The sequence below is a fragment of the Mytilus trossulus genome, chromosome 4 (genome assembly GCF_036588685.1).
Source record: "Mytilus trossulus isolate FHL-02 chromosome 4, PNRI_Mtr1.1.1.hap1, whole genome shotgun sequence".
In the NCBI taxonomy this organism is placed as follows: Eukaryota; Metazoa; Mollusca; class Bivalvia; order Mytilida; family Mytilidae; genus Mytilus; species Mytilus trossulus.
The window spans coordinates 36187108-36331286 of NC_086376.1; the positions used below are offsets into that span (position 1 = coordinate 36187108).

The following is a 144179-nucleotide window of genomic DNA, read 5'->3' on the forward strand; positions in this document are numbered from 1 at the left end:
TGTTTGACCAAATTCGGGAGCATGTAATTCAGTTGTCAGTTATTGTCGTTTGTTTCTGTATATCATAGTTATTTTTCGTTTTTTTTTTCTTACATTTTTCAATTCGGGCCTGTTATATCTTGCTTTGCGGTATAGGATTAGCTCATTGTTGAAGACCTAACGGTGACATGTAGATGGTAACGTCAACGTCATTTGGTCTGTGGTTGGCAAGCATACCGCATCTTACCCATCATATATCTCTATATCATAGAGGTAACAATGCACTTTACAAAACGAAAAAATCCGACAAAATGCTCACCACAGAAGTAAAAACATATCAAATTAGGTGAAACTGTTTTTCATGGACCAAAACTAATGTATCGCCTCTTTGACTAAAACTACTAATATATCACCTTGCGGACTTAACTATAATGTATTGCCTCGTGGACTAAAATTCATGTATCGCCGTGTGGACTTAAACTAACATGGCTTGTGAATTAAAAATAATGTACAGCATCTTGAAGTAAAACCAATATAATGCCTTGTTGAAAAACACTAATGTACCGTCTTGTGGACTAAAACTTATATACCGCATCGTTGACTAAAACTAATGTATCGCCTTGTGGACTAAAACTAATAAAGTGATGCACCGCCATACGGTATACCTTAAATCAAAAGCCAGAATCAAAAGGTAAAATATTTTTTCCAGGACATGGTTGCATTAGAAGAATCAGAGGAAGAAATACTACTATAAAATAAGGTTGCCCCTCCGTAAGAGGGGAGCCATAATTTAATCCAGTATTCAAGTTGAAACTGATATGTCTTATCTTTTTAACTAGTTTCCCCCATAATATACATATCCAAAATAGCAATTTGCAGTTTGTTTACGCCAAATTCGTTTTTAGAATAAAAGGAAAAGAGTAAATAAATAAATGTTTATCCTAATAAAACAATAGTTAATAAACCCATATATATCTGACTTATATTACCAAAAAGATTAATTTATTATCCAATAATGTTTTTGTGTTCCTCCTTTATCTTTTTATCAATTCCTTGCATCTTTTTCATGACTGTGCCAAGTTGTTTATTGAACACGTTCACATCGTTTGAAGTTGCACTTTTCAATTCTTTTTTCAATTCTTTTGACTGAAACGTGTCGCCCATTTTCACTTGTGAATGCTCCATGTAATCTAAAAGTTTTAGGAGATCAACTTCCAGATGCATCAGATTTGAGTACATAGGAGAGTTAGCACCATATAAACCGTCCATCGAGACACTGTTCTCCTTATTTTTTTCTGTTACTATTTCGTCTACCTGATTCTTTATTGTATCAGCCATTTTTTCTATTTTTAACGCTAATTTTGGTGAAGCACCTTTTTTCATCGTATTTGCGCGATATAGCATCTTTTCAATTTTCGATTTGATTAAATTGGCTTCTTTCTTGACTTGAAATCCCTTTTCCAGTATTGTTCCGGTCGCTTTTTTAATAATTGCGTTTGCCGTTGTGTTTGCAGTATTATTGGCTGTTATTTCGGCTGGTTTCTTTGCAATAAGTTTTTTAAGAACACTTAGTGTGTCGTTTTTCCCCCCGCTTTTTACTTTTGGTTTTGTCCCATTTTTCTTCAATGCTTTTTGCTTAACCATTTTTTTCACATCCTTCATAATTACTTTATGTAAAGGTCTCTTCTTTTTAGAGTCAAACATTTTAGTAAGTTTATTTTTTTTCAGTGCTTTTCCTTTCACCATTTTTTTCACATCCTTCACAATTGCTTTATGTATAGGCGTCTTCTTTTTCAAGCCAAGTATTCCTGCAATTTTATTTTGTTTCAGTGCTCCACCCTTCACAAATTTTTTCACATCCTTCAAAATTGCTATCTTTAAGGGTGTTTTCTTTTTCGAGCCAAGTATTCCTGCAAGTTTATTTTGTTTCAGTGCTTTTCCCTTCACAAATTTTTTCACATCATTCAAAATTGCTTTATTTAAAGGTGTTTTCTTTTTTGAGCCAAGTATTCCTGCAACTTTATTTTGTTTCAGGGCTGATCCCTTAACAAATTTTTTCACATCCTTCAAAATTGCTTTATTTAAAGTTGTCTTCTTTTTCAAACCAGGTTTTTCTGCAAGTTTATTTTGTTTCAGTGCGTCTCCTTTAACAATCTTTTTCACATCCTTCATAATTTCTTTCTGTAAAGGTGTCTTATTTTTGATAGATTTAAGTATTTCTGTAGTTGTTTTTTTCTTCAGTGCTTTCCCTTTAACAATCTTTTTTACATCCTTAATTATAGCTTTCATAAGTTGTTTTTTCTCACTAGGCTTTGTCTTTTTTCCAAACACCTTCTCCTTCTTGACTTCTGCTATTACCAGTTTCTTCAACAATTTTTCCGCTGCTTTCTGTTTAGGTTTTTTCTTGTCAGAATTTGATTTTACCCCAAACATATTTTGAAGTGTCTGTTTTTTCGAGACAGGTTTTGCTTGTTTTTTCGAAACAGGTTTTCCTGCAAGTATATTTTGTTTTTGTGCGTTTCCTTTAACAATCTTTTTTACATCCTTCATGATTTTTTTATGTAAAGGTGTGCTCTTTTTTATCGACTTCAGTATTTCTGTAGTTGTTTTTTTCTTCAGTGCTTTCCCTTTAACAATCTTTGTCACGTCCTTAAGTATTGCTTTCATAAGTTGTTTTTTCTCGCTAGGCTTTGTATTTTGAAACACCTTCTCCTTCTTGACTTCTGCTATGACGAGTTTCTTCACCAATTTTTCAGCTGCTTTCTGTTTAGGTTTTTTCTTGTCAGAATTTGATTCCTCCCCAAACAAATTTTTAAGTGTCGTCTTTTTCGAGATAGGTTTTCCTGCTAGTATATTTTGTTTCTGTGCGTTTCCTGTAACAATCTTTTTTACATCCTTCATAATTTTTTTATGTAAAGGTGTGTTCTTTTTTATAGACTTTAGTATTTCTGTAGTTGTTTTTTTCTTTAGGTCTTTCCCTTTTACAATCTTTGTCACGTCCTTTAGTATTGCTTTCATAAGTTGTTTTTTCTCACTAGGCTTTGTCTTTTGAAACACCTTCTCCTTCTTGATTTCTGCTTTTACAAGTTTCTTCACCAATTTTTCCGCTGCTTTTTGTTTAGGTTTTTTCTTGTCTGAACTTGATTTCCCTCCAAACAAATTTTTAAGTGTCTTCTTTATCGAGATAGGTTTTCCTGCAAGTATATTTTGTTTCAGTGCGTTTCCTTTAACAATCTTTTTTACATCCTTCATAATTTTTTTATGTAAAGGTGTGTTCTTTTTTATAGACTTTAGTATTTCTGTAGTTGTTTTTTTCTTTAGGTCTTTCCCTTTTACAATCTTTGTCACGTCCTTTAGTATTGCTTTCATAAGTTGTTTTTTCTCACTTGGCTTTGTCTTTTGAAACACCTTCTCCTTCTTGATTTCTGCTTTTACAAGTTTCTTCACCAATTTTTCCGCTGCTTTCTGTTTAGGCTTTTTCTTGTCAGAACTTGATTTTCCCCCAAACAAATTTTGAATCGCCGTCTTTTTCGAGACAGGTTTTCCTGTAAGTACATTTTGTTTCAGTGCGTTTCCTTTTACAATTTTTTTTACATCCTTCATAATTTTTTTATGTAAAGGTGTGTTCTTTTTTATCGACTTAAGTATTTCTGTAGTTGTTTTTTTCTTCAGTTCTTTCCCTTTAACAATCTTTGTCACGTCCTTAAGTATTGCTTTCATAAGTTGTTTTTTCTCACTAGGCGTTGTCTTTTGAAACACCTTCTCCTTCTTGACTTCTGCTATGACGAGTTTCTTCACCAATTTTTCCGCTGCCTTCTGTTTAGGTTTTTTCTTGTCAGAATTTGATTCCTTCCCAAACAAATTCTTAAGTGTCTTCTTTTTCGAGACAGGTTTTCCTGCAGATTTATTTTGTTTCAGTGCGTTTCCTTTAACAATCTTTTTTACATCCTTCATAATTTCTTTCTGTAAAGGTGTCTTATTTTTTATTGAATTAAGTATTTCTGTAGTTGTTTTTTTCTTCAGTTCTTTCCCTTTAACAATCTTTTTCACGTCCTTAATTATTGCTTTCATAAGTTGTTTTTTAGCACTAGCCTTGGTTTTTTTTCCAAACACCTTCTCCTTCTTGACTTCTGCTATAACGAGTTTCTTCAACAATTTTTCTGCTGCTTTCTGTTTAGGTTTTTTCTTGTCAGAATTTGATTTGCCCCCAAACATATTTAGAAGTGTCTCCTTTTTCGAGGCAGCTTTTCCTGCAATTTTGATTTGTTTCAGTTCGTTCCCTTTAACAATCTTTTTTACATTCTTCATAATTTCCTTTTGTAAAGGTGTCTTATTTTGTATAGACTTAAGTATTTCTGTTGTCGTTTTTTTCTCCAGTGCTTTCCCTTTAACAATCTTTTTCACGTCCTTAATTATTGCTTTCAAAAGTTGTTTTTTCGCACTAGGCTTTATTTTTTTTCCAAGCACATTCTCCTTCTTAACTTCTGCTATCACGAGTTTCTTCAACAATTTTTCCGCTGCTTTCTGTTTAGGTTTTTTCTTGTCAGAACTTGCTTTTCCTCCAAACATATTTTTAAGTATTGCCTTATTAACACTTTTGGTTGTCTTTGAATTTGATGTTGGTTCCAATATTTGTCCTATTATAGCATCTTTTTTCAATGCTTTACCTTTCACAATTTTCGTTACAATTTTAACCACTCCTTTCTTCGTAGGTTTCTTTTTTTCTTTGTTGATTGTCTTCGTAATATTACCTTGTTTTTCTTTAATTTCAGATATTACTTTTGTGCCATTTAGTGGTTGTGCGTCAATTTTCTTTTGCTCACTTTTCAATGTTTTAATCATTTTCATCATCTTATTTAATGCACTCTTTTCTTGAATGTTGGTCTTATTGTTTATTTGCTCAGTAGCTTGCTTTCTCTTAAGTTCTGCTTTGAGTGTCTTTTCGTTAGCTTTTTTTATTTTCTCCGCCGCAGCTTTGAGTTTCTTTTCGGTAGCCTTCTCTAATTTCTTTACTGCAACTTTTAGTTTCTTCATTTTATCCTTTTCCAACTTCTTAAGCTTTGTTTTGAGTTTCTTTGTTTTTTGCTTTTCCATCTTCTCAATCTTAGCTTTGAGTTTCATTGTTTTTGCCTGTCCCAATTCCTTAATCTTATTTTTGAGTAACTTTGTTTCAGCCTGTTTCATCTTTTTAAGTTCAGTTTTGAGTTTTTTTGTTTTAACCTGTTTCAACTTCTCAAGTTTGGTCTCGATTTTTTTGCTTTTAACTTCTTGTATTCGATCTAGCTTATTTTTTAGTTCCTTTGTTTTAACTTCTTGTTTCAATTTATTTAACTCTTCTTTGAGAATTTCTGATTTTGGATGTTTAATTTTCCCAATTTCTGTTGACAGATTCATTGCTTTATCGAGTTTTGATGTCGTTGGTGAAATGATGTCCGATGTCTTTCCTTTAAGTATTGCCTGGATGTCTGATTTTAGATCCTTTGCTTTCGAATTAAGTTGCACTGATTTAATTGGCTGAGTTGTCAAGGACTTTATCTTTTCTCCTGTAATAGCTTTACTTATAACGATAGGGGATTTTTTCATTTCCTTCACCATTTTCTTGATTTTCTTTGTTTCAACCTTTTTTAGTTTATCTAGATTAGCTTTGATTTTCTTTGTTTCAACTTTCTTGATCTCCTTAATCTTTTCTTTCACTTTCTTTGTTTCAACTTTCTTTAATTCCTTCAGTTTAGCCTTAAGTTCGATTTTTTTGACTGCTTGCACTTTCTTAGGTTTTGTACTGATTTTTTTAATTGCAACCTGTTTTACCTTCTCAAGTTTTTCCTTGACTTTTTCCATTTTATCCTGTTTTATGTTTTTAAGCTTAGCAGTTAGGTCCTTTGTTTCAACCTTCTTTTCTTTCTTGAGCTCAGTTTTGAGATTCTCTTTAGCTTGTTTTATTTTCTTAACGAGTTTGACTTTCTGAACTGCCGTAACAGTTGGGGTGGTAATAACAATTGGTTTACTTTCCATTTTCTTCAATTTCTTCTCGATTTTCTTTGTTCCAACTTCTTTTATCTTCTCTAGCTTAGCTTTGATTTTCTTTGTTTCAGCTTTCTTGATCTTTACAATCTTATCCTTGACTTTCTTTGTTTCTGCTTTTTTCAATTTCTTAACTTTAGCCTTCAGTTCTTTTCTTTTAACTGCCTGTACTTTCTTGGGTTCTGATTTTATTTTTATTTTCGCAACCTGTACTACTTTCTTAAGTTTTTCCTTGACGTCATTCATTTTTTCCTGTTTTATGTGTTTAATCTTAGCAGTTAGTTTCTTTGTTTCAACCTGTTTTGTTTTCTCAAGCTTGGTGTCGAGTTTCTTTGCAGCCTTCTTTATTTCCTTAAGCTCTACCTTGATTTCACTTTTTTTGGCCTGTTTTATTTCATTAAGCTTAGCAACAATTTTCTTTTTTTCCACCTGTTTTATTTCTTTAAGCTTAGTATTGAGTTTGTTTATTTTAGTCTGTTGTTTGTCTTTTGGTTCCGTCTTGATATTACTTGTCTCCTTCTGTTTTATGTTATTAATCTTTGCATTGAGGGACTTTGTTTTGACTTGTTCAATTTGCTTCAGTTTGTTATCGAGTTTCTTTGTTTCTTCCTGTTTCATTTCCTGTAGCTTAGCTTTGATAATCTTTGCTTGTGTCTCCTCTATCTTCTTAGGTATAGCTTCGATTTTCTCTATTTTAGCCTGTTTAATTTTCTCTACCTTTGCAACGATTTCATTTTTCTTCGCCTGCTTGATTTGTTTAAGTTCTGCATTTATTTTATTTTTCCCAACCTCTTTCATTTTCTCCAACTTAGTGTTGAGTTTATTTATTTTAGCCTGTTGCTTTTTCTTAGGTTTAGTTTTGATAACTGATATTTTAGCCTCTTTTACCTTCTCAAGTTTTGCCTTAAGATTCTCTGTTTTAGCCTGTTTTATGCTTTCAAGTTTGGTATCGAGTTTCTTTATTTCAGCGTTTTTCACTTTCTTTAGCTCTGTTTTAATATTCTTTGCTTCAATCTTTTGTACCTTCTGACTATCAGCTTTGAGTTCCTTTGTTTTAAGTTGTTTTATTTTTTCGAGCTTAACATTTAGTTTCTTTGTTTCATCATGTTTTATTGTCTTAAGCTTGTCGGCTAGTTTCACTTTTTCAACTTTTTTCATTTTATCAAGCAGATTGTTAAGTTTCTTAGTTTCAACCTTTTGTATCTTCTTCGGCTCATCTTTTATTTTCTTAGATTGAGTTTCCTTTATTTTTCCAATCTTCAAATCGAGTTTACTGGTTTCAGCTACTTTCACTTTCTCAAGCTTTTTAAGAAGTTTTTTGGTTTCTATCTTTTTAACTTTTTTTAACTTAGCAATAACATTCTTTATTGCTGGTTGTTTTAATTTTATCTTGATTGGTTTAACAATGAGTTTCTTAGCTGCAGTTTTAAGGTTTATCTTTACATTCACTTTCTTTTTCTTTGGATCATTCTTAATTCCTTTTTTTGTATCATTCTTTTTCTTTGTTCCATTACTAAGTACGTTTGTTATAGTCTTAGTTTTAATCTTCTCTTTCCCAGACTTATATTTAGTGTCTTCCTTTATCTTCTCTGTCTTTGTTACTTTACCATTCTTTTTTGACTTAGCTTTAGTCACATTCTTTTTGCTTGACTTCTTTTTACTTCCTTTCTTGGTCTTCTTTGAATTAGCTTTAGTCACTTTCTTTGTGCCTGACTTAGATGTTGCTTTGGTGGGTTTGTTTATAATTTTTTTCGATTTCTTCACTTCTTTCTTTTTTATCTTGGTTGAAGTTGCTTTTGACTTTGGATTCTTTGATTTTACTACATTAGTTACCGTTGCCTTTTGAGAAACAGTGGTTGATTTGGGTTTCGGGGTTATTTTCTTTTGTAGTTTTTTAATCTCCGTTTGTAGGGATGTCAGTGTTTTATTTTTCTTGCTTGTCTGACCATTCTTAGTTATTACTACCTTACTCTTCTTCCCAGTAGAACGTGGTATTGTTGGGATTCCTTTCGTGATTGCCCCCTTTTTAAACTCTATAGGTTCGATCGCTTTTATCTCAGATTTTCCATCCGCCTTAGAGTTGAGCAGCTGTAAAACTTGCGATTTGATTTTTTCAGATGGACCAGTCGTTGGCTGCTTTGGACCTGCCGAAGATGTACCAGTCGTTGGCTTCTTTGGACCTGCCGAAGATATACCATTGGCTGTGCGTGTATGTCGTAGAAGATTTTGCTGTAGTCCGTATCCTGGCCATCTGAAAGAGAGAACATATAATTGCTAAACTGGTATGGTGAAATCCCTAGATAAAAAACAGATGTTTCTAGGTTACCATGTCCCAAAAGATGCTATTCTATGCAAAATGAAGGAATACACAGAAGGATTGCTATTAGTGGGTAGAATTTTTGTATGGACTGAACTTGTGATTCAGATGAATTTAAACTTGATTCTAAAATAGCAACCATATTTTTACAAAGCCATGTTCTAATTAGCACAACATATGTTTGACACATGCGCACACGGTTGCTGTTTTTATTGTCGTCATTGTTATTCTAATAAAATATATACATTTTAGCAACTAACATATAATATATTTTTTATCATTTAATTGTTTGTCAAACAACATATATATTTAGCCTGCTTTTGGTTTTTAGATATGAAAATGTTATGTACAGACTCCACTGACAGCCGAACATTTTTTATGTATTTTCGTACGCTTCATCCTTTTAAAATACTGTTTCTAATATGACGTCCTTATAACGCTTTGTAAACAAAGCCGTGTTCTAATGAGCACAAAATAAGTTTGACACATGCGCACGAACTTACTGTTTATATTAACTTTATTTCCATCGTTAAGCAGCCAGCATAAACTTTTATTATATATTTTTATGAAACAATATATACAGTCATGAGACAAAAGTGAGTTCCCTATCATTTCAACTAAAATCGATATTTTTCAAAAAATTATTACGAAGTATTAAATGTATAAGCGATTTTTATAAAATAGATACCAAAAGATGTAAAAATGTCTGAAGTTTTATTGTTTATTTAGTCATAATTTTCTTGAGTTTCATTTTCACCATCTGATGAGTTAAACACAAATGCAAATTTTTACAATTTTAATTTGGTTAGAATAATAGCAAACTTTTCAAGAAATATTTTTTATTTTGTTCATCTCATCAGAAAATTAAAATAAGCGTGAATACTATAATAACCGAATAAACAATAAAACTTCAGACATTTCTACATCTTTCGGTATCTATTTGATGAAAATCCCTCATACAGTTACTTCGTAATAATTTTTGGAAAAATATCGATTTTAGTTGAAATGATTGGACTTTTTTTGACTGGGACCTCACTTTTGTCTAATGACTGTATTTAGGGACGACACCAAAAGATTGATGTAGGATAAACAACTTAAATCAAATAGTTTGGGGGTGGGGGTCAACATTGCTGCAAGTTTTGTTTATCCAAAATCGATTTTACATATATCCATTATGGTCAATCAATTTTTCCCAAATTAAGTTAAGAAGGGGGGTGTTGGGGTCCGTGAAAAAACTATGTGAATTAAGTTTTTTTTTATCCTTCATTGTACTTTTGATGTCGTCCCTTACCCTGCTTGTAGTTTTTAAACTTATCAAATATGAACTACAATGCACAGACTCCTTGAGGTGGAAACGGGAACAGCCGAACGTTTTTACGGTAATTTCATACGCTTCGACCTATAAGAATACTGTATTTGTCTAATTAGAATCAAAATAATTCCTTCATGTCATGCTCTATGCTCATTTTAACATGGGTAGGCATTATATTTGACCACATTTTACACCTCGCCAAACGCTCAGTGTAAAATATCGACAAATATAATGCATACCCATGTTAAAATGAGCATAGAGCATGACATGAAGGAATTATTTCTTAAACATGCCCTAATAGAATCAAAATAATTCCCTCGTGTCATGCTCTAAATGAACACAGAGCATGACATGAAGGAATTGTTTTTTCATCAATTTGCCGTTTCAGAATCTAAAGGACTATGGGCACATCATTGTGTGTATCCCAATATGAACAGAAACTTTACATCTGATTGGTCTTACATTTTTGTAATTTTTAGATCTGATACGTAGTTTTTATGCCCCACCTACGATAGTAGAGGGGCATTATGTTTTTTGGTCTGTGCGTCCATTCGTTCGTCCGTCCGTTCCGTTCGTCCATCTGTCCCGCTTCAGTTTAAAGTTTTTGGTCCAGGTAGTTTTTGTTGAAATTGCAGTCCAATCAACTTGAAACTTAGTACACATGTGCCCTATGATATGATCTTTCTAATTTTTATGCCAAATTACAGTTTTTATCCCAATTTCACGGTACACTGAACATTGAAAATGATAGTGCATATTTCAGGTTTAACATTTAAGTTTTGGTCAAGGTAGTTTTTGATGAAGTTGAAGTCCATTCAACTTGAAACTTAGTATACATGTTCCCTATGATGTGATCTCTCTAATCTAATCTATATTTTACTCCAATTTCGCGGTCCACTAAACATAGAAAAATATAGAGCGAGTGGGGCATCCATGTACTATGGACACATTCTTGTTCGTTATGTTATTTCTGATACGTTTAAAAATATTTCTCCCCATCCGTCCCCACCTGTCAGAAACTGAATTGGCTCAATTATTTACTTCTAATGCATCGAATGCGAATCGAATTCCCAAATCGCATTCACACATTCTAATTTTTTAATTCCAAAATGATTCGAATTGGCTAATTCGAATTATCTAATTCGCATTAGAACTACGATTGTGAATACGAATTAAAAATAAACGTCGTTTGGACAATAAAGCGAATTTGACGCGCATTGTATTAATTCAAATTAGAATTGACGTTAGGACGTAAAACGTTTCGAATGCGAATTAAACTAATTCGAATTAGTTAATGCGAATCGAATTTGAATTATGTGATAACTCTAGACAAACAAATTGTGCGAATGGATTTTGTCAAGTTACAATACATAGCAAACTACATAGCATGGGGCCTCCATGACGAATAACGGTAAAAATTCTTGCAAAATGAAGTTAACGGTTGTGCATGAAGATAAAATGTACACTTTTTTAGACGATAAAAAAATAGACTGATTTTGACCCATCACGACGCGATTTTTTTTTCCAAATATATTTTGCTAACGAAAGGTATTTGCGACCGACCTCTGACGAATCACCGTGACGATAAGAATATTTTGATGAATCCCGGTAAAATTTTAACCAATTTGACGCTAACGGTAGCAGAAATTGACAGTTTGACTCCTGACGGCAAAGAGCATTACTATACTCTGCTGTATGCTGATGATACAGTCTTCTTTTGAAAGATATATTATGTTTAATTGAAGGTTTTTTGAGAATAAATCCAGTCAAGGGACAGTGAAATTTCCCGAGCCGCAAGGCGAGGAAAATTCGGTCCAGAGACTGGTATTTTTCCCAAATACCCCTCCCTGATATAACATAACATAACATAATATATCTGTTAGATCAAACCGAATAGATTTGGATTGAAACTTGCTCTCTGTACAGGTACTTGTAAGCTGTAATTCATAAACATTTAATGTATAATTTTGATACTAAGTGGATATTATCATAGAACCGCGGGAATAACACATGTACTAATACGCGTAAGCCGGCTTTTGTTAGTTTATATCCGAAATTTTTTGGCGGGAAGATGCTCGCGAGGGTAAAAAAGAAATATCCAAAATGGCAAATACCATGGTATTTTAGACATATTCACCGGCAGTGGTGAAAAACAGGCAAAATTAGCACCCAAGATATGTTCAATTACAGCCTTCGCGCTTAATCTTTGATTCCACAAGCCAGAAGACCAAATTTTAGTTGGATGCAAGAAGTTGGCTTGTAGAGAAGATTTTTTTATGTGTTTTGTTATTTTATTTTGCCATGTGATTATGGACTTTCCGATTAGATTTTCCTCTAATTTCAGTACTTTTGTGATTTTACTTTTTAGAAGCACGAGAGCAATTTTACTAGCTAATGTCGTAGGACTTGCGGTTAAGCGTGAAGAGTGCAATCAATTGAAATATGTTAAAAATATCCCTCCATCTCCTTTCAGAGATAAATGGGTAGAACTTTTTTACTAAAATATCAATTTTGGGATTTATTTATTGGGTGAATCAATGCAAATTGTGTCATTTAATTCATTTATTGTATGTAAACATGCAACGTAAAACACTTTATTTAGTTGCAAGGAAAGACACAAAGCATGTTGTGGATCAGGATTGGGTCACTTATTTTTTGTATTCTGGTTTAAGGGCATTTTTCTCTATGTTTAAAAAAACGATCATTTTTCAAAATTCTCATTTTCTCTTTAATATTTTAACAGAGATATTCGTTGAAACTCTACTTGGGTAACCGACGCTTTAATAGCATAAATACTAAAAGATTTATTTAAGGTTGTACACCTCTGAGGAGCCAAAAATTTCTAGAATTTGAATGAATGAATGAACTTTATTCTCACAAAACTACATGTCATAGTTACAGAGAAAATATATATTTACAATTACATATATGTATATATAAGCATGCACATGTGTGAATAAATAACGTAACTTAACTTGGAGGACTGACTTTCACCTGTATTATTTTTATAAACTTACATAATTTTTCTAAAACAATAGTATTGTCTGAATTAAATAAACTATTAAATTTGTATGTACTTGGATTTTTACAGCAATATTCAGGTAAAAAGTTCTTTCTCTCTAAATCTGAAGATTTACAAGTCATTATATAATGATTTAGAACTTGACATACAGGTACATGTACTGTACACTCGTGTATTAACTTATGTATTAATTAAGAAATAATTCATGGGGGCTGGAATATATCGTGATTTTACCACGGGTTGGCCCTTTATGACAAATATTTTACCCTGAGCGATAGCGAGGGGTAAAATATCGGCATAAAGGGTCAACCCGTGGTAAAATCTAGATATATTCAAGCCCCCATGAATTATTTCGATTCTAATAGGACAAAAACGGCATTTTTGGGGGGTCGAAGAGCTCTATGTGGAGGCAAATATTTGCCGTTCCCATAAATTAACGCACTTTTAGATTGGCGTTAACAACGGAGCAAACAGAATAAGTGACATGCTCAAACTATTTACAATAACGTATTTAGATGAATTTTACTGATAATTTACTTATATGTGTTTTATGCATAAAAAAATGGACTTATATCACATTTGAGCATCGTTTGTTAACGTTTCCTTGTTGTGATGATTTTCGGTATCAGAAGCGTGTATTTTCCCGTAAAATGCTTAAATTATGACGTCGGGTACTTCATTCATACAAAAACTTTCTCGTTTCTCGTTTTGTTTATATAGATTAGACCGTTGGTTTTCCCGTTTGAATGGTTTTACACTAGTAATTTTGGGGCCCTTTATAGCTTGTTGTTCGGTGTGAGCCAAGGCTCCGTGTTGAAGGCCGTACTTTAACCTATAATGGTTTACTTTTTAAATTGTTACTTGGATGGAGAGTTGTCTCATTGGCACTCACACCACATCTTCCTATATCTATATATGACGTTGGAGTACGATTGGAACAGCCAATGCAATATATTCATATTTTACCACGGGTGTGTACTCAAAGCGTTTGAAGCACGTCATGTTAGAATTTATACCATACTTGACCTCTAGATGTTTTTTGTTTTTGTTTGGTGGGCTGCTGTTTCATTACAATACTCCTTTAAATTTCTCTATTCGCGTTGTAATCACTTTTTTTAGAATTTCACATTGACATTAATTATGATAGAATTAAACTTTTATTCGGGTCAATGATAATTGAATAAAATTGGGAGGCTCCCAGTTTTAAAATTCACAGTTTTTATAGCTGACTATGCGGTATGGGCTTTTCTCATTGTTGAAGACCGTACGGTGACCTATAGTAGTAATTTAAATGTCTGTGTCATGTTTGTCTCTTGTGGAGAGTTGTCTCATTGGCGATTATATCACATCTTCTTTTTTGTTGTCAGAAAACAAAACAAATCTTATAAAGGAGAATCTTCAATATGCTTTAAAAGGTGGTACGTGAACACTACAGGGAGATAACTCTGTAAAGTCAGCTAAACGTTTTAATTACGTCGTGTTGTAAAGGAAATATTAAGCTTCTCAGTGATCAAAATTGGTGTTTGTTAAACTGCTTTATAACCAGTGTAATTTTCCTGACAAAACGGTTGGTTCAAAATTTATGTAATTTTTATATTTTTGGTTAAAGTTAACCCTTTCCTTAAGGTGGTACCTAACACTACAGGGAGATAACTCTGTAAAATCAGCTAAACGTTTTAATGACGTTGTGTTGTTAAGGGAATATTAAGCTTCTCACTGATCAAAATTGGTGTTTGTCAAACTGCTATATAACCAGTGTAATTTTTCTGACAAAACGGTTGGTTCAAATTTTTTTAAATATTTATATTTTTGTTAAAGGGTCAAAGTAAATGCATTGTCAAAATATTATGAAAATTAAACGAGCCAAATTAATTTTAGTGAAAGTGTTGGGTACCACCTTAATAAATACTTTGTCAAATTTTAATGAAAATTAAACGAGCCAAATTAATTTTAGTGAAAGTGTTGGGTACCACCTTAATGCGGGGTTCACACATTGCCGATTATTGCTCCCGTTTGAGTTCAGACAGCAATACGACACGAAAAGTGAAAAAGTCGGATTAGTATCCTCAATTATCTGGAATGTCCTATCATTGTCTGAACACAGTCGTTTTAGTTCGTAACAGATTCTTACGGGTCGGGAAGGGTCCGAATAGTTCGGCAAAGCACCCCGACAGTTAGGTGCGTCCCGTAACATTCGGGACAACTCAGCCGATTTTGTCTAGTCGGATTCCAATCGTGGCTATGTCGTGACAGATTCTGCTGTATCGGATCGAATTCCGAACAATGTCTTGTGTATTCTGGACGGTGTCTTGTGGAACGTGAATGATCTGGAGTAATTTTTCATAGTTGTTTTTCTGCCGATTGAGTCCAGATTGCATCCAGATCTTGTCGATTGCGAACCGTTTTTTGCCGAAACCATTCCGAAACAGTCCCGTTATTAATACGAAATTAATCAATGATACCCACGTCAGAGTCCCGATAATTACAGAATACAATACGACTGAGACCAGACAAAGCCGTTTGCAATGCGATAGAGCGGACCGTGATAGGATTACGTTCCGTCAGTAACTGATCATCCCGAATATGCCGACAGTTTTCTAACGGATATCTTCCGTCAGCGTCGGTTCACTGTCTGGTCACTGTCTGATCTCTGTCGGATTACGTTCTGTAGAGTCGGGACGAAGTCGTGACATACTCGGTCGAATTTTACCTGGCGAAAAATAGAAATCGGGTTAGAAGCGGCTTCAGAACGGGATTGTCGGTACTAATTCGCTTAGAAACGGTTGAATATCGTCGCTTCCTGGACACTATCTGATTGTTGTCGTGATCAAATTATTTTTTTTTTAAAATTTTTATTTAAGTTTGAATTTCCATCCACGATTCACAGGATCTTGATCAGACTTTTGATAAATTTTAATCGGGAATGGTCCTGTCGAGGACGGTAGTAAAAATCGTGAATGTGTGACCCCAGCTTTAGCTAAATTAAGGATGCCTTTGTCCAGACAGAGAAACTATACCATAATTATTTCAATTTTTGATTTGGCAAAAACGATTGAATTAATAGCGAGATGACTGGACATATTACCTATGCATAATTTCATAGGAAAATTATAACTATACATTTTTTTCACCACAAAACAACACGGGGTGATACAGGAAAGTCATGGTATATCCCGACTCATTCCTTATTCTTGCTCAAAAGGAAGTTTTTTGTTAGTCTTGTATTATTTTAATTTTAGTTTCTTGTGTACAATTTGGAAATTAGTATGGCGTTCATTGTCACTGAACTAGTATATATTTGTTTAGGGGCCAGCTGAAGGACGCCTCCGGGTGCGGGAATTTCTCGCTACATTGAAGGCCTGTTGGTGACCTTCTGCTGTTGTTTTTTTTTTTTTTTTTGTTGGGTTTTTTTATTTGGTCGGGTTGTTGTCTCTTTGACACATTCCTAATTTCCATTCTCAATTTTATTGTATATCACATTACACATGTTTTAATGATACCAAATTGTAGGTCAATAAAAATTCACAGATCGTTTGACCATCATGAAAAAAATAACAACCATGACATTAGGATAATATGCTGTACCATCTTTACGACGGACGAACCGGACATTTCTATACCATAATACGTGCCGTGAACATTTTTGCATGAAATATTTGCCACTGGACGTAAGCAACCGACAAGCAATCAATTTATAGGACATAGTCTTGGTATTAAGCTGGCATTTATGGTAGTGCCTTCCTCTTATCAAAAATGATAATTGACATGCATTAATTATAAAAAAGGGATAGTCAATCATCTTGAGATTGCTACACGTGTAACTATACGATATTTTGTTGGAGATCTCACAGAAACAGTAATGTGCTTTATTTCTTATGCCATATATATGGTTTTATTAGACTTTTATCCTGTTAGAATCAAATGCACTAATATTAATGGTGTAGATGTTAGATGCGGGAGAAACAGAAATTGGAGCATCGAAAATCCACATTACGTTTCTAACTACGGAAAATTACACGCATTACGTCCCAAAAAAAAGTGACGTTTAGGGAGAATTCAAACGCTTAACGTCGCGCCAAGAGTTAACTCCCTTGAAACTGTATCAAATGCCCTTAAACTAGATTAACTACGAAACATTCAGATAAAGTTTGAGTGCATTTGCGTGCAGTCTTCACACTGAACCACACCCCTGTAAAAATCATATCTACAGGCCAACATAATCTAACTTAAATTTCCTTTTGATTAAGCTCTTGGCTTGTAGATTTAAAAGTTCATGGCAAAGACTAAATTTGGTCCAGTAGATTGATTGATTGATTGTTGGTTGCTTAACGTCCTGTGGTAAATATTTCATGCATGTTCAGGACGAAAAGGTCCGATATATATATGTTAGAGGACCAGTTCAACTTTTAAGGAGTATTTGTAATTGTCGATTGAACAACTATCCTCCGGAGTCCAAATTACGCAAAGCCACAGGCCCAGAAGCCCTGGCTCGTAAATTTGCTCTCGGGCCTGTAAAAATCGTCTGCAGGCCAACAGAATCTAACAAAAAAAAATCCAAAAATTGAGATCAGAGCCTGTAGATTTTAAAGTTCATAATAAAGACTAAATTAACTTGTATGTATTAATAACTATGGGCTTTTATCAATCAATGAATTGAAACCACGCCGTACAGTGAGATATTAAGACCCCGAAATAAAAAAATGTGAACAATTCAAACGAGAAAATCAAGGGCCTTATCTATGACAGAACAAAAAACAAAAGAATACTATTATTACAGACAGCAACCAACGATAACGACTGAATTACTGGCTTCTTATGATCTTACTTGGGACAGGTATTTAAAGAAAATGGTGGGATTAAACATGTTTGTGATCGTTCAAGTTGACAACCTTCACCTAATTTAGAACAATGGTGTAACAGTAAAATGTTAGAACAAATTCTAAAATTTAGAAATTGCTTGACTCATTTGATTACAGTAAACGTCCTTTAACAGCAACCCCTAAAGTAAGGCTCCTTATACTTAAGGGGGATCCTGGGTATAAATGATTTTTTTTTCCTAATATAGGATTTCGATATATTTTTTCATAAATGAACTTTATCATATACTTAAAAGAAAAATGAAATAAAAAAATGGATTCACCGTTCATTTAAGCTAAAATCTGCCTCTGGAAGAAGTATACATTTTTGTTAATGTCCTTTTTTTCTGTTGAACTAATAGGAGAAAAAGAGGAAATATCGAAATAAAAAAATAACCTAATATAAGAAATTGCTTAAATTTTACAATTATTTAGTTTATGTACAGCTTATTTGAAAACAATAATAAAAAATATAGGTCACCGATGAGTTAAAAAAATATTTCAAATTTAAGGCCAAAAAATGGCATTTTTGCACCAAAGGGAGATAATTTGGAGCTTTTTCAATTTTTAAAGTCATCTGGGGCCAAACCAAATCATTTTTTGGGGTTGTTTTTTGTACCATATCATAAAGTAACAACTAATAGTGTAATAAATAAAATTTGTAATGAAAATATAAAGGTTTAATTTTTTGCTAAAATTTTTGTACCCACGAGCCACCTTAAGAGTTAGGATCCATAGTCTTATCATCTATTTTATGATAGTATGATAATAAACCCCTACCGGGAGGGATTGTGTATGATATTCATACGATGAAGACATAATGATCTTTCAATCAGTTTAGTTGAGGTCTGGAGCTGGTATGTCAGTTAACTGCTAGTAGTCTGTTGTTATATATGTATTATTGTCATTTTATTTATTTTCTTTTGTTACATCTTATGACATCGGACTCGAACTTCTCTTGAACTGAATTTTTATGTGCGTATTGTTATGCGTTTACTTTTCTAGATTGGCTAGAGGTGTAGGGGGAGGGTTGATATCTCATAAACATGTGAGGTCCAACCCCGACGACATTTTTGCGCCTGTCCCAAGTCAGTTGCCTCTGACCTTAGTTAGTCTTGTATGATTCCTAATTTTAGTTTCTTGTGTATAATTCGGAGTTCAGTATGACGTCAATTATCACTGTACTAGTAAACATATTTTTAAAGGGCCAGCTGAAGGATGCTTACGGGTGCGGGAATTGTCTTGCTACATTGTTATTGAAGACCCATTGGTGGCCTACGGCTGTTGTCTGCTCTATGGTCGGGTTGTTGTCGCTTTGACACATTACCCATTTCCTTTCTCAATTTTATTTTATTGTTATGGTTAGGTAATAGAATGTTCTAGGTTAGGGTTATGTTTCAGGGTTATAACTATTGTTAGGTTTTGCTGTTGTTTATGTTAAGTTTTTGGGGTTAAGGACAGTATAGTGTAGCTCTATGGGTTGGAACTCCTAAACATGACGTTCTATGTTTTTAAATGCCAATTTCTTTGAATATAGAAAGAGTCTGAAAATAATTTAAAAACATGGTGTTTCAAGATGTCACTTTTATAAAGCCTGTTGTAAAACTTTCCTCTATTTTGTTTGCAAGTCAATCTGCAAACAGTAGAAAACAGTGCTGACCGCTAATGTGAAGGCTCTAACATGCTAAGGCTATTATTCATTTTTCCGAGCTAAAATAAGTGTTAATATATTATATTATTTTTAATCATACTCTTTTTATAAACTTATATAGGCCTACCAGTTTTTGTTCAAATATCTTTTGTTCAAATGTACTGAAAGGTGCAATATTTCCCTTTTTATATAAAGATCAATCTGACATCGTTTTTTTATAAAAGGCTTAAAAAAATAAAAAGGGTTGAACTTTGGTTTCATTGGCATTGTCTACCCGACCCATTGTTTTTTCCGGTCACAACAGTAAATGGTCATATAATTACTAAAAAAAAATTATCGCCAGTATGGCTTCTGTTTTTTTCGACATCAGTTTACTCAGGACAAGGTAAAGGAACCAGAGGCTTCTGGTTTTTGTTCCCGAATTCACTTTGTGCAATAATGAATATAACGTTCACTGGTTATAACGTTTACCAAATAAAGTAATTTGTGTAACCAAAAGTTACCGGACTAAAAAATAGAATGCCGGCGGAATCCTTTAAGTTTGTTAATTCAAAATCATGTATGGAGAATACTTTTGTGTACTCATAGTCTAACGCAGCAGAAGGTTTTTTTTCAAATGTAACACACTATTTCATTATCTCAAATATCTACATATACAATATTATCTACATTTTATCTTACTCATTATATAAGTCTTCTCTTGAATTGCGCCTTGCAAAGATGTTAGGCAGTCCATAAACCAGGAAAATAACAAAGAAAATCAGTTTTGCCATACTGTTTCTTTTTCCGGTGTCATGACGTCATGACGTCACAATATGCTTCAAGTGCTCAACCGTTGCAGGAATGAAAATATTCCGGAACACAGGTCCGGAAATAACGCATTAATGCACGAGGGTCTTGATGGAGTTTACAGAAAACTTTAGAGAAAATAAGAGACAAATAATAATGTAAAGATTACCCGGGAACGATTGGGACACTACTAGAGCGCTCAAATACGAAAAAAAACCAAGTTACATACCTAAAAAAGCGTGTACACTATTATATAGGACGAAATCGCTGCAGTCGTAGATCTCGTAGCCTTCCTTCTTTTGTTTAGCTTATATTTGTTTCCTTCAGGGACAGAAATCAAACCAATAAAAACATTTCAATATATCCTGGTTCCTTTTGTCGATTAAATCATTTTTTTTTTGTGTTCGTGAAATATTCTTTATTAGCATCATCACTTATTTTCTATTTAATGTTTATAATTCAGTCTGATTGCCGGTTTGTTTTCCTTTGGTGTAACAATAAAAAAAAACAATATGTCATAAAATCGAATTAATATAATTTACAAAATACGTATAAACATACGCTTCGTTCTAGTCTATTTCAAAGACAATCTTTCAATTTTTGTTAAGCCGGGGTCACACATTCACGATTTTTACTACCGTCCTTGACAGGACCATTACCGATTAACAAAAATTAAAAGTCTGATCAAGATCCTGTGAATCGTGGATGGAAATTCAAACTTAAAATAAAATTTGTAAAAAAATTAATTTGATCACGACAACAATCAGATAGTGTTCAGGAAGCGTCGATATTCAACCGTTTCTAAGGGAATTAGTCCCGATAATCCCGTTCTGAATCAGCATCTAATCCGATTTGTATTTTTCGCCAGGTAAAATTCGACCGAGTCTGTCATGACTGCGTCCCGACTCTACCGAATGTAATCCGACAAAGATCAGACAGTGACCAGACAGTTAACCGACGCTGACGGAAGTTATCCGTTCGAAAACTGTCGGCATATTCGGGATAATCAGGTACTGTCGGAACGTAATCCTATCATGATCCGCTATATCGTATTGCAAACGGCTTTGTCTGGTCTCAGTCGTATTGTATTCTGTAATTGTCGGGACTCGCACGTGGGTATCATTGACGAATTTCGTCTTAATAACGGGACTGTTACGGAACGGTTTCGGCAAAAAACGGTTCGCAATCGACAAGATCTGAATGCAATCTGGACTCAATCGGCAGAAAAACAGCTATGAAAAATTTCTCCAGATCATTCCCGTTCCACAGGACATCGTCCAGAATACACAAGACATTGTTCGGAAATCGATCCGATGCAGCAGAATCTGTCACGACATAGCCACGATAGTAATCCGACTAGACAATATCGGCTGAGTTGCCCCGAATGTTACGGGACGCACCTAATGCGGGGTTCACACATTGCCGATTATTGCTCCCGTTTGAGATCAGACAGCAATACGATATGAAAAGTGAAAAAGTCGGATTGGTATCCTCAATTATCTGGAATGTCCTATCATTGTCTGAACGCATTCGTTTTAGTTCGTAACAGATTCCTACGGATCGGGAAGGGTCCGAATAGTTCGGCAAAGCATCCCGACAGATAGGTGCGTCCCGTAACATTCGGGGCAACTCAGCCGATTTTGTCTAATCGGATTACAATCGTGGCTATGTCGTGACAGATTCTGCTGTATCGGATCGAATTCCGAACAATGTCTTGTGTATTCTGGACGGTGTCCTGTGAAACGGGAATGATCCGGAGTAATTTTTCATAGTTGTTTTTCTGCCGATTGAGTCCAGATTGCATCCAGATCTTGTCGATTGCGAACCGTTTTTTGCCGAAACCGTTCCGAAACAGTCCCGTTATTAATACGAAATTCGTCAACGATACCCACGTCAGAGTCCCGACAACTACAGAATACAATACGACTGAGACCAGACAAAGCCGTTTGCAATGCGATAGAGCGGACCGTGATAGGATTACGTTCCGACAGTACCTGATCATCCCGAATATGCCGACAGTTTTCGAACAAATAACTTCCGTCAGCGTCGGTTCACAGTCTGGCCACTGTCTGATCTCAGTCGGATTACATTCGGTAGAGTCGGGACGCAGTCGTGACAGACTCGGTCGAATTTTACCTGGCGAAAAATACAAATCGGATTAGAAGCGGATTCAAAACGGGATTATCGGGACTTATTCGCTTAGAAACGGTTGAATATCGGTGCTTCCTGAACACTATCTGATTGTTGTCGTGATCAAATTATTTTTTTTACAAATTTTAATTTAAGTTTGAATTTCCATCCACGATTCACAGGATCTTGATCAGACTTTTAATAAAATTTAATCGGGAATGGTCCTATCAAGAACGGTAGTAAAAATCGTGAATGTGTGACCCCAGCTTAACTGTCGGGGTGCTTTGCCGAACTATTCGGAACCTTCCCGACCCGTAGGAATCTGTTACGAACTAAAACGACTGCGTTCAGACAATGATAGGACATTCCAGATAATTGAGGATACTAATCCGACTTTTTCACTATTCGTGTCGTAATGAGGTCTGATCTCAAACGGGAGCAATAATCGGCAATGTGTGAACCCCGCATTAACATGGATCAAAATGAATTACATATTTTTCAAAGTCAATTTCTGAACGGATTTATAAGTACACCCACCCTCAACATAAAATTAAATAGATCTTCTTTTTAAAATAAGAAAAAAATTGCATAATATAATAATCTTTTATTCGTAAGCAATACAACTTATAGAATTATTCTATTTTATATTCAATATAAATATTATAAATTTCAAATTGGACCTTCCTCCGCCAGTGTAAAACGCAGTTCGATTCCAAAACATAACGGTATCGTCTTTTAATTTTAAAGGTGATAAAACATTCACACCTTGCGATAACTTATTCATACGAAACGCTCGTTCAAAAGCGTTTTGAATGTGAATTTATTGTTACTGATGACAAAATAGAAGTCAAGTTCAATACTGGCGATTTTCACGTTCTCTTTTTTTTGACAGCTCTTGTTAACATTTCAACTGAAATTCCGGACGAATAGTCTTTTTCTACAGTATATACTGAAGCAATTTTTCTCATTTTTATAACCCATGTTTACTTCAACGGAAATCATATTCATTGTTTGTATTAAATTCCTGCCTCACTCGGGAAAATTAAATCATTGTTTTGTCTCACAATTTAAACTTACAGCTTTAGACTTTATATAATGTATATGTTCTAGACCATATGAGTATTTGGACCGTACGCGTACGGTCCGGACCGTATACGTATACCCGTACGGTCCGACCATACGTGTACGGTCGGACCGTATGAGTATACGCGTACGGTCCAGCTGATCATACATGTTTTGGGATCATATGGGTTAAATTTAAACAATCACTTATCAAAATCTTTATTATTAGTTATACAAATTGTTATTATTACAAAATAGATGGATAAAGTGAATAAGCGAACATTTGAAATTAAATATTTGTTTAATTGTATATCTGTGAATTCTATTTTGTTACTCTGGCCAAAGGCGACACTTGCTTCTAATAAGAACGTCGTATTTTTTACATTTACATGTTTTGTTAATGCATGTTCCTTTGCGTATGCATTTCTTTTGTACAGTTACTAAATATTCTAAAACAATTGTCCTCCCACATTATGTTTACTTCAGATAACTTCAATTTCAATGAGCTGAAATTAATGAATTACCGGCCTCAAAAATACAGGGCCCAGTTTCACGAAGCTGTCTTAGGACTAAGACATGTCTTAGGATGGTCTTAAGACACATCTTAGTCCTAAGTTGGTTTCACAAAGTGGTCCTAAATTAGGACATCTCTTAAAGTTGGTCATAAAGTTAGAACAACGCGAGAGGTGTCTTATGATGGTCTTAGGATAGTTACACGTTTATTTATATAAAGTATACTCATTTTTTATATTAAATTTTGAAAAAAGATATCTTATTATATGAATTTTCCCGCGTTTCGACTAGTAATAGCGGGAAAATCTCTGTATTAACGGTTTGTAAATAAGGTATTGTCCAATCAGGATTTGTTTGTAATCAAAATTGATTACAGGTAAAAGGTATACATGTAAATGTATCTCACTTTCTAGCCGTCCTTTGAAGTGTACACATCAAAATGGACGCCGAACTTCAAGAGCAGATCAGAATTCAAGTCTCGAATATTCTGACGGTAAACCAAAATGACATGATGAACCAAATGCGTTCGATTATATCCAGTGAAATGGGAAAGATGCATGTGCAACAACAACAGCTTGCAGAAACACAGGTTTCCAAGATAAAAGCTACCTTGACGGATGGACCCAAATTCAAGAAACGAGGGAATGAAGAGCAATTTAAGCAAAACGTGAAGGTGCTCAGCAAAATGAAAGAAGCAGACAGTATATTGGACGGTAACAATCCAACGCCAGATACCGTATGCAAAGCCAAGGAGAAGTTAGCGGAAGGTATTTCTTTAATGAACTATAATAGACAAAAGTTAATACGTATTGCTGATTCATCCGAGCTGGGCTGGCGAGTTGTACATGAATATGAAACCAACCCGCTTGCAGATGATTCTGAGGATGAAAGGAAATTGTACAAGGCTGAAGAGCGGAAAGAAAGGTGAAAGCTGATAAGACAAAGAAAGCTAGACGAGTGCATCCCTACGTACAACCAGCAGAACAAGCAGTTACTAGTATGACAAGAAAACCAGGCAGATGTTTTAATTGTGGTGTAAAAGGTCATTGGAAACAGGAATGTCCTGAGAAACAGCAAAGAAAAAATGATAAGATAAGTAATATTTATTCTTTATATAGGAATAATATAGAAGTACACGTAGATAATTTACGTACAAAGGTTGATACAATTAAATCACCAGTTAATAGTTTGAGAAAACACATAAACAAATGGAAAATCATTCAAGCAAGTGATTACATTTTAAATGTTATTGAAAAAGGGTATATGTTACCGTTAAAAACTTTACCTGAGAATGTTTTATTAGATAATAATAGATCAGCTAAAGAAAACAAATCATTTGTAACAGATGAAATCGAGAAATTATTATCTAAAGGGTGTATATCAGAAGTATTTGTAAAGCCTAAGGTTGTTAATCCATTAACGGTTGCAGGTAACAAGGCAAAACTTAGATTAGTGCTTGACTGTCGTCACATCAATCCACATTTATATCAGTTTAGATATAAATATGAAGATGCAACTGTTGCAAGAAAATTGTTTTCTAAGGGTGATTATCTGTTTTCTTTTGATTTGAAGTCAGCTTATCATCATATAATGGTACAGCAGGAAGACAGAACATATTTGGGTTTTCAGTGGGAGTCTAAATTTTACATATTTAATGTTTTGTGTTTCAGTTTGGCTACAGCAGGTTTTATATTTTCAAAAGTCTTAAGAGAGCTTATAAAGTATTGGAGATCTAACAGTATTAGGATCCTAATGTATCTTGATGATGGTTTAGGGGGTGCTGACAATTATGATGAATGCACCAAAGTTAGCAATAGAATAAGGGCAGACTTAATTGATTTTGGTTTCATTATTGCTGAGGAAAAGTGTAACTGGAACCCGGTTCAGGTGATAACTTTTTTGGGAATGTTATGGGATACTTCTGAAGGTAGAATTAGAATAACGGATGAGAGAATTAACAGGATATTAAAATGTATATCCTGCATTTGTAACAGGTTACCAGACAAACGTGTGATATCAGTAAAACTGTTAGCTTCAGTTGTTGGTCAGTTAATATCTACACAAGGTGTGTTGGGTACAACTGTAAGGTTAAGGACTCGGTATGCATATGATTGTGTTCAGGATAGAACATCATGGGAGGCACCGGTCTGGGTTACTCCAGAAGCAGAGGTAGAACTAGAGTTTTGGTTATCAAACATAGTAAGGTTAAATGCGGATGGTGCATTATTTAGTCAGTTGACAAACGGAGCATGTGATGTAAGCATGTTTTCGGATGCCTCAGGTGAAGGCTATGGAGGATATATAGCCGAGGCAGGGAACAGCAAAATGGTAGAAATGTTTGGTGCATGGGATGCACATGAAACAAACATGAGTTCTACTTGGAGAGAACTTGAGGCTGTTCATAGGGTTTTGAAAACTAATTTGCCTACATTGAATGGGCAAAGTGTAAAAATACATACTGATAATAAGAATGTTGAAACTATTTTGAAGGTCGGTAGTAAAAAGACTCACTTGCAAGATATAAATATGGAAATTCAAAATGCATGTGAACAAAGCAATGTTTCTTTTTTTTGCGAAATGGATACCAAGAGAAAATAATACACATGCAGACACTTTAAGTAGGTTGAACGATTGCGATGACTGGGGTGTACAAACATGGCTGTTTCGTATGCTAGATAGAGAGTGGGGTTCTCATACAGTAGATCGCTTTGCGGCTTCATATTTAACAAAAAATGTGATAAATTTAATTCAAAGTTTTGGTGTCAGGGAACGAGTGGTGTTGATGCTTTCAAACAGCACTGGGGTAAAGAAAATAACTGGTTAGTCCCACCTCCTTCGTTAGTTACAGAAACAGTTAAAAAGATGTTGAAAGACGGAGCAGTTGGTACGTTAGTTATACCCGAATGGAAGTCGGCTCCTTATTGGCCGGTCTTGTCAGAGGGTAACAGATTCAAATATTTTGTTAAAAATCATAAGATCTTTCCGGGTTCAGGGATAACTCATAGAGGAAGAGGGCGAAATGGGATATTTGGTATGATTAAACAAAATTTCAATTTCGTTGCTATGCATATTGAAGTTTAGGTTGTAAGATTATCATAGATTGATTTTCTGTTTTCCAGGAATAGGTTTGAGAGACAAAATTAAGGATGATGTTAAAGAAGCCGGAGTAGACGAGGAATCTGAACTTTTCAAGTATGCAGAACATATGTCCAGTTATATTGTGAACAGTAGAAGTGATAATACAGCAAAATCGTACTTTTATGCATTTAAACGTTGGGAAACATTTATTAAAAAACATGGTTTTCAAGCTTTACCAGCACAGCCGGTTCATATAGCTTTATATATAACTTACTTGCTTGACACTGGTGCTACATGTAACACTATTAATTCTGCTATATATAGTATAAAATGGGTGCATGAAATGAGTAATTTTGCAGATCCAACTAAAAATTCATATTTACATTCATTACAAGAATCTGCCAAGAGGGTGGCTACTGTTAAGAAACACAAGAAGGATCCCGTTTCATTAGATATGTTATTGAAATTGTGTAGCATGTTTTCAGATAGCCAAGATTTACTTGTGGTTCGCGATTTAACAATGATTTTACTGTCTTTTGGTGGGTTTTTGCGTCACGATGAGATTAGATCTCTTTTGTGTAAAAATGTTGAAGTTAAATCAGATTATTTAATTTTGTATATAGAGAAGAGTAAGACTGACCAGTATCGTAATGGTAATGAGGTTTTAATTTCCAAGGGGGATACCATTGCTTGTCCATATGAGATATTTTTGAAATATGTAAATCTTTAAGGTGTCAATTTGGAATCAAATTTTTTCCTGTTTAGACCTATTTTTCGTTCTAAAAGTATTTGTAAACTTATATATAAAAACAAAAAGCTTAGTTATTCTACAGCCAGAGAAAGCATTATTTCTAGACTGAAACTAGTTTCAAAATACCTGAAGCTTGGATTGCATTCAATGCGGTCAGGTGGTGCTACTGCTGCAGCAAATTCGGATGTTAATGATAGGGTATGGAAACGACACGGTCGTTGGAAAAGTGACAGTAGCAAGGATGGTTACGTTGTGGATTCAGTTGATAAAAGGCCGCAAGTGACCAAGCATTTGGGGTTGTAAACATTTTTGTTTTTCATTACTTCCGGTTCCCCCTATATTTGTAAGTTTTCTAGCGTACTTGACGGGCTAGTCGGCAAAATTAATATTGTTCTTAATTTGTATATTAATTATGGTAAACGTACATAGTGTTTATGTACAATATGGTGTAGGCCGGTTAGTAGGTAATAGAGTAAATACATGAATTTTCCCGCATTTCGACTAGTAATAGCGGGAAAAATGTCTGTATTAACGGTTTGTAAATAAGGTATTGTCCAATCAGGATTTGTTTGTAATCAAAATTGATTACAGGTAAAAGGTATAAATGTAAATGTATCTCACTTTCTAGCCGTCCTTTGAAGTGTACACATCAAAATTACATTTTTGATAATAGTTTTCAATATCTGAAAGCTGTGGGAGTATTGTATATTTTTAATTTTTTGAATTTTCAATTTCGAAATGTTATACAGATTATAACTGGCCAGCTAAAGGACGTCTCCGGGTGCGGGATTTCTCGCTGCATTGAAGACCTGTTGGTGACCTTCTGCTGTTGTCTATTCTATAGTCGGGTTGTTGTCTCTTTGACACATTCCCCATTTCCATTCTCAATTCTATTTCCATTTTATAACTATTAGTTTGATTATCTTTTACTAGATTATCTCATCGAAAATTCTCCTACATTTTTTAATCGATTTTTTTTTACAAGATTTTTGAAACATGCATGTTTTAATATGTTTTATATATTAAATGTGTATGTCATTTTCAGAATAAAAACATTTCGAAATAAGATGGTCACTGGACAATACATTCTTCCTATACGGAGTCATAACAATATACAATAATTAAACTCATCATAGATACCAGAATTAAATTTGTATTTACGCAAGACGCGCGTTTCGTCTTCAAAAGAACCATCAGTGACGCTTGAATCCATAAAAGTTAAAAAGGCCAAATAAAATATGAAGTTGAAAAGCATTATGGACCAAAATTCCTAAAAGTTTTGCCAAATACAGCTAAGGTAATCTATTCCCGAGGTAGAAAAGCCTTTAAAAAATCAAAAGTTTAGTAAACAGTTGATTTATAAATTTGACCAAATCAAATAAATGATAATTCATGATGTCAGTCCAGAAATGATGACTACTGGGAAACTGACATCAAAGCATTACATTTCAACTGTAAGTGTTTTTAAAACAAACAAACAAATAATGTTTGTGACAAATCATTTTTTTTATTCCGACTACTGAAGATTGCAAGAAAAGTATTTCCTTGAGTTGATATATATATATATATATGCCTGCAGGATTGCTTTAAACGAAAACTGCGCTTAACTAAAATAATTCTATATGATAACAAGTATATTCTACAGGACTAAATGTCACTTTTTTTAATATTTTGTGTATAATGCTAAACTAAATATTCGTCAATTAATGATATGGAATTATAGTCTATCTATCCACCGGGTTATGGAAGCAGCATCGTCGTGTCTCTTAGCTGTCATCTTTAAAGTCATTCAATACTTTCTTGGAAACATCCTTTATCTGAAACAATGAAGAACATGTAAAATGTTTATCAAAAAGATGAAAAACTATATTGTCGATAGAAACTTATTTTGCGTCTTATTTCAGGTTTGTTTCTAAATAGGAGGAGTCTCAAAACTTTACACCATGAACTTTTTGGAACGCACACGTAAATTCAGAAAAAAATCAGATTTTTTTTTTTTTTTAAATGCATTAAGAACTTGACAAATTGTTGAATTCCTTTGAATATTAAAAAACAAAATCTTATATTCATATACTCTTAAAGATAGTTGATAATTTTTTTCAAGGTCTATAAATATATAAGACACTGGATAAAAAAAATCGGCAAAAGATATCTTTGTTTGCACTTTATTTGCGCCATTTCGAAATCCGTCAACAGACGTATGACAGATCAAATCAATAAATTGGTGTTTAATCATGTACACATTTTTTAATTTTAAGAATAATAAAAATATTCACAAATAAACTGTGTTTTTTATAATCTTTATTGTTTATCTGTGACATTGAAGTTTATCAAACTTTCTGAGAATATCTCCTTTCCATATATAATAGATTGCCCTGAACATGCATGAAATATTTGCCAATGGACGCTACGTAACCAACAACCTATCAATCACCTACCCATAGATGTAATTTAGCTGCTGCCATAGTACTGCATTGTTTTTCTTCATATGTATATTTCTCCATGATTTCTTGGGCTCTCCTGGCATCAGCTTCTTTGAAACTTGAATCTTTTTGTGTACTTAGCCTTCCCGCTAACGCTTTGCAGTGTAACTGTATATCTTCAAAGTCCTGTAATATAATGTATATTAAAATGACTTATTTTTCATATTTTCTTTTATTCAGAATGTAACAAGATGGCAATAAGTACCCAAATTGCGGGTACATCAATTGGAATATCAATGTCCCTTTTATTAAAGTTTTCAAATTGTCAATTGATAAACTACATTTACTCGTTGTTATTCAATATAATTCAATTTCGGATTTAACATGTCTTCTGATTGGCTGAAAGTTTTTTGTCTATCAGCTCATAGACGTGAATTTGTCATATTATGATCGTGATGTCATCAACGTTTGTTAATGTATTCAAGGAGTTACTGTATCCTATGTTTGAAGTTATGTCTCCATAGACAGAACAAAATTTTCCTTAAACAAATGTTGAAAGAAGCGAGCTAATTAGTTTAACTATTTTCGCCAAGTACAATTCTTTATTACATTTTGATAGTCTCAGATCGATTTTTTCTACTGAAGTATATTTTAATGTGTTGTTTGAAATTTTGGCAATATTGCAGAGCGTTGTTTTGTTATTATATTTGTTGTTTCTGAGCATGTGCTTGCATGGGACGCAGGAATTTGTATTTGTATCAGGAAGAGACTCTCTATATAATATATAGCAGTAATCGCCATAGAGAAGATTAATAGAAAATTAAATATATTTTGATATTTATAATCTAGATACGTATGTTCAGAGTATACAGAAACGCGAAAATATGGAATATATTCTAAAATAGTTAACCAAGCTTCCGGTTTTAAACTTGCACATACATTTCACAAGAGTACTCGGGGACAGGACAATAATTATCGCGTTGATAGAGACTCTCTATATACTATAGCAGTGGTCGCCGAGGAGAAGAAACTTGAAATTGATAATTAAAAGCAAATACACTTTATTTACAATATACAAATGTTCATAGTATACAAACAAGAACGCGAAAATAATGGTATTTAACAGAAAAAAATAACAGAATTTGGAAACCAGGGAGAAGGGCTTAAACTGTTTCAAAGTACCTATGCATTTTGATAACTTTTAGCGAAATTCTACAGACATGAAATCTTTTACTGCAATTCTCCAGACACAAAATCTTTTACCAAAATTATTCCTACAACAGTTTACATACTTTAACCAATCTTTAAACGCCCGCGATTTCGCGGGTGTGTTCTATAGTAGCGTTATAAGCTTGCTGTTTCTGTTTAGATTCGAGGTTAGCTATATTGTACTCGAGACTTGAAGATACGATGGCCAATACAGCTAATCGAGAATCTCCAACAAGGCCAATGCAGAAACAGCCAGTTCATAATAATTTTATAAAACGATTTTAATTCTTTGATGAAGAAGATACATACATTCATATCTGAACTTGTTTTTTCAGTCACAATGAATTTGTTGTCAACTTTGATTTAATTCATGATTTCTCATCCAAGTATAATCAAGTATGATACACGGTGATAATGGAGAGTAACATACAAACCTCATTTTCATCAACATCACATCCAAACAATACCAGAAGTGCTGCCAAAGTGTTCTTAACAACATCATTCGGAACATTTCGGTTCCGTAATTCTAGTAAGGCGTCTAACAACCTGGGAAGATCACACGTAAAACCTTTCAATTGACGAAGAGACTCTGCAAACTTCTCTAATACTTGTATATCGTGTAGGAAAATATTCATAAATTTCGAACTTTTTATCATTTTGAGTGTCGATTCTACATTCCCTAAATTTTTCCTCAATCTTGCATCATGAATTGCTGAAATTAAACATTGATGAAATTGAAATAACCTGGATGTTTTTGTCACATGTATAAACGTGAAATCTCATCTTAAAACTATTGTCGTACTATCCCTGATGATATCTTTCGGAATTATAAACATTTAGTACTAAAATGCAGTAAAAAAATGCATCTTCGCTAGCCACGAGTTACGTCCGTTCTAGTTCCATTCTCTCATTGGTACAACAAGTTTCATTTAAATATATCGTGAGTTACACCGAGCATGCACGATCCGTAAACCAAAGTGTGTGAATTATTGTTGATGCATGTGTGCGTAATGAAGGTTAGTTAAATTTAAAACCGGTTGACAACGTGAAATGTTGTGGCATCTGTCTTTTTTTGTGTGCATTACTTCTACATATTAAGCATAATGACGAGGATGTAGACAACAGCAAGTTGTAAGATCTTGTAAAACACGCATGTAATACTATACTCGGTAAGTATATGATAACCTGTAATTGTTTGTATTATGTTAGGGAACTGAAAGTGACATAAACTAACCGTACATGTCGGTCATAAACACCAATTCCGTTTTTGGTTGAATTCTGATTTGGTAGCGTCCAGTTTCAACAACGTCTTATGTAATATAGTTTTGGTTTAAAACACAATTATGTCTTTGCATGAAATGATAAAAAAAACATCGCCATTTATCAACTTAGCTTGTCTTGGAGTTCGTGTTTTTCAAATCCCAAAAATTCAACTAAGTGTTTTGCGTACACAACTTATTCTTGATCAAGTGTACCTTTCCTGAGAGTTAGAACCTCAATTTTCTGACGGGCATATTCCATGTCAGCATCGTCCTCGCCGATCTGTGTCCTCTCACATTGTAACAAACATTTGTTGATTTGCTCCATGTCATCTCCTTCCATAGCAGTCAGTAGATTACGTCGGGCAAATCGCTTACTTCCAGTCTGATAATTATACAATATTTGATAAGTTGTTGAGACACTTAATATTGCGTTAAAACTTACAACTTTCTACCCCATGAATGGATTAGTAACTACATTAGCTAAATTTGGTGAAAATCTCTTGGAACTTATGTGTCCTCAAAGAACCTCAACTTCGTACTTTTCTTCTGGCTTTATAAATATATATTTTTTTAATTCGAGGTCATTGAAAAGTCTTTTTTTAGATAAAAGAAAATTTAAATAAAAAAAAAACAGTCGTAAATATCTCTTTCAGTTTGAAAAGGTGAAAAGGATAGAAAACTTTAATTTGGGTTTCAGTATGAAACCTACAAATTTCAAACTGAAATATCTCGAAAAGTAAGTCATCCATTGCATATGTCAATAGCGTATATCAAAATTATCTTTGAGTAAAAATTTTAAAGAAAAATGAACAAGAGACCTTTTCTGTATCGTATTCACTTTTTCATTTAGAACTCACTCCGTTTTTGTGGAAACCAATTTTGACGTAAGTGTGAAAAAAGGGGGAGTGTACGTAAATCGGCAAAACAGTCAATTAGGGCACATGTGAAACCTATACACTACTGGTATTAAAGTAAAAACAAACGTAACTGCCTATTTGTTGGTATCTTTGATTGTATTTACCTCATATGTTGGTAACTTTGAAGAGGTCAGGAAATAGTTACACACAACAGACATTTCCGGTTCGATTGAATCATCTTGATGTTTTGAACGATGTCCAGTATAAATTCGGAGGTAGCAATTTTCTTTTGTATGTGGATTTGCGACTATTTTAAGTTCTCTTGCAGATGTTTGCATATTATTTTCTTTTCCACTTGATTCAATCTTACATGTAACTTTTTCATTCAATTCTTTCTGTAAATTTTCGTCATTTATTGAAGAATAGGTTAATAATTCTGTTTTTACTACCAAAGTCCTTGCTACAATGCTGTCTATGAAAAATCTGATACGGGTGGATTTTGTTTTATCTACGTGAATCTGGCCATTTCTATGAGAAGGTAAAATAAATCCAGCTTCTTCCGTAACAGGTCCAAAGCCTATGCCAGGACGTCCAGGGTCAAAAGGTAAAGGTTTACAGTCTTGTATTTTCTCATTACAAACTAATTGAAATTCTCCCAATCTGGTGAGACCTTGGTTGTGCCAACCACCACTAAATACTATTTTGTATATTCCCTTTGCAGGAAATTGAATAGTGCAATTCCATTCTGGAGTGTTCCGTATCATTCTCACAAGTTTGGGAATATTTTCTGGATTGAGAAGATCTGTTTCAGCACCTGAGGTGTTTTCTTTCAAGAGCAACTCATACCATACATCAAGTTCATTTCCAATTTTTAAAGGCGCTTTAAATGAAATTTTAGCTTCGCCATTCTTGGACGTTAGTGAGCATCTGTTTTCACTGATCATCTCCATACCAAATCTCCAGAATGGAGGGAAAAGATAGGCTCTGTCAAAGAATTCATTTCTGCTTATTTGGGGTTTGACTAGCTGCCATTTACTATCATTAGGATGGCAGTCATAAAGAAATTCTTTTGGTTTAGGCAGAATGTAATTTTCATCAAATGAATTCTGAATCGTGCCTGCAGATTCCTCTGTCCGTTTAGCGATAGTTTGCCCTCCTGCTTCCAGCTGTATCCAACCCCCAGATACCTTTCCAAATACTGAGCGACATGCCCAGAACGGATGTACAATGTGCCAGTTGTCATGGAGATAAACAGCGTTCCACAGACTGCCTCTTTCATCTCTATCTCCTGGTTGATAATCGCCAGCTTTACAGATTCCACGTATTTGTGCACATAGTATCCCACCTTTTCTGATAAAATAATAAAATAGTATGGTTATAAAAGCATAAATTTCTTTCTTTGGAATAACATATTTCAAGTGCTGTAACATGTGTGTTGTGTTTTATAAAATTATTTTCTATTTTTACATTCCAAAACAAATTTGGAAAGACCTCTACTGCTAAGAAGTTTGAATTTTATTTCAAAGTTTGTCCGTTATAAATTTCTTTACTCTCCATTACACTTTTCAATGCTGACAAACTGTATTCCAAGAAACAATCCGGTCCTCATAACAACATAAATACGTTACCTGCACAGAGCTGTAAAAAATGTAGAATAACTAGTTTTCTTTTGACCCAACAATGTTAAGTATCCAGTTGGTGATGTAGAATTGCCTGGTGACTTAGACATTTGTTCAATATTCTGGTTGCTTAACCAAACTAGAATTGCTCTAACCAGGAATGCATCTCTTTCTGGGTGATTCTTGAAAGGTTTCTCCAAATATTCTATTAGATCCTCGAAAGTGGAGATCACATCAGCTGGAGCCTTTTTGTGGTGAAATTGAAAAGTAGAAATTATAAGCAGTATTTAAATATACATTTTAGACACCGAAAGGTATGAAGTCAGCAGCAATTATATATGTATAAATTGCGAATAACATTTTACTAGTGAAACTATTTCAGTGTTAAACACTTTCACAATTAAAACGATTTTTTTAAATTTAATTATGGAAATGGTGGTTGGATGGGTAAATATCATTTGAAAACCCGACAGATTATCAAGAGATACGTCAAACTTGTTGCTTTTCTATATACATACATTATTATGTATAAGTGTGATAAGAAAATGTTTAGTCGCCCATTTTTCAGCTTTTTGAAAGAGAAAACCGTGCTTAGTGGTGAAACAAACATTTATATTAAAGCGGAAATAGTTTTCCAAAGTAATATTTTTTTAAGAATAAATGGAAAAGACATAAAAAAAAACCTCCTTCCTCGGTTATAATTTGGTAATTTTAATTTATCCAATTACACCAAAAAAAAAAAAAAAATAGCGTGCCTCTCTGAAGATCATATGATAAAAATTCTTACATTTCTTGCATGATTGTCTATCTGTTCCTGGTTAGTTATTTCATTGCCGTTTTCGTCTGTTTCCTGATTTGAACCTTTCCTTGCAAACAGCATTTGAAATATTTCATGGCTATCATCATTGGCTTTTGGTTCAGGATAACCGTCCTCTATTGGTTCAAGTTGTATCTGACGAAAGCAAAAATCATCTGTTTTTTATTCTTTTTTTTTAAATTGTGAGAGGTTTTCTAAAGTATTTATTACAAGATTCTTCAATTACTTCGGTCCATTAAAAAAAGACTTACTTTCAAATTCATTAATGGATTTCATTTCGAACTTGAACTGTTATATTCAAATGATTAGACATGAATAACTGATAGTTATCTTAAATTTCTCAATTTTAGTATAATATTGCTCCATTTCGACCCTTTTCAAGTGACTTTCACATTAACAGTTTGTTCTTATTTTGCGTTGTTACACTATTGTCCCTGGTTAGTGGAGTACATGTAATCTTCACAAAAAAATGTTACCTTGGCTATTTTGTACCGGTCCCAAACCAGGAGCCTGTAGTTAAGTGCTTATTGTTTGCCGTGTCTATCAAGTTTGTGTGTTTGTTTTGGGGTGTTTTTTTAACATTTTGTCATACCAGGATTTTTTAAGGCAAAACTACCACTTCTCTTTAATTTTATTTAAAAAAGCATATGCTTGATTTTAAAACTCTGCAGGGAAAATAGGAAGATAGCAAGACACAACAGAAAATCTATAGGTATTGACTCGATTACGATGACTGATTTTTTGGTTTCTGTATACATGTTATCGGTTTTTGACTAACCTCATCTGAATCGTTTTCATACTCATATAAAAAGTCACTACCGTCTTCCTCTTCTGGAGGTGCTTTTGGTTTTGGTTGGATATTATCAAACTCATTCTGCTTATCCTGATCAGTACTACCACCACAACCCATCTCAACTTTCCTTTAATGCGAAAGATAAAAGGACTACATGTTAGAAGGAAGCTTCATTGCTATTACATTACTATTCGCTGTATTATAATGTACCATAGTACCATGTCAGTGATTTTTAATAAGGATTGTCATCTGGTGTCCTCCATAATGGATTATTGTCGTTACTTTTATGATGAAACAATAGTATAATTATACGTTATTTATGAAATAATTAAATTTAAATAGTTTAAATTGAATACTTGGACGAATCAGATTGTCGTTCAGAGTACATGACAGAATACCAGCCTTTTTGTTATAGTTATAAATATTTTATCCAATTTTTTGAAAATAAGTAGCCGCTTATTATTACCAGTAAATGCATATAGAATAATTGAATGATAGCAATTCGTTTCAAAGGCACTTTGGGATGGACCATTTTAATCCATTTCTTTAAAACCGATATTTTCAATAGAATTTCTTCCTTGTTTCACATAGTTTCCTTTAATTTAAAATGACAATATATTTCAAGGGGTACCAATCTGCGATTGACAATGTATTTTAAAGGGTACCAATCTGTGATTGACAATATATTTCAAGGGGTACCATTCTGCGATTGACAATATATTTGAAGGGGTACCAATCTGCGATTGACAATGTATTTCAAAGGGTACCAATCTGCGATTGACAATATATTTCAAGGGGTACCAATCTGCGAATGAAAATGTTTTTTCAAAGGGTAACAATCTGCGATTGACAATGTATTTCAAGGGGTACCAATCTGCGATTGACAATATATTTGAAGGGGTACCAATCTGCCATTGAAAATGTTTTTCAAAGGGTACCAATCTGCGATTGTCAATGTATTTCAAGGGGTACCAATCTGCGATTGACAAAATATTTCAAGGGATACCAATCTGCGATTGACAATATATTTGAAGGGGTACCAATGTGCGATTGAAAATGTTTTCCAAAGGGTACCAATCTGCGATTGGCAATGTATTTCAAGGGGTACCAATCTGCAATTGACAATATATTTGAAGGGGTACCAATCTGCAATTGACAATATATTTGAAGGGGTACCAATCTGCGATTGAAAGTGTTTTTCAAAGGGTACCAATCTGCCATTGACAATTTTTCAAGGGGTACCAATCTGTGATTGACAAATATTTCAAGGGGTACCAATCTGCGATTGACAATATATTTGAAGGGGTTACAATCTGCGATTGAAAATGTTTTTCAAAGGGTACCAATCTGCGATCGACAATGTATTTCAAGGGGTACCAATCTGGGATTAAAAATATATTTGAAGGGGTACCAATCTGCGATTGACAATGTATTTTAAGGGGTACCAATCTGCGATTGACAATATATTTGAAGGTGTACCAATCTGCGATTGACAATGTATTTCAAAGGGTACCAATCTGCGAATGAAAATGTTTTTTTCAAAGGTTAACAATCTGCGATTGACAATGTATTTCAAGGGGTACCAATCTGCGATTGACAATATATTTGAAGGGGTACCAATCTGCGATCGAAAATGTTTTTCTTTCATTATCATAGATATGAGAAGAAGAAGTATGAGTGCCCATGAGACATGAGTCACAATTTATAAAAGTAAACCATTATAGGTCAAAGTACGGTCTTCAACATGTCTATTTAAAATATCATTCTATTTTTATCAGAAAACTTATTTTCGAACAATTCTCAAGTTGTTTTTCTCTTTTTAAACATTTTTAATTGATTTATAAAAAACATAAACTTGTCAAACACCTTGGCCTATAAAATGATACTGTAACCTGTTCAAGAATTTAAAACAACATTTATGTTATAATTAATACAAAAGAAATGTCAGCAAAACAGTTTTAGATCAGCGTCATTTGTAACCAGCGACATTATCTAATTTACATGTTATGGTTTGATCTGATATCAAAGCACAGACCATTGCAAAAAACGAATCATGTATAGGCACATCTGAAAATATATAGGCAATGAAGAAATTATCGAAAACTTGGATATAAAATTATTTAAAAAAATTATATCTCATATACATGTTTAACCCCGCCGCAGTTTTGCGCCTGTCCCAAGTCGGGAGCCTCTGGTCTTTGTTAGTATTGTATGATTTTTAATTTTAGTTTCTTGTGTATAATTCGGAGTTTAGTATGACATTCATTATCACTGTACTAGTATACATATTTTTTAGAGGCCAGCTAAAGGACACCTACGGGTACGGGAATTCTCGCTACATTGAAGATCCATTGGTGGCCTTCTGTTGTTGTCTGCTCTATGGTCGGGTTGTTGTCGCTTTGACACATTCCCAAGTTCCTTTCTCAATTTTATGCCAGTTTCGACAATGAACATTTAAAAAATATATGGTATTTTCTGTCTATATACCTTAATTTATGATGGCTCAGATAAGATAACTTCATATGTTCTTAATCTTAGTAGTCTTAATATTCTTATGTATCAAGACAAAATAAGGAATTTTCTCACAGAATGATAATTCTGTAATTCCACAAAACGAGTTGTTATGGTATGTCCCCAAACAACAACATATTTATATCAGTAAGATTGTCCTGAAGCTAGTATATGTAGCAGATTGTGTTTTCTTCTTTTCATGATTTAGCTCTGATGATCTTGGGAAAATTTGTAAAAGAAAATTCCTTAAATGGACGTCCATCTAATGCTAATATATGAATCCTTAATTTGTTTTGCTTGTACACGTATAATAATTGCGGTTTTTATCCAACGCCTTCATAGGTTTGCACGTTGTTTTAAATTTGAACTTGTTAAAATCTTGGTTTAAATGAGTGTGTGTATATACATTATGACATGATTTCCAATGGTAGTTGTGGAACCGTAACTCTTATGGTCCTCATTATATATTTGTTTATTTATTTTTTAAATATTTCTGCAAACAATAGACCACAAAATGTCCAAAAAAACAAACCCACAAGGACCTGCGAGCTACAGTCCCGCAACTTACGCAATGGTGTTTAATAAATCATCTGAGAAACGGAATCAAATGCGTGACGGGTGCCACATGTGGAGCAGGATCTGCTTATCCTTCCGGCGCACCTTGCTGTATCACCTCCGATTTTTGGTTAGGTTCGTGTTGCTTAGTCTTTCGTTGTCTATGTCCTTTCATCTAAACTATTATAACTATGTCTGTTTGTCTGTTTCATTTTTAGCCATGGCGTTGTCAGTTTATTTTCGATTTACGAGTTTGACTGTTCCTCTGGTATCTTTCGCCACTCTTCTATTGCGTTTACCTTTATTTCCAATATTGAGCCAACCGGAATCACACCATGCAGATAGAAGTCATAAATACATGTTCTTTGTTGTTATAAAAATAATTAAAAGGAAACTTGAACACAGCTACAATTATTGGATGTAGACACAGTTATTGAAATTTAAATGTAAAATAAGACTTATTATAAATGCTCAAGGTTTTTCTAAACTTATATACCCTTTGAACCTAAAAAGGCAAACGTTAGATATTTATCTTTATTACCCGATATGTTTATTGTAGTGACAGTGGGTACCTTCCTATGCTAGTACATTTAATTATTTTTTTTAGTTTCGTCGTTTGAAACTTTAAAAACAGTAAAAATACGTATGTAATTATATACATATTTAAAATTTCCATACATACAAAGTATCGACATTTTAATATCCTTGTAACAATATCTGTTTTTAGCTGACTTTATTAGATAAATGTATTGTTTGAATAAGTTCAATTTAGGTTATCACCTTGACAATATTTTGATAAACATACATAAAAATGTCGTTGTTGTAAACGCATCATAATATTTACAGAGCTGTCTGAAGTATTTACATTTGAGGTAGCACATCATAATATTTCAAGTAATTATATCGACTATGATTGAATGACAATGATATTCTTATCTGATTTGACATAATATTTTTCGTATTTAAACGATAAAAAAATATGAAAAGAATGAAGTATACGCCAATGCCGGAGACAGCAAAACAGCAACACAAAAATCTCAGAAACGAGTCAGGAAGATATAGTCTCCGGAATTTTTTATGGATGATACTGTAAAGAAGAACATCTTTTAATTTGAGGTTTTTGAGAGATTACTAATAATAAATGCGTTCGGTTTGGTTTTAGAGTTGTATTTCCATAAAAGTGTTACAAGTACGTTGCAATCATGATTTGTTTTTTTCAAAGCCCTTTTCACTAGTTATTCTTTGGTTAGGTCATCGATTAATATTAATTTCATCACATCAAACGTCAATCTGTTTGGTCTGTTTATCCCGTGAGCAAATAAACAAATTTGCACCTGTCCTAAGTCAGGAATCTGATGTACAGTAGTTGTCGTTTGTTTATGTAATATATACGTGTTTCTCGTTTCTCGTTTTGTTTATATAGATTAGACCGTTGGTTTTCCGGTTTGAATGGTTTTACACTAGTTATTTTGGGGCCCTTTATAGCTTGTTGTTCGGTGTGAGCCAAGGCTCCGTGTTGAAGGCCGTACTTTAACCTATAATGGTTTAATTTTTGAATTGTTGTTTGGATGGAGAGTTGTCTCATTGGCACTCACACCACATCTTCCTATATCTAAATAAAATATTTGTTATTGATCTTTATGCATTTAATGCATGCCGTAATTAAAAAGACCGTAATATTTATATCCTGTTTGACATAATTGTTAAATATCAATAATTAAGAATCTTGCCATAACCATGATACACAAACGTTTGATATTTTAATTTTGGCAGCGCATCGGAAGACTATGTCTGGCTGTAATGTAATATTGTACTAATATGTACTTGTTGTTTAATATATACAGGTTGTACTAAAATAAACCATGTATCTATCCATTCCAATAGTAAAATTTAACTGAATCCCAGTCCCAGAGATTATTTTTAGTCGTTTAAAGTCAGTATCCTTGAATTGGTATGATTTCAGAAATTACTTACAATTTACAAATATAATTGTGAGTTTGAACACAGCGGACAGTACAACTTAAAAAATTTGAATGAAATAAAAACTTCTATTTAATGTGTTAGTGACAGTGGATTTAATACCAATGTTTATAAATGTGTAGTTTCTGAAAACAGGAAATACAGGCATGTCGCGTCTGGCGTACAATCCTGGTACCTTTGATAACTATGTACATGTATTTATCATTATGTGTGTTTGTCGTGTTGAAAACCTCTGTCGTGTGATTTGATTATTTCTGAAAACAAAACATAGATCAAATATTTTTAAATTTGGATTGTGAAATTTGGATTTTCACCACTGTTTTATAAACTAAGTGAACGATTTCGTGAATATTGGTTTTGTTTGGTAAACAAACGATGCTCCCGTCGGTAAATCATCGTAATTTAGTATGGTACTGGGAAACTATACTGTAATCTTATAGGAGGAGGAGAGAGAATCGTGCTGATGGACCCACCATGCTAGCAAATATTGACCCTTTTCTGCCAGTGAACATGGACTCTTCCGTCAAAAATCTGAAGTAGATATCGGACTCGTGTTAAATTCGCCCACTATTTAAAAGGAAAATAAGTAATTTAAAATTGAACATTTTTAAAAAATATCTTTTCTGTAATGGAATGTAACAATTATATATTTAAAATGAATTTTAGTGAAAAGTTGAGTTCGTATTACATTCTAACATTGAGATAACATTATTGTCGGAATTTCAACACGACAAACACACTTAAGGTTACACGAAGTCGATTTAAATTACATTTAAATAAATACTTACTGCACAGAGTTTGGCACTAACAAAACTTAAAGAAAATGTTTCTTTACACTAATTGTTGCGTTCTCAAGTTTTATGCATGTAAAAACTATGTGTTTGGAAGAAGTATACGTACATTTGTACTTGATTTTTTCTGTTGAAGCTAAGAATACGTCTAGAATTTGAACGAATATTATCGAATACCTTTGCACTATAACTAAACCGTTGTACAAGTGTAGAGAAAATGCGTAGTTATATAAATGATTTAATTTTTGTATTAAAGAAAGACTTTTTCGATTGAATAGCTTCACCTTCACTGATTCAGTCGACTTTCTACGGAAGCCAGTTAGTGCCAAACAAGTTACCTAAGCTGTTATAACGAGATAGATATGCTAAGTCGTTATGCAAGTGAGCAAAAACGTTATAACGACTTAAAAATAAAACTCCAACCTGACACTAACTGGCTTTCCCATATATGTTTAAAAATTATATTCGTAAAGGTAAACACACGTATTTCTCGTTTATAATGACATGCACGCAAATATTGTTCATATAGTACTATGAGTCACCGTAGTTTGAAAACGTTGTCCAGTTTTGTTATTTTTGTTACAAATCCGAAATGTTATGATCAGCTCCCCCCCCCCCCCCCCCCCCCCCCAAAAAAAAAAGAGAAGATTTTTCCTATCTGTATTCTTTTTTTTGTTATTGGAAAATTAGCACATTGAAAGAAAGTTAAAGACATATTAACCTTTTTTCAAAGACTCTCTTCTATTGGAAAATATCAGTTTCTGTTGTTAAATTCCAATATTAATTACATATCTCGTTGTACAATACGCATCGCAGGTAAACTTAGTATAAAATGCAAAACAAAATGTACAATATTTTCATAAAAAGCCACTGACATGAAGAAACATTAAACCTACCTTGCTGTTTTAATCCTTAAAACCAAAGAAGTTCATTTCAATCCTGAAAACGAAAGTAGATTCTGTGAATTCCAGAAGGCAGTCAGAGATGAATCGATTAGCTAACCGTACAATTTATCCTGATTTAAATACTTCATGTTACCTGTTAAGCAGCGCTGTAGCAATTGAGTTTAAACAAAATTTTTAAATTACACTCTAGTTATTCTTATCAAAAAGTAAATTTTGACATTTAATGAGGTATTTCTGACAGGAGAGATCAAATACTATGATAAAAAACTGAGATTGTAATAACGTTCGGCTGAAATTAGAACGGTACATGTATAGTAATTGAGTTTAACGAAAATAGTTGATTCTAACTGTTATAAACCATGTAAACATTCTAAATACTTATTTTCATAATTATTGCATCAAAACAATTTCTCATTTTCATCGTGTTACCGACTGCATGTTATAACATTTGTATGTCCCATCTCCGTTAGTAGAGGGTCATTATGTTTTCTGGTTTGCGGGTCCGTTCGTCAGGCTGTTCGTTTCTTCCGTCTGCCCGTCTGCCCGTCTGTACTGCTTCAGGTTAAAGTTTTTGGTCAAGGTAGTTTTTGAAGAAGTTGAAGTCCAATGAACTTAACACTTAGTACACATGTCCCCTATGATATGATCTTTCTAATATTAATGACAAATTACAGTTTTATCCCATTTCACGGTCCACTGAACAGAGAAAATGATAGTGCGAGTGGGGCATTCGTGTACTATGCACATATTCTTGATCTTATTAATATGAGCACAGTCTTCAGGAACATCCAGACCCCTGTGTTCTCCCCAGAAATTGTAGCGCGTAACCCTTTTTCGGAATGAACTATTGTGACGCAAAACAATCCTTCAGTAATACAATATGATATTTCTATTTATTTGCATTTTAGGAAGTTTGTTCATAGTATTCATGGACGAGAAGAAGAGATTCCAGAGGTTTAAATTTGGTGTGTCTGAGTTCTTTTCCGCTAAATTAGCATCTTCTACAAACAGAGTTTCTTACCATCATGCAATTGGTGAAATATCTTGAATATACTTAGATCTTCAATTATTAACGATAGTGAAAACAAACTATATTTTCCCGGTTTTTCCAATCAATGTAAAACATTAAGATACTTATCACGTATATTTACAAACTATTAAATATGTAGTAATGAAAAGCGAAATGTATTTTAAATCAATTTTAAATATCGTATGATTTACAATTTACTATGCGCATTAAGATGCATTGAAGTATGTACATATAGATAATAAAAATAAATCAAATGGTAATGTATGTTTAAAAGGCACAACAGAAATCCTCACCTGACTAGAGATCAAAGCAATGTTTTAATTACTTTAAATTGGTAAGTTAACGGGGGTATGCAATCGAAACATTTTAAAACCTAGTATTGAAAATCTTGATTTTCAGAAAAAGGAAATAAAATCCGAGCCTTTGTTGTTTATTTCGAATTCTTTGTAAAGGTTTACAAATACCAGTGTTGCTAATTTAAAATTACTAACAGGGTTTAAAATTTAGAAATATTTAATGTCGCACATTGAATAGTTTTGAAAGGTAAATTAGATATACATTGCGTAGGATTTTACATCGTTTATAACTTACTTTTTCTTTGAACATACACTTTTGATAAATTCGTGTAAAATTTATAAGATGTTTAATTTTTTTAAAACTTATTTTTGCTTCATTGCTTATAGAGTGTTTATTAGTATGCAAACACCATTTGACTTTAATTTTCGGAAGAAGCGTTTGAGAGAACAAACAATACATGTTTTTACGTTTTTGTTACTGCGACCGGGCCAATAATTTAACTCACGACTTTCACATTGAGGAGAACACGCACACACGATACTGGTATTCAACTGTGGTGGTTTCAGCATTTTCGAACTCCATTGTAAACACACAAAACTTAAGTAAAATGTACTATATTTTGGTTTAAATTGTTAACTGGATATAGAATAAATTACGGTAAACTATGTATGACATTAACATAGAGAATTGAAACAGAGACAGCAACCTGACCATATATAGAGCAGAAAAAGCACAAGGCCACTACATGATATGCACTCAAAAGCCAGTGCCAAAGATTTTTCTCGGAAACAAATCCTATAGTACTGTGACCAGACACAGTATTTTTTAGATTTAATCGTCAAACATACTTTGTGTCTATATTGTATATCATTGGATTCGGAAAAATGAGTACTTTTGAAATGTCGATGTCGTCAAAAAGGAATGTGGTAACATTTTTGTATAAAATAAGGTCAAAGATCAAACAAGTTCTGTAGTTATTTTTTTTCTTTCATATTTCCAAAATTTGTAGATATTTACAACAATTTAAGGTTAAATCTCATATCAGACATTTTTTTCAAGTTATTTAGCAATGGATTATCTCGAAAATGTAAAAAAAATGACATCGTTTTATTCTAAAAATTGACGTTTTTCAAACATATGCTCTATTATACAAGATCAAGACATATTCTGTTAAATTGACAGTAGTTACCTTGCCGGCTGACATTCAACCTCAGCAATAAATGATATATTTATTTTTACCTATAGCCTACTATCACGAAAGCGTATTTTGCATAAGCTCATTCATGTTATTCATTAAAACTACAAAATACCACGAAAACAGTTACTATCTTAAAAATCCAATCAAAGAGATCCACACAACAGAATTTAGCCAGCAGTATCTTCTGGTTCATCTGTCAAGGAACATGATAGGACATTTCTACATAATTCTTACCCTTTACAGGAGCAAAGCTCCGAACATGTAAGGTTTTGTTGTGAACAAGCACATGACTTTTTACATGGAAATTTTCCCTTACATGAAAACACAAGATACTGCAAGAATTCTGCTAACATATGCCCTTTACAAAACACAGGGTTTAATGAATCATTTAACTCTCGACAACCGTATTGTAAAGTTTACAGAATAGGCAAGTTAACAATGTGTAATGCGGTCCAAATTTTAGTTTGTAACGAAGTACGCACATTGTTCGTAAAACGTGCTGTTTTAGTACCGCTTCATATGGAGGTAACCTGACTAAACTTGCATCTTTACTGATGGCAAGCTTGATGGGCATTGAATGAATATCATGATGTAAGGATTTAAAGAGATTTTTATGATCATAAAACTTTAAATTAACTTTCATACCCAAACAAGGGCTTCGTCTTTGTTAATATTACCGCAGCACTGCAAACCACCGAAATAGTCGTGCGTGTCTTTCGAAGTCTTGTAGGCAGATTGTTTACCTACTCCAAACGGAGACGAAGTTGTGTCGCATCCGGTAATTGCGTGTAGAGCAGGCAATATTTTAATTGTTGGGGAAAGACAGACACACAGTTAGTGAATGGGTAACAATCTTCACCCATCCTTTATACTGCTAATGTTCTCCATCTTCACCCACAACTCGCTTGTATGTGTCATATGTTTATAGAAGTGAACACACAGAACAATCAAATTAGTATTAGAGGTTCGTATAATTGTTCTTCCGCTTTCCTATTTCTTTTAAACTTCGTGTCAAAGTTTAAGGCATTGAGTATTATACGAGTATCGGTCTCCTCTTGAGTGCTTACATGTAACAAGTTACGACAGTCATTAATAGTTTTGGTATAAATAGCTTTGACAATTTCGGGATTTACAAATGTCCCGGCTAAGTTCAGCTCACTTCAGGTGAAATCATAGGGGATTTGTCAATGTATTGAAGAAGAAAACTACCAAAGAAATAAGGAGAGCCTGTTTGATTTCTATAAAAGAAAAGAAAATCTTCCAGTCAGTTATACTTCTCCCATCAATAATCTGATATACATTTTGGTGGAAGTTAAAGTCTTTGTGCGGTGTTCTCATCAGTCAAAAACATCTGATACTGTGTGCGCTATAAAAAAATCATTGGGACATATTATAGTCAGCTGCAAGGTCACCGAATATTTTACTTTTCTTAACATCAATACATTGAACCAATGCCATACATCTCTGATGTTAGTTGTGAGTGATGGTACACAGAAAGGTAAGGAAAATGCACAAGAGACTTCAGATTCTAATTGCTTCACCTGCAAATCAGACTTGCACGATTTTCTAATGGTGCCGTCATCATGAAAAAAAGAGATTGGAATGAGACCTACAGGGCTCGACAGCACATGTTTTTCCTGTAACAGCATCTATACATTTTGCCAAAATCAGTGCGCGTCTGTCTAAATACAAATTATGGATTTATTTAACCTGAAATTATTTCTCCCGATTTTCATTTAATTTTTTTTTGTCATGTTTTCAAACGTTTTTAGTTTTGACTTTGATGTTTAACTATAGAAACTACTTGACTGACCTGAAGAAAGAGTTCTAGTGATAGAAATGTTTAAGCCTACCTCGACAGTTGTAAGCAAAGAATTTTGAACATTTTGTAGTATGCATTCCAGAAGAGATGGATGATGGGATTCCACAGCAAAGAGATCAGTCATGTCGCATTTAGATGGTTCACCATGGCAATATAAACATGTTCTGCCTCTCTTTTCATTGCAGTTGGGTTTTATTCCTCGTGTGAATTTGCATTATTTGAAGCAAATTCCAGACCTTTCCAGAAAACCAGACTAAGGGTTCTAAGAAATGTCTAATAAGGGTCCATCTAACAAGCGCTTACTTTTGATTTGTTATGCCTACAGTAACCCCTGATTCTCTTGAGGCTTTTATTAACGGTCATTTTTGTTGCCATGTCGGTCCATATGCCGTTTAAATGTCCAGGAGTATGTCTAATTGCAAAGTCGACATCTGCAAAAAGTGATCGAATATCCTCAGAAAGTTGAAACATAACGAGTATGTAAACTGGAATCCACCTTCAGTAATATGACGATCTCAACTTGAAAAGTGACAATTACCCTGTCTTTCTGCTCTTTTAAACATTTATCATAAAAAATTCTAATGCTTCAAAAAATATCCCATTATTTAAAAGTGACACAGCACATCCCCATTGCTTGTATGTATCTATAAGAGGCTGTTTATGAGCTTCGAATAGCTCGGTCTTAGGAGCGTTAGGACTTGTTGAATTTACTTTTGAGTACAATAATTTTGTTATTACATTTGTCTTTAGAAACAATTTTGTATCAAGATGGAGGTAAACTTATATACCTCACATGCAGACGCTGCTGGAATATTGCTATATATGCTGTAAATTTATATATAATACTAGAACACACCCGTGATATCGTGGGTCCGTGACTGAATTAAAGTATATTACTATGCACAAGCCTTATTTTAGTATATTTTTTTTATCTGATAAAGTCGTGCCGATTATAAGAAACACAGTTTTCTCTGCTTTCAAATCTTTCTGTTTGAACCCGTCGAACTGGAACTTAACAATTATTGGTTACATTAATTATTTGGAAAACAAAAGGTCCTGGAATGGAGTATTTTTTTAATGAACAGCATTGTCCTATATTAGTTATAAATAAAGTTGAAGTCTTTGATTCACTGTTTTATGTCATGCCCGCTAACAAATTGAAAACTGTTCCTATACGCCTTATTTTTAGTCCTGATTATTAGTATTCGTATTGTTATCTTAGAAAGTCTTACTGATTAGAATACTACAATAGGTAAACATTTGACAATGATTGAATTTAGTAGTGTCAATCCTGTGATTATGATCCGTGTATATAGCATAATCCTAAATACACCGTTTGGTGGTGCGCCTGTTAGATGCGGAACGTTCAGATAAGGTAATAGGTAACAGGTAAATATACTATTGGTATCGGTATCGGACTCGACCCGGAACTTCTTAATTATTGACAATATTAATTACGTGGAAAACCGTGAAAGGGCCTGGAGTGGTGTAATTTTTAATCTACACCTTTGTACTATATTAGTTATATATAAAGTTGAATTCTTTGATTCGTCGCTTTTACGTGATGACGGCTGACAAATTGGACCTCGTAATTTTAGTATTATAGATGAACCGTTTATTTTCTTTTTAAAACCCTTTCGGCTATGTATCATAGTGTTATTATGCATATCAATCTTTCAAAATATTTGGCCTTGTACTGTCATTGATATCGTACAGTCAGTAACTAAGTACACAGTATAAAATGGAAATAAACGTAGAAGTTGAACTTTTTACACTCGGTATATTTTGTTCCAACCCTTTTCTGTACGACACGGTTATCAGATAATAAGTTCTAAAACAGCATTATATAAAAGATTAATTATAAAAGGCCAGCTCTTAAAAAAAACACCTTTTTATTTTAAAAAAAGACCTTTTCAACAAATTATCGGCCTTCCTATGGGACAAAACTGTGCGCCTCTCCTTGCTGACAATTTCTATTTCAATATGAGTCGGAGTTCCTTCAAACACTAGTCAAAACAAGAAGATCAAAGAGGTCAGGTATAAAATTTCACATTTAGACATAATGATGATATTCTTTCCATTATAAACAATCCAAACTTTTTCGATTTTGATTTTGAAATTATAAATTTCCCCCATCTAAGAAGCAATATACAAACTTCACCTGTATATGCGATATATATATTTTCCAGCTTATTGATGACCCAGGGGTATGTCAAAGAACGCCTCGTACTTTTTTTTCATAAAAAAAGTTCATCGAAGAACTTGTTGGTAAATATTCCGTATTTAAACAATTATTTACTTTGGCTGTTTTGTCTGTTTATTTTATATCTATTTGACATTGCTCTACACTTTTACCTCACCTCATTGTGTTATTGTGCAACGGTACATTTTGTATTCTTTCCCTTCATTTTTACTAATGTGCTTGTCCATATGCCTTCGTGATCCTTTGTTACAATTTTGTTTGTGTTTAGAGTGATTGAGATTATAACACAATGCATGTTGACTGCTGTATCCCAGTATTACTTCTTTCGATTTGTAGCTCAGTGTTTATATGCTCTTGCAAAACATTTGGCTCTGAATCATCAATGCCATTAATGATACTGTACTTATTACGTTACATTGTATGCTTGTAATTAGTGTTTACGTATATAGTTCGTCACTCAAGGCAATCCAGATTCCTTAAAAAAAGTCGTAAAATAATGAAAGAGGCAGTTAAAATTTCTTACACGATGAAGACATAGTCATGTTACCCTTCCAAACCGTTTGCTATACGATACGGATATCAGATAATAAGCATATCAATTTTAAACAATATATCTATTAGGAAGAAATGCTCGTCTGTGATTTTTCTTGATATCTCTATATATTATATAATCTTGGTATTATGTGTATCTCGATACTATCAATTATATTATTAATATAACCAAGTTATAGTTATCACTCAGTATGGATTTGTACACTCCAATACAAACATGACGATTGTCAATGTTTAGTGATTACCTCTCAGGGTCCAGAGCATGTATTTGACTCCATCCCTTGTTTTTTAAGATATATCCTATTTTCTACACGCACAAGATACATATTTTGATAATTAATTCTTGAAGCCAAAATATTTGAAGATCCACAGCTCCTTAAAAGATGCAGAGCTATAATTAAGCAAAAAGTATATAACCAACGGCGGACAAGCTTTACATTTCTTAATTTTAAATAATTTCTAAAATCTTGTAACATCAAATTTAGATACCACACAATACGTATTTCCATGCCTTATAAACTATTCTTTGTCTGTTTGTCTTTTTTTTTGTCTTTTTGTCGTGTTGATTTTAAGCTCCTAATTTGATAGTTATCTTTATTACGCATTGGTTTCCTGTCAGTATTTTAAGTCTATTTTACCAATTTGCATACAATAATATTTCAGAGAATAAAAGATTTAACAAAAAGGATATTTTCACCATTATTGAATTTTAAAATGCAATAATACTTTGAAAAATATCTTTTCACAATTTATTTGCGACCACACCCACTTTTAAAACTTGACATGAAGTAATTAACAAGTCATAATGATGACTGAATAAATTTTCTTTGTAAAAATGTAAAATAGCCCTTCATAGAATATTAGGAGTGAAACATAATTACATGAACGTATACTAGATAAGTGCACTTTTACTTTGTCACAAAATGGATTTTATTTTAAACATAATTCCGATTAAAAACACGATAAAGATTAAGAAAAAAAGGCAAGATTGAAGCTGTCATTTATAAAACCCACAGACAATACAATTGATAGAAATACAGATCTATTTTCTCATTTACTAAATTTCATAGTTGCAGAGATGACAATATTCATACATCATAATATAACATATTTTGCATGTGTGAACATTAATTTACATAAATAGCTGTTGAACCGGACAGACTTCTACACTGATATAAGATGTTTCTCTAATTCTTCGTCAATTTATTCCTTTCTGCACGCATTGTATAAAACAATTTAATCAACGTGTGGATGATGATGATGATCATCATCTGCCGATCGTTTGATCTCAGTACTTCATTGGTTAAAATCCGATTATGACGTCGATTTTTTTTTTGCTCTCCTCTGAAATTCCTATTGTAACGGCATGAAAATAGGCGACCATGCCTGATGACGTCACATAGAAAGAACACATCTTTTTGTAGATCATTTGAAAAGAAGGAATAAGTTTGCCTGCATAATGTTAGAAAATCATTAGAGAAACAGATTCCACCACCAAATCTCGTGTAATACGATAATTATTCACTCTCGATAGTTAAATTTTAAATATTTAAAACGATCGGACAAGCCTTGCGTTTTAAATGTGAAAATTTAACTGTCTCGAGTGGATAAATATCGTCTTACATTCGATGCAGTGGTAGAATCTATATATATAATTTATAAATTTACACAAATTTTCTTTTCAAACAATAATATCATTATATTTAACAATATCAGCAATTGTACAACAAATGTGTGGTAGATATTTATATCGTTTTATTTGAAAAATTAACTGTTCGTATAATTGAGGCCATGTTGATTAGTATTGACTGAACATATCGATACTTCTGTCTGGAGAGCAAAACACAATTATGATGACCTCAAATCATTAGCACGATTGTCTAACTCCTGGATAGCTTTCCGAAATATCCTCTCGTACAGTGATGATTTTAGACTAATGATGGTCTTTTCTATGGTGCCTAAATGGTTTCTCAAAACGGCATCATGAAATGCTGTAATCCGATACAAAAAATAATTATTTAATCGAATTATGTTGACGCTTAAAATACTGAGTAGTAATTCCATCATTCTACTTCATAATTATATCAATATTAATTATCATTGGAAAGTATATTTTCATTTCCTTTCATATGCATGAACTTTATACAAGAAAGAGGTATAGCTAGCTTTAAAACAAGGTTTAATGTACCATTTTTACAAAAGAAAATTCTGTACCAAAGCAGGAATATGACAGTTGTTTTCCTTTCGTTTCATGTGTTTCAGCTTTTGATTTTGCCATTTGCTAAGGGACTTTCCGAAATGAATTTTTCCTGGAGTTCTGTCCTTTTTTTTATTTACCTTTTAATTGTCAGCATGATAAGTTTCAAACTGACATTGAGATTATATATAATGTCAAATGACAAAGTAACATATGATTTATTATAAAGGGACGTATTCGTTAGAATAATGTTTTTAACAGACATTTTCTAAATTTATACATTTTGGCTTATTACAAAGCCTATCATATGAAATGAAGAAAAAAAAAAAATTTTATAAAATGACTAAAATTGTGAAACAAAATTCAATAAATTCGCTGTAATTGAAGCAAAATGGTCTCATACAAAACTTTATATTTTGCAGAGGTAAAACTTAACGGTTCAATTAAATAGTTATCAAAGGTACCAGGATTATAATTTAGTACGCTAGACGCGCGTTTCGTCTACATAAGACTCATCAGTGACGCTCATATCAAAATATTTATAAAGCCAAATAAGTACAAAGTTGAAGAGTAATCAGGTTTTTTTTTTAAAATACTAACAGGGAACCTTTTTTTAACTTGACTGTCTTTTCAAATACAATTTACTAGCTTTGAATATTGGTGAATTATTGTTACCTGAATAAACCATGAATTTTAGTTACATCCTGTTTTCAATCAAGTTCAAAGAACACATTTTAAATATTCATCAGTTGCTTATTTCAGTATTAAAGAGGGATCAAATTTTAAATACAATCGATCGGAATCAACTTCATGTCATCAATGATATCAAGTCAATACCGAAAGAAAATGTATACGTCATTAATATACATTTTTATATACTATAGGTGCATGACAAGTTGCATTATCCTTTAAACTAGTCAATAATGATAACTTGTAGATTGTATTTGCTTTTTGTTTCAATTCACAGACTCTACGGCGATAATTACGACGCTGAAACTCAAGAAATTTCATAATAATTGTACTATACGCACCCGTTCATTTTAATGTCTGCATATATGGACCCCCCCTAATTAGTATATAATACAGTTACTGAGGAGTTGTTATGACTGAATAAGTGACTCGTCGAAATTTATGTCGGAACTTGGGTTTGACAATATGAAGAGCATTGTATATTCCTCACACCAGATATGGGTAAACCGCACATAAAAAAATCTTCATATATTGCAAGTTCTATTTATGACCAGGAGAAATGACAAATATGAAAATGGGTATGGTTGCTGTAAGGCAGTAAGAAAGAAACTAAATTGATATTAAAAGAAAAAGAACCTTTTCTAAACTGTAATACATCAAGTTTACGTTGTGCGTTTTCAATATCCAAATCGCTCTCCGATATTTTCTCCTTTATACATCTATTGATACTTTCCGTTATTTCTATGTTGTCACCATTTTCAATTGAAGAAAGCAATTTTCGTCTAGCTACTCGCTGATTTGCTTTCTACAACAGATAAAAAAAATCGAAGTTTATGTTAGTTGATGCTTCAGTTGGAAAATACATTTGAAATATTAGATCTACATGTAAGTGTCATCTGAGTGAATATAAAAACTTGCATATTATAGCTATTGCGTGTTTTGAGCCATATATATAGTACAGACATTTGTGTAGATAATACCAGAAAGTTTTTCTGTTGAATTGTATTTGTAGTTGGGTTGTATTTTTATCATGATAACTATTTGAGCTCTCATCACACACTATACAGCTTTATATTTAAGCTGTAACTTATGCAATATGTTGTACAGTTGTCTTAACAAAATACCGATTTCTAGGTTGAGTCTAGATAATTTGTTAAATCAATCATAAGAGACAGTCAAAGTTCTTCCATCAAACACCAGCTTAAACAAATGCTTACCTCTCTTGATAGTTTATTGGAAGTTGTAATGAGATAATTGCAAACCACAGTCAATCTTTCGAGATCATCACCAGTACTAGTAGATATTCTCAGACCGTAATCTCCATTCTGAACAATGTTTGTTATTATTTTAAGTTCTTTCGTATCTCTTTCAATAACGCTCTTAACAGAAGATTTTTGATCTTTTAAGTCAAAATCGACTAGTTCAGTTTTAACTTTTAGAGATTTATAGGTATCGCTGGCAAGAAGAAATCTGAGATTTGTAGGGCTGTTTCGGTCTATTGTTATTATCCCATTTCTATGAGAGGGGAGAAGTAAACCTGCCCTATCAGACTCGGGTCCTGGACCAAATCCTAATTTTCCCGGATTGAATGGTATTAATCGACAACCCTCTGTCCTCTTGGTGCATATAATCTTAAACTCACATAGTCTCAATAATGGGTGTGTATCTGGTCCACCATATATTACGATTTTATATATCCCCTCAATCGGAAATTGAATATCAAAATTCCACTCAGATGCATTTCGGATTTTAGCGACTAACCTTGGCATATTTTCTGGTTTTAACATTTCATTTTCATCTTCCTTCTGTGCACTTCCTTCTTTCAACAAAAATTCATAATCCAAATTTATTGCATTAGCTGTTGCTTTTGAAGTTTCAAACGTAAGTGTAAGAGTTTTACCGGATGCAAATAAACAACATGCATTTTTGCTCACCAATTTCATTTCCATAGCCCAAAATGGCGGCAGAAGATAAGCTTGTTTGAGAAATGATTCTCTCGAAATCGGAGTAGACAAGAGTTGCCATTCTTTGCTGTCGGGATGACAGCGATATATAAACTGACTAGGGTCGGGCATTATATAATATTCCTTAAATGCATTTTTAACCACCCCATCTGCGGCTATTGTTCTTTGTCCGATTGCCTTTCCATCCTCCTCTAGTTTTATCCACCCACTAGATCTCTTCCCAAATACTGACCGACAAACCCAGTACGGATGAATGATGCGCCATGAATTCTGAATGTAAACAGCATTCCACAGACATGTTAGATTATCTACATTGGTATCACCTGGTTGGTAATCTCCTGCTTTACAAACTCCATGGATCTGAGCACATTTAACATTGGCTGCCCTAAATATTTGAATAACAATTAAGATTTGAATGCTTCTTTTTGTAACTTCGTTATGGTGTTAAAGCGTTGACCGAAGTACATTTTGTCCGCGCTTCATTCATAAAATGTGCACACGGCCAACGCTTTTACAACCCTATGAAATTACAAAAAGTAGCATTCAATACTTAAAATTGCATTTTTTAAGCTAGGATCATGAAAATACGATTTTTATCAAGTTTTTATTTAATTCACCTGTGTACTTTATTGTGGGACCTTGTGTCATCATGAATGACACGTTTTGTTGTGTAATGAAGTTGCTTAAAGAATAACGCGATATTGTAGTGTAGCCAATCAAAATAACGTATTATAATGAAGTATACATTTAATATGATTATAATGTTGTGAAATACAAGACACATTATTTAAGTATATTAACGGAATTTGGAATTTTTATTGTTTTTCTTATTACACAATAAATACAATTTATAAAGTACAAAATAAAAAGTTAAAACACTACGACACATAAATTATAGCCTCAACAAGATTTGGCAAAACTGTCAGAAAATTATGTTCAATTTTCTAATACGTTGATTCGAGTTATTTTGCCTGCCGTTTCGATTCGAGCGCGGTTACCTCCGATTTTGAAGCGAGTTGTCCAACCTGGTGTTTTAATTCGAGTTATTGTCCAAGTGTTTTGATTACAGTGATTTTACCTGAAGTTTTGATTCAAGTCTTTTACCTGATGTTTTGATTCGCGCATTTTTACCTGCTGCTTTGAATTAAGAATTTTACCTGCAGTTATACAAACATTTTACCCGCTGTTTGAATCTAACGCCACTTGTCAATCTTATGTGAACAAAATGCGCGTTTGGTATACTAAATCATGATTTTGTTATATCTGATGAATTCAAACTCACAGTTTAAAATGTTTTTGTATCCAAAAGAAAGTATCTTAACAAGCAACACGTTCGACCTATGACAAATTATTTATCTTTTCCGGAATAAGAACAATTTTACCTGCATAGAACAGTAAAAAATGTAGAATATGTTGATCTTCTCTGTCCAAGTAAACTCAGGAACCCCAAAGGTGTTTTGTCGGTACATTCCTCGGATACAAAATGTTCCACTACTTGATTACTCAGCCAGACTAGTATAATCCTGACCATCATTTCATCTCGTGTTGGCCTTCCTTTAATTGGTGTGTCTAGATATTTAATAAGCTTGTCAAAACTATTCAGGTCTGATCTTTGCACCTGTTATAAAGAATTGAAAATTACACTTTATAAATCGTTTACGTCTGAACAACTCTTATAGATTCCCTTTAATACTGACACATGCAAAACGCCATGACATTACCAAACTTTACCCCAAATCTAATAAAATATAACGATAACGTATTATATTAAACGTGTAATATCCTATACCCTTGGTATTATTGTCCTGTTTTGAAAAACTAGCACGCCTGGTATGATATATATATAAATATATATATACAACTCGTCAAAACATCAACCCAACAATGTTAGATCTGTAAATTTGCTTTCGCAAATTTTTGGTTCTTCCCTCGCCGGGATTCGAAACCATGCTACTGTGATACCGTGACACCAAATCGCCTGCACTGCAGCCGTTCCGCTAGACCACACGACCACCTGGGCTCTATATATATATTTATTTAGAAACTACCCCTTTACAACGGGGGCACTTGCAGACAGGGTATTCACAAATGCGTCTAACAACATATGCAATGAATATATACAGACAAGTAAAAATATAAATTATACGCCTTGAAAAGTTATAACTATTTACCGTTACTGTATTGACAATTTACCTGTACTTGTGTATATTGATAACTTGACATTTCGGCAAGTGATACATAAGAGGATGGTAAATTTTTAGTACAACAATGAAACGAATGTATATCGCCATGCAATACATCTTAAGGTGTATGGGAGTACGAAGTATATTCGATTCGATATATAAGCATGTGATATCACAGTCCTGTAAATTAAATACCTACTCCACTTTGGTAGGTACGGCTCTACTAAATTTTGAGAAAAAACAGTACATTTAAGCCAAGGCTCCGTGTTGAAGGCCGTACTTTAACCTATAATGGTTTAATTTTTAAATTGTTATTTGGATGGAGAGTTGTCTCATTGGCACTCACACCACATCTTCCTATATCTATTTAAATCTATTAATGAAATAATCTGATAACTGAAACAATGCCTGTTTAAAGTTGTCTATTTTTAATTGATTGATATTATAATTAGATTGAAATATCTAAATTCAAACAATTCTACCGTTCTAGCATGGTGATCTATTTCTGCCTTGGTTATTCCCCTTTCTTCTACGTCATTGTCAGCATCATCACTCCCTGTATTCGGATCAAAGTCTTCAAACCATTGTATTTTCTTTGTTAAATAACGCTCTGTCATATTAGGCACTGGTACAGGGTAGTCATTTTCTGTTGGCCGTAGCTTTATCTACAAAAAAAGTGGTTTAGAAAATTCCCAAAGACAAAAAGCATTAAAGTAACCATCAATATATTTAAAAAAAAATTGACGTCCAATAAACTGCCAGATTTTTTTAAATTTTCTGGTGTATTTACCAAATTTATAATTTGATCTAAAAATAGAATAACTTAACACAGTTCGCAGGTGTGTGGCCACAAGACATAAACGGGCTTTGCAAAATACAAAAAAGTCAAACATATTCTTAAATGGTGACAGAAACTAGAAGCATTCAATTTCCATTTTTTCAATATCCAGGGGGCAAACTCGTGTTTGATTCCCAGTATATACTATATACTGAGTCATTTTAACGGTGTATTTAACATTGCCATAAAGCGCTAGGTTTGGCTTGCCACGTAAGAAGGTTTTTACCCACCATTTTGTTCTTAAAATGTCCTGTACAAAGTCGGGAATATGACAGTTCGTTTCTCTTTATGTTGCACTGTCGTTTGTTTTTGTTGCTCTTTAGTGTTTCTGTTTTTTCGTTGTTTATCTCTTATAGTTGATGATAAATAAACTCATCATAGATATCATTGATGTGTTTCTCTCGGTTTTAGATTGTAACCCAAATTTATTTGATCTCAATTGATTTATGACTTTTGAACATATTATACGTAAACTACTGTTGTATCTATTCATCATGACCATGACTGATGTTAACTAATCTTTTATATATTTCAATTCTCCGGGTTTTTTTTTTATTGTTTAAATGTTCTTGGCTATGCGTGACCCGCCTTGACATATCCAGGCCTATAGGGGGTATAACACTATTAACTATGAATGAGTTTGTTTCTATAAGTCTTGATGCGTTTTAGTATTAAAGTGGAATATGATTTCAAGATTTTAAGTCTTAGAAACATGATTTTTTTCATACTTGTTTTTGACTTTAAACTAGCTTTTTAGTAAAATAAAAAATGTAAACAAATAGTTATAAATTTTATGAATCCCAGGCGCTCTTCTGAATTTATCTTCGTCAAAACACGCAAGGCCAAACAATTAAAACCAAAGGATTACAAGAACCGAAATAGTTGCAGAGCTATATAACAAAAAAGGACCTACAAATAGTCAAATCTTTTTACATATCAAAGGGCAACCTTATTTGAAGAAGTTCAAACATTTGTTTTTAATATTTTATAAATTTTTAAATAACTTATTTTAGAAAGGTTTGTGGCATCTAGTAGTCGGCACTTAGGTGTTGAAATGAATATTAAATACGTGGTCATTTATATTAATTTTCTGTTTACAGAACTTTGAAATTTTGTTAAAACTAAGGCTTTTCTTTTCGCAGGCATAGACAATCTTAGTCGTATTTGGCACAACTTATTGGAATTGTTTATCCTCAATGCTCTTCAACTTTGTATTTGTTTGGATTTATAACTTTTTCATATGAGTGTCTCTGATGAGTCTTATTTTGAGACTAGCGAAGCTCGAATTCCCATATGAAATTTACTGACCCCATTTATAACGTATACGTCACTAGCAATTTATTTTTACTTTGTAACGAATTTATCTTACCGACTATCTTAACGTGTGAAATTTAGACTAGTGACCTATCAAAATGAGCAGGTCTTCAAAACTGTTAGCATTAAGAAACTACTGTCATTGATTCTACAAAAAAGATGCAAGCAAATAACAACTTAAATGTGTTTTATGAACTTATTTCGATTTTAATCATCAATTTCTTCGTCTGTTCAAACCTTTTTTTTCTCAGTACCGTTTTGTTTTGTAAAAGGGACACAACACCACTACTAACCGTGAATGAAATAATTCCCGCCTCCCTTTTAACCTAATATGGAATATAAAGAGACGTAACTCCACTACTAACCGTGATTGAAATAAACCCCGCCTCCCTTTTAACCTAATATGGAATATAAAGAGACGTAACTCCACTACTAACCGTGTATGAAATAGGTTTCGCCTTCATACTAACTTAGTATGAAATATACACGGCCTCCACTTGAACGCTTATTAACAATCATATTCCTAGAAATGAATAGGAGGTAAGATAATGTTAATTTTTTTATCTTTGCTAATATGCTTTGTCGATACATGTAAATCACGTGGCTCTGTACTTATACATCACGTCATTGTGTTATTGTGCAATGCTATTGTACATATTTGTTTGTTTTAATAGGAATCATTTTTTGACATTTTTGTCTATTCTGTCTGTTTCTTTTGTTCCCACATCGTTTTTCATATAATGGATTGTTATACAACTGTTATGCAAGTGAGAGGTTTAAATAGCTATACAACCAGGTTCAATCCACCATTTTCTACTTTAAAAAATTCTAGTATCAAGTCAGGAATATGACAGTTGTTATTCATTCGTTTGATGTGTTTGAGATTTTGTTTACCCATTTGATTACAGAATTTTTTGAATTTTCCACGGAGTTCAGTTTTTTTGTGATTTTACTTTTTACATGTGAGTATTGGGATCCTACGCACATGGTCGCATAGGCATATTTGGCAGAGACACATATAATCTGTATATGGCCAGAACATTTGAGTATTTATCTAACCTCCTAAACGTTTCTAGACATATCATTGGTTTAAAGCGACTGCGTGCAGATCTTATACATTTCATATGGGGTTAGTAGGTGTGGTTTATTTAAATACAAGGGTTGTAATTGTGCTACACGCCTTTGTAAAAACAACACGACTTTAATGGAAAAATTGAAACGTTTCACCCGTACAACAGATGAAGAAATTGATGATAGACGATTGATATGAATTAAAAAAAATACCGGTATATCATTAAAGGCTAACCAGTTGTTAATGTTAGCCTTTTTGGTACAGACCAATGGAAGTAGGTTCTTAATTCTAAGTATTGAAGACTTAACTAATCACTATCATATGCCTTAGTCTTAATATCACATGTTGAAATGGTTAGTAAGATAAATTCGTTACACTACATGTACTGGTGACCTGATATACATGGAGTCAGTATATTCCATATGGTATATTTTCTGACCTCATATACTAGTAAATCTTTAATAGGTCACTATCACACTATGTAACTTATAGTACTCGTTTGGTTATTATCGGGACGGACCGTATGAGTATTTCTACCATAAAAGTATTTTTCGAATAAATTGTAACTTCCTTCGCAGGTAGACAAAAAGTTCGTTCTCCTAATCAAAATTGACTCAAGTAACAAAATAAAATATGTACGCTTTTGCAACTCGAAACCAAAACCAATATTCTTTTAGAAATAAACTTAGTATCTTTAGACCAGTTTTGTCTTTCATATGCATGTCTAATTAGTGATATACTTCATCTTGGTGAATAAAAAGTATGAAGTTATGGTATAAATGCCAATAAAACAACAATCAACCCAAGTTCAAACGAAGTAGATGCATATATGTAAGCAATGATTATATGCAACCATACGGATTTCGACAAAAAAACCTATACCGTATAGTCGGGTATAAAAGGCTCCGACACGTTGTTCAATGAACTTTAATGTAGACTAGTAAGTATGTCTTCTTGCCATTAAGTATCTTAAAATTGAGAATGGAAATGGGGAACGTGTCAAAGAGACAACAACCTGACCAAAGAAAAAAAAAACAACAGCAGAAGGTCACCAACAGGTCTTCAATGTAGCGAGAAATTCCCGCACCTGGAGGTGTCCTTCAGCTGGCCTCTAAACAAATATATACTAGTTCAGTGAAAGATCTTTGTAAAGATACTTGCATCAACATTAATCATTGTTATTGTAATTTAAGAATGGAATAAAAGACGTTCACTTAAATATAAAGCTGAAACAGCTATGTAAATATTTGAACGTTTTTGACATTTATTTTTCGAGATCAATTTTTCAATTCTATTCTTTAATTGAAATGTTTTTTAGTTTTTTTTATCTACATCGATGAAATTGAATTTGATTTTTGGTACACTGTAAACTAAATAAATATAAGGTGTTAACTTTTATCAATACAGCATATGTAAAGAATTGACTTAAATCAATTTACTTAAAAGATAAAATAGTATCTAAACAATCTGTTGAACTTGACAATTGATTGGCAATATCATTAAATTACAAGTATTACCACTTAAAGAAATTTCCTGCGATAGATACTATATGACTTATACAATTTTTTTTTTTTTTTTTTAAATTTATTTTTAAGATTTAATATTTGGTTCTTCCAGGTTGTTTATCAATGAAAAGTGAAATAATGTTAACGATGGTACCTCATCAGAATCGCTTTCAAATGTAATAAAAAATTCTTCGAAATCTGAAGCTTTATTGGGGTCATCGGAGGATGCTATTGAAGGTTCTGTATGTATTGATGGCTGTGGAGTATTTTCTACAGACTCTGGGCTCTCTTCCCTCTCCTCCTCGACAGGTTCAGGCTCAACAACGACAGGTTCAGGCTCAACAATCTCAGGAACATCTGATTTTGAAGAACATTCAGCTCCCATTGATGCAATAGGAATAAAGCTGCAAATTCCAAATAATACAAACTGAATTGTGTATTCAATTGGACCAATACTATCAAACAAGAACAATTCCACCTTGATTTTTGTCGAGCCGGCGACTTTTGTCGCAGAAAGCTCGACATAGGGATAGTGATACGGGGGCGGCTACGGTGGCGGCGGCGGTGTTAGCTTACTTCTTAAAAGCTTTATATTTTAGAAGGTAGAAGACCTGGATGCTTCATACTTTGTATGTGAATGCCTCATGCTACAAAGTTTCCGTCAGTCACATGTCCAATGTCTTTGACCCCATTGTCATGGTTCAGTGACTACTTGAAAAAAATGTTAAGAATTTTTGTAATGTTAAATTCTCTCTTATTATAAGTTATAGGATAACTATATTTGATATGTGCGTACTTGTAAGGTCCTCATACCCGTCAGACAGTTTTCACTTGACCTCGACCTCATTTCATGGATCAGTGAACAAGGTTAAGTTTTGGTGGTCAAGTCTATATCTCAGATACTATAAGCAGTAGGTCTAGTATATTCGGTGTATGGAAGCATTGTAAGGTGTACATGTCCAACTGACAGGTGTCATCTGACCCTGACCTCATTTTCATGGTTCAGTGGTTATAGTTAAGTTTTTGTGTTTTGGTCTTTTTTTCTAATACTATATGCAATATGTCAACTTTATTTGGTGTATGGAAATATTTTATGAACTATAGGTCAGTAGCGCAGGTTTTATTTGACCTTGACCTCATTTTCACGGTTCATTACTCTGTGTTAAGTATTTGTGTTTTAGTCTGTTTTTCTTAAACTATAAGCAATAGGTCAACTATATTTGTTGTTTGGAAGAATTAGCTGTACATGTCTGCCTGGCATGGTTCATCTGACCTTGACCTCATTTTCATGGTTTAAAGGTCAATTTTTAGTTTACTTGGTTAATGTGACAGTTGTAATAAAGCTTTATTTATATTTAGGACTTTCAACATAATATCAATGATTAGAAAAGAAGGCGAGACATTTCAGTGTGTGCACTCTTGTATAAATGAAGGTTGAAGGAAGAAATTATATTTTGCAATTTGTGAAAAAATAGTAAGAGTTGTCCTGTTATAAATTTAATTTGAATTTTTTTTCAGGTACGTACATTTTGTTGGTGTCAAATTGTTTTCCCTCCCTAGCCTATTTTTTTATTATTACTTTCGGATTTTTTTAAATTATCAAACACTGTATATCAAACCTCAACCAATATACTTTATTGAACAGAGATCTAGAGGATTATGTATAATTGTTGTCCCGCGTTGATATAAATTTAAAATTAATAAAAAAAAATCAACATACGAATCAATTTATTCTTTAGATTACAGGTTATACATTCTTATGCATATCTTATATATTTAGCTATTCAATACCATATTTGAATTCAGAAAAGCTGTCATATAATGTCACAATATAACTTTCAGTTTCGGAATCAAGTACAACTTCTCTTAACACGTCAGCATTTGAATAGAAAAAAATCCCGTTTTTTCATTCTTAAGAAAAACATTGTTACCATTGAACTTAATATAAAAATATATATATATAAATTTAAAAGTTTAGTCTTGAATTGTAATCATTTAAAAGACAACTCTTTTGACTGGTAATAGTATATCATTTTCGTTGTTCTATATCTTTATAATACACACCCTGTGTACATACCTGATTATTTTCTCCTTCTTATTCGTTGGTAAATAACTAAAAACTCACTCAGTTTATATAAAATTGCGGTTTTTATCCAACGCAATCATAGGTTTGAACGCAGTTTTCAATTTATACTCGTTTATATTTTTTTTTTATATATATACACACATACTGTTGATCGGGTTTTCTCTGAAAATATTACAGTTTTTCTGAATTAATTTAGGAAGTAACATGTTTAATCTGTCAAGTTACTTTTCATGCTCTAACACATTTAAATTCATGCATTGTCAACACAAACGGGATTTAAATATAATGTCTCTGTTCGATAATGCAATTTAAAGTTTTTGGACTGCAAATTAAAGCATTGAGATCATCAAATTCATAAATTACCTTCTTTGTTTCTTTTAAGAATTGATTTACATTTAAATATAGCTTGAAAATTTTATTTAATTGCCCAGAGACCATGGAACTTGTTTAATCAATACCAGTTGAAGCGTTTAACACTTATAAATACATTAGTATTCTAGTTTCGATATCTTCATTTTATGAAAATCGGGTTTGATTCAATATCGTATTTGAAACACGAGTTTGATTTAATATCCTAAAATATCATAAAAAAGTTAGAATCAATTTTGAAAAAAAATATTACAATAGTTTAATAGAATCGTTAGAAATAACCAAAAGGAATCTGAAAAAACTAGAAACTAAGCTTAATTTTGATTGAAGAATGGTTTTTTTTCTGTGTAAACTTTTTTTTCCGCCTTGGGCGAAAAACAATCTATTTTTTTAGCGACAAACCGAAAACCATTTCTCAGGGTCCAAAACAAATTATTTTTTTCACCAAAACCTGGAAACAAACTTTTTATCTAAAAAAAAACCATAGCCCCCCCCCCCCCCCCCCCCCTAGAAAATCAAATAGTTTCTGCCTAAACGAATATGGCAAACAAACATTTTAACTTCCTCACTTGGTACAGGCCAGTAGATAATGTAACGGGAATTAACGTATTTGTAAGCGATTGAGATATACTCACATAACACTATAGCAAACATTATCTTATAAATTTCTAGGAATAGGATTGGCTAAAAGGAACCTCGTGGAGACCGTGTATATTCCACATTGGGTTCAGAGTCGGGGCATTTTCGAATACACGGTAAGTAGAGGTGTTATGTTCCTGTATAAAAACAACACGGTTATTAGGAAAATCCCAACGGTTTCAACAGACGAAAAAAAATGATGATAAAAGATTGATTTTTTCTCATAAACCAAATTTAAAGGTAATGAGTTTTTATTGTTGGCATTTGTTTTCTAAAGGAAATTGAAGATTGATCACTTTGATTTGCCACGAGTCTAGACACCACGTTTTAAGATAGTCGGTATGAAAAATTTGATGTGGGCATGTGTTACCTTTCCACGTCAGTTTTAATCTAGCGGCGTACTACAGTACATGATATATAAGGCATGAAGATGTTATTGTTACAGATCAGCTAAATTATCTATAGTAAAGGATCCTACAAATTGATGTGCCTTATATATCATGTACTGTAGTACGCCGCTAGATTAAAACTGACGTGGAAAGGTAGCACATGGCCAGCGAAAGCTCTTTTTTGAGAGCCCAGGTGGTCGTGTGGTCTAGCGGGACGGCTGCAGTGCAGGCGATTTGGTATCACGATATCACAGTAGCATGGGTTCGAATCCCGGCGAGGGAAGAACCAAAAATTTGATGTTTAGACGAGTTGTATATATATATATATATATACGTTGCGTCATACTACTAATATTTTACGAACAATGACGTTACGTCATAATACTAATGTGTTCCCCATAACGACGTTCATAACGACTTTTATAGTCTTGAAAAGTCCCAAGATGGATGAAAGCGCTAGACAATGCTGCTTTTTGTGTATTTAATTTTTAATATATATATATATATATATGTACAACTCGTCTAAACATCAACCCAACAATGTTAGATCTGTAAATTTGCTCTCGCAAATTTTTGGTTCTTTCCTCGCCGGGATTCGAACCCATGCTACTGTGATATCGTGACACCAAATCGCCTGCACTGCAGCCGTCCCGCTAGACCACACGACCTATATATATATATATATAACCATGTTTGTGGTTTACCGTCTTTGCCGCAAGTTGATTGTTTTCTATTTGGAATTAAATTAATATAAAGATCCACATAGTAACATCTTGTGATCAATTTATTTGGCAATCGTCAATGGCAGTCAGCAGGGTTTAAAAACATAAGTTGTTCGACCTGTTAGTCAAATGCGGTTTGTTAAAATATACTTTTTTTTCACTTTTTTGGTCTTATAGGAAATTTTGTTTGTGCTGCATTTAGACCCCTCTACAACGAAATTTGTTTTACATACACACGTATAAAAATTGCGGCTTTTATCCAACGCAATCATAGGTTTGAACGTTGTTTTCAATTTAGACTGGCATATAAATATGGGTAAATTTCATATTGCTCAATATTGAATTTTCTGACCCCATATAAATAGTATTAGGTCACTAGCACACTATGTAGCTGATAACATACAGCTGTTTTATTAGGACGGGATTGATAGCAAAAATTGCATTTAAATTTATTCATAAATGTAGTCAATGCTTTAAATTTCGTATTATGAAAAAATAACGTCGAAGCAATTTATTTACAAGTTTATACATTTTTTTCTGATGAAAATACAAAACATCTTTGAGTCTCAGGAGAAATATACATTTCTAGTGTTTAACAATGAACAATTTAATGTACAATACATGTTTATTGTAGAGCCATGTTCTTATTTGATGATGACATATACAATAACACTTTTTACATTTAAGCTATATAAAAAGTAAAATAACTACAACAACAAAAAAAACCAACTCCATGGAAAATTCAAAACGGAATGTCCGTTAACAAATGACCAAATCAAATGTTCAATTCACACCAAACGAATTGAAACAACTGTTATATTCCTTGGTAGAATAATTCTTTATGTAGACAACGGTAGATTTAACCAAGTCGTATAGCTAGTTAAACCTATTACTTGTATGACAGTCGTATAAAATTCCATTATATTGACAATGTTTGAGCAATTTTAGACATAATACGTATAACGTTTGTTCATCTTTTCGTTCATACCCTATTACAAGCTATCGGTATGGCCAATGAAATATGTACAAATATATTTCCGATCAAAATGTACTGTATTCACCACTTCAAAATATACTGTATTCACTACTCCAAAATGTACTGTATTCATTTATAAAAAATCTGCTATTCTCACTATTCAAAATTCAAAACTTGTTCACGATGAAATCACTTTGTTTCGATTAACTTATTCTTGAATAGTTTTTTGAAACATTCGCATATCATCTTTCTCATATTTTGACTCATTATTAAGTACACTTCAAAATTTAAGGAAAATCCAAATGTCATTAAAAGATAACTATAAGGTGCAGCAGTCGCTTGAAAGAAACGAGAAATTAAAAATGAAAATGTACGTTGTAACCACATAAGATAAAAGATCGATTCTGAACAAATAAAGATTATACATATGATAACTATAAGAAGTGCAGATCGCTTATGTCTTGTTCGAGTAACTGTGTTGCCTTCAAAGGTTTTCCTAAGAATAGTAAGTTTGCAAGATATATAGAGAGTTCCTGTTACCATGATAAATATGGCACATGCGTACACAAATGTTACACCCCAAGATGATATTTTTATCCAAAAATCAAGTCGAGTTGAAAATTTAGCACAGCACAATCCGGCTTGATTAGGATATAAGTACAATGAAGCGTTCAATATTCGAGGAAAATATAGGAACATCGAAATGATAGATGTCACTCCGATACATATGTATGAGAATGAAATGTGTATATGCTGTCTACTCCATATAGGAAACGAAATTACACATGCTTTTTGTATACACAGAATAGTTGTTATGACAACTGACATTAAATGGAAGATGTTTGATGAATATAGACTCACTAAGTAAACTAAACAGAACGGGTACTTCATTTTTCCTTCTGTGAATGTCACTTCAGCAAAAGTGTTAACAGTAAAATCAGGAATAAATATTCCAAGAGAAGTTAAGGCATCGGTCAGTGCTAGTGCTGCTAGAAGAATTGATACCGACGACAAATTCCTTTTCTGCAAAAGTATGAAAACAAGCAGAACATTGACAACAGTGACATATATCGTTATGGTAAAACCAGCGAAAATTATCCAATTATCTGGAAGATGACGAGTTACTCTGCAATTATCCGAAATGTTGCGAGAAGAATTCATCATGAGAAAATTATTTTGACGTGCGATAACACTAAGTTTTGTAAACAATTTAAATATATTTTAGGTTTTGTGATAAACGAAAAAAAAGTCCATTATCTTTCCTCAATCAATAATTGATGATTTTTTTGAACAACCTATATCACGAATAGACATTTTTTTCACTTAGAATAGCAGATTTAATTTATACTAATGGAACCTTGGGTAAATGACGAAGAGCTTAATAAACTTAACTGATAGAAGGCAAATATTTATTTTATATAGAAAGCTTTAATGTGAGGACCTTCCTAACATTATTACGTATGCTGAACGTTTCAGTAGTAATTATAACTGAAAAAGACAGATTATTTTTCATCGTAGAAAAAAATGGATCAGAGATTAAAAAGGATAATGAAGAATGATACCGAACATTTGAATATATGGAAATACACAATGTGCATATAAGACAGAAGTTTTCAACATTTGCAAAATAGAAGGTCCACCACCTTAATAGGTTATCAGATTTAAAAATTCCGGAAGATCTTGGTTAAAAGCAAAAGATGTTACCATCATTTAAAAGTCTTGCTTTAAACCATTTCGTTCCGATGTTCTAAAGATGACTCGAAATGCAATTTTGATAGATTGACTAATTTTTATTTTTATCAAACATTACCTATTGTAAGAGTGACTATCTTAACTGTAACAAAAACTGTATTGAAGGAAAAAAGGTTCGTGTAGCAATCAACCATAAACACACATTTTGCTAAACATGTTTAATATGCAATTGATTGTCTTGGGATCCCGTTTGTAGTAGAGAGGAACCGGTTATATCAAAATTATTGTTGACGTCGCAGTTATCTTCTAGATCGGCGTTTGAACTATTTGTCTATTTCAGTAAATGATAAAAAGCAATAGCTGAAAATGAAAAAAAAAAACAAACTTATAAGCGTGCAGATCAAGGCAGTTAACGTACATTTCTTTGATAATGAAAAAACACACATTTTTTGTATCGGGTACGAAGCTGTAGAAAAGCTTGTCTTTCTGTTTCTTTAGCTCATCATACACATAAATGTTATGCTAATATTCAAACATGGCTTCGACCCATACTGCTTTAAAATATTATTTATTAGAAAATTTAACAAAAACCAATTCCCAATTTGCAAAAAAATATTCTCAACAGCAATATAAAATAAGTATTGAATCATATAATTTGGCATTATGGAAATATATAAAATTTTTCAACAAATCTTTTCAGTAAATCACACAGAATATTAAACACCCAAATTTCAGAAATTTGTGTCCCCCAAATGAGTGCAAGAATACAAACCAAAGACTGCTCTGCCATAAATAAATGACAGCGCAAATATTTTTTGTCATACATCAAGAGCAAATGCCAAGGATAGATAAGCTTCCATTGATTGTGAATATGTGTTTGGCATGTTTGGTGTCTATTGTTTTATGTTAATTGTTATTGGTGCTTCGGACTAATCTATTGAGTTAAGCCATTTTCAACTTATTTTTTTCAAAGTTTATTTTTATGTTATACTGTTACACTATAGTGACTACTGTCTCAGGTTAGAGAGTTGAGCTTTCACAAAACTAACCCGTCCCACTATGTCTCCTTCAACATCAACAAATAAACGAGCTAACAAAAAAAAAAAGAAAAAAAAAGCGAAAAAGAGTTACAATACTGTACTTTTACTTGTAATAACAATTATACATGTGAACACTTCTGTGCATGCTTCTACTATATAGTTTAAGGCATAAACTAATTAGTTGGATATTGTGAAAACTAAACTCATCATATATACCAGGATTAAGTTTTGTACGCCAGACGCTGGATTTAAAAAAAAACATCGGCCAAATAAAGAATGAAGTCGAAGATCATTGAGGACCCAAACTCCCGAAAGGATATGCAAAATACAAGCAAGGTAATCTATACCTGGGGTAGAAAATCCTCAATTTTTCAAAATATTCTAAATTTTATAACGATACATGTAAACATAATTATGATTAAATCATTGGTAACACAATTTAAGTTTTTTGAAAAAATTGTAATCAATAAAATTTCAAGCCAACTTTGCAGATGAACATTCTATATAAAACGGTATATTTGATGTCAGTGTATAATATTTAGAATTCAATGTGTTACTGAAACAACACTGCATGAAACGTATGTGACGTAAGTCCTATTCATTAACCAGCATCGCAATTGTGTTTTGGAACCACTATGCATCTCCTTCTGATCTTCCACTGATCAATGTGGATGCGACATCAGTTACCTGAAAATATAAGATAACTATAAATGTTGAAAAGAGAGTTAAGTTGTGATTTTCCAATTGATATATATGCTTTGCACATGTAATCTTTCCAGTGTTTTATTAATGTTTAAATGAGGTGGTGGGTCGGGGTCGTGTGACAGCATGATTAAAAATAGGGACGAAAAATACCAGAGGGTTAAGATAGGTTTGATTGATATAAAACGGGAACATTCCCTTTCCTTCTATAAACTTAATATATCACTCTTTCCGTAGTTAGATGCTAGCAATAGATGAAGATGTTATAAACAAAAATGAATAAATAAATCGGACATAAAAAACAAAACGTATTGTTTCCATGCTTCTACTTTTCATTTGCTAAGAAACAGGCGTCGTGATAAATGTAAGAAGTTCACCCTATACATCGACACAATGAACTTTACAAAAATTCTTTAACAACCGGTATTTAATGTGATTTCATTTCTTTGATAAAACTTGCAATACAAGAAATACACTATGCAACATTTGTGTGATGCTTTTTATAGGCCCAATCCATCAACAGCATCACTAGTAGTTCAATAAGGATACAATATTTAAACGTTATTAGAAATGAGGGCTGTATATGATTGCGTATATATATATATATATATGTGTGTGTGAACATTTTCAGATTTGGTCCTTAAATTTTTCCTTGGAATGAAAGATAAAACAAACTATCGCTTTCGTTCTGATTATTGTTTCACATGTAGCTTTGATATTTGGTATAGTATATAGAACAGTTGAAACCGACAAATGTATTTTCCCAAATTGATCAATGATGAGTTTGATTTTGACCGAAGCGTTCCGGAGACAATATATGAGAGTTAACTACTTACACATTTGATAAAAAAAAAAAAGCAAAATAAGCACAATTCATTAGTCATGGTCATATTCTAAATTTTAATTTTGGCTTATTTTCACTTCTTTACTTTTTTTCAAAAACCGTATAAGATGTTGACAGCAATTAATTATTTGGTTGAAAGGGTAAACGTTGACATTTAATGGATTTTTTACCTGTTATTTTTAATATTACTTGAATGATGATTTGACTCATTAACCAAATTTAATAAAGATATAGGGTTGTTTGGTTTGAGGGGCGTGTAATTTGACCTTGGTCAAGGTGATTGGTAAATTTGACATTCTAGATTTTGACCTCTGCTTAATCTTTTTATTTCTTATGTATACATTATAACGCCATAAGACTTTGTGCATTAGGTTTCAAGCCATATGACTTGAAAAATCAAAATGGAAAGAAACCATTATTCTTTGGAATCACCTTACAAAAGGGTATAATTTGACACTGAAAATGTCATTTTAAAACCATATTTGATTTGAGCGATCTTGAATATTGATTCAATTTATGATTGTTTCATTTTTATTTTTGACTTACCCATCTATGAATGGACGCAGCTGCTACGTTTACATTCCTTGTTTGTTTGTATGTGTACCTCTCAATGACGACTTGCGCATGCCTAGCATCTTCTATTGACAACGATGACGCAATGTTATCTTTTTTCAATTGTATTTTGTGCTTTGTATCACGTGCGAGGGTTGGTAGATCATCTTTGTTCTGTCAGATTAAATGAAAATTAGAATAAAAAGTGAATTAATATAGAAAGATAATCTCATGTTGGCAGCTCTTTAATAAAGAATCAAATAGATATCTGTGTTTATTTTATGTATATAATAATTAATAAGTTCATCGTAAATTATTGTAAATTCGTCAACAGATTAGAATAAGTTTACGTTCGTTTTCTTTGAGAAAAACCAACAACATTTCGACAATAATGAATCATTATGTTTTACCTCGATTGGCTTTGGTTTGTTCCCAAACAAAACCGATAAAGCAACCAATGTGTTAACCACCGTTTCATTTGTGACATGCGCATGATTAAATTCCCCAACAGCAGCAAGAATATCCGGTAACTCTTGTGTAAATCCTTCAAGATTTCTTAATTGAAAAGCATATTCTTCTAAATGTTGAACACTTTCTGTAAATATTCTGATATATTGTGACTGTTGTATCTTGAGAATAGTCGTTTCAGTTGTAAATAAATGTCTCCTCATATAAGCATCATGGATATCTGTAATACCAATAAAGATACCATACATTATTGACATAACTAGGATCGCTGCATTTTGCATAGAGCTTAAAATGATCATAAATAAACCAAATATTGGGCGTGGCTTTGATTACGTAACATGACAAACTATTTAAGAAAAATATTAAAAATGCATATTACTTTTGCATTTCAGTTAGAATTAGAGTATTGTTTCAGAATAACAAAAATAATTTTGATAATCAAGTAAACAATTGTTTTAAAATTGATTTAAGTTCAAATCGTGAAAAAAAGATCGGATTTTCATCAGGCATAGTTAATGACTTCTGTTGACCACATGTAATGCCCTTGATTGATGCTTCGGATGTATGAGAGTATATTTGGGCGGTACCAGTAACATGCTATAACTAGTATGCTATATGGTATGCTAATACTATGTAAAAGAGGGACGAAAGATACCAAAGGGACAGTCAAACTCATAAATCTAAAACAAACTGACAACGCCATGGCTAAAAATGAAAAAGACAAACAGAAAAACAATAGTAAAATGATCATTTATTAATTTTATTTTGAATGCTCTGTAATATTAAGATATATTTAATAGTCTTATGATTTATATCCTACAGCACATGGACTTTATTATCTATCTATAGAGAAAAAAGTCCATTTGCCTCTTTGGAAAATTATAATGACAAAAAGGTTAAAAAAAAACACCTAATAGTAGTGTCAGGATTTTCTAGAATTCAAAGTTACCTCTTTTTATCTTTAAAACTTCGACTTTCCTGTGAGCGTTTTCAATGTCAGAGTCTGTTTCTGGAATTTTCTCTTTTATACATCTGTTAATTCCTTGTTCTATTTTCTCTATTTCCGAGAATTTGCCATTCTCAATACATGACCACAGATTTTGTCTGGCTAGACGCTTGTTAGTCTTCTATAAAAGATAATGAATAGTAATTGGATATTCTATTTGCTTGGCAAAAATATATAGCACATGTAAAAGCTTCACCGTTCCATCCCAATAAAAATGTATAAAAGAGGGTTAACAATTCCTTGATGAAAAAAAGGTATAAGATTCAAATTTTACCAATGATGTCAACATTATAGATTTAGACATTTCATTAGTTTTGCTACATGTACACACAACCATCCCGGATGATGACGGATAATGATGATTATGAGCTAATGACGAATACAACACCGATCATAATGATGACGATGATGAAGATATTTTAATATCGTCGACGATGATGTTGATGATGTACAATAAAAATCGATACGAAACACTAAATACTATAAAGTTACCTCATAAGTAAATTTATAAGATGTAGTGATGAAGTAGTTACATACAACACTCATGCTACTAGTATTACTTCCGGTAAAAATCTTCAGTCCATAATCTCCTTCTCTGACAACTTTTGTAATTATCTTAAGTTCTGTTTTTTCAATTATAGTTGTAACGTCACTTTGTTGTAAGAGCAATCCTTCAGAATCTGCATCAACTAATTCCGTCTTTACTTTCAGAGATTTAGAAATTTCACTATCTAGGAGAAAACTCATTCTAATAGGTTTGCTTTTTTCTGTTGTTACAAGACCATTTTGGTGAGATGGTAGGAGCAGTCCTGCTTTTTCACATGTCAGACCTGGACCAAATCCTAAAAGACCAGGATCAAATGGTGTTAATCGGCAGTCCTTTGATTTTTCGGTGCAAGTTATTTGAAATTCACATAATAAGGTCAAGTGTTGATATTCAGGAGCACCGTTTATAATGATTTTATAGATTCCTTCTATTGGAAATTGAATATGGAAATTCCATTCGGAACCGTTTCTTATTTTCGCAACCAACCGTGGCATGTTTTCTGCTTTCAGCATTTTGTTTTCTTCATCCGCACTAGAACTTCCCTCTTTAAGTAAAAATTCATAATCCATATTCAATTCGTTTGCAGTGACTTTTGGGGCTTGAAAAGCAATAGCTGTTGCACTTCCGGTACTTTTCAGGGCACATGCATTTACACTTAACAGCTTCAATCCTAATTCAAAGAACGCAGGTTGTAAATAAGCTTGGTCAAAAAATTGTTCTCTTGTAATTGGCTTTTGTACAAGCTGCCACTTTTTATCATCCGGGTGGCATTCATAAAGGAAATGAATAGGGTCTGGCATGATGTATTGTTCTTGAAAAGCATTCTGAACCACCCCAGAATCTGCTTTCTGTCGTTTTACGATTGATTTTCCACCTTTTTCCAATTTAATCCAGCCTCCTGCTTTTAACCCAACAACTGCCCTACAAACCCAATATGGATGTATGATATGCCACGAGTCGTTTAGATACACTGCGTTCCATTGACTGCGTCTGTTGTCTCTGTCTCCAGGTTGGTAATTTCCAGCCTTACACACACCGTGTATTTGTGCACACTTGATATTTGCTTTCCTACGAATCAAAGTAATGTTGACAAATATTTACAAACGTAAAGAACAAATTTCGAAAGAAAATATATTCTGTGAATTAAAGCAGTTTCGAGGTAAAATTATGATTTAGGAATTTAGTTTGGTGGACAAGGATTTAATTTTTAGTTGTTATCGTCTTGGGACTAGTTTTTCAGTACATGAAACTGCGTGTACTCTGTACGTACTGTGTGTCATTTCTCTTTTCGTTAATGTTTATCTTCTTGCCAATTGTACTAATCAAGCCATTTACAACTGTGTTAACATGTTATTCTTATGTTGTGCTGTTACACCATTGTTCCAGTTTACGGAAGGGTTGACCCCTCATGCATATTTGTAACTACGCCACATTCTATATGTGCCTGTTTAAATCGTGGGTTGGAATCGGTCATATTTTGTATTTTTTTAATGTTTTGGTCATAACTATTAAGGCCGTTGGTTTTTCGGTTAAATTGTTTTATATTTTCTCATGTCTCGGCTCTTTATTACTGACTATATATACGGTTACGTGTTTTGCTAATCGTTTTAAGTGGTTCCATTCCCTATACTAGTACTATTAGTTATTAAAATCCAAGTCATTTAGAATCTAACGTATAGCTGTCTTATAGGCATTCGTACTCTGAATAATAAGCAATAAGCAATAACTATGAAATAATTTTGGAAGAAACCAGTATTGACACGAGCAGATATCTTATGTGACAAAGAAGCTTGTTTAAAAAAGCGTTTTGATACATTAGAAGATGTTTAGCGGAAGTGGTCGTTTCAATGGATAACGCATTTGTATTCAAATCGACCACGTTAATCCTGGTAAATAGATATAAGAAGATGTGGTATGAGTGCCAATGAAACAACTCTACATCCAAGTCACAATTTGTAAATAAAGTAAACAGTTATAAGTCAAATCACGGCCTTCGTGACGGAGCCTTGGCTCACACCGAACAGCAAGCTATAAAGGGCCCCAAAATTACTAGACGTGTAAAAACCATTCAAACAGGAAAACCAACAGTCTAAATTAAATCTCTATATATATATATATATAAACAAAGAACGAGAAACGCATATGAACCAAATCAACAAACGACAACTACTAAACATCAGGTTCCTGGTTAATCTACATTTGATATGTGACGTAAATGCGATAAAAAAGAAGTAGGATGTGTTTCTTTCATTTATACTTGTTTTAACTGGTAATTAAAGGGATAAATAGTTCAACATTTTATATTACTCAAACTGGAACAATTACTTTCAAGTCTTGTTGGTCAGATCATTGTCAAATATGGCTAGTTATTATAAATTATATGATTATAAATAGGAGGCATAGTTACCCTTAGAACTGTTTGGGCTGCCAACTAAAGTCCTCTTTAGTAAAAAAAAATATACATCAAAGGCTTTCGAATTTTGTGATCTTTCATGTTCACAAAACCAACAAAAGTTCTATATTTATAAAGTGTTATATTGACTCTGATTTGAATTAAAGTGTGAAACAATGAATCTTAACTTCGTACTTTATTTTGCCTTTTAAACCTTTTGGATTCGAGCGCCAATGATGAGTCTTTTGTAGACGAAACACGCGTCTGTGGTAATTACAAAACTTAATCCTGGTATCTATGATGAGTTTATTTACCTGCAAAGTACTGTAAAAACTGTAGAATATGTAGTACGGTCCTGCCCTAGAAGACTGAGGAATCCTCTAGGAGTGTCTGTTCTACCTCTCTTTGATTTGAAATTCTCGATCTTCTGATTACTTAGCCAAACAAGAAGAGCTCTAACCATCACTTCATCTCGGGATGCTTTGCCGTATAACGGCTTTTCTAAGTATGCAATTAAGTCATCGAAGCTGTTAAGTGCTGATTTTGGAGTCTACAAAATATTATATTGACGAAATTTCATGATTATAAAAACAACTAGGGTTGCATCCACCCAGAATAAATTCAAAACCAGACGGTTGTATTTGCTATTTTTAAATTTCGTTTGTTGAGATTATCTCAAACATTTAATCAACCCGGACGGTTATGTCTGTTACGTTTGCATCTTTAGCCTCTTTAAGTTCCGTAGGTTATCAATATATTTCACGTTCTGAAAAGTTGTTGATACTCAAACGATTGTGTCTGCTACATGTACCTATAGGATTCAGTTAAAGGTAATTATTTCAAATCTGACGTTTATTTCTGATATTTCTAAGGTTCCATTTGTGATGATTATCTCAAACGTTGACATGATTTATTTTATTGTGTGGATTACAGTTTGATCTTTACTGTACCAAATAAAATACACGAGTCAAATAGCATGTACATGTAATATAGAATATAATGGAAGTACCTCAAGGTTGAAATAGTTAAAAATAAGAATGTGTCCGTAGTACACGGATGCCCAACTCGCATTTTCTATGTTCAGTGATCTTCAGTGGACCGTGAAATAGGGGTCAAAACTCTTATTTGGCATTAAAATTAGAACGACCATATCATAGAGAACATGGTGTACTAAGTTTCAAGTTGATTGGAATTCAACTTCATCAAGAACTATCTTGATCGTCAACTTTAACCTGAGGAGGGACAGACTGGCGAACGAACGGACGTACTGACGAACGGACACACAGACCAAAAAACATAATGCCCATAAATGGGGCATACAAAGATATGATTATTACCTTTTTAGCATGTTTGTCAAATTGGCTTTAGTCATCGGCAACGTGTGACTCCTGCCTGCAGATTCACTTCCTGTGTTAGGATTCGGATCAGCAAAAAGTGTGGCCCCTCTTTTTAAACTCTTGTCTGTTATATTATAAACAACTCTAGGGTCAGGGTAGCCATCTTCTTCAGGTGGAATCCTTACCTAGGATTTAACATTGGTAATAGTATCTCATTTAATTTCGACTATACTAGTCAACAAAACAAACGATACAAGGAAATATTTTATATATGTATGATGAAATTGGATATACTGTACAACAGAATGTTATTTTCTTATCTAACCTTTGATTTTTAGGCAAATGTGCGATTTTTTAAAATCTTTATTACTTTCAAAAGATCCTATTTTACCCAAATATTCAAAATGGATATCAGAACTTAAAACTTTTAACTTAAGCATAGTCTACTAAAGAATTTGAATGCATTTGCTGATATTGGAATACTTTATTCTTATCTTCGAATTCAAAGTAAGTGCCGACTTTTGTCATACACATTCAGAACCCCCTAAATGAAAATTTCGGTAAAATCTGAAATAGCCAAAAATTAAAATAAGTGTGAAAAGGGCAAACAGAAATATTATTTTATCAACATTTTGCAATATTTTTAGGTACATGTGCGAAGATAACCAGCACCAAATATTCCAAGAAGTTTTACGAGTAGAAATAATTACCTCGTCAGAATCATTCTCAAAAGGTATGAATTTTGAATTTGGCTTTGTACACGCACTTCCCATCTGGAAAAAAGTTAGTAATGAAAAAGAGTAAGAAGATTCATATTTTTATAATAAAAAACCCCAAAAAAACTGAGCAACACGAACTGCTTTAACCAAAGATTCTGCAGATGGGTAGGCATATCATGCTTTACTAGTGGCACCCGTCGTATGGCTAATTACAAATTACAAGTTATTGAAAAGTTCCATTCCGTGGTAGAGAGAACGAGATTTGGCTACGACCGTTCCGTGATCATGATATGTTTTACATACTAGTACTTTAAAGACAGGTAATCTACTGATGCCGTTCATTTCACTGTATTGTATGAAAAACTGTTATATCTACATAGTATGTGGTCTCGTGATTACGACTAGAATCAAACTTTAATAGGATATAACAGTCTAGAGATTATCATGACATATTTACTGATATTTGTTCATAGTCACTGAACTAGTATATATTTGTTTAGGGGCCAGCTGAAGGACGACTCCGGGTGCGGGAATTTCTCGCTACATTGAAGACCTGTTGGTGACTTTCTGCTGTTGTTTTTATCTTTGGTCAGGTTGTTGTCTCTTAGACACATTCCCCATTTCCACTCTCAATTTTATAATAATGCCTACATCATACGATATAAGAATGTAAAAGATTCCATGATTTAATATCAGCTTGTCAAGTTGTATATAATCCTGACATTAACAACTGAGAATACCTTTTCGTATTTACAAAATTCACTTTTTACTTGTTGAAAAAACTGTTACTAAAGGAGTTATGTCGCTTGAAAATATGGTGATTGATTTATTGTTTTTTCCTTTACGTCCAGAGCAAATGTTTTATGTACATAGATGTTTTTAAAAAATCAAATTACGTGTGATGTTTAAAAGTAGCATACTGAAAACGAAAATAACAAAAGAGAGTTGAGTTGTTTAAATTACATGCATACAAATATTTGAAAAAAGGGCAAACATATTTTGCAATCACGTAATAAAACAACCTTATATTTATAACTTAATAATACAAACCGTAAGACTTGTGTGAAAGTTCCTTGAAGAAAGTATCAGGTGACCCTAGCAGATATGAATGAACGATTATTTAAAACAATTGTTCACATGATTTGGTAACAATCATTTTTTTATGAATTATTATAAGGGTTATTTGATATCTAGATAATAACTGGCGCGTGCACCGCTTTAGTTCTTCTTTTCAAATTAAAAGTTCTCTTATTTCTCTGTCACTGTAAACGATATAGTTAGCACTGATCAATTATCATTGTACTTGTTGAATATTGATATTTAAACCAGTTATACGATATAATAGTTTGCATATTTGCAATTTTTTTTGTTAATCATAAATTCTTGATATCATTTAAAAAGTAGTTGAAATAAACATGAAAAGTGGAGGGGGCAAAACTTCTAAAATCAAATTATGAAAAAAAATTCATTTGTTGGAGTAAATATCTTCTTGAACTTCTGATTTTATTTTCAAAAAAACAATCTGTTAAAAAGTGGCACAGGAACCGTCAAAATTGAAATGTAAAAGACACTTCAAAGTTACAAAGTTGAATAGCATCGACATCTCGGTTATCGAAGAAGAAGAGACAAATAAAGGTAACAAACACAAAATAAGTGATTCACACAAACTACCAAATGGTTAAGACCGATTGTAGTCCGTTTCTTTTCGCTTTTTTAATTTTCCCACATTTTGCATACTATACAGTCTGTCTTAGTATGTTGAAGGCCGTATGGTTACCTGTTATGGTTCAAATATTTGTCATTTCAGTTGACTGGACAGTTGTCCCATTGTCAATACCGTATTTCCTACTTTTACACTTGTTCTCCAAGTAAAATATGCCATTAGACAAACACACTTCTCTATAGTGACTTTTGGATGCTGATTTATTTCTACTGTAAGGTTACTATCGCATGGATCTGGCGATGTACCTCATCTTATTCTGATAGGAGTTAGCTTCTTTGGAAAAATGAAAAGAAGCTAGGACTATCCTTTAACTTCACGATGTCCTTCACTGTAAATAAGTCAATAGTTTGATGACTATGTTAAACGCATCTTTTACATCAAACAAGTCTGCCTTATATTTTGACTAACATCTATAAACTGATAATGATGATTGGCTGAGAACAAAACTTATAACGACAAAAGAGATGATTTCAGTTTCAGATATTGTGAACTTTCCACTTCTATGTAGCAAAATTCCATCAAGTCCTGCATGCGTATGTAGTATGTATAACTCAGTTGATTTCAAGAGCTTGCATGTCCTATCATAATTCCGTAGATAGAGTTGATACTTATTATGAAGCATTTGAACAAAGAAGTCCAAGTGGTGAAATAATCCCTTCAAAAATTTGAGTAGCATAATTTCCCGAGAAATACAAGAACAAAGTAATATCCCCAAAACAATCTAATTAAAATATTGATCTCTGATTACGTTATACTCATATGCAGTATAACGTAATCAGAGATCAATATTTTAATTAGATTGTCCCCAAAACAAACTGATATATCCCGATAAAAAGATTTTTTGTGTGGTTTTATACTGCTTAAATTAGTGCAACAGATACAGTACCAGTTATAATGTTAAAGGTTTAAATATATGGAACATCTTTTTCACAGATGCCGACGGATATATTCCCAACTGTCGTGAACACAATTCCGTCCACTTTTCATTAAATGACATACTTAATTAGACTTATCAAGTTCCGGGGTTGTACTTACATGAGCAACAAAGACAACAGGAGCCACATATGGAACATGATCCAACATGCTTATCCTTCTGAAGCACATTGAGATCAGCCGGCTTTTAATTAGTTTCCTGTTGCCCTGTATTTTGTGTTTTGTTATGTTTTGTATATATACATACTGTTGTTGGTAAATCTTTCGTGTTTTGCAACGGCATTGTCAGTATTTGTTTTCGACTTTTAGGTAAGATAATCCCTTTTGTATCTCTCACATTTTCTTCATTGCATATACCTTTTATGATCTTTTATAATTTCTTTGTTTGTTCTATATTTATATACCAAAGTCAAGTAGTTGTCATATACCCAACATTTTAAGACGAATTAAAAAAGGACAATAAACGGATAGATGGCAAACTGATGGACAAAGGTACATGAATACAATAATTACGGATATACAAAATACAATGAAAGCTGAGATATGTAACTCAATGGTGAAATACTAGATAAATGAAAAGAAAAAGTCCAGAAATGTTGACCGTTTAATTATTAAAATTGTAATAACTTTGCAAGCAGTAAGTTACAAAAAACATTACGGTAAAACAAACACATGTTTAACCCCGCCACACAATTTATGTATGTGCCTGTCCCAAGTCAGGAGCCTGTAATTCAGTGGTTGTCGTTTGTTTACGTGTTACATATTTGTGTTTCGTTATTTTTTTTACATAAATAAGGCCGTTAGTTTTCTCGCATGGATTGTTTTACATTGTCTTATCGGGACCTTTTATAGCTGACCATGCGGTATTGGCTTTGCTCATTGTTGAAGGCCGTACGGTGACCTATAGTTGTTAATGTTTTTGTCATTTTGGTCTTTTGTGGATAGTTGTCTCATTGGCAATCATACCACATCTTCTTTTTTACATTTAAGTATAGCTCGTTAGTCAATTTAAACTAACATATTAGAAAATCGAAATTCTCAGTATGATTCATTGTACATGTAGTTTTTTACGATGAATGTAGGTGAACAAAACATAAACACTAGCTTTGTGTTGAGATACGTTTGTATATTATATCAAAGCTTCATACGAAAAGTCTGGAAAAGAATCAGATATTAAATAACTTGTGTAGCTTTCATAATTAGATATAGGAAGATGTGATGTGAGTGCCAATGAGACAACTCTCCATCCAAATAACAATTTAAAAAAAAGTAAACCATTATAGGTCAATGTACGGCCTTCAACACGGAGCCTTGGCTCACAACAACAAGCTATAATGGGCCCCAAAATTAATATTGTAAAACCATTCAAACGGGAAAACCAACGGTCCAGCATGATTTAACAGGAACTCAAATTATTTAAAACAACCACACATCAATAAAAGTAGTAATGGCAATAACAATCGTGAATGTTTTTAAATATTACTTGTTACAAAAAATAATCATTCAAAACACCCCTATTTCAATAAGAATAACAAAAAAAAACTTAACATCTAAGAAGATATATTTTTTGGGGAAAAAAACCACGACTTAATTGCTTTATAAGATAATGAGATGTGGTATGCTTGTCATTGGGACAACTATACACCAGGAACCAAATGACATAGGTTTTATATGACCTTCAACAATGAGCAACAATACCGCAAGGCACCCCCCCCCCCCCCGAAATTACAAAATAAAAAAAACCCAAATTCAAATGAGAAACAAAAAGCATATAAGCATAAAAATGAAATCATATTATTATATGTTTTTTTATTGTGATACAATCGAGACAATTATTTTGATACATAAAAATAATAACAACATATAAAGATTGAACAGATATTCTGGGATCATCTAAAAGTACTTGTATGACCTTTTAGTTGTCTCTAAATTTAGATAACTTTTTTAAACCTTAGAAGAAAAAAACTTACTGGAAAATATAATCACAGGGCCTAATCATATTGTTAGCAAAGAATTCTATAAATAGAACAAAAAAGGCATATAATTGACTATAATAATTTGTTTGCTCTCTTTCTATATATTTTTTTTACAAAAAAAACCCACATAAAACACAAAACATTTTTTTATTACATGATATCATCGTCTACAATTTAAATTATATTTTAATTTTATTTAAAAAAAAACCTGTATTTAATTGAAACAAAGGTTTCAGAATTCATATGTTTTTTTTTGTTCCCAACTACATAGAGTGGTATTTTTCGTCACTCTAGCACATTGTACATATTTGATGAACATTGACAACAAAAAAATCAAAGTTTAAACATGAAAATTGAAACGAGGAATTATTAGAAAGATCACGAAGGCTTATGATATAGTCTTAGTTGATTTAACTGTTGGAAGGACGAAATATTTATCTGCGCAAACTCTTTTAGAGTATGCAATGTAAAGCGATGCACTATACTTTGATATCTCAAATATTCTTATATCATTTCATCTTGATAGGAATACTTGGACTTTTACTGTATTTAAGCATACTGTTGAATCATTTAAGATGGGAAACGCAATTTTCGCACATTGAGGAAAAAAAATTTTTTTTGTCGATACTTGATAGTGTGAATTTAAAATCATCCTACTTAATATAAACTAATTTGGATTTTTTTTTTATGATATACATCAAATCGTTTTACTTTTACCCCTAAAATCGAAAAACCGTGTATCCGACGAATAATAACGTATCTTTACCTTTCTAGCTAAAAGTTATTTACGAATTAATAGTAATCTATTACATCGGATACATCTATTGTACATATTTCTAAACACACTATTATCAATAGTTTTGATCAGCGACCACGACGACCCCTACCACGATCTCCTCTGTTTCCACCACGACCTCGTCCACGTCCTCTGTCATTAGAATCATCTTGATGTCTGTCTCTACTGAATTCGCGACTTCTAAAATCAGGAATTTCATCTCCATCATTGTTGTCTTCATGACCACGACCCCTACCACGACCTCTACTACCACCACGACCACGACCTTGTCCACGAATGAAGTCTAGACTTCTACCGCTACGATTTTCATTATTATACTTGGTGTTTTCATGACTACGACCCCTACCACGACCTCTGTTATTTCCACGACCTTGTCCACCATTGAGTTCTTGACTTCTACCAACAGGACCTTCATTCCCAAGCTTGTTGTCCTCATGACCACGACCCCTACCACGACCTCTGTTATTACCACGACCTGGTCCACGATTGATTTCTTGACTTCTACCAACAGGACCTCCATTTCCAAGCGTGTTGTCTTCATGACCACGACCCCTACCACGACCTCTGTTATTACCACGACCTGGTCCACGATTGATTTCTTGACTTCTACCAACAGGACGGCCGCGACCACGATTACCCCGACTTCCTTTGTCATGATTATTATCTCCATGTCCGTCTCTTTTAAATTCTACGCTCCTATCGGTACCAACACGACTTGCATTACCATCTGTTGTATCTGTTTTCACCTGCATTGTTTTCTCAGTTCCCTTCCCACAGCCTTTACGCTTTTGTCCGCGACCATCGTGGCAATGTTCACTATCAAGTTTGTTTTTCGAAGGATTCTTTAATTTTATATGCGAATTCGTATGTCTAACGTCACCGCCAACTGGCATCTTGTTTTCTCTATTGCTGCTTGGTTTTGTTAGTTCATGTGCGGCAATATGTAGTCCATCATAATACTCGAATTCTGTTTGTTGATTATCGTTACCTTCGCACCTTTGACACAAGCTGTCCATGATCATAGACATAGCATGCCCTAAAGTATGAAATATAAATAATTAAGTAGATTGTAAATTCTACTAGGCATAACTATGTAAACATATCAGTACTTGTACTGTGGATTCATTATTATTCGTTGCATACAAATTTTCGTGGGATTCGTGGATATTGGTAAACAAGGAAATTTAATGTTCAACGAATGACAAATTTTACATTGGCTTGTATGAAGACGTTGGCAAAACCACGAAATTAAATGTCCATCATGCAAAGTGTCAGTGTTCCTGAATCCACAAATATTGGTACATACGAAAATAAATGAATCCACAGTATTTAAAACAAGGCATAATTGTCATCTTGTCTGCGTGACTGAAATCTACGTTAATACTGAAGCCGATCGAACAAAAACCGGACAATGAAAACGTATATATATTGTAGTTACCTTTGTAAAACGTATAAAGTGTATAGGTTTTTTGTTAAAATTATATATTGTAGAAACATTTGTAACACGTATATATATCCCTTTGAAATTTATATGAATATTTAGACTGTGCCAGTGTGGGTGATTTTGAGCTTGACATGTGGTATAAGTATGCAATAATTGTTTATTATTGAAGACCCTAAGCAACCTCTAAGTGATATTTTTTTTATTGTTGTTGATATGTGTTTATATGTCTTTTAATTGGGATAAGCCATTTCAATTGTTATTTCATAGTGTGTCTTTTTATGTTGTGATGTTACATTATTGTTTCGGGTAGGGATGAAGGTTGGTACCTATTAAAAAATTAAAACCCGTTGCATTTGTTTGCAACTGTATAAAGTCAGGAACCTGATGTTTAGTAGTTGTCGTTTGTTCATGTCGTTTCTCTTTTTTAATATAGATTATACCGTTGGTATCACGTTTGAATGGTGTTACACTAGTCATTTTTGAGCCCTTTATAGCTTACTGTTCGAGACCGTATTTTGAACTATAATAGTTTTCCTTTTACAAATTGTGACTTGGATGGAGTGTTGTCTCATTGGCACTCATACCACATCTTCTTATATCTATGTAACTATACATGTATAAGTACGTCTGAGTCAGTGACATCTCTACAACAGATTAACTCAAATTTCGGCTCTCCCTTGACACCATCTGCGAGTATGGTCTTGAGGAAACGATGATAGTCCGTCGGAAAGGGACGATAAATGGCTGACCCGTGTTAAGAGAGAGCCACATCTCTTGCACGTTAAAGACACCCTTGTAGATTTCGAAAAAGAGTAGGCTAATGCCGCTACAAGGCAGCACTCGCACCCGCAAAGTGGAAAGGGATTAATATAAGTTGCAAAACTTGTTTCCCAATCCACTATAAATAAATATGTTTAAACTAAACTAACAGATTAATCCATCGGATCGCAATCAATGAGGATGACACATGGCTGTGTACATAATGTATATACAACTCGTCTAAACATCAACCCAACAATATATATATATATATACGCGCTTGCTTTGATAATTATACAGCTGACTAAATACTACATAGTTTACCTTTTTGACATATTGTCCAATCGCTTCTATGTATGCCAACCACATTCTGTAATTTGGGATATCGACTTGTAGTTGCCAAGTATCCGTCACCTTCCATATCAGCAATAAATGGTTTTAAAATTTCTATTAACTGTTTCTTTTTTATTTGTTTCTTCATCCCGCTTACAACTACACCTATATCACGGCCGGTTATTGTGAAATGACCTTTGGTGTCGGTTAATCTTCCACCATTCTCTTTTAAAATAATTTTCATCGGTTCTATAAGTTCGGGCGGGAAATTGTTTGAAGCATTTCCCATAGACTTAACCAATGGCGGAAACCAATCGGCAATGTAATACGTTTCTAGTAGTTTTGGTTTCGTGGTGAAAAGACACAGCATCCATTGGACATGCAAATCAAATATTTTCTCAGACAATTGTAAGCAAGTTTTAAATGAAGTTTCATTTGTTGTATCAATAACTTTGAGAATAGATTTGGTCAATATCTCGGCATGTTTGAATTCCAAATCAAAGTCGTTCTTACATTGTGTTTGCTGAGCAATGAGAAGATATGTCGCAATGCGTGTTGTATACTGTTCAAAAATTTTCAACATTCTCGCATCACAAACAGGGTACAGCGTTTTGGAATTCATTCGTACTTTACCAATTTGTTTTTTAGCATCTTCAAGTGCAAGTTTTTGCTTTTTCAAAATCCGTTCATATCTTGGATGATAACAAATAATGTCTTCACAACATGGGCATTTTGACAGTAAGTCATTTGTTACTTCTTCCATGCGAGCATCAAGATAGCAGCTTTCAAAAGAATGACCGCATTGTAGCAATGTAACAATTTTGTTATCTTTACTATTATCTTTGAAAATATAAATGTCCGGTTTACAATCAGCACACTGCAGTGGACACGGTTCACCGCAGTAACCAGGACACAGATGACCACAAGACAAAGTCCTATCACAGTCATGATTACATCTTTGACGATTGCATTCTTCAAAGCATAATTGTGTACACTTATAATGTTTACACTCCCATGAACAGTTTTCTTTACAAGGGTTGCATGGATCAGTGCATTTAGTACGACATTTCGAGTGTGAACATGCAAATGCACAAGACTTTTGACACGGACTGCACTTCATACAAGCTTTACTTTGACAGACATGACCACACAACAATTCTTTTTCACAGTGGCTACTGCATACACTATGGCGGGAATTTGTTTGACATTCATAACAAGATCCTGGACAGAGATGTCCACATGGCAATGGCTGTTTACACGTTTGGTCACATGTTTTTCCTTTCGACTCACTGCATACGCATTTTATTAAATGACCACATGCTAGTGTCGTGCTTATGAATTCTTTGCATTTCGGTATTTTTTTACTTGATACTTTCCAACATTGTAAAGTTATCGTATGCCCACAGTTGGAACGCACGTGCGTTATAGTCTCTGAACATTTAATTTCTGGCAACTTATTTGTTACTTTCTCCCAGCATTTTATTGAAGCCGAATGTCCGCATTTTCCCAACTTAATTTTAACCTCTACGGTACATTTTACGTCTGAAACATTTGCTGAACACAAAACCATTTTCCTATGTCCACATAAAGGCAAAGATTTTAGGACCACAAATTTACAGGATACAGTTTCGGGGTCTATATGGCATTCCATTTCCTGAGAATGGCCGCATGACACTATAACTTTCTTCGCCATTGCTTTACATGGATAAATATTAGGGTCGGACGAGCATGGAATACTTTGTTGATGTTGACAGCGTTCTAAAATTGTTTCGATAAGCTCTTGGCAGTCACAAGAAAACGGGAAATGACAGGATGTCAAACACTGATGACTGTTTTTGCATATTTTATTGCATTTGTCGGTACATTTGATTGAATCACTTCTGTGACATTCGTGTGTCTTGGAATGTTTGCATTTGAAGACAGTGGTAATATTTGCTTTACATTTAATTGAAGTGACATCTTGATGACATGGGAGCATTATTTTATGGTCACAGTATAGAAAATCTTTTTCTACGTAGACACTGCATTTGTTTTCCGTCTGATAATTCGTATCGGAACATTTCCTTACATATTCATGACCGCAATCATCTCTTTTGTCAGGAATTACAATCTCGCATGTGTGACTCTGAACATAGTTAGAATCATAGCAATATCTTTCATATTCATGTTCACATGATAACCATTGTTCCGTTACAATTTCATTGCAATTATGAGTGTTCTCATACAATTGGTTATGACACTGTCTTTGAGTTTCGTGTCCACATGATGTTCTGTTCATTTTTACAATAACGCTGCACTTAACAAGCTTTTCGAATTCGGTGTTATAACAAAACCGTTCAATCACGTGGTCACAGGTTGATCGTTTTTCTTTTATCAAAACTCTACAATCACTTATTGCATCATAAAAGACGTTATGACACTGACGTTCAAATTCGTGTCCACACTTTGATCGTGTCCCTGTTACGACTGTGACACACATATGGCGTTTTGGATCAACATGACATTTTAACTGTGTTGTATGACCACACTTAAGTTCTCTGTCAACAATAACTTTACAGAGAATATCGTCTTGATCGATGCAGCATTTCATAATTGCAGGATGTCCACATGATAAAGTTCTTGTTACTTCAACTGGACACGGGTATTTAGAATAATCCACATGGCACTGAAGATTAGCTGTGTGTCCACATTTCAGTTCCCGAGTCATAATTACATTACAACAACATAAATCATCAAAATGACATCTCTTACGACATTTATGTCCTTCTTCACAAGTCTGTGAACATTGCTTTATGCACTTATATGCCTCATGTTCCCTGTCAAATGGATGACAATCGTATCGACATGCATGTCCACATGATAGTCGAAATTCACATGGAAGATTACAACCTCCATCTTTTACTTTCTTGAAGTCGTTAGGCGACTCGGCTAGAATTCCTTCGTGAGATAGATGATTTTGACAGTACAGAGGTAGCGCCTTTCCAAGCGATGGATAGTTGGGACCTGTTTCGCTCTCATTACTGTTTTCCTCTTCAATTTGTAGCTTTTTAATAATAGTCTGCCAATGCTGAGACTTCATGGTCAATGTAGAGCTATTTCCTATTATGAAAAGACCTTGTTTAGCTCTTGACAAAGCAACGCAAATTCTGTTTTCCCGATTTAAGAATCCAATATCGCCTTTGGCATTGCTGCGCACTAATGATAACAGAATGATTTCATTTTCTTCGCCTTGGTAATTGTCTAGTACACAAATGTTTACTCCTTCGAATTTCGATCTAGGCATTTTTTCTTTTATACAGAACATCTGACCAGTGTATGCTGCAATGATCGTTATATCAGATGGTTTATATCCCTGCTTAAGCAGATAAAGACAAAGCTCTCGGAGATATTCAGCTTCATATTCGTTAGAAAAACTTCTTCCTTCATCTTTAAAAGCTTCCTGTTTGTTATGCGTGATGAAGAACAAACTCTTACGAACTCCTTTAATTGGTGGATATTCATATACATTGTCGTTGTCATAAAGAACATCATATATGTGGCGTACCAGTTCAGAAATTTCTGGTCTCATTCGATGTTGTCGTTGAAGGCAATGGTAACTCAACTCATTATTTACCATTCTTTCAAACAGGGAAACAGATAAATTAAATCTAGTCGCAAGTTCATAAACGGCTGGTTTTGGTTCTAATTGCTTGTGGTCCCCTATCAAAATCAAATGTTTACATCTTGGGCTGATTGCAGTAATAATATGGGCTTCTGGTACTTCTGCTGCTTCTTCAATTATGGTGATTAGAGGTCCAACTTTGTGTAAGGATTCGCTGTATCGTGCTGCATTGGTTGTAGTCATGGCGATAACCGTTGTCTGTTGCATGATATATTCGTCTAATTCCTTACTGGCACGCATATAGTCGTCAAATATCTCATTAAATTCCTGTTCACTGGTGCGCAGCTGTTCGTGAAGTATTTTGATGTACTGCATTAACCAATATCTATACATTTTCCAACGATCTTCCATCGAAAGTATCCAGATATTTTTTACGTCAATGACTTGGTCCTCTGACATGTTTTCGCCATAATGCAATTCTTTTGCTGCTTTCTCTTTTTCCAAACGCAAAATTAATCGACATTTTTCTTCAAGATGTTTGGTTTTCTGTAGCTGACTTTCACATTGCATGTCAAGATCGAGACCGATAGTATCAGTATTGAGCGAAAAATCAACATCATCAACCTCCAAGTATCGGTCGTTGAATGCATGTTCTGACTCAGAAATCACTGTAATTAACTCTTCCTCTTTATGTTCAGTCTCCATTGCTATAAGTTGATCTTTGATTTCTTTGTCAGACTTTTGGTTTTGATAATGCTTGTTCACTTCTTTATACCATGATTGTTCTAACACGTGTAGCCACTGCAACCAAACAATACTTTTATTGTCTCCAAACTGATTTACATGATTTTCTGAAAGCACAGATTTCAAAATATTGAACCATAAAACAATATTTCTGCTTTGTAATGCCTCGATTGTTTCTCGAATCTCTTTTATTTTCCTTTTAGCTGCTGTTGCTTTTTCGATTACACCAGCTCGTGGATTATTAAATTCATATCGAGCTTTTCTTCGTAAGTTTTTTATCGAAAGTTCTTCTACTTTTGGATTTTTACAACGGCTTCCAAACCTAACTACTCTGGGAAAACGACCATCATATATATTTTCTGGCATAAAATCAACAATTCCTTCAACAAACTGATCCAATGCATGGTTTGTATAACAAACAACTAACATGTACGGTTTCGGTAATGCTTCAGGTCTTCGAGCATTACGAATAGGCTTTTTATCCTCTTCATCCTCACCAATGGAATCCATCTGTTGCCATCTGCCACTATTATGCAGTAATGCTTTTGCGATTTGCAATCCAAGGTACGTCTTTCCGGTTCCTGGTGGACCTTGAATGAGCACAAATTCCTTTGTAAGTGCTGAAATAAACGCTTTCCTCTGCGATTCGTCCATCCTTAAAACAGCAGTTGACGGCCAGTCTTCCTGAAACAACCTTACCTCATTTGTTAGTGTATGTCTAGACATACCAATTCTTCGATTTCCACGTTGAGTATTTTCAATGCCAATACGGGAATTTTTAATTAAAGGTCTTAGATCATACACACAATCTTTTAATATGTACGATGGCATACTAACATCTTTTTCACAAAGAACGAGATATCGTTGGAAGGGGAATGTTTCCTCCTTAATGCGCTGTAAAGCTTTTAGTACATGTTTGTAAGCCTCAAAATATGCTGATGTCGCCTCTATCATTATACCATATTCATTTCTTGGAAGTTTGACGTTGCTGCCCGATTTAAACACTTGTACAGCAAAACAGCCTGTCTTTTGTAAAGTTTCTCTCTCACATTCAGCTACAACGGCGAAGAAAATTGTTTTGAATCTATCAAAAGAAACAAGCAATAAAGACCCATAAATAAGTCTCTTTGATTTTATCCAGTTGATCTTTTTGGAATGGTCTGAGTCTAGTTGTAGTTCAAACACTTCCCCATTATCTATCGAAGTGCTTTGGTTCAATACTAACACATTTCTATAGACAAGACCACTTTCTAATCTAAATTTTCCGCTCCGAATTTCTCTATCTTTCTGTTTGAATTCCAGGAGAGCATCCCGAAGAGGTGACACGCAGTCTTCTCTGTACAACCTAAACTGTACATCTAAATAATGATCTAAATCCAAATACTTCCCGTAAACTTTGTTCCGTCTTAGAAAATTAGGAGCGTATAAAACATCGATTTGTCCAGGAACGACTGGCATAGTTCGGAAATCCTCTGGAGGGGCAAACTGGTCTTCAATGTCTTGCTTTTTTACATGTTTTGGCTTTGACCGCTCTTCGGCGATCCTCATTATGTCTTTCTTCAATTCAAATACAAAGTCAACCATCTTATTTTTGTCTTCGCAATCATCACATTCGCTTACTTGTCCTTTCAAAAATTCTACAAGTCCAATAACATGTGGAGTTGTACACAAATGGGGCATACGTATGTATAATTCCTGAAGTATTGTTAAGTAATCGGATAATAAACAATGAAAATCATGATCACGGGAGTTGTTACATGTCACCCCTACAAGCAATGGAATACTCCTGGTTGTAATCAGTGAAGAATCCGACAGCATATTCAACAACTGAAAGACCTCCTGTGTCCTTCTGTGTACCGTGCATGTAGAAGCCTTCGCTATAAGATGGACGAGCAAAGATAAATAATCATCTGATAATTTCGTGTTGTCAATGCCTCTATTAATTACTTTCATTGTCTTTACCAATATCTCTAATAACTCTTCATTTTGAAGGTTTGATTTGTATAGTTTCTCTATAAAATCTGCAGGTTGAAGTTTGCCTGGACTTTTTGAAGCCATTGTCAATGTGTTTCCTTTTGAGTACCTAAAAAGACATTCAAGTTATTATAATCAACGCAGATTACAACTTTGCGGAGAACAAAGTAAGGTCAAATGCTATACCGTATACACACTAAATTAATTTGATTGTTAGTAGTAATTGCATTTAACATATTTGAACTCAAATAGCCCATGCATGATCAGAATGCAATATATGAAACATTAACAAATAAGGTTAGGTAAGAAGTACGGGGAATGTGTTCATGAGACACAGACCGAGGACATAGATCATGCTCCCGCTCACATGTGTAAAAAGGCATAACTCTAGAACGGTGAAAGTGATACCATCAAAATTAAAACTTGAGCTTTATTTTGTGGTAATAAGCATTGTGTATATGTTTCATTACATTTGGTTGAAGCAAGCTAAAGTTAGAGAACGGAAACAAAAAATTCAGCATTTTTCATGTTTAAAAAAGGGTATTAATACCTTAAGAACAGTAAAAGTGACGTCACCCAATTTCGAATTTTATCCGTTTCATGTGTTGAGACAAACTATAGTTAGAGAATGGAAACCAACTTTGGGACGTACGTACGGACAAACGTACTCGTACGAACGTACAGATAGACATGGGTTAAACTTAATACCCCCTCTGCTACTGTGGAGACATAAAAATCAAGTGACAAAATTAGACGTTCCTTTAAAAGTAGTTATGTTAAGAGAGGGGAAAACTGTTGTGAGAAAAACTTAAACTATATGAAACTTCATATATTATACCGTTCTTTATAACAGTTTTAATGACGAAAATAGATTAACAATGAAAATTCATAACGATACTGTGATTATGTTGATTTTAGCATTCATAAGGACTTTTCAAATTGGTCATATCATGTAATTGATGATAATATTTTCAGAACCCTAGGGGTCATAAATTCATAATTTCTATGAGGAAGATGATAATGGTATTTATTATAGAGATTTAATGGGAATTACTTTGTCAGATGCCAGATGTGGATCAACAAAAATCTAAAGATTTGTTAAGAGTACATACAGTTCCTCTCCTCGTTCAATAGTTAAAAGTATAAAACCATACACATAAGTATTCCTTTTTCGACACTACAGAGTTATAAAAAAAATAAGTTCAAAGCGATAAAACTGACCAGAATAGTAACGCAACTTTGAACTTTGAATTATTTAGTCAAAATGCATCATCAATATAGAGGAACGTGAAGTATTTTTTAGATCAACTTCAACTAATACCACTAATTATATTATAACTAGCATAAGCCACATGACAGACAGACAGACAGACAGACAGACAGACAGACAGACAGACAGACAGACAATTTCATTATAGTGTCACATACCAATACAGAACAATATCATCCATCATAATCTTTAAAACTTATTCACACATTTATTACAAATGAATAAATGAAACTTTTACATTGCATTAAAAAAAAACCCAAAAAAACGTACTGTTAAACACAATATTTTCTGCGATAAGAGAACTACATGTACATGTATCATGGATCAGTTTCTCTCTCACACAACTCTTAATATTGACCTACACATGCATTTAAAGATAATCCACTCCTTCAACTTTAAAGCATGGATACAACTGATAATAATTAGTAACCTCTTTATTTATGGAGATGAATAATCTGGTCACATTGACATTGTTAAATTGATTAGATTTTGTATATGTTATAAAATATACATACTAAGAATGTGTTTGTTCTTTACTATAAATTTAGCATGAAAGGGTCTTAAGAGGTCTTTTAAAAAGGAAAGAAATTTGACCAAAAGATCAAAATCTTCCTTAAACTTGATGTTTCACCTTCTTGGTTTTGACAATGACAACCCACCAGAAATAATTGTTTAATTTTCGTTTCAAGGTGTTCATTTCCTTTTCATATTCGATACCTCAATCAATCAAATTTCCCAAATCGCATTTGAAATGTGAAACTTTTTCAAAGTAGATATACATTTCATTCCAGGATGAATGTTTCATACGACATAAATTTACAAAAGTTTGTGAAAAATACATGTATGTGTATGGATTGAGCTGAATTTTGGAAAAAAAACATATTTCGAAAAAACCGACGTTACGATTTTAACTTTGGAACGATGATACAATGTCTGGTCATGACTTTTTTACTGTATTGTTTTCTGGTAGTACAGGACTATATATAAAGTGAGTAATTCAGATCACCTGCTATGTAAATAAACTCCTCATATACACCCGGATGTTGAAGAGCATTGAGAACCAAAACTCCTAAAAGTTGTTATATATTCATGAGGTAAAAAAGCCTTTAAGTTAGTATATCAAAAATTCAAAATTTTGTTAACAGAAACAGTTAATTTATAAATATGACCATATCAAGAATAAATCATGTCAACACAGATCTAGAAGTGCTGACTACTGGGCTTGTGATACACTCAGAGAATAAAAGCTCCACCCGCAGTGGCATCGACCCAGTGGTTGTAAATAAACTGATCATAGATATTGAAATATTATATTTGCGGCAGACGCATGTTTCGTCTAAAAGAGACTAATCATTGACGCTCGAATCTAAATATGTTAAAAAGGCCAAATATAGACTATAGTACGTAGTTGAAGATGATTGAGGACCAAAAATGTCTACAGCAAAGGGTATTTATTCCTGAGATAGAAAAGCCTTAGTATATTAAAAAGTCTTAATTTTGTGGACAGTTAATTTATAATTATGGTCAATGATAATTCATGTCATCACAGAAGTAATTGATTTCAAAAATTCTTCAACATATTTTTTGCCTTCAATAGCACAGTGTAGATACTATTCTGTACGCTATCCGGAAGTCGCGATTTTCGAAGCGAGGATTTCAAACTGGCTAATAGAACGGTTTTGTTTTCATGCTTTTTCTCATCATTTGTTTACTCCTATATCTATAAAGTGCTTTGCACATCTTAAATGTATGTATAGCATCATAAATATGAGTAACTGTAACAAAAACATGCAGCAGAATATAAAATATACGTGTGCATCACACCAACTTCATAGAAAAAAGTGAAATCGATTGACAATTTTGCTCTCGTAGTACAAAGCAAATAATCTTTTATTGCAAATATTTGCATCAGTTTACAGTTAGATATATATTGTTTCAGTATTCTTACCGTTTTTAAGTAGAATGTTCGTATTTCAAATGAAAAATATGTTTTCCTTGAGGAACCCAAAATAAATTACTGTGCGATCAGTCCAGAACTGACTGTATTCTAGAAGCGATTTCAGATTTTTTGTCTGTATGACCAGTCGTGATTTTGAAGGAAAAAAAACAACGGCAATTTGAAGGTATATACGTGTCTATGTGATATTATGATTGCGTCCATGGAACTATAACGTGTAATTTATTTCATCAGACAATACAAATATATTTCTGATGATTTTTGTAGACGGCAAAATAATTACATTTTTATTCCGTCAGTCTTATTCAAAATCAAATCCTAAAAAGCACTACATGATTCGCTTGTGGACTTTGTATTAGTGTGTCGTTGCAGTTATCTGTTTAACTATTACATTTTTAAAGACTATTCACACCGTCAGCCGTTGACCAATTGGTGATAACATACATCAAGCTTGTCTCTTTTAGAATGACATAAAATAGAAAGAGAAAGCTTTGTTTAAAAACTTTGGGTATTGAGGAAAGAATTAACGAAATTATACTCCGCCACTTCTATAGTCCATCTTTTGGAAAAAAATAAATCACCAAAAAAACTAAATTATTGGTGCACAGGGGCATCATTTAATAACGAATATGAGGAAGTTTTATTAATATATGGTAATTTTTTTAAAGTTGCTTATAGTAAACGGGTACCATCCAATAAGGTAGTGGAAAAGTCCTTATCATGGAAACAGAAAACTGATGAATTTTCGAAAAATCAAAATAAGGAATCTGAAAAAGATTCATTAAGTTATGACAAGTTGTGGATATAAAATAGGTACGCCCAATATAAGGTTATGACAAAGTCCGTATTTTAGATATAGAAACATCAAAAATATTTTTACCAAAAATTCGAAATAGAAGGTCCATAATACATTTAAATTGATTAAAAATGGAGCAATTTTAGAAAAGTTTAACAATTGGTTTTAGAGATCACGGTTGGAAATACCTGATGGGGGCCCCCATATAATGCAATGTTCAAGTCCGTATCTTACATAAAGAAAACCCAAAAATGATTTTTAATAAAATTCGAAATACATCCCTTTTTTTATATAAATAATTTTCTCGTTTGAATTGTTTTACATTGTCAGTTCGGGGCCCTTTATAGCTGACTTTTGTGGTATTGGCTTTACTCTTTGTTGAAGGCCGTACGGTGACCTATATTTGTGAATGTCTGTGTCATTTTGGTCTCTTGTGGACGGTTGTCTCATTGGCAATCATACCGCATCTTCTTTTTTTATATATATTATCATTTATTATACGGAATCAGAGAACAAATAAGAAATAGTTATACCAGTGACGGATTCAAGTAAATTGGGATCCGGCGGTTTGAAACTCTTTTTTAACTTTAAATGCATTTGTATGGGAACATATATTTGGAAAACCTCTTTTCTCATGGATTGGACCCCCTCTCCATTAAAAAAGGGCTGGAAACCCCAATGTATATTAAGTGGTTTATGAGGAGATGCGCTTACAAAACCGGCGAAAAATGTTGTACCGGTCAAACGGACGAACGGAAAGACGGACTTCATTATCACTATAAGCTACCGCTTTACAAAGTGGTGTTAAATTGAGTGTAAAAGAAACAGATCTACATCCAAAACAAAGTGAAGAAACTGTGATCAATTATAGTCTACAGTACGGCCTCGAACGTTTGTAAATACATGCATTTTATATAACAATTAAATCTGTGTGTTTGTATAATTTTAAGTATAACGGAGGACATATCTGAAATTTATATAAACAAAGAAACCTTCCTCTTATTTCAGCAACATTCAAACATCCTATACTTAATGTAGTAAGTCGAGTACACCCTATCAAGCTAAAACATATTTGATAAGTTTTCAGGATGTGAATTTATTAAAATATATTTGTGTTATTTAGCAAAATGCCATCTTCTAATGTGTCGTTAATAACTTTGAAATCACCACTAGAATACAGTGAAATAAAGACTGATCATACAGTTTCAAAATATAACAGCGAGACTGATCGTACAGTGAGAAATTCAAACAAGTGTAATTTTCTTATTTCTGGCTTCAAAGATCTGGCTGAAACTTTTACCACCACTTAAAATATACTTTATTTAGTTAATTAAGTCTGGTTTTTACGTTAATTTGTACAGTAAGGGTGCAAAAAAAATGTTTTTAGGTTCACCGACTGATTTTCCTTAGTGATGCACTTGAAAATCTCTTGATTAAGGCAAAGATACGAATAATGGATGTGCAAAGTTTAATTATAAAAATCGATGTCAGCTGAATTAATCATTAAGCAATGTACAGATGAACATCTTACCGTTTAATATAGTATATCCAACAAATTTAAAATGTGATCCAAAAAGTTCTCGCTTCGAAAATCGCGACTTCCGGATAGCGTACAGAATAGTATCTACACTGTGAGTAGTATCCGTGACAAGTTTGCATTTCCATTGAGTGCAAAAGTTGTCAGCTTAGTTTTTCAAGTTAGATTAAAATGCAGTTTATAACTTGGTTGCCATGTGGTAATTGCCACCAAGAACCCTGATTGAAGCAATTTTGCATATACTAAACCTAAGTTACCATTGTCCAATAAGGCATTTGACAAGGGGTGATTCAACATACTAAGGTTGAAGACGTTTGACTGAGGTCCCTCCCCCCGGTCCAAATTCATTGCATATTCGTGCGAGAATAAAAAAAAATCCCTGCACATTCATAAGAAAACATAACCAATCTATATACAGTTTCCAGCTACTATGACATCTTATTTACCTTTTGTACCATGATTTACCACATAAGATCATACATATTACAAGTGTATTAGAATTAAAGCTATTTTAACAGAAAATGACACATTAACATATAAAGTTCAACCCATTGATATATATCACTGAATTCCATGAAATTGACACTCTAAAAAATTTCTCATTTCACCCATACCAACGTCTGTATAAGTATTTCGTTTAATATATAAGGAAAAGAATCTCCATCCTTTACTTCTATGGCAATTAACTGAATAGAAAAATAGTTCACTATTTCTTTAGATTCAACTATATATACCTTTCCAGAATATAGGAACCTTTGGTATTTTAAAGGTTATTTTCCGATATGTATCAGAATTCATACAAACCTATGAAACCTATCATTCTTACTGACAGTTTCCACAGTTTAGAACGTTTGTACCTATATTTTGCGGGACGTATTTATCTGTTTAATCTGACTGTGTGCTTTTGTATTTTGAATAAATACAAATTTTCATTGCAATCGATGAATATAGATCATGTAGATATACAAGTAATCAACTGTGATATGTAACAATAATGAGTCATATCAGTAAGGTGCAATTGAAACAAAGATAACATATAGTTATAAAACAGAAAGTGAAAGTAATTAAATGTCAATAATTTTCAAATGAAAATAAAATCACTCTCTAATATCATTTTTGTGTAATGGAATCTAAAATATGGCTCCTCTTGGTTTATAAACTGTACCGACTTTGTTGAGGATCGTGTCAATGTTATATACCAAGGACTCTTTTTTTTAAAATCTAATAAAATTATCGTATTTTTAATTCATACTGAAATGTGTAGTCTACTGACGAGTTTTACTCCTAAGATTTTTTTTGTTAAAAGGGCTCGGCGCAGTACTTCAATTAATCAAAGGTACAGTAAACTGCTCTCCAAAAAAAAATTATCCTAGTATAAATTATGCCTTGCTACAATGTAATTAATTCTTACCAGTTAGTCCTTCAATAGATATTCAGCATAATGATTCATCAACAATTATATAACATAAGGAAGTAATTTTCTTTCCTGATGTAAAATATCGGTCCACTTAAAAATCTTGTATGGTGTGCATGAAACCAATGACTATATATGAATAGATGTTGATACGTGTACTGAGCAAAACAAAATGTGTGGTTAATCATCCAGATAACATATATTTTAAAATCGAATGTGAAAGTAGATTTCCATAATATTCAGAAATCATTACGTCATCGCTTTTAATAGAATCACGCTACTTGTGCATGTGTTATTACCTTTTTAAATAAGCAAAAACTTAGGAGTAGTTAGGTGTAAAGAGATCATTTGTGGTCGTGATTTTTAAAACTAAAATATCAGCCACGAAGATCCTTAAATGCCCATGTATTATACATATTCTACTTTTTTTTTAATATTACAGATCCTGAATTTAAGGGGCACGCACTAGCAATGTTCTGAGTGTGATAGGTAAGCATGGTAAGAAGCCGTTCCTATGGATTTCCCATATACATGTATATGTAGCCCAGGGGTGGTTCCAGCCATTTTCAAAAGGAGGGTCCGTACCCAGGATGAATGGGGGGATCTAACTATGTATGTCCCCATTAAAAGGCAATGGTCGTCCAAAAAAAGGAATCCGCCGGACTGTAATCCCATAAAGGGTAATTGCCCTCCTTCCTATTAAGCCCGACTTTTTATGTACCAGAGTTTATACTCAATTTTTATAAATAAGACGGATTAACCTCTTAGTCGTAAAGTGATTTATATTCGTCATGTCAATGTTTTAGAGTAAAGAATGTTTCACATATTTCATAATAATAACACTGGCTCATAGGAGTAATTCCACCAGTGAAACACAATAACATAAAACTTTTACAATACACTATAACCAGTGGAAATCCAATTGGGTTAGAATGTAAATTTGGTAAATAATTTCAATGAAGAATGCGAGTTTTTTTATCAGCTACAGTATGCATAATTTTATGACGATGTAACCACTGAATTTATCAGTTAGGTAAATATTTACATGTACATTCTAATTGTTGATATCCTCCAGGCATGAACATATTAGATTGGTTGAATTTTGCTTTACGTCCAGTTTCAAAAAGTTCATGCCTATATGCTACATAGGGTGGTATATATCCACAAGGGAGCAAAGAATAAAGAACCAGGAGTGGGATTTCAAGATCTGTATACACCGGAAATAACAATTTACATTTTTGAGCGTCTGTTTAGACATGATCATTAGGTACTTGCCAGCCATTAAAACGTAATATTAATAATTGCCGTGAAACCTCAATAAAACTCAGGTTAATATTGTGAAAAGTCAGGGTCAAATTCTTGATTTCGAATTCAAATTATATATTTTAAGGAAGTTCTAAATGGGATTTCGTAGAAATAGGACACCTTACCACAGTGTAGATACTATTCTGTACGCTATCCAGAAGTCGCGATTTTCGAAGCGAAAACTTTTTGGATCACATTTTAAATTTGATGGATATACTGAATTAAACGGTTAGTTGATCATCTGAACATTGCTTAATGATTAAATCAGCTGACATCAATATTCTCAAATGGTTTAGAAATAAATTCAGCACATTCATTATTCGTATCTTTGCCTTAATCAAGAGATTTTCAAGTGCATCACTAAGGAAAATCAGTCGGTGAACATAAAAACAATCTTTTTTCCCCTCTTAGTGTACAAATTAATGTATGAACCAGACTTAGTTAACTAAATGAAGTAGATTTCAAGTGGGGGTAAAAGTTTCAACCAGATCTTTGAAGCCAGAAATAAGAAATTTACACTTGTTTTAATTTCTCACTGTACGATCAGTCTCGCTTGTATATTTTGAAACTGTATGATCAGTCTTAATTTAATACTTTTAGATATTTGGATGATATTTTGGCTCTCAATAATGACGACTTCAGTATGTATATTAATGAAATTTTTCCTGCTGAACTAACTTTAAATAAAGCTAATACTAACAATGACCACTGCCCTTTCCTCGATCTTGATATCTATATCACTAACGGAAAGCTGAATACTAAAATTTATGATAAAAGGGATGATTTTTCATTTCCTATCGTTAATTATCCGTTTTTGATGGTGACGTCCCCTTGTCACCATCTTACGGTGTTTATATATCTCAACTTGTACGATTCGCTCGTGTATGTAACAATGTTTTAGATTTTAACGAGAGAAATTTATGTATTACTGAAAAAATATTACACCAGGGTTTTCGATATCACAAACTAGTCAAAACATTTACTAAATTTTATCATTGGTATAAAGACATCATTCGTAAATTTAGCTCAACATGCAGACTTCTTATACGTTCAGGTATTTCACATCCATTTTTTTTTATGGAAACATTCTTTATAAAGCACAAAGGTGTCAGTATTCACCTCAGAAACTTACAAAACCTTTGAATAGACTTATTAAAAAGGGATATAATTACGATACTGTTGTCAAGTCATTAAAGATTGCATATTTTGGCGTTAATATTGAGTCACTGATAAGGTCTTTGCGTCGGAACTAAACACATTTATTCTAAAAACAGTTGTTGGCATGACACGGGTTATGTTCTTCTCATATATGTTATGATGGTATGATACTAAACCCCTAACGGGAAGGATTGTGCCTGATGTTCATATGATGAAATCATAATCTTTCAGTCAGTTTAATTGAAGTCTGGAGCTGGTATGTCAGTTAACTGTTAGTAGTCTGTTGTTATTTTTATGTATTATTGTCATTTTGTTTATTTTCTTTGGTTACATCTTCTGACATCAGACTCGGACTTCTCTTGAACTGAATTTTAATTTGCGTATTGTTATGCGTTTGCTTTTCTACATTGGTTGGAGGTATAGGAGGAGGGTTGAGATCTCACAAACATGTTTAACCCCGACGCATTTTTGCGCCTGTCCCAAGTCAGGAGCCTCTGGCCTTTGTTAGTCTTGTATCATTTTAATTTTAGTTTCTTGTGTACAATTTGGAAATTAGTATGGCGTTCATTATCACTGAACTAGTATATATATTTGTTTAGGGGTCAGCTGAAGGACGCCTTCGGGTGCGGAAATTTCTCGCTACATTGAAGACCTGTTGGTGACCTTCTGCTGTTGTTTTTTTATTTGGTCGGGTTGTTGTCTCTTTGACACATTCCCCATTTCCATTCTCAATTTTATTTATTTCACTGTATTCTAGTGGTGATTTTAAAATTATATACGATACATTAGAAGGTGGCATTTTTCTAAATAACACAAATATATTTCAATAAATTCACATCCTAAAAACTTAGTTATGAAACATGTTTTAGCTATATAGGGTGTACTCGACTTACTACATGAAGTATAAGGATGTTTAAATGTTGCAAAAATAAGAAGTAGGTTTGTTGTATATATAAGTTTCAGAAATGTCCTCTGTTATACTTAAAATTGAACAAACACACAGATTTAATTGTTATATAAAGATGCATGTAATTTACACACATTCAAGGCCGTACTGGAGCCTATAATTGATCACAGTTCCTTCACTTTGTTTTGGATATAGAGCTGTCTCTTTGATACTTTATTGTACTTCTGTTCCACATTTCTTCTTAACAGGTGACAACAGTTACGAAGAAATATAACATACATTAAGTAAGTGCTTCACATTGTGGAATTGTGATTGTATTGTCCTTCTTAAGGGAGTACGCTTCTCAGTTTCAAAGTAAAAATTATTAACTTTTCAAAGCACTGGTTTATATTGATAGGGGATTAATATAGGAATCTAAAGAGCAAAAAAAAAATATATTGGTCACCGTGCTTGTTTTCGATATATTAGCCGTTGAACTTTTTGCCGGAAAATGTTCTCTCTTGTCTTTTCATATAGCTTTATCATTAACAAGTTTATGTCCCCCAAAACTATTTTTAAGGAATGACTGTAACATTTTTCTGTCTATGAAGAAATAACATCAGAAATATGGTGCACACTGAATAACGTAGTTACCAAATTTTGAAAATATGACAAGCGAGCCTTAATGGCAGCAGGTATCAGTTTAAAGGTTTTTGTTCGAACATCTGTAATAGACGGAGAAACACGTGTTGCAACTTTCAACTTTAATTCTTTCGAATCATGAAAACTTCGCATTGGATTATCCTGAAAAAAATTATATGTTTCGTTTAATTGAATGCATTACAGTATTTATATTGATTTGAATTTAACATGTACATTTCATTAACAATTTTCAAATAACAAAGTCATTGGACTATATATTAAGGATGTGCTTCCCGTTCACCCCATCCCAAAGTTTTCCTCAGGGTCGTCTTATACCAACTTTTAGCCTGAATGTTTCTATAATGGGGCAGATTTAAATGAAAAATGAAGATTACAAAACATAGCCGACTCCCAAGGAAAATCAAAACAAGAGCCTTTCAGAAGAAGCAATTTTTTAATTTCTTTATATCTTGCATTTTTCAATCTTTCAAGAACCATCTTTCTTGAACGGTGAATGTGAAAATCATCAATGTCATACCTGACCTCCGTGTTATCATCAGTAACAACATACATTATTTTAAAAAGTTTGAAAAGTTGAATGATTGAACGATTCACGAGTTAACGCATGGCCACGACTGGAAACACCATTTTTAAATCTTTCAAGAAGCATACCTCATGATCAGAAACAGTAAAAATCGTCAATATCAAATTGACCTCCATTTTGGCTTCAGTAACGACAAATTAATATTTTTAAAAGCTTTGATTAAACGGTTCATGAGTAGAGGGCATGGACAATGATTGACAGCATTCTAACATCACCAAATTAATATAAATAAGAAGATGTGGTATGAGACAACTCTCAATCCAAGTTCCAATTTATTTTAAAATTTTAGTACAGCGGATTTAATAAAATTAACGGTACCAATTTTCTTGCACCAGATGCGCATTTCGACAATACATGTCTCTTCAGTGATGCTCGTGGCCAAAATATTTGAAATCCAAAGCTTATATAAAAGATGATACATGTATTAAATCATTTCTGTAAACTTACCCAAATTATATCACATGAACTATCCCCCTCAACGGCGGATGGTGTACATAGCCTTTAAAAATGTAATAGCTAAACAGATAACTTAAACGATACACTATTACAAAGTCCACAAGCGAATCATGTATTGCTTTTTAGGCATTTGATTTTAAATAAGACTGACGGAAAAAAAAAAAAATATTTTGCCGTCTGCAAAAATCATCAGAAATATATTTGATTTGTCTGATGAAAAAAATTAAACGTTAAAGTTCCCTGGACAGTTAATAATATCACATAGACACGTATATACCTTCAAATTGCCGTTGTTGGTTTTTTTTATAAATCATGACTGGTCATACAGTCAAAAAACCTGAAATCGCTTCTAGAATACAGTCAGTTCTAGACTGATCGTACAGTAATATATTTTGGGATCCTCAAGGAAAACATATTTTTTGGGGGAAATACGAATATTCTACTTAAAAACGAAAAGAATATTGAAACAGTATATATTTAACTTTATCATCCTTCCCTACCGCTATATCAGCTTCCTCAACATATCTGTAAAACTCGTATCCAGTTAGCACGTGCAAGTGAGGAGACATTATCAAGTGAGCAGGACTTATCAACAAATTCTCCCAACATATTGCCTTGTATTGTAATGGTGATAAGTCACCAAATGTATTCTTTTAATAAAACAAATTACACTTGCAGTACCTATTTTACAATTGACCATTTCTTTTTTCCTAAAATTACTTTACATTCTGAAACGAGATGTTAATAAAACGGTGTCGACGGCAGTCTTGATAAGTTCTGCCGGGACTACTTTTTTTAGAACTGAACTATTTGACCTGATTTGAACTATTGATCTGACCTGTATCGAGATCAATCTATCGATACAAATGTCAACAATGCGGGGGTGGCAGTTTAAATTATTAAAAAAACTTATAGTGAATATCAAAATCACAGTAAAATTAATAAAAAAAATTGATTGATTAAATGCACATATTATATACACTCTACATTGAACGTTCCATTTTAAATAAAAAATGGCAAAAACAAATCTACAGCAACACAACAACCCCCTTTCTAACAAGTCTAAAGTCTTATTTTCGTCTGCTAAAACAAAACAAAACAAAACAAACATACAAAATGGCTACTGAGAAAGATGATGCTTTTGAAGACCAATCAAACAGACATTTTTTACATCAATTTGGGGGAAATTCAGCACATGAAAGTCAAAGTCAAAGTGATGATGCAATATGGGAATCAGAAGAAGACACAAATGAACTCTTAAGTGAAATGGATAGCCCATGCTGTAATTATTGGGACTTTTCAAAACCTAGATCAGTTGAGCGGTATAAAAATCTCCCGGTAAACATCCAATCCAATCAAATTACACAAAAACAACAAGATGATAATGTACACTTAGAAAAAGAAAATGAATATATCGCAGCAAAAAATGTAAACAAAAAACAAGCAACCACTACATCAACAGACCATCAAAGATTCAGAGATGTGACAGACGCTGAATTAGAATCATTCATAAAAGAACAAGAAAGCAAAAATACCAGCAGAAAAACCAAATCTGATCTCAACATCTTTCAATCTTATTTGAAAACTAAACATAATGATACCAGAAAAATTGATGAAATCCCTCCACATGAACTGGACCGCTTATTAGGTTTCTTTTTTATGAGTGCCACAAAAGAAAAACAAACCAATGGCACAATGGAGTACGAACCAACATCGTTGAAATCCATCCAACAAAGTATCAGTCGGTATCTAAAAGACAGCAACTACCAATGCAACATTATTACGGATGATGAATTTTATAAAAGCAGACAAACGTTGAGTGCAAAATTTAAAAATTTGAAGTCTCTTGGATTGGGAAATAAACCAAATGCTGCTGACCCGTTAACAGACGATGACATTAATAAGTTCTACTCTAAAAATATAATGGGTGCAACAAGTCCGCGCTCTCTAATGAATACAATATATATAAATAACAACTACCACTTCGGTCTACGGGGGGTTACAGAACATTACAATTTATGTTGGGGTGACATAACATTGAAGGTGGACACAAATGGAGATGAATATCTCCAGTATTGTCGCGAACGTCAAACAAAAACAAGACAGGGTGACAACCTTTCCAATTTACGGAAGACAGGACCAATTGCAATGGAGAATAAAAATGACCACTCTAGATGTCCAGTATTCGCATACAAACTTTACAGACAGAAAAGACCAGAAACAATGAAAAAAGATGATTCCCCATTTTATATACAAGCCACAACATTCCAAGACGATAATTATGGCACAAAATTACTGTGGTATAAAGGTCAAAGGCTCGGTACAAAATCAATTTCAAAAATAATAAAAAATATGGCAATCGAAGCACTGCCTAATAATGACAAGAGGCTCACAGGTCACAGCGCAAGGAAAGGGTCGATACAAAAACAAAAAGATGCAGGAGTGCAGGACACTGAAATTGTTCAAAGGACTGGACATAAAAATGTGAACAGTCTCTTATCATATTCAAAAACTACCTTAGAGCAGCAGAAAAAAACTTCATTGATGTTATCAACAAATAATCCAAAAATATCAAACAGTAAAACACATACTATTACTAAACCTGTAGAAACAATAACACAGTCTCAGTCAGCAGAAATTATTAGTAACAGTAACAGTAATCAGTCGATCTATCATGGGAATTTTAATTTTCCTAACGTGCATCCTGCAATGAGTGGTCTTTTTACAAATGCAACTTTTCATGGTGGACATTTTAACTTTACTTTTAACAATGGAACATCATCCGATCAGCAACCCTCTAATAAGAACAACTTGAACAAAGTGAACAAACGAAAATGTACTTGTATTATTGACAGTGATAGTGATAGCGATAACTAAAACCAACCATTTGATTTTACTATTTTATGCAAACTGATAATTTAAAATGCTTTGTTTAATCTGAAATTAAAGTGATGTTCACCTTACTTTGTTTTCCTTGATAATCAATAAGTATGTCTAAGTTGTCAGGTTTTCTATTGATACATGCATGTACATGTATTAAAATATCAGTTCAAGTATTAAACAATGTGAAAACTGGTGTAAATCATAATTATATTGGCTATGAATGTACATTGATCATTCACATGAGATAGACTCAAGTAGGCAAAATATTAATTGATGAATACATGTACATGTTCAACATGTTTAGATTCCATTAATAGTATATAACTGTTTCAGTGTAACTAAGTTAGGATTTGAACCTAAGACCTTCTCATAGAGATGATTTGACCCCTGAGCTACCTAGTTGAATACACTGAAAGAATATATACATTTTTTCAAGAATCATAAACATGACATATCTTATCAATTATTCTCAAAGTTACCAAACGAATGATACAAAAAAAAGTCAAGTATATCAATGTACATGGACCAACAGTATGCAGCGATGAGCGAAGCAATATTGAAAAAACATTCCAAAATTTTAGGTGATATGGTTGTTTTTGTTCCTCAGTAATGAAAATACCCCCGGGAAATATATTTTTTTTCAATGATGACATTAAGGCAAAGCACATTTAGGAAATAGTACTACTCAATAACTTGAACCAAATACCGTCCCAATGCAATTTGGTGGAAAAGTCGGAATGTAAATGACACCTACCTTCCATGTCTTCTCACTTACAAATGGCGGGTACAAGGTGCGAGATGTCGATCGTATCATACAAAAAGGTCAATTTACCAATATCCGTCTTTCTTAAATTAACTTCTCCTTAACGAATAACGACAACTAAATATTTAAGTACTCTCAGACTTAATACAAACAACATTTTGATGCGATATTTCTGGAATTTGTTTTGTGAAGCGTATGCTTAAAAGTTGTTCGGCAGTTAGCGAGTAGGTATTTTCTTCTTCTGGTGATATGAATTACTTTTGTTTTTCAATCTTTCATTAAGCCTTGTTTCTTTTTCTTTTTGTATCATCTTCAAATATTATATACCCATATATGAATTAGCATGTACAAAAAACATTTTTCTTCATGTAGTTAATGGGAATATTTTACCCTGCGTATTTTGGCCGCAAGGTGTTCAGCGGTTTAATATGTCGATAACGTGTGTTGCCTAGTAACAACAAAGACACTCCGGTAATAAGAATTCCCGCAAAATTATTAAAAAAAGGAAATTTTGCTTAAAAACATTGATTTGAAAGATGATAAAAATGTTATCTAAATGTGGATTGTATAGATATTGAAAAAAGATTTTTTGCTTTGTACTACGAGAGCAAAATTGTCCATCGATTTCACTTTTTTCTTTTAAGTTGGTGTGATCCGTATATTTTATGTTGTAAAGCATGTTTTTGTTACAGTTACTCATTTTTATGATGCTATACATACCTTGAAGATCTTCAAAACACTTTATAGATATAGGAGTAAGCAAATGATGAGAAAAGTCACCGTAGGCAAAACCGTTCTGTTAGTCAGTTGGAAATTATCGCTTCGAAAATCGCGACTTCCGGATAGCTTACAGAATAGTATCTACACTGTGCTTACATTGTAACAAGGAATCCGTTTTCGGAAAATTGCTCTTACGTGATTTACAGATGTATCTTTGAAATATCTTGCTTACGAAATTGAGCATAAATTATGCTCTGTAAAGTTCAACTAGAATAATATCCTAAATATTGATCGCGGACTCCAATAATATTAAAAATTTTATGAATTATTAATCATAGATATTTTTTTTTGTAATGTAGAGGCTTGCATGTTGGAATAAAGAATTTCTACTGATAGAAAAAAAGAAAAACATAATACCAGTTTTATAAAGGTACACGTACCAATCAAAAGATATAATAATGTCGCAAGAAGTTCGACGTGACAGTCAAACGTTTTTTGTTATACTTTTACTTACAGAAAAGAAAAGCAGTTAATGGTAACATGTTAAAATATTATGGCAGAACAATATATGTCCAGCTCTGTCTAACTAGTCAAAATAATAATGACTTCTTAAAAGGCAATGTTTTCTACGACGCCTACTGAAAGGATATTTTTTTATAAGCCGTACGTGTGGGGAGGGGTCAAAGAAAAGAAAAAAAGACTTTCAAGACAGTTTATTTGGGATCTGCTATATACATGGGTCATCATCACAACTAAACTTCGTCATTCTACAGGGTTGAAACTGCTAAATTTAATCATTGACCAAAGAGAATCGTGCAAGTAGTTTACGGTTGTAGTGAGAAAACCTAGACGGATTCAAACAAAAAGGTTTTGTGAGCAGAGAGAACTGTGCAACCTATTAATCGCCATGACAATACGAATACTAAAAATCCTCGCTTAAAAAAAGACGTAGGTACTTTAATTCAGTCAGGGACCCGTGGATGTGTTCTAGTTTAAAAACAACAAGTTTCTGAGATTCATTATATCAAAACAACAAGTTCCTGATATTCATATAAAAAAACAAGTTCCTGAGATTCATATCAAAACAACAAGTTCCTGAGATTCAAATCAAAACAACAAGTTCCCGAGATTCATATATAAAAAAAAAAAGTTTCTGAGGATTATATCAAAACAACCAGTTCCTGAGATTTATATCAAAACAACCAGTTCCTGAGATTCATATCAAAACAACCAGTTCCTGAGATTCATATTAAAACAACAAGTTCCTGAGATTCATATTAAAACAACAAGTTCCTGAGATTCATATCCAAACAACAAGTTCCTGAGATTCATATCAAAACAACAAGTTCCTGAGATTCAAATCAAAACAACAAGTTCCCGAGATTCATATCCAAAAAAAACAAGTTTCTGAGGATTATATCAAAACAACCAGTTCCTGAGATTTATATCAAAACAACCAGTTCCTGAGATTTATATCAAAACAACCAGTTCCTGAGATTTATATCAAAACAACCAGTTCCTGAGATTTATACCAAAACAACCAGTTCCTGAGATTTATATCAAAACAACCAGTTCCTGAGATTTATATCAAAACAACCAGTTCCTGAGATTCATATCAAAACAACAAGTTCCTGAGATTCAAATCAAAACAACCAGTTCCTGAGATTTATATCAAAACAACCAGTTCCTGAGATTCATATCAAAACAACAAGTTCCTGAGATTCATATCCAAACAACAAGTTCCTGAGATTCATATCAAAACAATAAGTTCCTGAGATTCATATCCAAATAACAAGTTCCCGAGATTCATATCCAAACAACAAGTTCCTGAGATTCATATCCAAACAACAAGTTCCTGAGACACATATATAGTCTTCGAGACACCAGGTCTCTGAAACACCGAAGTCGGTGGACAATTACAAGCTACCTGTTCGAGGAACTGCGACCGATCCCGTGGGCAATTACAGTTTTTGAACGACCCACGGCCGGTCGTTTGCAACTAACACAAAAGACTTTTCATTCCGGTGTATTGCTATCGACTAGATTTCCATTACGTAATATTCGTTTTGTATTTTGACCGATCTATCCACATGATGAATACGTAGCCTAAGAAATTATCAAGCCACAACTAACATTCCTTATCGCTTGCTATAAATTTATTTCTTCAATGAATACTCATCAAATACCTTTTAAACAAGATAAATTAATAATATTAAAATGCTTTGTTGTATGTATATACATATAAGTAAAAAAATCATTATTATACATGCACCCGCATGCGGTACAATATCTCAAGAACGTTTGCAATCTCAAGGATTGATAACTCTGCATGGATGATTAAACATTTTTCGCGGGAAAATACGAATGCCTACTCAAATTCATTCTATTAGAAAAATCGAATTATTACAAAAGTTTGTCCACCATGCACGTTTATGCACCATTATTAATATAGCAGACTAGAAATATATACAAATGCATGAAAATCATATATACATGTAACTGTAATATACAAGTATAAATATAATATATAACAATAAACCAGATTATAATGATTTGTATCACTACAATATAATAGTCATTACGATGAGGTTGAATTCCCCGTCATTAATTTATCATCCACGCAAGAACTTGTCCCAGAAAATTTATATCTGTACATTAACCTCACTTTTAGGTATAGAGATGTGATTTTTTTCCGAGACAAGTGCTTGTCGGGCCATCCACAAGAACTTTCGGTCATCCGATGTTCAGTACTTCAGTACATTGGTTTGAATATATATAAAGTGAATAGGAACAACGCATGTGGGTTGACCTTAACTTGTACGTCTTTAAATATGTTCATCAAATATTTCAGCCCGCTTATCCCACATTGACTGTTGCGTTAGACTTTTCGTATTTGCGAAAATAGACAAGTTGTAGAAGTATTTATGTTGTTTTAAATTAGTTCACCATGTCCACTATATACGATATTGATCCTATACGTGATAGATGTAGGTAATTTTTTACTTATCATGCAATCTCCTCTTGTAACTACATACCTGAAATTCGCAATGCATTCTGGTTCGAGTTGTATGTATATGTTACAGTAAATAGGTGAAATAAGGAATTAGGGGACGACCATTTGATATTCTGGGGGGGGGGGGGGGGGGGGGGGGGCAGGATGATTTTGAAAATAAATAACTCAGCCTTGATAATCACAAAAATAAATGGTTTGTTCTTTGGTAGTTTGAAAATAAATTACCTGACTTGCAATGTATTGAAAATAAATAACTCAGCAGGTCTATAGCTTCTTGGGCCTTCATCGGTTCCGAAACCCTTCAAATTTTTTTTTGACTCGCTCCGCTCGGCAAAAAATGTTTGACAATACTTTTGAAAGAGGCTAGGTAAAACCAAACTTTAATATTATATTTGTATGCAAAACATGTATATTGGTTGGGAATATAAATGATTCATTTCGTGAAGAAGAATATAAAATACTTAATCTTATAATAAATACCAATTGTCTTTTATAATATACTATCTATTTGTGTTTCGTTTGTCCTGTCTCGCTATGTATTATCTTAATATGTTTGTATATATTGTCCTCTTATACAAAAGTGTTACGAATTTACTGTTTAAGAATATAAAAATATTTCTACAGTTATATATTTTTCGATATCTCTATTAGTTTCCCAAATCATCTTTTTATCGTTGAAAACTGTATCTAAACTCATCCCTTTATCCTTGGTTGCTATCAGACGCTTTACCTGTACAGTTGTTGCTAGGGTGCTCTCTTCGAGGTCCGCGTTAGAAGTATAAATAGTGGGTAGCTATTCAGAAGTTGTAATTTCTGCAGGGGATAATGAACAATTTTGATTAAATGGTACACAATAACTTGACTATAAAAAAGAAGATATGGTATGATTGCCGATGAGACAACTATCCACAAAAGACCAAAATGACACAGACATTAACAACTATAGATCACCGTACGGCCTTCAACCATGAACAAAGCCCATACAGCACAGTTAGCTATACAAGGCCCCGATAAGACAGTGTAAATCAATTCAAACGAGAAAACTAACTGTCTTATTTATGTTAAAAACAGAATGAAAAACAAATATGTAACACATAAACAAACGACAACCACTGAATTACAGGCTCCTGGCTTGGGACAGGCACATACATAAATAATGTGGCAGGGTTAAACATGTAAGCGGGATCCCAACCCTCCCCTAACCTGGGCCAGTGGTATAACAGTACAACATAAGAACAAACTATAAAAATCAGTTGAAAAGTCTTATCATCAGATGGACAAAAATACATGTATTATTCATAATTAACAAATATTTTTAGAATTGTATGTTTTCGAATATCATAAATATAGTTGTGAAAATGAATAATCAGTCCCTTGCCGTTCCCTTACATGTAATAAAAATTACTAAAATTTAGGAATTACAGGTACTTCCGGATGCACTTAGTTAATACCAGTAATTCCTGAAACTGCCCAGTTATTACCAGTAATTACTAATTTTAAAATGAGATTTTACACCTATTTACTGACTGCTAAAACGATGTTGTATTATGGTCAGATGATCAAAAGTTATGGTAATACTAACAAGAAGATCAGTTAGTACTCTTAAAATTTTGAATGGTTGATTTGTATAAAAAAATTCTTGAATAAATATGGACTTTCAAATATTTGGTTAAATCAGAGTAACTTTAGTTTTAATCCAAAATGATTAAACTTGAGCATTATACACTCAGATAATTTTTGATCAATTTCAGCAGACATGGAAATCAGAAATGGAAAATTCTCCCAAAGCATTATGTTTTAACTTTTTAAAGAAAACTTTGAATTTGGAGAATATTTAGACTTATTACCTTATAAAGATAAGATAACGTTATGAAGGTTATGAACTGGAATTAACTGCTATGTGCATTAGCCTAGAAATATAAAAAAAATACTGTTGTTGGTAATTTTTTCGTGTTTTGCAACGGCATTGTCAGTATTTGTTTTCGACTTTTGAGTTTGATAATCACTTTTGTATCTCTCACCTCTTCTTTAATGCTTACACCTTTTATGATCTTTTATCATTTCTTTGTTTGTTCTGTATTTATATACCAAAGGCAAGTAGTTGTCATAAACCCAACATTCTCAAAACGAATTAAAAATGGACAATAAACGGATAGATGGCAAACTGATGGAAAAAGGTACATGTATACCATAATTACGAATATATACAAAATAAAATGAAAGCTGAGATATGTACCTCAATGGTGAAATCCTAGATAAATGAAAAAAAAAAGATTCTAGAAGTGCTAACTCTTTAATTGTTAAAATTGTAATAACTTTGCAAGTGGTAAGTTACAAAAAAACATTACGGTAAAACAAATACATTTAAGTATAACTCGTTCTTCAAATTAAATTGACTATTAGAAAATCGAAATTTTGTACATGTATAGTTTATTACGATGACTGTAGGTGAACAAAAAATAATCACTTAGTCTAGCTTTGTGTTAAGATACTTTTCTGTACATTGTATTAAAGCTTCATACGAAAAGTCTGGTAAAAAATCAGATATTAAATAACTTGTGTAGCATTCATAATTAGATGTAGGAAGATGTGGTGTGAGTGCCAATGAGACAACTCTCCATCCAAATAACAATTTAAAAAAAAGTAAACCATTATAGGTCAATGTACGGCCTTCAACACGGAGCCATGGCTCACACCGAACAACAAGCTATAAAGGGCCCCAAAATTAATAATGTAAAACCATTCAAACGGGAAAACCAACGGTCTAGCATGGTTTAACAGGAACTCAAATTATTTAAAACAACCACACATCAATAAAAGTAGTAATGGCAATAACGATCGAGAATGTTTTTAAATATTACTTGTTACAAAAAATAATCATTCAAATCACCCCCATTTCATAAAGAATAACAAAAATAACTTATCATAATTAACATCTACGAAGATATATTTTTTTGGGGAAAAAATCACGACTTAATTGCTTTAAAATAAGATAATGAGATGTGCTATGATTGCCAATGAGACAACTTTACATCAGGGACCAAATGACATAGATTGTATATGACCTTCAATAATGAGCAACAATACCACAAGGCAACCTACCAAACCCCCTGAAATTACAAAATTAACAAAAAATCAAATGAGAAACATTATTATTGTGATACAATCAAGACAAGATATTTGTGATACATACAAATAATAACAACATACAAAGATTGAACAGATATTCTGGGATCGTCTAAAAGTACTTGTATGACCTTTTAGTTGTCTCTAAATTTAGATAACTTTTTCAAACCTTAGAAGAACAAAAACTTACTGGAAAAGTTTATCACAAGACCTAATCATATTGTTAGCAAAGAATTCTATAAATAGTACAAAAAAGGCATATAATTGACTATAATAATTTGTTCGCTCTCTTTCTGTATATATTTTTTACAAAAAAACCACATAAAACACAAAACATATTTTAATAAATGTTTTCATCGTCTACTATTTAAATTATGTTTGAATTATATTTAAAAAAAAACTGTATTCAATTGAAACAAATGTTTCAGAATTCATATGCTTTTTTTCTTTCTTACTATACTACATACAGTGGAATTGAATCTGATATTTTTCGTCACTTTAGCGCATTGTACATATTTTATGAATATTGACAACAAAAAAATCTAATTTTAAACATGAAAATTGAAACGAGGAATTATTAGAAAGATCACCAAGGCTTATGGTATAGTCTTAGTTGATTTAACTGTTGGAAAGACGAAACATTCATCTGCGCAAACACTTTTAGAGCATGCAATTTAAAGCGATGCACTTCCTTGATATCCTAAATATTCTTATATCATTTCATCTTGAAAGAAATAATTGGACTTTTACTGTATTTAAGCATACTGTTGAATCATTTAAGATGGAAAACGCAATTTTCGCACATTGAGGAAAAAAAATAATTTTGTCGATACTTGTTAGTGTGAATTTAAAAAATCATCCTACTTATAAACTAATTTGGATTTTTTTTATGATATAGATAAATTTATTTTATTAAAGTGTCAAATCGTTTAACTTTTACCCCTAAAATAAAAAAAACCATGTATCCCAAGAATAATTATAACGTATCTTTACCTTTCTAGCTAAAAGTTATTTACAAATTTTGAACTGAATTATTAGAAATCTATTACATCGGATACATCTATTGTACATATTTCTAAACACACTATTATTATCAATAGTTTTGATCAGCGACCACGACGACCCCTACCACGACCTCCCCTGTTTCCACCACGACCTCGTCCACATCCTCTGTCATTAGAATCATCTTGATGTCTGTCTCTACTGAAATCGCGACTTCTAAAATCAGGAATTTCATCTCCATCATTGTTGCCTTCATGACCACGACCCCTACCACGACCTCGACCTTGTCCACGAATGAAGTCTAGACTTCTACCGCCACGATTTTCATTATTATACTTTGTGTCTTCATGACTACGACCCCTACCACGACCTCTGTTATTTCCCCGACCTTGTCCACCATTGAGTTCTTGACTTCTACCAACAGGACCTTCATTCCCAAGCTTGTTGTCTTCATGATCATGACCCCTACCACGACCTCTGTTATTACCACGACCTGGTCCACGATTGATTTCTTGACTTCTACCAACAGGACCTTCATTCCCAAGCTTGTTGTCTTCATGACCACGACCCCTACCACGACCTCTGTTATTACCACGACCTGGTCCACGATTTATTTTTTGACTTCTACCAACAGGACCTTCATTCCCAAGCTTGTTGTCTTCGGGACCACGAACCCTACCACGACCTCGGTTATTACCACGACCTTGTCCACCATTGATTTCTTGACTTCTACCATCAGGACGAACACGGCCACGATATCCCCGACTTCCTTTGTCATGATTATTATCTCGATGTCCGTCTCTTTCATATTCTACGCTTCTATCGGTACCAACACGACTTGCATTACCATCTTTTGTACCTGTTTTCACCTGCATTTTTTTCTCAGTTCCCTTCCCACGGCCTCTACGCTTTTGTCCGCGACCATCGTGGCAAGGTTCACTATCAAGTTTGTTTTTCGAAGGATTTTTTAATTTTTTAGGCGAATTCGTATGTCTAACGTCACCGCCAACTGACATCTTGTTTTCTATATTGCTGCTTAGCTTTGTTAGTTCATGTGCGGCAAAATGAAGTGCATCATAGTACTCGAATTCTGTTTGTTGATTATCGTTACCATCACACCTGTGACACGAGCTGTCCATGCTCATAGACATAGCATGCCCTAAAATATGATATATAAATAATTAAGTAGATTGTAAATTCTACTAGGTATAATTATATAAACATATCAGTACTTGTACTGTGGATTCATTATTATTCGTTGCATACAAATTTTCGTGGCATTCGTGGATATTGGTAAACAAAGAAATTTAATGTTCAACAAATGAATTTTTTTACATTGGCTTGTATGAAGACGTTGGCAAAACCACGAAATTAAATGTCCACTATGCAAAGTGTCAGTGTTCCTGAATCCACAAATATTGGTTTATACGAAAATAAATGAATCCACAGTATTTCAAACCAGACATGGTTGTTATCTTGTGTGCGTCACTGATAACTACGTTAATACTGAAGCCGATCGAACAAAAACCGGACAAAGAAAACGTATCTAGTATTGTAGGTACTTTTGCAAAACGTATAAAGTGTATAGGCTTTTAGTTAACATTGTATATTGTAGAAACATTTTGAGCTTGACATGTGGTATAAGTATGCAAAAAATGTTTATTATTGAAGACCCTAAGTGATATTTTTAGACACAGTGTGTCTTTTTATGTTGTGATGTTACACTATTGTTTCTGGTAAGGATGAAGGTTGGTACCTATTAAAAAATTAAAACCCGTTGCATTTGTTTGCACCTGTCCAAAGTCAGGAACCTGATGTTCAGTAGTTGTCGTTTGTTCATGTGGTTAATAAGTGATTCCCGTTTCTCTTTTTTTTATGAAGAGTAGACCGTTGGTATCACGTTTGAATGGCGTTACACTAGTCATTGTTGTGCCCTTTATATCTTACTGTTCGAGACCGTATTCTGAACTATAAGGGTTTTGCTTTTACAAATTGTGACTTGGATGGAGTGTTGTCTCATTGGCACTCATGCCACATCTTCTAAATATATGCGCTTGCTTTGATAATTATACAGCTGACTAAATACTACATAGCTTACCTTTTTGACATATTGTCCAATCGCTGCTATGTATGCCAACCACATTCTGTAATTTGGGATATCGACTTGTAGTTGCCAAGTATCCGTCGCCTTCCATATCAGCAATAAAGGGTTTTAATATTTCAATAAACTGTTTCTTTTTTATTTGTTTCTCCATCACACTTACAACTACAACTATATCATGGCCGGTTATTTTGAGATGACCTTTGGTGTCGGTTAATCTTCCACCATTTTCTTTTAAAATGATTTCCATCGATTCTATAAGTTCGGGCGGGAAATTGTGTGAAGCATTTCTCATAGACTTAACCAATGGCGGAAACCAATCGGCATTGTAATAATTTTCTAGTAGTTTTGGTTTTGTGGTGAAAAGACACAGCATCCATTGGACATGCAAATCAAATATTTTCTCAGACAATTGTAAGCAAGTTTTAAATGAAGTTTCATTTGTTGAATCAATAACTTTGAGAATAGATTTGGTCAATATCTCGGCATGTTTGTATTCCAAATCAAAGTCGTTCTTACATTGTGTTTGCTGAGCAATGAGAAGATATGTCGCAATGCTTGTTACATACTGTTCAAAAATTTGCAACATTCTCGCATCACAAACAGGGTACAGCGTTTTGGAATTCATTCGTACTTTCCCAATTTGTTTTTTAGCATCTTCAAGTGCATTTTTTTGCTTTTTCAAAATCCGTTCATATCTTGGATGAAAACAAATAATTTCTCTGCAACATGGACATTTTGAAACAAAGTCATTTGTTATTTCATCTATATAAGCGTCAAGATAACTGCTTTCAAAAGAATGACCACATTGTAACAATGTAACAATTTTGTTAGATTTACTAGTATCTTTGAAAATATACTTGTCCGGTTTACAATCCACACACTCCAGTGGACATGGTTCACCACAGTAACCAGGACACAAATGGCCACAAGACAAAGTCCTATCACAGTCATTACAACATCTTTGACGGTTGCATTCTTCAAAGCATAGTTGTGTACACTTATAATGTATACACTCCCATGGACATTTTTCCTTACACGGTTCGCACGGATCATTGCATTTAGAACGACATTTTGAATGTGGACATGCAAATACACAAGACGTTTGACACGGACTGCACTTCATACAAGCTTTACTTTGACAGGCATGACCGCATAACAATTCTTTTTCACAGTGGCTTTTGCATTCACTATGGCGGGATTTTATTCGACATGAATAACATGACCCCGGACAGGGATGTCCACATGGCAATGATATTTCACACTTTTGATCACATGTTTTTTCCTTCGACTCACTGCATACGCTTTTTATAAAATGACCACATGCTAGTGTCTTGTCTACGAGTTTCTTGCATTTAGGTATTTTGGTACTTGATTTTTTCCAACATTGCAAAGTTATCGTATGTCTACAGTCGGAACGCATGTGAGCTACAGCCTCTGAACATTTAATTTCTGGTAGCGTGTTTGTTACTTTCTCCCAGCATTTTATCGTAGCTGAATGTCCGCATTTTTCCAACTTAATTTTAACCTCTACGGTACATTTTACGTCTGAAACATTTGCTGAACACACAACCATTTTCATATGTCTACATATAGGCAAAGATTTTAGGACTACAAATTTACACGATATAGTTTCGGGGTCTGTATGGCATTCCATTTCCTGAGTATGGCCGCATGAAATAAGAACTTTCTTCACCATAGTTTTACAGGGATATACTTTAGCGTCAGCTGAGCATGGAATACTTTGTTGATGTTGACAGCGTTCTAAAATTGTTTCGATGAGCTCTCTGCAGTCACAGGAAAACGGGAAATGACAGGATTTTAAACACTGATGATCGTTTTTGCATATTTCAATGCATTTGACGGTACATTTGATTGAATTACTTCTGTGACATTCATGTGTCTTGGAATGCTTGCATTCGAAGACAGTGGTAACATTTGCTTTACATTTAACCAGCGTGACATCTTGATGGCACGGGAGCATTATTTTATGGTCACAGTATAGAAAATCTTTTTCTACGTAGACACTGCATTTGTTTTCCGTCTGATAATTCGTATCAGAACATTTCCTTACATATTCATGACCACAATCATCTCTTTTGTCAGGAATAACAATCTCGCATGTGTGACTCCCAACATAATTAAAATCATAGCAATATCTTTCATATTCATGTTTACATGAAAACCATTGTTTCGTTACAATTTCATTGCATTTATGAGTGTTCTCATACAATTTGTCATGACACTGTCTTTGATATTCGTGTCCACATGGTGTTCTGTTCATTGTTACAGTAACGTTGCACTTAGTCAACTTTTCAACTTTGGTGTCGAAACAATACCGTTTAATCACGTGGTCACAGGATGATCGTTTTTCTTTTATCAAAACCTTACAATCACTTATTACCTCATAAAAGACGTTATGACACTGACGTTCAAATTCGTGTCCACACTTTGATCGTTTCCCTGTTACGACTGTGACACACATGTGGCGTTTTGGATCAACATGACATTTCATAGTTGCAGCATGTCCACATGATAAAGTTTTTGTTACTTCAACTGGACAGATGTATTTAGAATAATCTACATGGCACTGTAGATTAGCTGTGTGTCCACATTTTAGTTCTCTGTCAACAAAAACTTTACAGATAATAGTTTCTGGATCGATGCAACATTTCATAGTTGCAGGATGTCCACATGATAAAGTTCTTGTTACTTCAACTGGACACGGGTATTTAGAATAATCCACATGACACTGAAGATTAGCTGTGTGGTCACATTTTAGTTCCCGTGTCATTACTACACTACAACTACATATATCACCAAAATGACATCTCTTACGACATTTATGTCCTTCTACACAAGCCAGTGTACATTGTTTCTTGCATTTATATGCCTCATGTTCCCTGTCAAATGGGTGACAATCGTATCGACAAGCATGTCCACATGATAATCGAAATTCACATGGAAGTGCACAACCTCCATCTTTTACTTTTTTGAAGTCACTAGGCGACTCGGCTAGAATTCCTTCGTGGGATGGATGATTTTGGCAGTACAGAGGTAACGCCTTCCCAAGCGATGGATATTTGGGACCTGTTTCGTTTTCATCATTGTTTTCCTCTTCAAATTGTAGTTTTTTAATGATAGTCTGCCAGTGCTGAGACTTCATGGTCAATGTAGAGCTGTTTCCTATTATGAAAAGACCTTGTTTAGCTCTTGACAAAGCCACGCAAATTCTGTTTTCCCGATTTAAGAATCCAATGTCGCCTTTGGTATTGCTGCGCACTAATGATAACAGAATGATTTCATTTTCTTCGCCTTGATAATTGTCAAGCACACAAATGTTCACTCCTTCGAATTTCGATCTAGGCATTTTTTCTTTTATACAGAACATCTGACCAGTGTATGCTGCAATGATCGTTATATCAGATGGTTTATATCCTTGTTTTAGCAGATACAGACATAGCTCTTTGAGGTATTCAGCTTCATATTCATTTGAAAAACTTCTTCCTTCATCCTTGAAAGCTTCCTGTTTGTTATGCGTGATGAAGAACAAACTCTTATGAATTCCTTTAATAGGCGGATACTCATATACATTTTCGTTGTCATAAAGAACATCATATATGTGGCGTACCAGTTTAGATATTTCTGGTCTCATTCGATGTTGTCTTTGAAGGCAGTGGTAACTCAACTCGTTCTTTATCATTCTTTCAAACAGGGAAACAGATAAATTAAATCTAGTCGCAAGATCATAAACAGCTGGTTTTGGTTCTAATTGCTTGTGATCCCCTATCAAAATCAAATGTTTACATCGTGAGCTAATTGCAGTTATAATATGGGGTTCTGGTACTTCTGCTGCTTCTTCAATAATTGTGATTAAAGGTCCAACTTTGTTTAACGATTCGCTGTATCGTGCTGCATTGGTTGTAGTCATGGCGATAACCGTTGTCTGTTGCATGATAAATTCGTCTAATTCCCTACTGGCACGCATGTAGTCGTCAAATATCTCATTAAAGTCCTGTTCACTGGTGCGTAGCTGTTCATGTAGTATTTTGATGTACTGCATTAACCAATATCGATACATTTTCCAACGATCTTCCATCGAAAGTATCCAGATATTTTTTACGTTAATGACTTGGTCCTCTGACATGTTCTCGCCATAGTGCAATTCCTTTGCTGCTTTCTCTTTTTCCAACCGCAAAATTAATCTACACTTTTCCTCAAGTTTATCTGTTCTCTTTAGCTGATTTTCGTATTGCATGTCCAGATCGAGACCGATAGTATCAGTATTGAGCGAAAAATCAACATCATCAACCTCTAAGTACCGCTCGTTGAACGCATGCTCCGACTCAGAAATCACTGTAATTAACTCTTCCTCTTTATGTTCAGTCTCCATTGCTATAAGTTGATCTTTGATTTCTTTGTCAGTTTGTTGGTTTTGATAATGCTTATTCACTTCTTTATTCCATGACTGTTCTAACACTTGTAGCCACTGTAACCAACCATCACTTTTACTGTCTCCAAACTGATTTGCATGATTTTCTGAAAGGACAAATTTTAGAATGTCGAACCATAAAACAATGTTTCTGCTTTGTAATGCCTCAATTGTTTCTCGGATCTCTTTAATTTGTCTTTTAGCCGCTGTTGCTTTTTCAAGTACACCTGCTCGGTGATTTACAAATTCCCGCTTAGCTTTTCTTCGAAAATTTTTGATCGAAAGTTCTTCAATTTTTGGATTTTTAGACCGGGCACCAAATCTAACTACTCTGGGAAAACGACCATCAAATAAATTTTCCGGCATAAAATTTACAATTCCTTCAACAAACTGATCTAATGCATGGTTTGTATAACAAACGACTAACATGTACGGTTTCGGTAATGCTTCAGGTCTTCGAAAGTTACGAGTAGGTTGTGTATCCTCCTCATCCACACCAGTGAAATCCATTTGTATCCATTTGCTACTATTATGCAGCAATGCTTTAGCAATTTGCAATCCAAGGTACGTCTTTCCAGTTCCTGGTGGACCTTGAATGAGCACAAATTCCTTCGTAAGTGCTGAAATAAACGCTTTCCTCTGCGATTCATCCATCTTAAGTACAGAAGTTGACGGCCAGTCTTCCTGAAACAACCTTACATCAGTTGAAGGTGTCTGTTTAGGTATACCAATTCTTCGATATCCATGTTGAGCATTTTCTATGCCAATACGGGAATTTTCAATCAAAGGTCTTAAATCATATACACAATCTTTTAAAATGTACGATGGCATACCAACATCTTTTTCACAATGAACAAGATATCGTTGGAAGGGGAAGGTGTCCTCCTTAATGCGCTGTAAGGCTTTTAGTACATGTTTGTAAGCTTCAAAATACGCAGATGTCGCCTCTATCATTATGCCACATTCATTTCTTGGAAGCTTGTTGTGAATTCCAGATTTAAAAACTTGTACAGTAAAGCAGCCTTTCTTTTGTAAAGTTTCTCTTTCACTGTCAGCTACAACGGCGAAGAAAATTGTGTTGAACCGATCAAAAGAAACAAGCAATAAAGCACCATAAATAAGTCTCTTTGATTTCATCCAGTTTATCTTTTTACAATGTGTCGGGTCTAGTTGTAGTTCAAAGACTTCCCCGGAATCAATAGAGGTACTTTGGTTCACTACTGACACGTTTCGATAGACGAGGCCACTTTCTAATCCAAATTTTCCGCTCCGAATTTCTCTATCTTTCTGTTTGAACTCCATAAGAGCATCTCGGAGAGGTGACACACAGTCTTCCCTGTACAACCTAAACTGTACATCTAAATAATGATCTAAACTCAAATATGTCCCGTTAACTTTGTTCCGTCTAAGAAAATTGGGATCATATAAAACATCGATTTGTCCAGGAACGACTGACATAGTTCGGAAATCCTCTGGAGGGGTAAACTGGTCTTCAATGTCTTGCTTTTTAACATGTTTTGGCTTTGATCGTTCTTCAGCGATCTTCATTATGTCATTTTTCAATTCAAAAATAAAGTCAACCATCTTATGTTTGTCTTCGCAATCATCGCATTCGTTTACTTGTCCTTTCAAAAATTCTACCAGTCCAATAACGTGTGGAGTTGTACACAAATGAGGCATACGTATGTATAATTCCTGAAGTATTGTAATATAATCGGATAATAAACAATGAAAATCATGATCACCAGAGTTGTTACATGTTACCCCTACCAGCAATGGAATACTCCTGGTTGTAATCAGTGAAGAATCCGACAGCATATTCAACAGCTGTATGACCTCCTGTGTCCTTCTATGTGCCGTACAAGTAGAAGCCTTTGCTATAAGATGGACAAGTAAAGATAAATGATCATCTGATAATTTCGTATTATCAATCGCTCTATTAATAACGTTCATTTCCTTTAACAATATCTCTAATAACTCTTCATTTTGAAGGTTTGATTTGTATAGTTTCTCTATAAAATCTGCAGGTTGAAGTTTGCCTGGACTTTTTGAAGCCATTGTCAATGGGTTTTTTTCTGTTTGATTACCTAAAAATAAATTCAAGTAATTCTTACTAAGTCTTATTGTTACTTTTCGAAATGGTTTCTTTTAAATAAATTTAAAAAAGTCATATTAAAATAAATATAAATTTCATGAAAACCCTTTCATCTATATTCAAACAATTTTAAATCATAATATGTGGACCAGCATACGGATATCGAAAAAATTATATATGTACAGATAAATGTATTCTTCAGAGAGAACAATCAGTAACAGGTTGGTAATCTAATTTCAACCAGTCACAGTGTTGTCAACCTTATATCAATCAGTCGTATTGTTATTAATCTTATACTTATCAGTAACAGTGTTGTCAACCTTATATCAATCAGCCGTAGTGTTATTAATCTTATACTAATCAGTAACAGTGTTATATTATATTTTATATCAATCAGTCGTGGTGCTATTAATCTTATACTGCTCAGTAACTGTGTTATAAATAATATATCATATCAATCAGTCAGAGAATTGCCATTTAAAACCAATCAGTAACAGTTTTGTCAATCTTATACTTATAGTCACAGTGTTCACTGGTATTAAAGAGATAATCGTAACTGGAATTACGATTATCCCAATATGGCGACGGCAGATATAGGTAAAATCTTTACAGTCAATTTACTCAAATGAAGAATGTTTTTGTCACTAGTTACTCAGCTGCAAGGTTTTTCTATACCATTACATCATATTTGAATCGTAACGGTGCACTGGAATTGTCTAAGCGCTTTGAAAATTGCCGTTGAAAAATTCGGGATGATAATCGTAACTCTATGGATTTTTTCTTGTTTGATAATCGTAATTTCTTTATCGGATAATAGTAACTGAAAAATTAAATGTGTCTTTCAGCATTTCAATGGTATTGTGTGTATTAAAATGCAAATGCACAGTTCATTGATGACATTAACGGAAAATAAAAAAAAAAGAAGAAACTTACATAACAGGTTAATATTTAAGAAAAATTTACTTATATATCTCTCGATTTATTGGCGTTTTTATTTTACAAAACCATGATTTCTTGTCCCAGCCACTTTAAAAAAAATGTTTTTGATCTTTTTAAGTATTTTTTTGTGCAGTCAGTACATTGAATTAGATTTAACATTTTTTAAGCAAAGAACAAACATTATATTTTTAGAGGGACTAATAAGCTATGGATTCCTGAATGAGACGCCCTATTCAACATCCATGCTCAATGTTTGCAAGAGATATAAACAAAAAAGATGTTTTAATAACGGCACTTTAATTGTTGACAAAAAAGAGCACATCAAATAGACCATAGTGATACTGTATTTTTGTTAATGTCCACTTCAAAAACGGTTCAAATCTCCTTCAGTATCTGGTTTTAAAATTATGAAACAAAATTAGTGTACAGCTTAATACGTGTTTGATGAATACAATCATTCTTGTTACTATTGCAATATGGAAATTGTGGGGGAAAAAACATGTAAATATGTCCACTACAAAACGGTCACCTACGAAACAAGTATTGGAGATTTTTATTTTTTTCAATTCTATTCGTGCAAAACAAATAGCAAGGGTTAGTTTCATGTAATTTTCAGTATGTTATCAACATAGTATAGGGTTGATGTCAACTACGAAACTTTTTGTCCACTACGATCCAAACGTTTTTTTTCACTCGACACTTATGAAAATGCCCACTACGTAACATAAGTTGTACGTTCATATGTGAAGTACTGTTTAATATTTATCGATCAAAAATGGTTCTCGCATTCAGAAAAAAATGAGATCTTTCTAGTTTATAAAGTAAAACAAACTAGAATGTCTATAGGAGACATTAAAATGCAATAAGATGTGCGTTTAAAAGCAAGTGGACAAATGTCCCCTGCCAAACACTACATAAATACATAAATACATAAATAAATAAATAAATGAGTACATAACTAGCTATTCGAACACACCTTCTCTGTTTTTGTGACTCATTAGATAGGTATTTCACTTGACCCATATATTTCATCTTTTAGTACTGTTATTTTTTTGTGTTATAAAGTCAACCTGTAGTTTTAATATATAAAAATGAAAAAATCTGAAGCGAGACGATGTATGAAATATTCTTACTTTGTACGATATCAAGACAAAATACTCAACTCAAACACGTCCTAACATAAAAAGGTGCACTCAATTTTCTCTTTTCGATACAATTGTTAGCTATTTTTTGGAATTTTTTCTTCAATCACATAATGAAAGGGCAGACACGAAAATTACTAAACTAATAGATTGATATGTTTTCCGTCCGTTGTAATTTTTTCAAAAAAATCGGAGGTTATGCATTTTCGTCATCCAACTTGAAAGTTACCCATGTCGTCGACTTGATATCTAATTGTTCTGCTTTACTTTGTACTAGATAAATTGAAAACTTATGCAAGTGGTGCTTTTAAAATAAAACACCTGGTAATTGAGAAGAAAATTACAATTTTGTTTGTTTCTATTAACTTTTAAAAAATGTGTCACTATAGTAAACAATACAGTTAACATTTATCGCCTTCTCTGACTTAGAACATACTCACCCCTTCTCGTCCAATGAAAAGTCAGTTTTTTGCCCTCTAATTTTCATAGTACATGGTTTTTCATGCACTATGAAATGCTATACATGAATAAATAAAGGCAACAGTAGTATACCGCTGTTCAAAACTCATAAATCCATGGACAAAAAACAAAATCGGGGTAACAAACTAAAACCCAGGGAAACGCATTAAATATAAGAGGAGATCAACGACACAACACCGAAACGCAACACACACAGAAACGGACCAAGCAACAGACAAAATACCACGAGAGTAACAAATATAACATCAAAACCAAATACATGAATTTGGGATAGACAAGTACCGTGAATGACTTTTCATTGTCAGTTAATTATGAAAGCGAACTCTTAATTACTGCACTAACAAAGTGTAAAACTCCCTGAGGCATTTCCCTTGGAAAAAAGGTGAAAGAGCAAAGATTAAAACAAAACATTTTTAATTTTGCAAATTTTCATACATTTTCTAATAGTACACAAACATGTATATAGAATTATAAACAAAGATAATTGTAGTAACTTAGGGATATAGGTAAAATAGTATTCATTTAATTTTATACCTGACATTTGGATTTCTTTTCCTTTAAGAAAACAATGCCAGACTGCTGATATATACAGCAAAGGACTTTTTTCAAAGAAACACAATACATGTGAATTTATCAATAGAAAGTAACCATTTAATGTCGAATGGTCTGAAATAAAATATTTATAATCAGAGTTTTATATTTAAAAAAAAATCAAATTGCATAAAGGGAATTTATATTATTTAAATCAAAAAAGTCTTAAGACTACTAAGTATTAAATTTTACCTGACGCAGAAAAAAAACAATTTATCCATTTGGTCCTAACAAACTATGTCAGAGCTATTTCATTCCATCCATTGAAATGTCTGATGATTACCTATGTTTTACATTTAGTTCATTATAAAAAGTGAACTCTTATTTAGGTTTGAATATTACAATGGGAAAGGATTATTTTGTAAGGTCACTCGAAAGTGTGAATATGTTCTAAATTGGTCAGACCATATTTGCTCATGTTTTATGAAGATTTAAGCCCTCGGCTTCGCCTTGGGCTTAAATCTTCATAAAACATGAGCAAGTATGGTTTAACCTATAAAAAGAGCTTCGATTCTTTTGTTCTATTTCAACCTGTTTTCCTACTGTGCTGTTTTCATTAGAACCATTACTAACATATGCACAAAAAGATATGTCATAAGATGTTGAAACGTGATTAATTCATCACCATAATTTCATCATGTGCTACCAGATATACGTTTTAGTGCCAATATCAATAAAACACTATCCAGTTACGATTATCTTCGCATTTTTTAATACCAAAATTACGATTATCTTTTTTTCCGAGTTACGATTATCATCCCGAATTTTTCAACGGCAATTTTCAAAGCGCTTAGACAATTCCAGTGCACCGTTACGATTCAAATATGATGTAATGGTATAGAAAAACCTTGCAGCTGAGTAACTAGTGACAAAAACATGCTACATTTGAGTAAAATGACTGTAAAGATTTTACCTATATCTGCCGTCGCCATATTGGGATAATCGTAATTGCAGTTACTATTATCTCTTTAATACCAGTGAGTGTTGTAAATATTATACCAATCAGTGACAGTTTTGTCAATCTTATACTTATAGTCACAGTGTTGTCAATATTATACCAATCAGTGACAGTTTTGTCAATCTTATACTTATAGTCACAGTTTTGCCAATATTATACCATTCAGTACCATGGTTGTCAATATTAAACCACTCTGTCAATTTTATATCAAACAGTCAAAGTGTTGGTAATATTATACAACCCAGTCAAATTTTTGTCATTTAAACACCAGTCAATCGGTTTTGACAATCTCATTCTTTGACACATTCCCCATTTCCATTCTCAATTTTATTTTTTACAGAGTTTGTCTTTAGTGCCGTGTGGAGGCAGTAGAGTGCCTCCCCGTGCTTCAGGTTTATGCTCTTATAATATACTAGATTATGGAGTGTGTGTCCGAGCGAGAACTGCTCTAGTTCATTACTTTAGAAATATTTATCAAAAAGTAGTATTTCAATATTCAGCCCCATTCTACTATTTAGTCAGCCATCAGTCCTACCCTGATATACACTATCTTTTTCGGGTAATTTATACTGATAGCTTTTGACATTTTCAGCCGAACAAAAAAATTATCAATTTTACATAACTTTAATTATTGTATGCTGGTTCATATTCTGGACGCCAATCTTTGCTCCTTTATTATGTAATTCACTAACAAAACAATTATGAAGCTTAGAAACGTAAAAATACTAAAAACTAAACTTATTCAAAGGGTATCTACACGTCTCAATCTTCAAAATCGGTTATCTAAAAATACTACCATCGCTAACATGTTTAACAATAAAAATCGTGGTTACCCTTCTATCGATAAGTGTCATGCCAAAAAATGACTTACATGTCCCCGTCTTTCCACCAACAATACGGTAAGGTCCACGTTTAATGGTCGCACATTTTCTTTAAATTTTGAAACTGATATAACTTGAAAAACAAACAGTATTATTTATTTACTCACATGAAACAAACCGGGGTGTGGTATTCAGTACGTAGGAGAAACTGGACGATATTTATCTAAACGCACTCAAGAACATCTGTATCGTTTTAAAAGACCAAATAAATTCAAAAGTATCATTTACCAACACCTTAAGAAGCACAACCATCCGTTTAAATATTTAGCAGTTCAACCTTTAGAAATAGTAAATAAGCAGCCTGGTGAATCGCATTCAAAGTTTGTACGATCACGGAAAATAATTGAATTAAATTGGATTAAAAAATTACAGACAGTTTACCCTCTCGGTCTAAATGATAATATCATGGGAATTGGTAATATATCTAGAACCAATTCCGTTAACATTTTGGATATAGTTTCTAAAACTGTTCGTAAAAACCGTTCTCACGGTCGTAGAACAAATCGCAATCAAAGAAAATTTCGGGCCAATCATACCAATATTTCGGACCTAATTTCTATTTCAAAAAACAACGGCAGACATTATCTGTTAACAAAACTCTGTTCGTTACCGGTTAATAAGTTAAATAAAATTTTGGAGGATTGCAACACAATTTCATATAGCAGTCCTAAGTGTGAAATTGTTCAAATTATTATGGCATATTGTTATTCTAAATTATTTCCCAAAATTGATCGCCCTGAAGATCATAAAAAACATTTTATTAAAATTAAGTATGTCAATAAAGGCTTTGATTTTGTAAATATTGCCGGTATATTTAACGACCATTCTGTTTAAGAACAAATTCCTGGTTATTTTGACAATACTGAGCTACCTCTTATTTGTTATATTTACAAGAAATCTACCCGGAAATTTGTGTTTAATTATATTTAATTGTGTAAAGATGTTGCTATCAGTGAAAATACACCTACTTCTTGTAATTGCAGTAATTCCGCATATATTTATGGACCCATTTCCCATGTTATAACAGGAGATCTTAACATCGTTCAAGACCGAGAGTTTAAATCATTCCTCAGTAAAGGACCTAAATATCGTCCCCCGTCAATTATTAATTGGAATGAGTGTCGTAATATCATCCACGACTCACTCCATACTTACTGTATGAAATGGATAAAACGGGAAAAAGCTGACAAAAAATCTTTGGACTCTTTTTTTAATTCAGTAATGAAGAAAGTTGATATACGTATTCAACATTTTAAAGAACATTTTACTATTAACAATAACCACAATAAACCTATTTCTCGTATCAAACATAAACTAAAAGAACTAGCCAAGGAATTTGTTTTTGTCCCGGCCGATAAAGCTGCAAATAATATTATTATTGTTTGACGTAAATTTTACATTGAGGTTCTGAAAAAGGAAATCACCAATTCACCAACATTCCAACTGACTCCATTTTCAGAAAACGAAATCTGTAACAAACATAAACTTTTAGCCACCGCTTTACAAGCAGAGCCAAATACAATGAAAGTCCCAACTATGTATTGGCTTCCAAAAGCTACACAAAACCCCTTACAAATATAGATTTATTTCGTCTTCAAGCCATTGTTCAACTACTAAATTGTCTATTCTTCTTACCAGCACACTTGGTACAATTAAAAACCTTATAATAAATTGTTCAAATAAGGCCTTCGAAAATAGTGGAATAAATTACTTTTGGAGTGTCAAGAACTCGTCGGAAGTACTTGATAAATTTCATGCTCATATTGGTGATTTTGAATCTGTTCAAAGTTTTGATTTTTCTACCCTGTATACCACATTGCCTCACATTCTCATTAAGAAAAAATTCACACACCTAATTAAATGGGCATTCAAAAAATCAGAATGTGAATATATATGTTCAAACTCTTTTAGGTCATTTTTTAGTAGCAATAAACAAAAAAACTATGTTAATTGGACATGCTTTGATACCATATATGCACTTGAATTTTTACTAGATAACATTTTTGTTCGCTTTGGGGATTCCGTATATAATTCGAATGGGGACTAACTGTGCACCACTTATTGCGGACCTCTTTTTGTATTGTTATGAGTTACAATTTATGACAAAAATAAGCAAAGACCCATCAAAACAACATCTGATAAACAAATTTAATAATACTTTTAGATATTTGGATGATATTTTGGCTCTCAATAATGACGACTTCAGTATGTATATTAATGAAATTTATCCTGCTGAACTTACTTTAAATAAAGCTAATACTAATAATGACCACTGCCCTTTCCTCGATCTTGATATCTATATCACTAACGGAAAGCTGAATACTAAAATTTATGATAAAAGGGATGATTTTTCATTTCCTATCGTTAATTATCCGTTTTTAGATGGTGACGTTCCCTTGTCACCATCTTACGGTGTTTATATATCTCAACTTGTACGATTCGCTCGTGTTTGTAACAATGTTTTAGATTTTAACGAGAGAAATTTATGTATTACTGAAAAATTATTACACCAGGGTTTTCGATATCACAAACTAGTCAAAACTTTTACTAAATTTTATCATCGGTATAAAGACATCATTCGTAAATATAGCTCAACATGCAGACTTTTTATACGTTCAGGTATTTCACATCCAATTTTTTATGGAAATATTCTTTATAAAGCACAAAGGTGTCAGTATTCACCTCAGAAACTTACAAAACCTTTAAATAGACTGATTAAGAAGGGATATAATTACGATACTGTTGTCAAGTCATTAAAGATTGCATATTTTGGCGTTAATATTGAGTCACTGATAAGGTCTTTGCGTCGGAACTAAAGACATTTATTCTAAAAACAGTTGTTGGCATGACACGGGTTATGTTTTTCTCATATATGTTATGATGGTATGATACTAAACCCCTAACGGGAAGGAGTTTGCCTGATGTTCATATGATGAAATCATAATCTTTCAGTCAGTTTAATTGAAGTCTGGAGCTGGCATGTCAGTTAACTGCTAGTAGTCTGTTGTTATTTATGTATTATTGTCATTTTGTTTATTTTCTTTGGTTACATCTTCTGACATCAGACTCGGACTTCTCTTGAACTGAATTTTAATGTGCGTATTGTTATGCGTTTATTTTTCTACATTGGTTAGAGGTATAGGGGGAGGGTTGAGATCTCACAAACATGTTTAACCCCGCTGCATTTTTGCGCCTGTCCCAAGTCAGGAGCCTCTGGCCTTTGTTAGTCTTGTATTATTTTTATATAAGTTTCTTGTGTACAATTTGGAAATTAGTATGGCCTTCATTATCACTGAACTAGTATATATTTGTTTAGGGGCCAGCTGAAGGACGCCTCCGGGTGCGGGAATTTCTCGCTACATTGAAGACCTGTTGGTGACCTTCTGCTGTTGTTTTTTATTTGGTCGGGTTGTTGTCTCTTTGACACATTCCCCATTTCCATTCTCAATTTTATTATCAGTTACAATGTTGTCAATAATATACCATTCAGTCATAGCGTTGTCAATCTTATTTCACCCAGCCACAGTGCTGTTAATTGTATATTTTTCATTCACAGTGTTGTCAATTTTATAACATTCAGTCACAGTGTTATCAATCTTATACTTTTCATTTACAGCGTTGTTAATCTAGTTCCACTCAGTCACAATGTTGTCAATCTCATAGATTCAAGATTCAATATTCTATTAATATAATAAATATTATTATTTATATCAATCAGTCACAGTGTTGTAATGGTATAACAATCAGTGTTGGTAAACTTATGCTACTCAGTCACAGTGTTGTCAATCTTATACCATTCAGTCACAGTGTTATCAATCTTATACCATTCAGTCACAGTGAGGTCAATCTTATACCATTCAGTCACAGTGAGGTCAATCTTATACCATTCAGTCACAGTGTTGTCATTCTTATATAATTCAGTCAGAGTGTTGTCAATCTTATACCATTCAGTCACAGTGTTATCAATCTTATACCATTCAGTCACAGTGTTATCAATCCTATAGCATTCAGTCACAGTGTTATCAATCTTATTAATTCAGTCAGAGTGTTATCAATATTAAACCATTCAGTCAGTGTTGTTTATCTTATACACTTAGTCATAGTTTTGTCAGTCTAATACCATTTAGATACAGTTTTGTCATTCTTATACCATTCAGTCACAGTTTTGTCAATCTAATACCATTCAGTCACAGTGTTGTCAATCTAATACCATTCAGTCACAGTGTTGTCAATCTTATACCATTCAGTCACAGTTTTGTCAGTCTTATACCATGTATTCACAGTGCTGTCAGTATAATAACTACCATTCAGTCACAGTGTTGTTTATCTCATACCACTCAGTCACAGTGTTGTTTATCTTAACCACTAAATCGCAGTGCTGTTTATCTTATACCACTAAGTCACAGTGTTGTCTATCTTATACCACTAAGTCACAGTGTTGTTTATCTTAACCACTAAATCGCAGTGCTGTTTATCTTATACCACTAAGTCACAGTGTTGTCTATCTTATACCACTAAGTCACAGCGTTGTTTATCTTATACCACTAAGTCACAGTGTTGTTTATCTTATACGACTTAGTCACAGTGTTGTTTATTTTATACGACTTAGTCACAGTGCTGTTTATCTCATACCACTAAGTCACAGTTGTGTCAGTCTTATACCATTCAGTCACAGTGTTGTCAAACGTATACCTTCCATTTAGTTACAGTGTTGTTTATCTTATATCTGTCAGTCACAGTGTTGTTTATCTTATACCATTCAATTACAGTGTTGTTTATCTTAAACCACTCAGTCACAGTGTTCAACTTGTCAGTCTTATACCATTTAGTCACAGTGAGGGCAATCTTATACCATTCAATCCCAGTGCTGTCAATCTTATACGACTCGGTCACAGTGCTGTCAATATTATACCTTCCATTTAGTTACAGTGTTGTTATCTTATATCTGTCAGTCAGTGTTGTTTATCTTATACCACTCAGTCACAGTGTTGTTTATCTTATACCATTCAGTCACAAGAAGGTCAATCTTATACGACTCAGTCACAGTGTTGTCAATCTTATACCATTCAGTCACAGTGTTATCAATCATATACCATTCAGTCACTTTGTTGTTTATCTTATACCACTAAGTCACAGAAGATGTTTGAAAAATTGTTAACGACGACAGACGACGACGACGACGACTGACGCCAAGTGATGAGAAAAGCTCACTTGGCCTTCTAGGCCAGGTGAGCTAAAAAGAAGATGTGGTATGATTGCCAATGAGACAACTATCCACAAAAGACCAAAATGACACAAACATTAACAATTATAGGTTACCGTACCGCCTTCAACAATGAGCAAAGCCCATACCGCATATAGTCAGCTATAAAAGGCACCGATAAGACAATGTAAAACAATTCAAACGAGAAAACTAACGGCCTTATTTATGTAAAAAAATGAACGAAAAACAAATATGTAACACATAAACAAACGACAACCACTGAATTACAGGCTCCTGACTTGGGACAGGCACATATATAAATAATGTGGTAGGGTTAAACATGTTAGCGGGATCCCAACCCTCCCCCTAACCTGGGACAATGGTATAACAGTACGATATAAGAACAAAATATAAAAATCAGTTGAAAAAGGCTTAACTCATCAGATAGACAAAAAAATACAAGTGGACGTGGCCGGGTACTTATACATCCCGACACAAAAAGACACAATGAACAGATCTGAGAGTACTCGCAGTTATCTGACAGCTAGTTCAAAGCCATTAACAACTAATAAAAAAATCATGCCTGTAAGACTAAAGCTATACTGAATCATGACCACCGATATTTCGGAAGATTTTGAGTGCACTAGTTCCACAAACGATTAATTGAGTATTTTCATAATACATGAATATTTATTTACCGTGATGTTAAATCTATGTATGTATTGAAATTGACATGGCTGTAAAATTATATAAATAAACAGTCATACCAATGCTGAGTCTTATTAGTAAACTAGGAGGTAACCATGATAATTTTAAAACATTTAAGGTAAGGTTTGCGTACACAGGGAGATAACTCGAATTCAAATAATTGAAAAAAGGAGGGACCCGCCATTTTGAATTGCTTTAATTAACCAATGTTTGATAACTACAATATTATCGAAAATAAAACAACACCTACCTCAAAATCGTCGTTTTGATGTAATTTTATCAAAATTTGAATCAGACAAGTAACGTTATGACCGTCAGTTTGTTAGTTTTCATTTATATGACGTCACGTTTAGCCATAACGTCTTTGTGCAAAAACAATTCATGAAGTTTCGAGGAGTTTTATTTGATTTCATAAATGTACATTTTTATGCCCCCGCCGTAGCAAATGGGGCATTGAGTTATATCCTTGTCTGCTTGTACGTTGATCCGAATGTACGTATTATAGTGTACGTCCATTTTTACAAAATTGGTTTCAATACTCTAACTTTAGTCCTCCTCAACCAACTGATATATAAAAGTTATGCACAACGTTGTTGCCACAAAGCCACAGAATAGATTTATAAGCACCCCGGTAACTTTTTCACTGACTGCTAAGCTGTCTTTTTATTGAATTTGTAAGTCTGATGCACGCCGTTTCCGATTTTTTTGCAGTATGAATACAAATTATAGAAACGCAGGCTTGAATGAAAAACGGCACATTTTTGTGACATTTTTAGTCAATTTAGTTTAAAAATTTACATAATGCGCCATGTGTTTTACTTATAGAGGATTCATATATAATTCTCAGATATTTTTAATGCATGATTTTTACGAATGACAGAATGTTGAACTTGGTTTTTTTCGCAAATACGCACACAACCCACACATTTACATCATTCGAAATGTATTTTATTTTCATCAATCACTTTTACAACTGACGGACTGTTCTAATAATATTTGTTTATGGATGCATTAAGACACAACTATTGTATTGTGTCGTCCTGAACATGCCTGAAGTATTTGCCACTGGACATTTTACAACCTCTACAAATGCACGGCCTCACTATAAAATCCGGGAAAGTGTTAGTTTTTAGTTTTTCTCCGTATATAAGAGATCATAATAAAGTAGTAACGATGCTAGGAGTTATTTTATGAGGTCGTTTTCTGAATTTTTCGTTTCTGTTCTCCAACTTTAGTTTGCTTTAACCAAATGATATAAAATTTATACGGAATGCTTTATAATGTTTCATCTATAATACTAAAATTACGAGGTCCATTTTGTCAGCCGTCATCACGTTAAAACGACGAATCAAAGAATTCAACTTTATATATAACTAATATAGTACAAAGGTGTAGATTAAAAATTACTCCACTGCAGGCCCTTTTGTTTTCCACGTAATTAATATTGCCAATAATTAGGAAGTTCCGGGTCGAGTCCGATACCGATACCAATAGTATATTCACCTGTTACCTATAACCTTATCTGTACGTTCCACATCTGACAGGTGCACCACCAAACGGTGTATTCATGATTAATATGCTATATACACGGGTCATAATCACAGGGTTGACACTACTTAATTGTCAGATTGTTACCTATTGTAGTATTTTAATCAGTAAGACTTTCTAAGATAACAATACAAATACTAAAAATATTGACAAAAAATAAGGCGTAAAGGCACAGTTTTCAATTTGTTAGCAGGCAAGACGTAAAACAGCGAATCAAAGAATTCAACTTTATTTATAACTAATATAGGACAATGCTGTTGATTAAAAAATGCTCCATTCATGGACCTTTTGTTTTCCAAATAATTAATATTACCAATAATTGATAAGTTCCAGTTCGACGGGTTCAAACAGAAAATTTGAAAGCAGAGAACAGTGTGTATCTTATAATCGGCATGACTTTATCAGATGTCAATACTAATACTAAAATAAGGCTTGCGCATAGTTATATATTTTAATTCAGTCACAGACCCGCGATATCACGGGTGTGTTCTAGTGTTTATTTAAGAGGGGGCATCATCAGTGTCCCATGGACACATTATCCATTTATTCCAAGCTCTAATGTTTCATCCAACTGCTGCATACAAACAATTTACCAAACATGGTGCAATGAAGCAATTTTCATTTCTTCTAATGGCAATTTGAATGCTTTTCTAAGATTTAAAATTACAGTTTGAATATAAAAAAAGATGTGGTATGATTGCCAATGAGACATTAACAACTATAGGTACATGTAACCGTACGGCCTTCAAAAATGAGCAAAGCCCATACCGCATAGTCAGCTGTAAAAGGCCCCAATAAGACAATGTAACGGAAGCACGGAAAGAATATAAGTGTTTCCTTCAAAATCAGAGTCTTGTACATGTATTGATGCACCAGTATGACCAGAGTTAAACACATCCCTTTCCGACTGATAGTTGTGGGCAGAAAAAGTAAGAGACCACATCAAAAATTTAATGTATAATAAAAAAAACTTAATTCACATAGTTAGTTCCCCCCCCCCCCCCCATCTCATAACTTAATCTTAAAAATATTTTTGTGTTTTACAGAAAGGACAAGATACACACATATAACGGCCATTTCCGTAAAAACGAGTTCGGGGACATACCAATTTTATTAGCTCATTATAATGCAAATAGTTTATTCCTTAAGTTCACAGTTTTTTTTACCAAACGGTGGACCCGGAAAAGGGATATTTTTGGCTTTTTGTTACCATGGCAACGGGATTTTTTTAATCCCAAAAAACAAAAATCTTGTTTTTAAGAAATTTTTTATGATATTTTTAAATAAAATTTATTATTAATGAATGGACCCCACTTATTTATGCATGTTTTATTTATTTTTATTTTTTAAAAGTCACTCGCATACATTATTATTTCAGAAGAATTCAAATAACATTTTCCCTTAAAATCGTAAAAAATCGGAATTTTGAGCTTTTCACCAGAAAAAACGGGACGGGCGATGTTCGATTTGTTTTCATTAAATGATTGGGTATTTCTCCCCGAACAAAATGATGTATCGTATTGATATAATATCACTAAGAAAAAAATCCAGGTTTTATGCAAACCTTAATACCTTAATCAAAACAGAAAGTGAAAAGTACATGTCCTTAATTTTCAAATGAGCAGGGTACAATATCATTAATCAAGTTATAAACTTAAACTATTTTATATCCCAATAAAGACATTTTGTCTAATGTTTATGTGTTGTAACAAAATACTCGTGTCGTTTCTAAGTTGTGATGTTATACTACTGTTATACTACTGTTCTAGAAAAGGGCGAAGGTTTCAGTGGGTGTCGTCTGTTTATGTGGTTCATAATTGTTTCTCGTGTTTTATATAGATTAGACCGTTGGTTTTTTTTCGTTTGAATGGTTTTACACTAGTAATTTTTGGAGCCCTTTATCGCTTGCTGTTTGGTGTGAGACTAGGCTCCGTGTTGAAGGCCGTACCTTGACCTATAATGGTTTACTTTTATAAAATTGTGATTTGGACAAAGAGTTGCCTTATTGGCACTCATACCACATCTTCCTGTGTCTATATACCTTCCTATCTTCACTGGTATTAAAGAGATAATCTTAACTACAGTTACGATTATCCCAATATGGCGACGGCAGATATAGGTAAAATCTTTACAGTCATTTTGCTCAAATGAAGCATGTTTTTGTCAATAGTTACTCAGCTGCAAGATTTTTCTACACCATTACATCATATTCGAATCGTAACGGTGCACTGGAATTGTCTAAGCGCTTTGAAAATTGCCGTTGAAAAATTCGGGATGATAATCGTAACTCGGAAAAAAGATAATCGTAATTATGGTATTGAAAAATGAGAAGATTATCGTACCTGGATAGTGTTTTATTGATATTGACACTAAAAACGTATATCTGATAGCACATGATGAAGTTATGGTGATGAATTAATCACGTTTCAACATTTTATGACATATTTCTTTTTTTGCATATATTATTATTGGTTCTAATGAAAACAGCTACATACTATAATATCATAAAATTGGAAGGGTGAAAAAGCTTCAAGAAATTTGGATATGAGAAAAACACGAACTATGTTAAAATACAGAAAACTCCCAAGAACTAGGAATGTCACAAAATATGGGAATGAGCGAGGAGGCAATTTTAAAGGAAGTTATGATATATGGCAATACTTGTCAGGGGAAACGCATGTGTCACCCTACATCCGATTTGTGATTAATAAAATTAAGAATGGAAAAGGGGAATGTATCACAGAGACAACAACCCGACCATAGAAAAAACAACAACAAAAGGTCACCAACAGATCTTCAATGTCGCGAGAATTTCCCGCACCCGGAGGCGTCCTTCAGCTGGCCATAAGACTGTTAAAGAACATTGATTTGTCCTGAATATAAACATAGTAAATACTGTTTTAAATCATTTAATGCAGGTGGCTATGTGTGCTTTTTCCTCCCCCGGGAAGCGACTGCTGGTTCAATTCTATTTTTATTTCTAGAGTTATTTTGAATACCTCTACTGTAGACCTGTTTGTAAATAAAAAGTGCAATCTTAAATACTCATTTTAAAATTATATCATTTTCATAATGTATGTACTGTTTCGCAGGGAACATTTGTCAACTAAGAAACTGCTTTTAAACGCACATGTTATTGCATTTTAATGTCTCCTATAGACATTCCAGTTTGTTTTACTTTATAAACTAGAAAGATCTCATTTTTTTCTGAATGTGAGAACCATTTTTTATCGATAAATATTGGTTCTCACATTCAGAAAAAATGAGATCTTTCTAGTCACCATTTTGTAGTGGACATATTTACATGGGTTTTTTCCCCACAATCTCTGTTTTGCAATAGTAACAAGAATGATTATATTCATCAAAATACGTACTAAGCTGTACACTGATTTTATTTTATAATTTTAAAACCAGATACTGAAGGAGATTTGAACCGTTTCGAAGTGGACATTAATAAAAATACGGTATCACTCTGGTCTATTTGATGTGCTATTTTTTGTCAACAATTAAAATGCCATTATTAAAACATCATTTCTTTTGTAAGACCCGTATGTGTATATCTCTTGCAAACATTGAGCATCAATGTTGAATAGGGCGTATAGGGAAATGCCATTTTGGTTCGTTTGAATCATTCAGGAATCAATAGCTTATTAGTCCCTCTAAAATTAGTATGTTTCTTTGCTTAAAAAATGTTAAATCCAATTCAATGTACTGACTGCACAAAAAAATACTTAAAAAGATCAAACACATTTTTTTTTTAAAAGTGGCTAAGACAAGAAATCACGGTTTTGTAGAAAAAACGCCAATAAATCGAGAGATATATAAGTAAATTCTTAGATATTAATCTGTAAGTTTCTTTATGTATTTTTATTTTTCCGTAATGTCATCAATAAACTGTTTGCAATTTTATGCACACAATACCATTGAAATGCTGAAAGACACATTTAATATTTTTCAGTTACTATTATCCGATAAAGAAACTACGATTATCAAACAAGAAAAAATCCATAGAGTTACAATTATCATCCCGAATTTTCAACGGCAATTTTCAAAGCGCTTAGACAATTCCAGTGCAGCGTTACGATTTAAATATGATGTATTGGTATAGAAAAACCTTGCAGCTGAGTTTAACTATTGGCAAAAACTTGCTACATTATCTGCCGTCGCCATATTGAAATAATCGTTATTGCAGTTACGATTATCTCTTTAATACCAGTGTACCTTACAATGAATTAATACCAGGTCCTTTAACAGTTTAAACACAATTATTCCACGATAAATTAAATGTTGCAAGGAAGTAGTTTTCTTACCAGGATGTAGTATTTCTGTCCACTTTAAAAATCTTTACTGTGTTCATGAAATCAATGAATATACATATACATACTGATACACGTACTATGCTGCACACGATACACTTTGTGTGACTAGTTATCTGAGATAACATATCTTTCAAAACAGAAAGTGAAAGTAGATTTTCATAATTTTCAGAAAACATTAGGTCATCATATATTATACAATCATGCAACTTGTGCATGACTTTTGTTTTTAGTTTCGGTGCAAATTAGATGTTAGGAATAGAAAAACGGTAATTGCTGGTCAAATCTTTTGACAAGATTTTCTTAAGGCTTAAGTTACGTCTAATTTTAACTTATACAACATACATAATGTCAGCCAAGAAAATCGTAAAATTGTACATGCAATAACGTATAATTTACACAGGAAAAATCACAAGGTACTAGCTCTCTATATGATCGTTTAGGCAGCAACCATTTGATTTTCTGGGGGGGGGCTATGTTTTTTTTTTCACCTGCGGCGAAAAACAATCTATTTTTTTCGCGACAAGCCGAAAGCAATTTTTTTTTCAATTTTAGCATTACATATAGTGGCAGCTGAGGGTAAAACAAACAATTTTTTTTCTCAGAATCAAAAACAAATTATTTTTTCTCCAAAAACTGGAAACAAACTTTTTTTTCCAAAAAAAAACCATAGCCACCCCAGAAAATCAAAAGGTTGCTGACTTATAATAGTACACTTGTTTATCAGTGACCGCTGTGTACAAGAAATTTCTAGTAGAACGCGAAAATAATTTCAATTAATGTAAATGAATTTGGAAAAAAGAGATGGGTTAAAACAAAACGGTGTCTCGTCCTCAAGTACATAAAAAATATCTTTCGCTTTCCACATGATTGATATTACAAAATAATATCACCATGATCAAGTTCCTGAGACACCTACATATAGTCGTCGAAACACCAGGTCTCTGAAACACCGAAGTCAGTGGACAATTACAAGGTACCTGTTCGAGGCACTGCGACATACATGACATACCCGTGGGCAATGAATACAGTTTATGAACCACCCGTAGTCCAAATAATTATGACGTCTGGCAAGGCTATTTTAATTTTTTTTCAGGGACGCTTATGTCCAAATGGGTTTGCGTTATAACGCAAACATAGGGAAAAAAAATGTGTGGCGCTAATACGCTTCCGTACAAATGATTATGACGTCTGGCAAGGCTATTTTTTTTTTCTTTTTCTGGGAAGTAGGAAGATCGAAAACCATTAAGTTCAAGATAAAAGTTTTCGGTTTGTAGCAAGCATTAATTAGAGTCTTTTGTGAAAGTTGCAAGATACAGGGTGGTTTAGTCCAAATAATTACGACGTCTGGCAATAGCCTTGCCAGACGTCATAATTATTTGGACTAAACAGCCTTGCCAGACGTCATAATTATTTGGACTAAACCACCCTGTATCTTGCAACTATCACAAAATAGTCTTGCCAGACGTCATAATTATTTGGAACTAGAAAGGTTTGAATATGATTGTTTCAATGCTTAAATAAACTCATCATAGATACAAGGACTAAATTTAGTATATACGTCAGATGCGCGTTTCGTCTACAAAAGACTCGTCAGTGACGCTCGAATCCAAAAAGTTAAAAAGGTAAAATAAAGTTAGAAGTTGAAGAGCATTGAGAACCAAAATTCCTAAAAATAGTATACATATTTGTTAATGGCGAGCTAAGGGACACCTCAGGGTGCGGGAGTTTTTCGCCACATTGAAGACCCATTGGTGACCTTCATCTGTTGTCTGCTCTATGGTCGGGCTGTTGTCTCTTTGACACATTCCCCATTTCCATTCTCAATTTTTAAATTGTAGAGAGATTAATATGCTGTTTACTTCACCATGCTCACTTTACGAACTCCTATATTCATCCTATACAATGTACGTGATAAATGTGGTTAATTTTTCACTTGTCATGCAATCTCCTCTTGTGACTAAATTCGTAACATTCATTATTGCACCTGTCCCAAGTCAGGAGCCTTTGGCCCTTGTTAGTCTTGTATTATATTTAATTTTAGTTTCTTGTGTACAATTTGGAGTTAAGTATGGCGTTCATTATCACTGAACTAGTATATATATATGTCTCCAGGGGCCAGCTGAAGGAAGCCTCCGGGTGCGGGAATTTCTCGCTTCATTGAAGACCTATTGGTGACCTTCTGCTGTTGTCTGTTCTATGGTCGGGTTGTTGTCTCTTTGACACATTCCCCATTTTCATTCTCAATTTTATTGGGAAACAAGTTTTGCAACCTATATTAGATTCTTTCCACTTTAATAGCGGGTGCGATCACTGCCTTGTAGCGGCATTAGCCTGCTCTTTTCTAAATCCACAAGGGTGTCTATAACGTGCAATATATATGGCCATTTATCATCCCCTTCCGACGGACTATCATCGATTT

At 33.3% G+C, this 144179-nt stretch overlaps 8 protein-coding genes across 11 annotated transcripts; 1 reads left to right on the forward strand and 7 right to left on the reverse strand.

The window, feature by feature from the left end:
• Positions 1-900: 900 nt before the first annotated feature.
• LOC134715212 (titin-like) lies at positions 901-19983 on the reverse strand. The gene is made up of 2 exons (XM_063577250.1): positions 19840-19983; positions 901-8251 (listed from the first exon to the last, which is right to left on the reverse strand). Exons 1-2 carry the CDS (start codon positions 19929-19931, stop codon positions 985-987), a joined length of 7359 nt encoding a protein of 2452 aa, XP_063433320.1. The 5' UTR covers positions 19932-19983; the 3' UTR covers positions 901-984.
• A 3982-nt stretch (positions 19984-23965) lies between these two features.
• On the forward strand, positions 23966-28996 carry LOC134715214 (integrase/recombinase xerD homolog). Of its 3 annotated transcripts, none has more exons than XR_010106634.1 (2): positions 23966-26536; positions 26772-28996. XR_010106634.1 is itself a non-coding variant. In XM_063577252.1 (2 exons), exons 1-2 carry the CDS (start codon positions 24652-24654, stop codon positions 27458-27460), a joined length of 1233 nt encoding a protein of 410 aa, XP_063433322.1. In that variant the 5' UTR covers positions 23966-24651; the 3' UTR covers positions 27461-28996. The 3 variants fall into 3 exon arrangements, 2 of the variants coding, with proteins under 2 accessions (XP_063433322.1, XP_063433323.1); XM_063577252.1 differs by having other exon boundaries at positions 23966-25195; XM_063577253.1 differs by having other exon boundaries at positions 23966-25081.
• Positions 28997-29065: 69 nt separating this feature from the next.
• Positions 29066-43345, reverse strand: LOC134715213 (uncharacterized). Its single transcript, XM_063577251.1, has 9 exons — positions 43195-43345; positions 36447-36588; positions 35639-35803; positions 34861-35096; positions 33397-34582; positions 32589-32757; positions 31548-31825; positions 29920-30090; positions 29066-29298 (listed from the first exon to the last, which is right to left on the reverse strand). Exons 2-9 carry the CDS (start codon positions 36576-36578, stop codon positions 29248-29250), a joined length of 2388 nt encoding a protein of 795 aa, XP_063433321.1. The 5' UTR covers positions 36579-36588; positions 43195-43345; the 3' UTR covers positions 29066-29247.
• An 8698-nt stretch (positions 43346-52043) lies between these two features.
• On the reverse strand, positions 52044-64373 carry LOC134715216 (hillarin-like). Of its 2 annotated transcripts, XM_063577254.1 has the most exons (7): positions 64146-64373; positions 62223-62472; positions 57822-58004; positions 56539-56774; positions 54410-55541; positions 53829-53997; positions 52044-52296 (listed from the first exon to the last, which is right to left on the reverse strand). In XM_063577254.1, the coding sequence occupies exons 2-7, from the start codon at positions 62451-62453 to the stop codon at positions 52154-52156; spliced, it is 2094 nt and encodes a 697-aa protein (XP_063433324.1). In that variant the 5' UTR covers positions 62454-62472; positions 64146-64373; the 3' UTR covers positions 52044-52153. The 2 variants fall into 2 exon arrangements, with proteins under 2 accessions (XP_063433324.1, XP_063433325.1); XM_063577255.1 differs by lacking the exon at positions 62223-62472.
• Positions 64374-69865: 5492 nt separating this feature from the next.
• Positions 69866-74724, reverse strand: LOC134715217 (uncharacterized). The gene is made up of 5 exons (XM_063577257.1): positions 74046-74724; positions 73497-73674; positions 72490-72767; positions 72074-72253; positions 69866-70668 (listed from the first exon to the last, which is right to left on the reverse strand). Exons 1-5 carry the CDS (start codon positions 74667-74669, stop codon positions 70615-70617), a joined length of 1314 nt encoding a protein of 437 aa, XP_063433327.1. The 5' UTR covers positions 74670-74724; the 3' UTR covers positions 69866-70614.
• LOC134716579 (hillarin-like) lies at positions 74672-77399 on the reverse strand. Its single transcript, XM_063579590.1, has 4 exons — positions 77343-77399; positions 76807-77042; positions 74754-75168; positions 74672-74698 (listed from the first exon to the last, which is right to left on the reverse strand). Exons 1-4 carry the CDS (start codon positions 77397-77399, stop codon positions 74672-74674), a joined length of 735 nt encoding a protein of 244 aa, XP_063435660.1.
• A 5597-nt stretch (positions 77400-82996) lies between these two features.
• Positions 82997-99973, reverse strand: LOC134715218 (NFX1-type zinc finger-containing protein 1-like). Its single transcript, XM_063577258.1, has 3 exons — positions 99803-99973; positions 86504-92940; positions 82997-85012 (listed from the first exon to the last, which is right to left on the reverse strand). The coding sequence occupies exons 2-3, from the start codon at positions 92913-92915 to the stop codon at positions 84045-84047; spliced, it is 7380 nt and encodes a 2459-aa protein (XP_063433328.1). The 5' UTR covers positions 92916-92940; positions 99803-99973; the 3' UTR covers positions 82997-84044.
• Positions 99974-114530: 14557 nt separating this feature from the next.
• LOC134715219 (NFX1-type zinc finger-containing protein 1-like) lies at positions 114531-141847 on the reverse strand. Its single transcript, XM_063577259.1, has 3 exons — positions 141752-141847; positions 118462-124983; positions 114531-117522 (listed from the first exon to the last, which is right to left on the reverse strand). The coding sequence occupies exons 2-3, from the start codon at positions 124952-124954 to the stop codon at positions 116468-116470; spliced, it is 7548 nt and encodes a 2515-aa protein (XP_063433329.1). The 5' UTR covers positions 124955-124983; positions 141752-141847; the 3' UTR covers positions 114531-116467.
• Positions 141848-144179: the final 2332 nt, after the last annotated feature.

Bases quoted from the DNA above. Each gene is read 5' to 3' on its own strand.
- LOC134715212 (XM_063577250.1), bottom strand. From the start codon at position 19,931: ATGGCAAAACTGATTTTCTTTGTTATTTTCCTGGTTTATGGACTGCCT. The intron at 8,252-19,839 runs GTAAGATAAAAT...TCTCTCTTTCAG, and splicing joins AGAGAAGACTTATATAATGA to ATGGCCAGGATACGGACTAC.
- LOC134715214 (XM_063577252.1), top strand. From the start codon at position 24,652: ATGACAAGAAAACCAGGCAGATGTTTTAATTGTGGTGTAAAAGGTCAT. The intron at 25,196-26,771 runs GTGATTATCTGT...TCTGTTTTCCAG, and splicing joins AAGAAAATTGTTTTCTAAGG to GAATAGGTTTGAGAGACAAA.
- LOC134715213 (XM_063577251.1), bottom strand. From the start codon at position 36,578: ATGGGTTGTGGTGGTAGTACTGATCAGGATAAGCAGAATGAGTTTGAT. The intron at 30,091-31,547 runs GTTTGTATGTTA...ATTATATTACAG, and splicing joins GTGATGTTGATGAAAATGAG to GACTTTGAAGATATACAGTT. The intron at 29,299-29,919 runs GTAGGTGATTGA...TCATTGTTTCAG, and splicing joins CAGCTAAATTACATCTATGG to ATAAAGGATGTTTCCAAGAA.
- LOC134715216 (XM_063577254.1), bottom strand. From the start codon at position 62,453: ATGGGAGCTGAATGTTCTTCAAAATCAGATGTTCCTGAGATTGTTGAG. The intron at 56,775-57,821 runs GTAGAATTGTTT...TCTTTATAACAG, and splicing joins TAGATCACCATGCTAGAACG to GTGCAAAGATCAGACCTGAA. The intron at 52,297-53,828 runs GTTCTTTTTCTT...ATCGGATTACAG, and splicing joins TGTATTACAGTTTAGAAAAG to CATTTCATGATGCCGTTTTG.
- LOC134715217 (XM_063577257.1), bottom strand. From the start codon at position 74,669: ATGGATTATGAATTTTTACTTAAAGAGGGAAGTTCTAGTGCGGATGAA. The intron at 72,768-73,496 runs GTAACTTTGAAT...TTGGTATTACAG, and splicing joins AGTTTTAAAGATAAAAAGAG to ATATCCATGATGCTTATATG. The intron at 72,254-72,489 runs GTAAAACATAAT...TTAATCTGACAG, and splicing joins ACAAACCAAAGCCAATCGAG to AACAAAGATGATCTACCAAC.
- LOC134716579 (XM_063579590.1), bottom strand. From the start codon at position 77,399: ATGTCAACGTTTGAGATAATCATCACAAATGGAACCTTAGAAATATCA. The intron at 77,043-77,342 runs GTCAGATTTGAA...AATATTTTGTAG, and splicing joins TAGAAATATCAGAAATAAAC to ACTCCAAAATCAGCACTTAA. The intron at 75,169-76,806 runs GTAAATAAACTC...TTTGATTCGTAG, and splicing joins GTTTTTACAGTACTTTGCAG to GAAAGCAAATATCAAGTGTG.
- LOC134715218 (XM_063577258.1), bottom strand. From the start codon at position 92,915: ATGGCTTCAAAAAGTCCAGGCAAACTTCAACCTGCAGATTTTATAGAG. The intron at 85,013-86,503 runs GTAAACTATGTA...TTCATACTTTAG, and splicing joins TTGGACAATATGTCAAAAAG to GGCATGCTATGTCTATGATC.
- LOC134715219 (XM_063577259.1), bottom strand. From the start codon at position 124,954: ATGGCTTCAAAAAGTCCAGGCAAACTTCAACCTGCAGATTTTATAGAG. The intron at 117,523-118,461 runs GTAAGCTATGTA...ATCATATTTTAG, and splicing joins TTGGACAATATGTCAAAAAG to GGCATGCTATGTCTATGAGC.